General features: G+C 44.2%; 1 protein-coding gene and 1 long non-coding RNA gene across 3 annotated transcripts; both read right to left on the bottom strand.

The window, feature by feature from the left end:
• Positions 1-29,331: 29,331 nt before the first annotated feature.
• wnt9a (wingless-type MMTV integration site family, member 9A) lies at positions 29,332-94,698 on the bottom strand. Its single transcript, XM_077247160.1, has 4 exons — positions 94,555-94,698; positions 39,049-39,308; positions 37,705-37,967; positions 29,332-29,901 (listed from the first exon to the last, which is right to left on the bottom strand). The coding sequence occupies exons 1-4, from the start codon at positions 94,644-94,646 to the stop codon at positions 29,413-29,415; spliced, it is 1,104 nt and encodes a 367-aa protein (XP_077103275.1). The 5' UTR covers positions 94,647-94,698; the 3' UTR covers positions 29,332-29,412.
• A 19,186-nt stretch (positions 94,699-113,884) lies between these two features.
• On the bottom strand, positions 113,885-114,585 carry LOC143703020 (uncharacterized). 2 transcript variants are annotated; one of them, XR_013191468.1, is made up of 2 exons: positions 114,194-114,585; positions 113,885-114,131 (listed from the first exon to the last, which is right to left on the bottom strand). It is a non-coding gene; the product is annotated as an uncharacterized LOC143703020 (long non-coding RNA). The 2 variants fall into 2 exon arrangements; XR_013191023.1 differs by having other exon boundaries at positions 113,885-114,127.
• Between the last annotated feature and the right edge of the window lie 29,594 nt (positions 114,586-144,179).

Genomic DNA, 144,179 nt, shown 5'->3' with positions numbered 1-144,179 from the left:
TATTTCTGCCTTATTTGTTTACAATGTTCGCTTTTCTTTTCAGATTCTTCTATTTCCATTCTGATCACGGCCGGTTGTTCCTTCGTCATCAACAAATACGAAATCAATGCGTGATAGGTCTCCGGTGCCCCTAGGGCGTGTGAAAGGTTTGGCTCGGAATACCCCACGGATGTTTTCGTATAACATGCTGGAATTGTCATTCGAGGGTGAGTAAAGCGCATAGTTTTTGTCTGTCCCTTTGGATGCAGTTGGGCTGCTGCTCCCGACACGGGGCGGAATTTCAACAGCTTGTTTGCAGTTTCGATTACCTCTCAGAAAAATGTCAAAACTATTAGCTTTATGTTCAAACCGAAGCCAGATAGATAGACTCAAGAGGTGTCAACATGTAGCAACATTCCGAATGGTTAGCAACATTCCGAATGGTTAGTTGACAAATTATGTAGCTTATGCGTAGCTATTTTCTAGTCACTGATTAGCTATTCTGTCTCGATATTCTAGAAATCATGCTCCATGGGCAGGATTCATGTAAAATTAGGGTTTGTGATGCACTAACCTAGGAGGAATGTTGTGTAGTTCCTCTCAGTGCTGTTGTCGACCTTAAAAGGAATTTCTAAATGAAATTCTCCCATTGCTCGAACTTTGAGTGTTGTAACTTTGCATATGTTGGTTATGCTTAAACGGCAACATTACACACTAAGAAAGTTAGGAAAGCAAATCCATCCAACCAACCTTTTATTACCTCCCGTCCGCAACAGTCTCTTTTCCTATTGTTATATTCAGATTGTAACCGTGTTTGTTACAGCGTTCATGACTCATGCATCCAGGGGATTCACTCCGACCTTACCCATGGCCTTTTCCTGATTTGGTTTCTCGCCTAATTTCTTTACTCTTCTTAAGAACTCTAAGGATGACTCTCAAGGCTCAGGTATCACATTAACATTTTCTAAAATGGTGATAAAATCTGTCCCTTCTCATCTATGAAAAAATGCTATTCTATTTATCCTAACTACTGGAGCACCTCTCTCTAAAGCCTGGTCCAGGACTCATCTTGTCTCTGTCCTCAAAAGCGGCAGCTATCTCCCTCCCAGTATACTGGTCATTCCTTCAGGATCGGGGTAGCCACAACAGCAGCTGAACGTGGCATTTCTACTTCAGCCGTAAAGATCCTTGGCAGATCGTCTTCTGCATTGAGTCATATTAGACCCGATTCAAAAATCATTCTCGAAGCTCAGCAAGCTCTCCAGTAACAGTTCAGGTAAATACCTATGCAACTACTGGTGGTGGTGTTATGCTCTCCCTTTTCTCATATTCTGCTATAGGTCTAGCTTGCATTTTACAAATGGCCAAGGAGTCATCGTCTATGTGTGGCCTAGTAGCCTTGTCTCAGTGTGGCCTTGTCTCTATGTGGCATTAGTAGCCGTTGTAGTCTTGTCCCATGTGGCATCTATGGCCTAGAGAGAGAACAAAAAAAATTCTGATCATGCAAGAGCATGATATATATGTTCAGCGTGGTCTACTGTGACCGTGTAGCCTAATGTGGCCTTGTCCTGTGGTCTCGTGGCCTGTTATGGCATGGTTCTGTGTGGCCTAGTGGCTGTGTCTCGTTGGCCTTGTATCCGTGTGGCATTAGCAGCCTTGTGGCCCAGCGGGCCTTGTCTCTGTGCGGGTCTCAAGGCCTTGTGGCATTATGCTGCCTTGTCCTATGTGTGGCCTACATGGTCTGTGGCCCTTATGGCCTCGGTTCTGTGTGGCCTAGTGGCCAATGTCCCTGTGACCTCGTCTCTGTGTGGGCTTACGATTTCCCGGCCCTCGCGGCCTCATTCTATGTTCAGTGTGGTCTACTGTGACCGTGTAGCCTAATGTGGCCTTGTCCCGTGGTCTTGTGGCCAGTAATGTCATTGGTTCCATGTGGCCAAAGGCCTTGTCTATGAGTGGTTTTGTCTCTGTGTGGCTTTAGCAGCCTCGTGGCCCAGCGGGCCTTGTCTCTGTGTGGGTCTAAAGGCCTTGTGGCACAAGTTGCCTTGTCCTGTTTGTAAACAATGGCCAGTGGTCTGTGGCCCTTAGTGGCGCGGTTCAATGTGGCCTAGTGGCCGTCGTCTGTGTGGCTTGTTCCGTGTGGTCTATAGTGGCCTTGTGGCACAAGTTGCCTTGTCCTGTATGTAAAAAATGGCCAGTGGTCTCTGGCCCTTAGTGGCGCGGTTCAATGTGGCCAAGCGGCCGTTGTCTTTGTGGCCAAGCGGCCTCGAGGCATCGTTGCCTCGCTAAAAAATGGCCATGTGGTCTAGTGGTCCTTGTGGCCTGGTTTTGTGTGGCCTTGCGGCCTTGTCCTGTCTACTCCGTTCTATGTGCGCCACTAGAGGCCGTCGTGGCTGATTGCGGCCTTGTCTCTGTGGTCTAGCAAGGCCTTGTGGCCGGGCGGCCTTGTCTCTGTGGTCTATCATGGCCGTGTGGTCCAATGTGGCCAGTTTGCGGTCTAAGGAGGCCTGCTTCGTGTTCGGCCCTAGGTGGCCTGGCCCAATTAGGGTCTGTTCCGTGTGGTCCATCGCGGCCTTGTCTCTATGTGGCCAAGGTGGCCTGGCCCTACGTGGCTCTGTTCCGTGTGGTCCATCGCGGCCTTGTCTCTGTGTGGTCCAATGAGGCCTGGCCCAACGTGGCTCTGTTGCGTATGGTCCATAGCGGCCTTGTCTCTATGTGGCCCAAGGTGGCCTGGCCCTACGTGGCTCTGTTCAGCGGGGTCCATCGCGGCCTTGTCTCTATGTGGCCCAAGGTGGCCTGGCCCTACGTGGCTCTGTTCTGTGTTGTCCATCGCGGCCTTGTCTCTGTGTGGCCCTAGGTGGCCTGGCCCTACGTGGCTCTGTTCTGTGTGGTCCATCGCGGCCTTGTCTCTATGTGGCCCAAGGTGGCCTGGCCCTACGTGGCTCTGTTCTTTGTGGTCCATTGCGGCCTTGTCTCTGTGTGGTCCAATGAGGCATGGCCCAATGTGGCTCTGTTCCGTATGGTCCATCGCGGCCTTGTCTCTGTGTGGCCAAGGTGGCCTGGCTCTGCATGGTCCATCGAGGCCTTGTCTCTGTGCGGTCTGTTACGGCTCTGTCCCATGTGGCCGGTTCTGTGTGGCCCAAGGTGGCCCGGTCTCTGTGGTCCTATAACAGCTTGTGTTCCAATGACCTGTCCCTATGTACTAAGTTAGCCTCATTCACAGGGAAACTGGCTTCGATCAGACATAAGTATCTCGAAACGTAACAAGTCGCTTTGGATGGAAGCGTCAGCATGGATAAATGCTCATGTAAATACAGCAGCAGAACATAAATGTATAAGTGCATTATTCACGTCTTCTCATAGTACCTTTCAGGCTCACTATGACGAAGTCGCCCGTTAGTTATTGGCTATGAGGCTCTTCACATTCCATGTTCATGCTCTTTATTAACTCTCTTCTCTTTCTATTTTAGGCTCTACAGGATTCACGACTGGTGGGTATACTTTTCTTTACCGTTCTTTGGGGGCGGGCTCTGTCCTGGTGGAAGTATCTTCCACCTATTTTTGGGGGTCCGCTGCGCCCCTGCCTTCGTCTTCAGGCAGGAAATGCAGAGTCCGGACCCTCGGATTGCGAGCTATGGACGGGGCCTACGCCAAAGAACTTTATTGCTTGCTGGCCTATCAAAAAATGTGTTTATTGTTACAGTATTTATTCTCCCGTGTCTTTCTGGTAGAACCAGGAAGTATGACCATATTAGCCCGGTTCTGTCAACACTGCATTGACAGCCTAATAAACATCGTATACATTTTAAAATATTGCTGATTACTTACAAAGCACTAAATGGTTTAGCTCCGCAGTACTTGAGGGAGCTCTTAACGCATTATAGTCCTTCAGGTCTATTGCGATCTCAAAGTTCCGGTCAGTTGATAATACCTAGAATATCAGAATCGACTGCTGATGGTAGATCCTTTTCCTATTTAGCCCCAAAACTTTGGAACAAACTTCCTAACATTGTCCGGGAAGCAGACACAGTCTGTCAGTTCAAAGCTAGACTAAAAACACATCTCTTTGACCAAGCATACACATAACACATTATCTACTTCTATAATTCAATATAAGGCTGCATAGATTAGGTCAGCCGGAACTGGGAACACTTCCCTTAAATCCTGATGTACTTGTTACATCATAAGAAGAATGGCATTTACGCTAATTTTAGTGTCTTTGTTTATCCCGAGGTTTTCCCGCAGGATCTGCCGGATCCAGGCCGTTTCCAGATCTGACGAAGGACCTTCGCCTGCACCTGATGACAATGCAGTGCTGAAGTGCATCAGCTTTGTGTTGCTTGTTTGGGAGTGGAGCATGGCCAGTTAGTTCTCGAGGGACCTGATTGTGAGCATTGTGTCCGTGAGGACGCTCCGCTACCGCCTAGCGTTCTATGAGGAGGACCGTTTGGTGCACGCTCCCCGAGGTGTGGGTCCCGCTGCTGCCGAGGCATAGCGGCGACGCATATCTTGGGGTTTGCAAATGGATCTGACAGCGGGGTTTGAGACGGGCCCAGCCCTATCTCAGCCTTCACCTGCCAGATCCAGTGTCCTATCTCAGGGAGAAGCATGAGCTGCGATTTCTTCTCCCCGGGATGAGACATCAATGCTGCGATTATCCATTTCTGAGGAATTGGATGTGGTCAGCATTGATGCAGGGGATTATGAGAGTTTGCCGTCTCATACCCTTGTTGACGAGGAGCTTATGGAGGTTGTGACTCGTGCTGTTGGCAAATTAAATATTGACTGGCCAGCCGAGGAACAGTGTGATATTAAAAAGAGTTTACTGGATGAAAGATACTTTCCATCTAGATCACAGCCTCCTCGCCGGGGTTTGACCTCCTCACCTCCTCATTGAGGTGTCGAAATCATGGAATAAACCGGTTTCATTTTGAGTTTTTAATTCCCAGACATCTAATTATAACAACCTCATGGGTGTTAAAGATTTCGGTTATTCGGTTATTTTATGCCTCGGGCTGAAGCAACGCTTGCAAGCTATCTCTTTCCCGAGTCAGCATCATCATTAAAAGCCCCGGCGTTACCCACCAAGCCATTAAAAGCTTTTTCAGTGCTGATGGATAAAGCAGATTCCGCAGGTCAGGCTGCTGCGTGCTTGCATACTATGTCTGTTTGGCAAGCATACAAGGCTGACCTGCTGGGGGACATGGATGATTGTGAGGATGTCAGATCAACAGATCTGTCTCTCTGGGCCACCAAGGAGACGGCCAAATCAATAGGCCATTCCATGGCAGCCCTGGTGGCCACGGAGCGACACTCACAGTCTCGGCTATCTACAAGCTCCTCGCAGCACAGAGTGCAGCAGAAACAAAGCGTCGCCACTCTGGCTCCTCCACAATCAGGGGCGCCTGGGTGGCGGTCACAGTTGAAGCCGGTTAGAGGCTGGCAAGATCTGAGGACTGTAATAATCTCTAAAAAGGCTTGGACAAAGAAGAAGCTTCTGAGGGTGGTCCCCTTCGGGGAGGGACATTTTCGACTCTCTGAGGAGTGTCACAGCGCTGCCACTTCGGTTGTTTCCTGCCGTTTCGCCGTTTCAGGGCACCGAGGTGTCAGCGTCCCCAAACGATCATCCAAGGAGTGTATTCCCTGCCTGAATCTGTTTATTGTTTTGTTTAGAAGTAAAAGTGATTGTTTCTGGAAATCCTCGTCTCCTTGTGGTTCCTGCCATACACACCGTGACAGAACGACCGACCAAACAAACAAGATGAGCTGGGAGCTTGTTGGACAGATCACGGCTTTGGCGATGGAGAGCTGCGATCTGTTCCAATACACATGTTCCAATACTTCCTCTCTGAGCGACGAGGTGATAAAGGCTTGTTACCGGTTTGGGGCCCAGGAGGTAGATCCATGGGAACTCCCAGACATCGCTGGTCTGGATTGGAAAGAGGCTGTCTCTAGATGTCTGGACAGCTTCATCCCGTGGCATGCCATGTCACCATCAGAGCTTCACGTCAGCCACGTCCAGCCAGAGCTTCACGTAAGCCACGTCCAGCCAGAGCTTCACGTCAGCCACGTCCAGCCAAAGCTTCACGTCAGCCACGTCCAGCCAGAGCTTCACGTCAGCCATGTCCAGCCAGAGCTCCACGTCAGCCACGTCCAGCCAGAGCTTCACGTCAGCCACGTCCAGCCAGAGCTTCACGTCAGCCACGTCAAGCCAGAGCTTCACGTCAACCACGTCAAGCCAGAGCCGAGGCCCTCTTCGCCGCAGGTCCCGCACAGCACAGAGCCTTCACCGCTGGTCCCGTCCAGCACAGAGCCTACACCGCTGGTACCGTCCAGCACAGAGCCTTCACCGCTGGTCCCGTCTAGCACAGAACCTTCACCGTTGGTCCCGCCCAGCACAGAGCCTTCACCGCTGGTCCCGCCCAGCACAGAGCCTTCACCGCTGGTCCCGCACAGCACAGAGCCTTCACCGCTGGTCCCGCCCAGCACAGAGCCTTCACCGCTGGTTCCATCCAGCCCAGAGACCCCTTCACCGCTGTTTCCGTCCAGCCCAGAGACCCCTTCGCCGCTGGTTCCGTCCAGCCCAGAGACCCCTTCGCCGCTGGTTCCATCCAGTCAAGAGACCCCTTCACGGCTGGTTCCGGCCAGCCCAGAGACCCCTTCACCGCTGGTTACGTCCAGTCCAGAGACCCCTTCACCACTGGTTCCGTCCAGCCCAGAGACCCTTTCACCGCTGGTTCCGTCCAGTCCAAAGACTCCTTCTCCGCTGATTCCGTCCAGCCCAGAACATTGTGCTGACCCAGTCACTCTCCCCATTAATTTTTTTTTGGGGGGGGGGGGGGCATAGACCCTTGCCGTGGATGCCCAAGGGCCCACGGCCACCAGAAGGGTCTTCCCCGCCGTGACCGCTTGAAGGGTCTTCCCCACTATGGCCGCCCGAGGGGTCTTCACCGCCATGGCCGCCCGAGGGGTCCTCACCGCCGTGGCCGCCCGAAGGGTCCTCACCGCCGTGGCCACCCGAAGGGTCCTCACCACCACGGTCGCCCGAAGGTCCGACTGCTCCGCTGTGGTCATGCCCACAGCCTACTCCGCCCTGGACGCCCGAGGGTCCAACAGCTCCGCCCTGGACGCCCGAGGGTTCGTCTGCTCTGCCCTGGCCACGCCCATGTCCTGCTCCACCTTGGCCGCCTGCTCGTCCTGCTCTGCCCTGGCCGCCTGCACGTCCTGCTCCACCCAGGCCGCCTGCAAGTCCTGCTCCGCCAGGGCCACCTGGACCATCCTGGAGTCCGTCCTACTGCACCCGGTCCGCCTTCCAGTCACGGACTCCAGGATGCCCACCCTCCCACCCCTATTCTACGGCGTGAGGTCACGCCTACTGGGAGGGGGGGGTAATGTCACAGCCTTCGTCTGCACCTGTCTGTCTTAGTCTTCACTACACTACCCAGATTCCCTCTTGTTTCCACACCTGTACTCACTCCCTCAATTACCAGCCTGTTCATCGTTATCTTCATCCGTGTCACCTGTCTTCACCTTGTTATGTTTGATTTGTATCTGTATTTAGTATCCTTCTTTTCAGTTAGTCTTGGTCGGTCGTTGTCTATGTTACCTGAGTGTATTCCCTGCCTGAATCTGTGTATTGTTTTGTTTAGAAGTAAAATTGATTGTTTCTGGAAATCCTCGTCTCCTTGTGGTTCCTGCCATACACACACCGTGACAGCTTGACTATTCTTTTTAACTCTTGGCTGAAAATAATGTCCGAGTCAGTTAGAATAAAATCTAATGATAACAATTTATTATGTCAGGTAAATGTATCATGCCAATTTCATATTTAAAAAAATATATATGTTTTCTATTTTATTGTTTGTCTTCTTGGCCTTGTAAAGCACTTTGGTCAACACCAGTTGTTTTTAAACGTGCTATACAAATAAAGTTGTATTGTATTGTATAATCAGTTCAGAGATAATAGATACAAAACATCAAAGGCTCTGGAATAAAGAAAGAAGATTCAAACCTTGAAATTATAAATACATGATGCGAAGTCTTTTACTTACACTTCACATCACGGGCTAGTCTAGGTTACAGAATCGTGCCGAATTATGACACAAACATCTCACTATTCTTCTATAGCACAATATAAGCATGGTTATGGGGAGATGCCAAAGATGGAAGAGATGCTCGCGAGCAATCTCTCCCCTGAATCTGCGTCTTCCCTCAAGGACCCGGTATTACCTACCAAGCCAGTTAGAGTAACATCGGCTTTGGTGGGTAAGGCTTATTCAGCGCTTGGTCAGGCTGCAGTATGCCTCCACACAATGACGCTGCTGTAGGCTTACCATGCTGAAGTGTTAGGAGCTTTTGATGAAGGCGGGGGTATTGGCCCGAACGCAGTTTGCGAACTGCGCCGAATCAGACACAATTATTTGTTATATTTAACCCTCTGAGGTCGGCTTTCACGTCGGCGCGATAGTCTCGCTTTTTTTCTTATCAGTGCAAAAGAGACTCAAAATACTCTGTTGATTTTGATCTTACGTGTTAGTGTTATACATCATTCGATCCTGTTAAGTTTCTATTTTTTGAGTGTATACTCACAATATAAACAAAGTATTTTGCTTTTAGTCAAATAAAGAAAAATAAACATGATGCTAGTTTTGCTTTCTCTCTGTCAGTGGACTTCTCTCAAGTCCATTCTGAAACGCGTCCGAAAATTAACTGTAATTCCACAAATACTTGTCATACAGACACGAGTGTTTTTCCATAATGAAGCTTGAACTCTCTTCTTTTAAATTAATTAATTTAAATAAAAAAACTAATATTCTCAGTTTATGTAATCTGTATGAAAAGAGAGATGTCAATCTTTTTCTTTCCAGCTCATTATACCTGATTACGCGTTAATGTGCCACGCCCACGGAGAGCGCGTGGTATTCAAACACAAATGATCTAAGGCAAGCCATTCAAACATGCCAACGCCCACCAGCTGGATTATAAAACACATCATGTTTAGGAAGTATCTTACTACCGCTGTGTACACAGCGTATCCCTACACTGTGAGGAATAATACTATCTAATAACCCTGGAAAATGTACCAGAAATGCTGGCAGTTTCATGTCGAGGAGCAACGGATCCAGCTGATGTAGTAAGTTATTCTTAAGTGCTTTGTTCTAATCGCGATATTGAATATTGTCTGTAAACCGCAAAAAAAACTGTTTATATATGAATTGCGTGTCTGTGTGTAGGCTAAATGATGAATGAACGACACAGGCTCGTGTCTGTGCCGTTCATTCACTCTCGCACCTATATTAGTAAACATGTACATGGACATCTAGGCTAGAAGCATCATTCCCTATAAATAGCATACCACGGGAGCTAACCATATTATAGTGCCCCACGCAGCCAGGGTGAAAGCTTTCAGCCTGAACTGGGTGGCAGTACGCGTTTTTAATACCCATGGAGCTGTTCTATCGATCAGTGAGCGATGCACAAGCAAAACTCAGCATTCTGAGCCGGCGCAGCGGGGCAGATAGTACTGAATTCTAAACCGACAGAAGCTTGGCCTGTAAGGCGGGAACCTCTGATTATAAAAACGTATAAATGTAGACGGCAAGGCCCAGCCTGCCGCCGTACAGATATCTTGCTAGGTAGTCCCGCTAGACCACGCCCACGACGAGGCCACGCCTCTCGTGGAGTACGCTCTGACATCCAAAGGACACTGCAGGCCCTTAGAAGTGTAAGCCAGCACTATGGCAATGACTATCCACCTGGACTTTTGAGTGTTTTAGGCCCAAACTCCATACACGACGCGTTTACTGAAAGCGCTTGTAAGTCCCCTATGCGCTTCACTGAAGCGAGAGCCATAAGAAACACAGTTTTGAAAGACAGATGTTTCATGTCTGACAAATGGATTGGCTCGAATGGGGCCTCTGCCCTCATCCAGCAGCTCTTGAAGGAAGGAGAGTACTTCCGTAACCCCGCAGTCTACGGGTGAAAAGCCCTGAGGTTGACACCAGGCAGAGAACAAAGACCATTTCGAGGAATAGAGCCGTCTAGTAAACGGGGCCCTAGCCTGCGTGATCGTGATTAACACTCCTTCCGGGAGGTAAGCGGGTACCCGTTGATGGCCCATGCATGTAGGGACCATCGATCCAGGCGAGGATGCCAAATCGAGCCCTTTGCCTGAGAGAGGAGGTCTTTCCTTAACGGTATAGGCCACGGGGCAGTGCTGGTCAGCTGCATCAGGACTGGGAACCAAGTCTGGTTTGCCCAGAGCGGAGCCCCGAGCAGCACTGGGTATCTGTTTTCTCTGATTCGTTCCAACACCTGAGGCAGGAGCGAGACGGGGGTGGAAAGCATAGAGGGGGCAGCGGACCCAGACGTGGGCCGGCGCATCTCTGCACTTGGAGAAAAAGTTCGGACAGTGAGCGTTTTCTTGGGACGCGAACAGGTCCACCTGCGCTCTGCCGAATGTCTCCCACAGCAGTCTGATCGTCAGCGGGTGCAGCGACCATTCTCCTGCTTGAACATTGTTTCTGGACAGTCTGTCTGGTCCCCGATTCAGGTGACCAGGCACATGCGCTCCTTTCAGTGAAAGCAGGTTGTGCTGAGCCCAGACCAGGAGGCTATGAGGCCCAGCATTTTCTGAAACCTTTTGAGCGGGACTATAGAGCTGTGAGTGTGATCGAGCTAGAATCAGCCAATCGTCCAAGTAGTTCAAAACTTGCCTGCCTGAAGTCTCAGGGGTGCGAGAGCCTGCCTGAAGTCTCAGGGGTGCGAGAGCCGCGTCCATGCACTTCGTAAATGTACGGGGTGCCAGGGACAGGCCGAACGGTAGGACTGTGTATTGATATGCCTGGCCCTCGAAGGCGAATCTCAAGAAATGCCTGTGACGTGACACTATTTGTATTTGGAAATAGGCGTCTTTCAGATCTATTGACATAAACCAGTCCTCCTGGCGAACTTGCGCGAGGATTTTCTTGGTTGTAAGCATTCTGAACTGGCGCTTCACAAGCACTCTGTTCAGCTGTCGCAGATCTAGAATGGGTCTGAGACCCCCGTCTTTTTCCGGCTTGAAGTAGATGAGTTACTTCGTTTTTTACCGTAGTTTCGACTCGCGCCGTGTAACAGCGGGGACGTCGAGCGAAAAGCAGTGAAAAGCCTCTTTTTATAGTGTTCAGGTTAGGTGGGTTAGGGTTAGGGTTAGGGATCTGATACCCCGGGAAGCTTTGCCCACGCATCTGCATGAATAGCTAGAGGTAGAATGAAATCTGGGCATAGCGGCGGCCGGAGAGCTCCGGTGTGCTGAGAATAAACACTGTGTTTGCAGTCCACGAGGCGGGGGGCGCGCTGATCACAGCGGGTAGCCTGAACGCTCTCGACTTCTCTATGACAGTTTGTGGAGAGAAGGCGAGCGGGACGAACCCCGTGGGGTCTAGCATGTCTGTGAGGGAATGTAGGCGCGGGACAGCGGGCACACTCACTGCACTGAGAACAACGTCGGCCTAAGCTGACTGAATGTGTGCTGGTTTCATTTTTACAGAAACTCTGGGACATGCATCGTGTAGTGTTTGTGGGCACTGTGTCGTGGGCACATTCACTACATTTAATGCACAATCGACATGAGTCGATTTTATTCGTGCTAGCCCTGTACTGTGGCGGGCTGTGTCCGTGTGTGGGAATGGGCACTGAGACGTGGGTATTCTTACAACACTCATAACACCATCGGCCGGGGCCGGAATACCAGAAAATACACTCTTTTTGGGATTTATCTGGGTCACCGTAAAAATGGCGTTTGTGTGCAGGCAAGCGGGCTGTGGTACCGGCTTGTTTACTGCGAAATACACTGGAACAGTCACATTGTTTGGAACTGAACGAACGAGAAGTTTCGGTGGAGTCTGGCCGTGGCGAGACTTAAACACCGTCGTTTTCCTAGGAGGCTAGGAAGACTCTGAGCTGACTGTATGTGTGTTGGTTTCGTTTTACAGAAACCGTGGTACATGCAGTGTGTAGTGTTTGTGGGCACTGGGTTGTGGGCACATTCACTACATTTAATGCACAATTGACATGAGTCAATCTCATTTGTGCGAGCCCTGCACTGTGGCGAGCTGTGTTTATGTGTAGAAATGAACACTTGGCTGTGGGCATTTTTATTACACTCATAACACCATCGGCTGAGAATACACTGCATATATGATTTTTCTGGGTCGCCGTGGAAACGGCATTTGTGTGCAGGCAAGCGGGCTATGGTACCGGCTTGTTTACTGCAAAATACACTGGAACAGTCGCATTTCCTGGAACTGAACAAGCGAATAGTTTCGGTGGAAGTTTTTGTTTTTTCTGCTGTGGGATCGAACACGGGTCTCTCGTGCGAAGGCTTTGGGTTTCGCCACTGAGCCACAGGGGGAAACGACATAAGCTTAAATTAGCTCGAGCAGATAAGAGAGCTTCATCACAGTTTGTTTGCAGACGTGCGTGTTATACAACAGGCTCATTGCTGCAATATTGACATTTTCAGCGGCTCAAACTAAGAGGAGCTGAGAAATGTTTGAGAAATGGAAATTGGTCCGGCCTTGGCGGGACTAAAACACACTCTTTTCTCATTTCGCCGGTGACGCACGCCCACGGAGGGTGGGGGTGGGGTAGCTTTCTTATAACGTAAAGAAAGCTAGCCGCGGTTTTGATGCTGACCCGTCTCCCTGACGACTTAGTAGGGAAGGGGGGAGGTCCACAGAGCTCGCCCAATCCTCACTGTCCGATGCCAGGATAGAGCAGCTGGCCTTCTCTACAGATGCAGCTATCTCGTCGTCATAATGGTGGAGGCGGAGGCGCACAGCGGCCGTTGTCCGTCAGTGAGCGACTCGATTGAAGCTGGTGAAGCTGGTGAAGCTGGCGGGCGAACCGGCAAGCTTTCATGGGCTGAAGAAGGCTCGGGGACCCGCTGAGTACGGCGCTTTGCGGCGCGGCACTACAGCGGGCGAGAGTGCAGACTCGGAGAAAAAATGCCAGGCGAGTCCTCAGAGTCACCATGGCAATATCTCGCAATGATGGCAGCCGCCATCAGCAAGCGCGAGAGCTGCATGATCCTTACCCAGGCGGGAAACGCAGATGACATGGCGGTCCCCGTCGCTGAGTGCGGCTCGGCACGAGCCACAGGAACGAAGCATCTTTAAAACGACGCTGCTGTTTTAGATAAAGAGAGAGACTACGTGAGTTGCGACAGCGAACACACACTCCCAGCAGAGTAAAAGGATATAAATGCCGGAAAGCGTAGCAGGTAAGGCGGCTGAAGGCGGCAAGGTGAAGGCCAGCAGCTTCAGGCTCGAAGGCTCGTCCCACAGAAGGCTTTTTCTCAGACGGCGCGGCTTCTCACTCCGGATCCAGCGATGCAGTAGTGCTTCGCTGAAAAGATGAAAATCAGTTTGTATCACCCTATCGAGCTATATTTATAGGCCAAGGCCACGCCTATCCTGGCGGGGTGTCCACTATACCCCATTAAATGCTAATGCGAGGAGGTATTCCTTAAAGGGTTAGTTCACCCAAAAATGAAAATGATGTCATTAATGACTCACCCTCATGTCGTCCCAAGCCCGTAAGACCTCCGTTCATCTTCGGAACACAGTTTAAGATATTTTAGATTTAGTCCGAGAGCTTTCTATCCCACGAGTCCGCAGTGACGCTGCTGACGTAAGACGCTGCTGACGTTTATCTGGTGCGTCTGTGTATTCGGGTTCAAATAAATATGGCTGGGCAAAAAAATGCAAGTCTTCCTCTGTATGGAAATCCTTAGACATCTTTGCGAAGATTGTTTTGTTTCCAACGTGCGTCTCCCTCAGACTGTAAACGAAGCTCGGGCGCACCAGACACACGTCAGCAGCGTCTTACGTCAGCAGCGTCACTGAACACGGATCCACAACAGAACCGGAAGACAATGCAATGCTGAATAAAGTTGTAGTTTTTGTTATTTTTGGACCAAAATGTATTTCCGATGCTTCAAAACATTCTAACTAACCCACTGATGACACATGGACTACTTTGAGGATGTCTTTATTTCCTTTCTGGACAAGGACAGTATACCGTACATACATTTTCATTGGAGGGACAGAAAGCTCTCGGACCAAATCTAAAATATCTTAAACTGTGTTCCAAAGATGAACGGAGGTCTTGGAGCGACATGAGGGTGAGTCATTAATGACATCATTTTCATTTTTGGGTGAACTAACCCTTTAAGCCTACGTTTAAAAACACTAAATGTGGGTGCCGATCTGAGAGAAAGGGGTAGATCAATCCAGAGTTTTCGATGTCCACTTCTCCGTTTTGTTCTAGGAGTCGTTAAAACCAGCTGGTCAGCTGACCTCAAAGACCGTTTTGATTCATATTTCTCAATCAAATTTACCAAATACAATGCAGCCATACCATGATTTATAAACAAAAAACAAAATTTCAACTTTTTTCTATAATCGATCGGAAGCCATTGTAGAAAACTCAAAACTGGAGTAATATGGTCTCTCTTACGAGTACCTGACAAAAGCCTCGCAGCTGCATTTTGGACCAGTTGTAAACGGTTAATCAATGATTTATTTATGCCGACATATAGTGAATTGCAATAATCTAGCCTTGTAAATATAAAAGCATGAATGAGTTTTTCGAGATCACGCGTGGACAAAAATGGTTTTCTCTTAATTTAGTTTAAAAAAAAATTAAAGATAACCATGATTTGATGTCCTGTATACAGTCACACAAAAACTCTATTTGCTTCTTGCTGTTCTTTTTTAGAGGAAGATAGACTTGCATATCGTCTGCATAAAAGTGAAAGGGGATTCCATGCTTGCGAAAGATTGACCCAAGGAGTAACATATATAAAGGAAATAGAATTGGGCCGAGAATGGACCCCTGTGGAAACCCACTGACCAAAGAGGCAGGTTGTGAATAATCTTGCCCAAAATTTACAGAAAAAGTTCTGTTTAAAAGAAAAAGTTTAAAAGTTCTGTTTTTGCTTGAAAAAGCATTCAGTTGCGACAAGTCTGTTGCAAAACTCAAGTGTTTCCCACATACCATTCAGATCAAAAAGAAGGCTGAAAGCACTTGTCAGAGGCACAAAACTTCTTTTAGCTTTAGGTAAGTGCCTATTACCAATAGAATCCAATCAGAATGTAATTAATTGAATTAATAAATCAATTGACTGGACCTAACTGTTATAAATATAGGTGATATATATAGATTATATGTGTTTGCGCACATGATATCAGGAAGCAACGTGATACACACACAACAACAGGGAGGTGACGGCGGTGCGTAAACAGAGTCACCCCTCCCACTCTGCTAGTTTTACTGAGATTTCTTATCCCATGTGAATTTTGCCATTAATATTACAGATATCCTGTAGTAAAATTACATTATTCCATCTACCCTTGTAAAACGAATCCCGTCCGGATAGAGCTTTAGTTGCCTAGAAGCACTACCTGTGTAAACAATGTTAACTTGCAGTGCAAACTCTTCCATTTCTGTGGCTTCTTCACCTCATAGCCCTTGGTTTCACATCCAACCTCAGACAGAATGAAACATGTTTCAGCACAAAACCTCTATGGAATGGGCAGCTACACACTTCTGCTCAATGGGAGGCTACTGAGAGGACTGCTGTGTACTTGTGTGCTGTTTTCACACACAAGAGTTTAGACTGACAAATTACCTCACTTTCCCACCCTTCTTGACCACTTCAACCCTGTTGTGGGGCTTAGCAGACAAAATGGTGAGAACAGAGGAAACAGATTTCTTTTGTGTGTGTGTGTGTGTGTCTGCTTGGTATTTTTTACAGTCTTTGCTCTAGTTGCACCCACTTCCTCAATGGTAACAGCTGTCAAAACGTTGCAGGATTACAGTACACCGCACTGGCATTAGAGCCTGGCAGAGGTCAGGAAGCTAGGAGGGGTGATGCATGCTAGGAATAAGGGCCATACGGTTCGTCAGAGTGAGGTGAGAGCAGCCCAAGGGAGGAAAAGCTAATGTAATGAGAGCAGCCATCCTAATGCTTGTAATTCTACAACATATGTCAGATATATGACAGGGTTTCTACTGTGATGATCTAGCTACAAACGATTAACAATGTGGAAACTGAACATTCTCTGACATACAGTACACCATTTAGATTTAAACCACCACAACAAGCTGTTATTGAAGAAATATAGTGAGGCCCAGTTTCTCTAGTATTGCATCTGACAATAATATTCAGTCAGGACCATTTTTATCAAATAATAATGATACAGACTTCACTGACAATTGACCCTTTAAAGGGAGTTTAACTGACAGGCAATCTGACCAATCATAATCCGCCATCCATAATTTTTGTCCGACAAAGCAGTCAGGAGAGTTAGTAGATTAACGTTGGAGGATTTGAACTTCAAATAACAGAGTGTATTTGTATTATAAAACAAGATTCCGTCATTCATGTTTATTTGATGCTATAAATTAACTAGAAGGAAAAGATGATCGGTTCACAAACAGCTTTAAATGTGCTCTGAGCGATGTTGGGTGACGTCACTTTTTGTTGACGTTCGAAGTATTGTCAAACAAAACGGAGGCTAGCTAGACCCTCCCTCCTCCTCATCCGCGTACTAAGCCCCCAAACCCCACCCTCAAATCCTTCATGTTGGTTATTGGCTGGAACAGTTTGTTATGTTTTGTGGTGCGGGTTAGCCCAGTTTGTTTTTGTTGCCGTTTTTGGAGCCTGGGGTGTCTGCAGAGGCCGCGTTTTTTTACAGTGTGTTCAGGGGACAGGAGTCTAGCGGATAGTGAGGAGATGTTTAATGTATGTGACAAAAAATGTTTTGGCCTAAAAACTTGTGACATCGCTTAGAGCACCTTTAACTGAGGCTCTACAGCGATCTGTCAGACACATTAAAGAGCCACAAAACGTTATTTATGGTTTAAATTTCTTTAAAAAATGACCAAATTTAAAAGTTGAGACTTTGTTTCATATCAAAAGTACCCTGGTCTGTCCTGTCTATCTGCGCATTGTCAGTGATGTATTTTTCACTGCGCGAGAACATGGTGGGGCTTGAGAGCAGCGTGGCTTGTGGACATAGCAACAGTAACTAAAGGGTACCCGTCTTTGCGAATGGTCAATTGAAGCAAACTGTATGTGTTGGACTAAGCCCCGCAGTGGTAAAAGAAAAGATCCAGCAGAATTACATTACCACATGATGCAGACAGTTACACTTGCCTATGTTACATTGAATGGACACTTGATATAACTTCAAAGTAATAAAGGTACAATAACACATCTAAGATAAAAACACAATAGATTACCAACCTGAGATTCCTAACAGCTTAGATTAACAAGATATATATAAAGAGTACTAGAGGCAACAGGCTGTTACAGGACAGCTTGCATCCATTGAACTGAGAGGCAGTCGAGAGAATAAGTGAATGGAGGAACTGCTCTAACATCATGATCATCTGAATGTCAGCTGATTTCGAGCTTGATTAATACGATCAGCCTGAACTAACACTATGCATGTTTCTGGATTGGGGTATGGTTCATATCCTGTAAGAACTTACAGTGAAGTTCATAGTGAACATGCTGTCAAGCAAAGCCAAGGTAATAGGTTAGATTCCCATCAATGAACCTATGGAATTATACATAATTAACATTGAACAAAAGTGTCAATTTCAATCTGTTTATCACAAAGTTATCGAATGGCTTAAGAAGACTTGAAATATAGCACAGAAATTTCAATAGATAACTTTTAAGGTGTTTATTATCTTTTCTGGAGCTTGAAATTTAGTGGTCTATGCTTTCATTGTATGGAAAATAGTGTTAACATTTTGCTAAATACATTTTGTTTTCCACTAAAGAAGAAAAAAGTCAGTATGAGGGTGAGTAAATTATAGCAGAATGTTTATTTTTGGGTGAACTATTACTTTATAACTGAAGTAGATTTGTCAAAACTAATCACTTTTATGAGCGATTTCCTTATATTCTTAGCTCATGAATGTTGTTGGGAAAATCAGAGCTCTCTCACTATAAGGCTTTACACAGCTGGAGAATAAATTGAAGCTCTTGACCAAACAAAAGATCCTCAGTGGGGAACTAGTATCATAATCTGGCAAAGTTGTTTCACTTCTGATTCAACATAATCAGAGGTTCTTAAATTATGTCAGCATGATGTTGAACAGGTTTGCAAAAACATGTTATCAGAGAGGTTCATATAAATGTTTTTTGCTGTTTATGTTTTACAAAACATTCTAGGGTTTGGTACCAAGACATGTAAAAAATGTTACAAAAGATGAAATTGTATGCTTTTTTCCCTGTCCTGTCCATCTTCCCAGATGTGCATCGTCCTCTCAGCTCACCAATTCTCATTAATTACATCTCTGGTGGCAACAAATTCAATCCCATCCCGAATTAGAGCCGGACATTGGAAGATGCTATTCCAGAGAGAGTTTGAAATGGCTTCAACTGAACCAAGTGGACCATCCAATTTAAAGTTCTTACAGAAATCTGCCATTGCAGAAAAGCACCATGAGACAGCTGTTTCCTGTCTGTAATTAATCTCTGTGCTCCCAAAACAGGATAAAGGCAAGAACAGGAAACTGTGACACCATGTTGATCAGTTCAGTTCCTTGATGGCAGGTCTTTGTTTGCACTTGATTGTATAGTGCATGAGTTGTGTTATATTAAATGTTAACCTGGCAGCATAGGTTACTTTTTTCAAAAAGAAAATAAAATTTAATTTAATGAAACCCAATGAAACCCAAAGATTTTTAACCCTTCAGACCACTTTTACAACTTTTAACAGTAAAGAGGACTACCTTTAGTAAAACTGGTCAAGTTAGATATGATGATATAAATTAAGAACTTTCCTTTTTCATTTTAGGGCCTATGATGCTTGGACTCTATTGGAGCTGGTCCATTTATTAGGGTCCAAGCACTGAAACTGCACAGGGCCCTATTTTTTTCCTAAGGATTATTTATTTATTTTAATCGTTCGGGTGCTTTAGGGGCCCTTAACATGCTTAAAAACTCTTTGTACACTTGTCGGAATCGTCGGCCATTAGGGTACGGGCATGGGGAGGGGGGGTCTCTACAGTGCCCCATTTGATCGACTCAAAAAACTTGGTCCATATATCATACATTCTTGCAAGTATATGTAAGCAACTTGGTACACATGTAGTTCCCATCGAGCTGAACAACTTCTGCACTGCAAGACATATGCTCCATTCGACAGGAAGTCAGCTATTAAGGATTTTGTGAAAAACACATACACTGAACTTTTTATACTCCTCCCAGAGGATTCAAGCGATTGCCAAGACATGATGACAAGACATTGAGGATGTTAAATTGCAAACAGTTTTTTGATATCTCGAACGGTTTGGTCGTGGCAAGGCTATGAATTAATGGCAAAAAAAGCGAAACAGAAAGACTATGTTCATTGAGGCTGATGACATGGATGTGACAATTGTGAATCCATGTCATAGTGCCACCAACTGGTAGCAGGAAGTGTGTCACTTTCAAAATTTTCTGTAGTGGCCCCTTTTTTTAAATCCTAGAGATTTAATCAGATCAACATCAATTCTAGTCAGTCTAATACAAATATTAGACTGACTAGAACATTTATTAGACTGTCTAATACTGCAATGCTAAATTGCGAAGCTTTTGAGTTCCCTTTCAAGGGAACTCGAGCTGCGTCAAACGCTGTGGGAACGCACCTGCGTTGTGCGTCATGAAGCACGTATGGAATCAGCCCAATGGAGAGATGGAACGTCATAGGCGGGTGACGTCATCGACCAGGAAACTATAAAGCACCCCATAAACACAAGCGCAACAGCTTTCTGTGCCTTCAGTCGCGCTATATGTGAATCTGTCCCTGTGTGAATATTGTCTGTCTTTACATACTCTGCACCACACAAACAATTTATATATATATATATATATATATATATATATATATATATATTAAGAAAGATATGGCGAACGAACAGCAGTTTAGGAAGTGTGTCCCTCCCTGCTCGCGTTATTTTACGAGTGGGGATACACACGTTCTTTGTGTTGTTTGTTTGGGAGTGCAGCATGCCCAGTCAGCTCTCGAGGGAGCTGATTGTGAGCATTGCGAGCGTCTGCCATTAAGGACGAGGAGAGCGGTTCGGGTCCCACTCTTGCCGATGCAGAGCGACGACGCGTATCGTGGGGATCGCAGATGGATCTCTCAGCGGGGTTAGAGACGGGCTCTGCCTTATCTCTCCCTTCACCTGTGAGATCCAGTGCCTCAGTCCCGTGTTCGGAAGCACGCGCTGCGGTTTCTTCCGCTCGGGCTGAGGCACCAGTTAGAAATGAGGGAGATGTGGAGGATTCGCCACCTTACACTCCCGAAAGTGATGAGCTAGTGGAGGTATTAACAAGAGCTGTAGAAAAACTCAGCATTGTATGGCCAGTGACTAGACAGGAGTCTGTTTCTAAATCAAATTAGATGATAGATTTTTGCCGTCACGAGTGCAACCTCCACTCCGGTGCTTGCCGTTTTTTCCCGATCTCCACACTGAGGTGTCGAAATCTTGGAAAAAAACGGTGTCATATAGAGTGTTTAGTCCCCAGACTTCAACATATTCTAATATTGTGGGGGCAAAATCATATGGTTATTCGGCTATGCCTCGCGTGGAAGAGACGCTTGCGATTTTTCTCTCCCTCGAGGCTGCGTCATCTGTTAAGGCACCGGCATTACCCACCAAGCCTCTTAGAAATATTTCGGTTTTGTGGGAAAGCGTATTCGGCGGTGGGTCAGGCTGCCTCATGTCTGCATACTATGTCTATTATGCAGGCATACCAGGCTGACCTGCTGAGGGACGTGAGTGAGAGTGAGGAGGTCAGTGCTGACGTGGTTCGCGAACTGCGTCAGGCTGCTGATTTATCCCTGCGCGCAACCAGAGAGTCGGCCAAGCTAGTGGGTCGATCTATGGCAGCTCTGGTGGCCGCAGAAAGACATCTGTGGTTAAATCAGACAAATATAAAAGAAAAAGAAAAAGCTTTCCTTTTAGACACTCCTCTCTCCCCCCTGGGTTTATTTGGCGATGCTGTAAATTCTGTCATCGATAAATTCCAGGAGAAGGAAAAGCAAACAACAGCTTTTAAGAAATTTCTCCCTTTAAAAATTCATGTCCCTGGGGCTGCTGAGCGGGAGCAGCCCCGGCCATCTGCGAGCTCATCATATAGGGCGCTGAAGCAGAGTGTCGTGTCTCGTGCTGCCTCTACTGGATAGTGGGCTCAGCCGCGGCACTCTCAGCCGAAATCTCCCAGTAATAGAACTGATCTGAGGACAGTTATATTAGCTAAGAAGGCTTCGGCTAAGAAGAAGTCCTGGCGCCATGGCGCGCAGGACACTGAGGGTGGTCCCCACCGAGGTGGAAAGGTGTTCACCTCTTTCTATGGTGCCCATTCTTCCTCGGTGCCCTCAGGGGCCCGTTCTGCCAACCCCGCCTTCATGCCGGGGCGCAGACGGTCCCAGCGAGCGATTTCCCGAGGGACACTCGCTCCCTCTGAGGAGGGTTTCAGAGCGGTTAGACCAGTTGTTCCCTGCCGGTGTGCCGTTACAGGGCGCTGCGTTTGCTGCTCAAGTTACACCAGAGGCCAGTCTCGACAGACTGGTACCCTTAGTAGAATTTCTGGCAGAGTGGAAAAGCCTTCCAAAGATATCTCATTGGGTCCTGCAGACAATAGAAAGGGATTATGCTATCCAATTCAGGTGTCGTCCACCAAGATTCAGGGGGGGTTCTGCCTACAGTGGTGGGCCCCGAGCAGGCTCTGGTTATGGAACAAGAGGTGAAAGCACTCCTTCAAAAGGAGGCTATAGAACGGGTTCCTCCTCCCAGTGTGGAGTCAGGCTATTACAGCCGAGATCTCATCGTTCCAAAAAAGGATGTCACAAATCAGATCCGAGGACTGGTCTGTCACGATAGATCTAAGGGACGCGTACTTCCACATTTCCATCCTTCCACAACACAGGAAGTTCCTGAGATTCGCCTTCGGGGGCGAGGTGTACCAGCACAGGGTTCTTCCGTTTGGCCTAGCTTTATCTCCCCGCCCTTTCACGAAATGCATGGACCCAGCACTAGTGCCCCTGAGGCTTCAGGGTGTTCGTGTCCTCAATTACATCAACGATTGGTTGATTTTAGCTCAGACAGAGCAGATGGCGGTTCGACATTGAGATGTCGTTCTCGTTCATATCAGGAAGTTGGGGTTGAGGCTGAACGCAAAGAAAAGTGTATTATCTCCTCAGAAGACCACTTTTCTGGGTGTCGTTTGGGTTTCGGTTTCGATGCAGGCGCGACTCGCTCCGACCCGCATCGTTTCGATTCTCTCAGCTGTGAAACAAGTAAAGCTAGGCCAGCTACTTACTGTAAAACAGTTTTAGAGACTGTCGGGTCTGATGGCAGCAGCGTTCGACGTTATACCTTGCGGCCTGTTGTACATGAGATCGCTACAGTGGTGGCTCAGGACCAAGGGATTCTCCCTGAGGGGAAATCAGCTCCGCGCGGTCAAAGTCACGCGGCGCTGCCTTCGTGCTCTGGTCATGTGGAAAGAAACTTGGTTCCTATTCAAAGAGCCTGTGTTGGGGGCTCTTTGTCGTCGCGTAACGCTAACGACGGATGCTTCCCTCACAGGGTGGGGGGCGGTCACGAGTGGTCGTCCAGCCCAAGGGCTGTCGCAGGACCATCATCTATCACGGCTTATAAATTGTCTAGAGATGTTGGCGGTGTTCCAGGCTCTGAAACACTTCCTAGCAGACCTGAGAGGTCATCATGTGTTAGTTCAGTCAGACAACACGTCGGTGGTCTCTTATATAAATCATCAGGGGGGCCTGCGGTTTCGCCGGCTTTACAAGTTGGCCCGTCAGATCCTCCTGTGGTCCCAAGGGAGGTAACTATTTCTGAGAGCAATGTATCTTCCTGGGTATTTGAATGTGGTAGCAGACTCCCTGTCGAGACAAGGGCCGAGGCCGGGGGATTGGAGACTCCATCCCGAGGTGGTGGAGCTCCTTTGGTTGAGTTTCGGTCGCGCCGAGGTGGACCTATTCGCTTCCAAGGAGACCACGCATTGTCATCTGTGGTTTTCCATCAGCCCCTCTGGGGTTGGACGCTATGGTGCAGCCGTGGCCGAGGTCACGTCTGTTCGCCTTTCCCCCGATTGCTCTGCTACCTGGAGTTCTGGAGAGGGTTCGCCGGGACGGGGTCAGCCTACTATTAGTAGCCCCGTTCTGGCCGGCCCGAGTATGGTTTGCGGACCTGATTTCTCTCCTGGACGGCTCTCCCTTGGAGCTCCCGGTCAGGAGGGATCTACTCTCTCAGGCGGGCAGCATGATATTTCACCCCCGCCCAGTATTGTGGGCTTGGCCTCTGAGGGGGCCCAGCTCATGAACTCTGGTCTCTCAACCGAGGTTGTTGAGACCATTCTTCACTCCAGAGTTCCATCCACGAGGAAGCTTTATGCCTTGAAGTGGAAACTCTTCACTTCTTGGTGTGGAGAGCACCTGCAGGACCCAGTTAACTGCCCAGTGGGTGCAGTGCTGGAATTCCTGCAGGAGCGCTTCTCCACAGGGCTATCCCCCTCCACACTAAAGGTGTTTGTGGCGGCACTGGCTGCTTACCACGTCCCTTTCAGTGGAGTTTCTCTTGGGAGACACCCGCTTATAACTCGTTTCCTTCGTGGCACACTGAGGCTGAGGCCAGCAGTTCGTACGAGGGGGCCGGCCTGGGATCTGGCCATCGTATTAGAAGGTCTTTCCCTAGCTCCTCTTGAACCTATCCAAGAAGTTCCTGAGAAGTTTCTCACGTTTAAGACTATCTTTCTTCTTGCTATCTCCTCACTAAAGAGAATCGGAGATTTGCAGGCTCTGTTGGTTTCACCTTGTGCCTGGAATTTTCGCCTGGCATGGTTAAGGCTTTTCTGCATCCTAGACCAGGTTACGTTCCCAAGGTCCCTACTAATGTTGTTAGACCTACAGTTCTGCAGGCCTTTTATCCTCCTCCATTTCAGTCGTCTGACCAGGAGAAACTTAATTTACTCTGCCCCGTTAGGGCGTTAGACGCCTATGTCCACAGAACTGCCCTGTGGAGGAAGTCAGAACAACTATTTGTGTGCTTTGGGCCACCCAAGAAGGGGTGTCCCGCGTCTAAACAGAGAATGAGCAAGTGGGTGGTCGAGGCTATCTCACTTGCCTATGAGTCGGCTGGTCAGCCTTCACCTTTGGCTGTACGAGCCCACTCTACCAGGAGTATGGCGGCTTCTAAAGCCTTACTGTCAGGAGTTTCCCTCAGTGACTTTTGTGATGCGGCTGGATGGTCTTCACCGAATACTTTCATTAAGTTCTACGACCTAGACTTAAGTTCTACCCCTGGGGCACAGGTGCTCTAGTCCTCTGTGCGCTAGTTCTCACATGGCGGTCACTTGGTCCTATGGCGACGTGGGTATTAGCGTTCCCACAGTGTTTGACGCAGCTCGAGTTCCCTTGAAAGGGAACGTCTCGGTTACGTATGTAACCCTAGTTCCCTGATAGGGAACGAGACGCTGCGTCATTCCACCATACTCCCGGCATTCCCGCTAGCGCTTCCTTCAGGGCTATCAGAAGCTGTTGCGCTTGTGTTTATGGGGTGCTTTATAGTTTCCTGGTCGATGACGTCACCCGCCTATGACGTTCCATCTCTCCATTGGGCTGATTCCATACGTGCTTCATGACGCACAACGCAGGGGCGTTCCCACAGCGTTTGATGCAGCGTCTCGTTCCCTATCAGGGAACTAGGGTTACATACGTAACCGAGACGTTTTCATTGAAGTGAGTGTTCGTGGTGGCCTGACAAATTGTGATGTTTTGGTGTGAAACAAGGTAATTTTTTTTAACTCAAACAATGTCCAATCTGCCCCAAAATAGTGTGTTCAGAGTTCTGGCCTGTAGACATCTACATGCCAATATTAAGTTATATTCATTTGCAACAGGAACTGGCATGTTTTACACTGTGATACACTCCCCTAACATGCACCAAGGTGTGAGGGCCCGATCAATGATGCTTGCAGCTTTAATTCTTTTTTTCTTTTGTTTACATTTTGACTCATTTCTTTATTTTAAAGATAATTTCACCAAGATGAATGAGTCATTTCTGATCAACAATATTCAGATAAATGAAATCCCCACATCTAAAGTTCTGTAAAATCAGAAACACCGAATCTCAACATTCTTTAAAAAATCTTTTATTATTTTCAGATTTTCTTGCCTTTGTTATACAAAGATGTTAAATAACTTAAATACATTCTTACCAGTCATTCATGATCAGTTTATACCTACAAGCTATACACATGAGGTAGAGGAAAATAATTTAGAGGAAAATAGTTTCCCATAAGACAAGAAAAAGCGGACAAAGACAAACTACTGAAAAATCTCTGCCCTTAAAAGAAAAAAGAATACATTTTAATAGTTGCAGCATTGCACAAACCCTGAAAAAAAATCAGAATAGTGACCAGGCCATTAGAATTTAAGAGAGAGAGAGAGAGAAAAAAAATCACATTGGTCAAATTCTAAGTGTCTGTGATCCAGTCTTAATGAATTTAAGTCTAAACAGTGAACTCACTTGCTGGTTCTTGAGGTTATGTTTATTTGACTCAATAATCAATATAGTACTATAAAATTGTTCAGTTACATCATTTTGCTACAAAGAATGAGATTGCTACAGCTAATTGGGATATATATATATATATATATATATATATATATATATATATATATATATATATATATATATATATATATATACTTTGGGTGTTGAAGTTTAGTATTGGTTACATGCTAATATTCTTACTCTTTGGTATGTATTCCTTATAATGAAATAAGGAAAAGTTGCATTTCAGACATAAGAGCAGAATTTAAATTTAGAGTGTTGGCATTTTTCTTTATCTTGGGGGAATTATTTCTTTCTAACCATCAGGAACAATTACACTGAGAGGGGAAAAAACATATTCCTCAACCCCAAAAAGCTAATACCCAATTATAGGCCAAATGCAAGACAGAGAAAAAATATATAGAAAATCATCTTGAACTTTACAAAATGTACAAATAACACATGCTCATAAAACATTTAAAAAATAAGTTATATATTGTCTCTGTGTCCTTTTCCCCCAACCAAATACATTTTATACAGGTTGCATTGGAAAGTAAGATTAAGGAACCAAGACAACAACAACAAAAAAAGAAAGAAAATAAAAAAAGCCTTCTTTCAATGAAAAAATATTACTGATTACTGGGAACATGCAGCATGCCAAAAATGCAACAATATATGATATCTACATTGTTTGTCAAAATACTTGAGCTGTGATGTCAACAGGCATCTGAGGAGAATTGTATCTCATATGTATGCCATTGCTGTTTTCTGTTCACCTCTGCTGCTCACAGACGCCATGACTGATTAAAGACTAGGTATAGCCATTATGGTTTGGTGTGCTAAGGTGTTTGTGTTTCCAAGCATTCTTTATTTTGCATGTCACCCCATCAACTACTTGGAATTCAGCTCATTAGTTTAAATTAAATAAAAAGTGGGTAACAGGACTTTTTAAAGCCTTTATGTATAATGCATTTAAAGGTATTCATAATGTACGTTAATATGCATTATATCTTTTCATAAGTAACTGTAACCAAAGTAAAAATGCATTATAATATTTGCAGATTCCTTGTTACATCTGAAATTGGTTGTTTATCATGTATTATAACTGTGGTTACAATTATTCATGAGACCATACAATGCATACAAGGTGCATACAAATTCATTTCAGATTTAAAAATGCTTTTATAATGCATTATACATAAAGGCTTTAAGTAAAGTGTTACCAAAAAAAGAATCCCTTCTCAGACAGAATTATTTCCTATGTACTCGTACACCCCTTGTTTTTCAATTTAAATTTTGTATCAAATTATTCTCTGAATTATTTCTATTATTATCAGTATGGAATATCAGCATTTTTGGCAGGCATATATATAAACATTTTTACTTTAGATCGTATGCAAATTTGCACAAATAAATGTATCTTATTTTATGGATGTTTCGATATTTTTACTGGGAAACAAGACAAAATAATAATACAACGATTTTTTTGTAGTGCTGTCATGTTTGACTTTTTCATATTTATGTGGATGTCATTTTTAGTTGAGCATTTGCTTATCTTCAATGTATCACCAAAACATTACTAGTTGAATCATCCACCATATGTTTTCGGAACATTTGATCACAAAAAGTATATTTGTTACTTTTAAAGATCTGACACAAATAAGATTTAAAATAAAATACAGTGCTTTCCAGATGACACATACTTTCACAGAGATCATAGCGACATAGGTGTGCTTTCTGAGGATAATTTCGTAACAGCATAACATTTATTTACAAAGCACTGAACTTGGCACTTCATACAAAGTTAGGGGAAAAACAGTTTGAGTTTGAATTTAATTGAACTTAAAACATCAAGTTAGACAGATCTAAACATCAGTATTCTGGAAACTTTTGTCCAAATGCATGTAAGCGGTATACATGTGCCTCACTTTTGTCCAAATGCCACAGGATCATAACCATAGCTATTTACAACTTTAAAAAAATAATAAATAAAAGATTTTCCAAGCTTCAGTGCGTGAATGGTGCCAATTATTATTATTTTTTTTACTTTTTGTCGGTCTTTCACTCAGTAGTTCATTCACACTAAACTAAAAAAATAAAGAGCATATATAATTCATTTATATATTTTGTCATATCTTTGTTTCTATATAATTTATTTACACTAAGTGGATCTCATCAGAGTTTGGTGACCTGAATACAAAGTCATACATTGTCAAAATCCGGTGTTTTAAATTATTAAAAGTCTGATCAGAAACTTAGATCTTGTCATTTGGTCACACAGCGTTATTCTCCATGCCTGCTGTTATGTTAAATAATAAAAATTAAAAAAAGGAATTTCAATGTTCTATTTTACAATATATGGACTTCTACATCCATATATTAAAAAAAATGTTGTGTTCAGCCTCTCAACAATTGTGAATAGATTTAATGAAACAGTCATTTTAGAAGAACAAGCATGGGCATTTGAATATAAAAACTGTCCACCATAATTTTGGAAAATGTATTAACTCTGAGGTTAATTATTTCCCCAAAGAAATACATTGCAGAAAATGGGAAATTTCTTTCTTTCCAATGCAGATTAGTGGCCCACATCTGCTGTCATGTTTATTCTCAACTTTTATTTGCTCCCTCCAGTTGTCTGTGAAACTGACAGAGCATTAAGTGACCATGAACCGTAGCATATTTCATATTTAACTAGCATTGTCCTGAAAAGCACTGCTGCAACAATTACAGCACTGAATCAGCAGCTTTAAATGAGGATGGACAGATCTGTCATCAAGCGGAAGCCTAAATCATGGAGACTAATGCTCATTGTGATATCTCCAGGATTTCTTTACCATCGAATGGTGTATAGTGGTTTCACTTGGTCCCTGAACAGTCATTTGTAGAGTTCATTTAAGGCAGAGTTAAATCTTAAATAGACTGGCAAAGACTTCCACTGTCAAGCAAAAAAAAAAAAAAAGTAAAAGCAATTCATTTTCATTCCTTGGAAGAACTATTCCTTGCGGTGTTCCACAAATTATATCCACAGAAAAACACAAATCAAAAGTATTGCTTTCCTAAGGGCCTTGTCAAAGAGAGAGACACAACACAAATGCAAGCACACAAACAATAAAACATTTGTGTGGTTAGTGGTTATTTAACATACTCAGATAAGTGGTGTATATAATAGAATTATATTGTAATTTTATCTATGTACATATGCAAACACACTCTTGTGTGGGTGTAGAATACATGTGCATGTAGAATAAATCCGACACCATTTTGTCATTGCAAATTCCATCTCCAAATGAAATAATTTTGAATTAAGTCACATACAAACACATACTCTTACACATACGGCTTGAGACATTTCAAGCTATTATTCAAATCATTGGATCAATAATTGTCTGTCCAAAAGTGGACTTTACCACTGATTGATATTTTGGCAGACAAATTACTCTGTGAAATGTTTAATTTAGTTCCAAAGTGTCGCTTAAAACTGTAGACCATTCCCTTAGGCTTGGTATATTACACAGCTTTCACACTGCTCAACATGGAAAACTTAAAATTATATAATAATAATAATAATAATAATAATAATAATAATAATAATAATAATAATAATAATAAAACGCCCTGCAAAACCTCACAAAAAGTGCTTTCATCTTTTTTTAAACTAATTTGACGCCTTTGAGACCTTTCCCCAAACTAGGACAAGAGAATCCCCCCCAAACTTTTCACTTCTTCTTTCTTTTTGGCTTCCACTCATTCATTTTTCTCCACTGTTCCTAGACTGGTGAAAGATATTCTGCATGATTGTGATGGTTTTTACCCCTTACAGGTGTAAACCTCTTCTCTTTGTGTGCACTGTTTGCATTCAACATAGCAGCACCAGCGCACCTGGCACTGACACGGTCTCGTCACCACTCGGCTCTGAGTGTTGTGCCCCCTGCCACAGCAGATGGCCTCGCAGTTCTTATCCTTGTAGCATTTGCGGGCCCAGGTGCCTGCTGAATATTTGCTAGGCCTGCAAAAATTCGGCGAGTCCTCAATGTGAAGAAGATCGGGGGTGCGGGGAATGAGGTCCGGTCGAGGGCCTGGAGGGGGCTGTTGCCCCTGGGATCGGGTCTGGGAGATCTCACCCTCCCCAGTTGCCTCATTGGTGGAGCTGGCCACTTTGACTGAAGTCTCGTAACGTTGTTTGAGCTGCTTACCAATTTCATGAAAGGGTGCCAGCTGCCTCCAGCATGTTTGCACGGTACACGAACCTGAAACTCCGTGACACTTACAGGTGGTCTCCACCCCAGCCTTGATGACCTGTGCGAGACAAATGTTAAAAGACAACACACATCAAAGGAATTATAGTTTTACCAAACATCAACATTTATGTCTCCAATTATCTCAGCAGACACATCACAGAGCTCAGCTGTGATACATGAAAGACACAGTAAGTGCAGTGTTTACCAAACCCTTATGTTACCCTTTATATTGAAAAATGTTTAAAGGTCAGTTAAACTGATTGGCAATGTTATTTACAAAACAAGTATTTAAAAAGCACAGTAAAGCAATAACTTTGGTGTTCCCACATAATGTGATTGCTGTAACCCTTTCCAAGACTGAAAAACAATATAATACAGCACACACAGGAGTAGGTATTATCCTCATTCTTACTTAATTGCCATAATTATGGCTTTAACAAAAGCAGCATCACCTGTCATGAAAAATCTGTGCTTTAAACAGTCAGTTATACAAGGGTACAATTTTTAAAAAGAAGTGTGACCAAATAAATTATTATAATGATAGCCGTGGTAACTTTAAATTCAATCACAATATGCTAAGTGGAGTTTTTTATGTTTTTAAGGAATTAAATCACCACTGATTTGCAACAAAGTGGAGTTGTTGGGTTTTCACTAGGGAAATTCCATAGACATAATGATTTTTATAATGTATAAACTGTATATTCTATCCCATAACATTATCACAGAAACCTTTCTTCATTTTTAGATTTTCAAATAATAATCACTTAGTATTATAAGCTGTTTTCCTCATGGGGAATAAAACATATCCCCACAAGGACAAGGATTTTTGATATTGCCATCTTTGTGGGGACATTTTGTCTGCTATATGCCGGCTAAATACACCTCAATAAATTAGAAATATACATTCCAGTACATTTTTTTGGTTTCACTTTATTTTGATGGTCCCTTTAACACATTCTGTTGTCTATAAGTAACATTGCACCTAAGTTGACATGTAGTTGCAAAGTTACTTATAGTCAGTAGAGTGTCTGTTGGAGGACCATCACAATAAAGAGTTTGCAGATATGAAGCAGATAATCCACTAATACTCTAATGAGAGTTAGTTGACATGTAGTTGCAAAGTTACTTATAGTTAACAGAATGTTCAAAAGGGACCATCAAAATAAAGTGTTACCTTTTTTTTAAAACTGTATTTTATGTTGTCACTTGAGGACATAGGCCTACATTTTTTACTGTGAATAAGACAAATTAAACCATTATAACATCATATCTGAAAGGTAAGAGAGTTCAAAATAAAACTCTGTTTAAGGCAAAGCCCTTCAAAATTAGTTTTGATCAATCGGTTTCTATCTATCATTACTGCTTTAGCAGCCTTGGAAGCTGAAGTTCACGATTATGGTAAGGGCCGTTACATTTCCAACACACGCTTGAGATTTTTAATCTTTAATCAGGATTTATTAAAACACGACATGAAATATAATCCATGTACTTTCTTCTCTTATGTGAATATATCTGTTTGCAACAAGAAATTATTATGTTCACATCAGTCAACTGTCAATCTGACTGTCATCTGACAACTAGAGTTCCAATCAGGAGATGAACTTACAAATAGAAAGTACACAGATACTTTTTTAAATCTCGATTTCTCACAACTATTTTGCTTTTTCTGGGTGAGTCGGAGTAAACTGTGGCACTATTAGAGTCTTGCGAACAAATTTCTGTTTGTTATTTTACCAAACCCTATCATATTCCCCCAGAACACTTGCAATAGCTGACACGTGTAGCAATTTATTCTGTAATACTTCTGCATTTAAAAAAATATATATTGATGCTGAACGTGAGCGGGACATTTCTTTTTTATTATTATTATTTCTCCCTTGGTGGTCCGAAAAAGAAAGAAAAGCATACTGCAGGGTGAGTAAATGATGACCTATTTTTCATTTTAGAGTGAACTGTCCCTTAAATTTCATGTTATGCAGAGAGGATTACAAACCACTATGTTTGATCCATTCAACATTTCTGTAAGAAAGTGAACCTTACGATAAGCATAAAAAGGCGCTGTCTGGACAGTTTCTCCCTGAACCAGTGGTAGACTTGTTCAACAAAAACTGCAAATCCACCACAAAGAAAGGAGAGGAAAATGTGTAACGTCAGCTTTAAAATGCAGGTGATGCCGAGGCTAGCACATTCCAAGTTTGTTCTCCATATGGGATTTGACCCCAAACCCCTTACACCTCCTTACATGTGCAGATGGACCAAAAATGCAGTGTTGTAAATCTCTTATCGCAGACAAAATGGCCCGAGGATGACTACTTCAGATGGACAAGCAAAGAGTCCTGAGCCTCTTCTGAGCGGTGCTGTAATTTATATTCATTCTAAAACTAAAACTAACAATATGAGACAATATGTTGGTGCCAGACCTGTAGTTTACTTTGGCTCTCTGTTATGGGTCTTTTTCTGTACCTTCTTTTTTTGTTTTTACTCTTACAATGTTACCTCGGCTCTTTCTCTTACCAAAAACAATGGAAGACGTGGACAAACTCAATGCTCTTTAGACTGAAAGGGAAAACCAACCTTGATTATAGGGTATTTATTATAAATTACTGAATTAAAAAGTCAATTTAAGTGACTTAAAATGGGTCATTTACAGACTATTTAAGTGACCTTAAAGTATGTGTGAAGCTTTTAATTTAACCACAACAAAGAAAGAAAGAACGCTAAGTGATACAATCAACTATTTTACAGTATATTGTGTGCAGATAACTCCAAGTTCCCTTTCGTCCTGGGAACGGAGACATGTCGTCGGGGGAGTTCCCTGACGAATTGGGATCACGCTAGGGAGCCAATTGCCTTCGAGAGAATTAAAAACGAGCCAATAGACATTGGCATGCAAGATTTGAGCAAGATTTGAGCAAGAGCTTCACGGGCATTTCGCGTCCTTTTCAGTATGTCGTTTCACCCGTGCGTTTCTGGATGCGGTCGACTTCTCCCTCAGGAAATTGGTCATAAACACTGTCTCTCGTGTTTGGCTTAAAGCACGCTGAGGCGGTGTTTGTGAATGAGTCATGTTCTCATTGCGGGAACATGACTCTGGCGATGCTGCGTTCGAGACTAAGATCCCTGAAACATGGGGGAGTCCCTTCAGAGAATCCCCGATCTAGTTCATCTGCCGGTTCAGTTCGGCAGACGGCTACTTCGGTGATTCAAGTTGGTGAGCGAATGAGGATTACAGTGCAGAACGGTCCTTCTGGTGAAAGATCCTCACGGGCTTCTCACTCCTCTAGTAGCTCGTTGCCATTGGTTGTTTCCTTCGGGGCGCCGCCTGAGGATTAGATGTCGATCGCGGCATTGGAGGGAGAGCGGTCATCTTCTGGTGACGACTCAGTGGGACTACCCCCTTCGGGTGTGGTGGCTCCTGCTGAGCACGACCCGGAAATGGCCGCTATGCTCGAACGGGCGGCCGCGAATGTCGGGCTCATGTGGAACCCTCCACCGGGTCCCGAACCTGAGGAGTTGAGGAAGTCTTGGCTAGCCCCTCTGGCGACCAGACGTAGGCAACCTCACTCCTCCTCCCGGGCGACGTTCCCGCACGTTCCCTGGCGGCGCAAGGGTACGAGGGAATCCCCCCAGTGGAGCGGTCCATTGAGATGCAATTGTGCCCTAAGACCGCTTCCTCCTGGAGGGGTGCCCCTTCACTCCCATCCCGCGCCTGAAGGTTTTCCTCTGGTCTGACCAGGTATGCCTACAAGGCGTGTGGAGACGCCGCTTCCGCCCTGCATGCTATGGCGTTGCTGCAGGTCCACAAGGCCAAGGTACTCCATGACATGCAGGCGGGTGTTCTCGACCCAGGATTGCTGCAGGAGCTGCGTGCGGAGACGGACCTCGCCCTCCGGGCGATGAAAGTTGCCGCACGTTCCCTGGGTCGAGCTATGTCCACCTTGGTGGTCCAGGAGCGCCACCTTTGGCTTACCCTTGCGGATATGCGAGAAGCGGAGAAGAACAAACTTCTCAACTTCCCCATATCCCAAGGGGGCCTCTTCAGCGACGCGGTGGAGAGCTTCGCCCAAGAGTTCTCCGCCGCCCAAAAGCAGTCGGAGGCAATACGGCACGTCCTGCACAGGAGACGGACTGCTGAAAAAGCTGGTCCGTGTTCTGTGGCCGTAGAGGCTCCGGCTGCTCGTCGCCGAGGGCGCCCTCCTACGGCCACCCTCCATCTGGGCAACAGTCCAACCCTGGGCGGTGCAAGGCTGGTCATAAGAACGCCGCCCAGCCCGCTACGGCATCTCCAGCCCCTTCACGGAAGAAGAGAGGCGGGAAGCGTCCCTGAGACAGGCGACCAGGAGAGGAAACTGGATGCTGCTCGTAGGGAGGGTTCCTCTGCACACCTCCTTCCACCGGGGGACGGCCAGGTGGAGAATTCTTTTTACAGTTTTGTTTCTGTTCTGTTCTATTCACCCACATTTTCAAAAAAAGAGCAGTTTCTTCTTCCTCCTCCAGGTCATGCACGGCCGAGACTGGTGGGCACACAGTCTCCCCTGTCCAAGAGGGCCAGAATGGCAGTGTGTGCTGCCCCCGAGCGGCAACACCCCCGTTCCCCTCTTCCCAGTTTGGGGATAGCACAGACGCAGCTGAGGCTGCGTCACTCCGGTCTGCGGCTGGGCCCGGAGGCGCAGAAACCAGGACACGAGGACTCAGGGCCTCGTTCCTCGTCTCTCCCCCTACACTCGCCACTGGGCAGCCCACAGCAGAATGCCCACGGCCTTCTCTGCCGTCTCCACTTTACCCGTGTGCGGTCGGTGGACGCCCTTGTCTTGCGGAAAGAGATCTATGTGCTGCTGGCGAAAGGCGCGATCGAGCCGGTCCCTCCTGCCGAGATGAGGTCCGGGTTTTACAGCCCCTACTTCATTATACCCAAGAAAGGCGGTGGGCTTCGGCCAATCCTGGACCTACGAGTGTTGAATCGGGCCCTGCACAAACTCCCGTTCAAAATGCTCACGCAGAAGGATTGGTTTGCAGCGATCGACCTGAATGACGCGTACTTTCACGTCTCGATTCTTCCTCGACACAGACCGTTTCGACGGTTTGCTTTCGAGGGTCGGGCATATCAGTACAAAGTCCTACCCTTCGGGCTGGCCCTGTCACCCCGCGTCTTCATGAAAGTCGCGGAGGCGGCCATTGTTCTGATGAGAGAACAAGGCGTTCGCATCCTCAACTACCTCGACGACAGGTGCATTCTAGCCCACTCGCGAGATGTGTTGTGCGATCACAGGGACATGGTGCTTCGGCACCTCAGCCGGTTGGGGCTTCAGGTCAAATGGGACAAGAGCAGACTTTGCCCCGTGCAGAGGATCTCTTATCTCGGTATGGAACTGGACTCGGTCGCCGGACTACGCGCCTCACGGAGGAACGCATCCAGTCAGTGCTCACCTGCCTCAGGTCTTTTCGAGGCAGGGCAGCGGTTCCACTGAAACAATTTCAGAGGCTCCTACAATTTCCTTCTCCCCGTGGTCGGATCCTGCGTTTCTACGGGCCGGAGTGCCCTTAGTCCAGGTTTCCAGGCATGCTGTGGTTTTCACAGATGCCTCTGCCACCGGGTGGGGGGCCACGTACAACGGGCATGCAGTTTCAGGTCTGTGGACGGGGCCTCAACTGCATTGGCACATCAACTGCCTAGAGTTGCAAGCAGTACGCTTAGTCTTGCGTCGCCTTAAGGGGTTTCTCAGACACAAGCACGTACTGGTCCGTACGGACAGCACTGCGACCGTTGCGTACATCAACCATCAAGGTGGTCTACGCTCCCGTCGTATGTCGCGACTCGCCTCCCACCTCCTCCTATGCAGTCAGAAGCATCTGAGGTCGCTTCGTGCCGTTCACGTTCCAGGGGAGCTCAACCGTGTGGCAGACGAGCTCTTACGGCTGCCTCCCCTGCCAGGAGAATGGCGACTCCATCCCCAGGCGTTCAAGCTGATTTGGAGTGCCTTCGGAGTCGCACATGTAGACCTGTTTGCCTCTCCAGACACGACCCATTACCAGTGGGTTTACTCCATAACTGAGGGGACCCTCGGCACGGATGCCCTGGCTCACAGCTGGCCCCCGGACCTGCGCAAGTGTGCGTTTCCCCCAGTGTGCCTTCTTGCACAGACGCTGTGCAAGGTCAGGGAGGACAAGGAGCAGGTCCATCTAGTGGCGCCGTATTGGCCTACCTGGACTTGGTTCACGGAACTCATGCTCCTTGCGACAGCCCCTCCTTGGCCGATTCCTCTGAGGAGCGACCTCCTTTCTCAGAGACGGGGCACTCTTTGGCACCCGCGTCCAGACCCCTGGAAACTCCATGTCTGGTCCCTGGATGAGACGCAGAGGTTCTAGGTGGTCTACCACAGGCAGTGGTAGATACCATCACTTCCGCTAGAGCCCCCTCTATGAGGCGCCTCTATGCGTTGAAGTGGAACCTGTTCGTCGATTGGTTGTGAGGTACCCCCGAACTTGCCCGATCAGAGTCGTGCTTTCCTTCCTGCAAGATGGGTTGGAGCGAAGGCTGTTTCCCTTCACCCTCAAAGTTTATGTCTGCTGCTATAGCCGCACATCACGATGCAGTAAAAGGTAAGTCATTGGGGAAGCACGATCTGGTCATCAGATTCCTTAAGGGTGCCAGGAGGTTAAATCCACCTCGTGTTTTGCACACTGTAAGCTCTTGGGACCTAGCTCTGGTACTTAGAGCTCTTCAAAGTCCTCCCTTTGAGCCTTTGTGGACAGTAGAGCTTAATATCCTGTCCATTAAGACAGCGCTCCTGTTAGCATTGGCCTCTTTCAAGAGGGTCGGGGATCTGCAAGCATTTTCGGTCGACGAATCGTGCCTGGAGTTCGGACCGGCACTTTCTCATGTTGTATTGAGACCCCGGCTCGGATATGTGCCCAAGGTTCCTACCACTCCCTTCATGGACCAGGTGGTGAACCTGCAAGCGCTGCCCCAGGAGGAGGCAGACCCAGCCCTAGCTTTTCTCTGTCCCGTTTGCGCTCTGCGGGTTTATATTGACAGAACGCAAAGCTTCAGAACCTCAGATCAGCTCTTTGTTCTACGGAGGCCAGCAGAAGGGGAAGGCCGTCTCCAAGTAGAGGTTAGCCCACTGGTTAGTGGATGCTATCACCCAAGCGTATGAGTCTCTGGGTGAGCCTTGTCCTCCCAGGTTGTGCGCTCACTCTACTAGAGGTGTTGCCGCTTCCTGGGCTTTGGCTCAAGGCGCTTCGCTGACAGACATCTGTAGAGCTGTGGACTGGGCGACACCAAACACGTTCGCTAGGTTCTATAGCCTTCTTGTGGAACCTGTTTCCTCCCGAGTTCTGGCTACGGCCAGTGGGTCGAGGGAATAGGTTGTGTCGGCTTGCTGCGCCACTCCGCCTCGCAGCGGATACGTGCGTTCTTGCTCCGTATGGCACCCTACGTTGGTGAGCCTCGTGAATTCCTCCGTCACCCCTCGGTGCTGGGCGCGGCGTTTTATACCCGCGTTGGTAGGCGGGTCGGCGGAATGCAAATCTTGCATGCCAATGTCTATTGACTTGTTTTCAATTCTCTCAAAGGCAACTGGCTCCTTAGCGTGATCCCAATTCGTCAGGGAACTCCCCCGACGATACGTCTCCGTTCCGTGTGCTCAGGGAACGAGGGTTACGTACGTAACCGAGACGTTTCTCATGTATGTTTCTTTCACACAAAATTCCGCACATTATTTATGATTCCCATTATAAAGACAGTTTTGCTTGTGACGTTCAGGATCAGAACACCTGATCCAAAAAAAAAATATCACCCCAATAAACTTAAACATACTAACCGGACAAATACGTTTTAATATATATCTTAGCAGCCTACCTTCATTCCTACATTGCTGTTGTGCATGTCTATCCGGGCGCGGAGGTCCTTGTTGGACCTCTTACCCAAGAAGTCTTTGACAAATTTGTTGCTGTACTTGAGGTTGTCTCCACAGCCACCCCACTGCCAAGCCTTGCGGTTCTCCAGGTCAGGAGCCTCATCACAGGTGCAGCGCTCCATGCGGCCAGCGCTGCAGGCTTTGGCCATGGCGTGGGTCAGGCCTGCTGAAGAGATGGCATAGAGGAATGCCGTCTCTTTGAAGCCTGTAAGGAACATGGGGATTATGAGGCAGCCTATAGTTCATTACTGACCTTCAATCCTGTGGTTTTTCCTGTGATTTTATGTTGAATTTCACCCATAGGGAATGCTAGTAACAGCACCAACCTCACCTTGCCCTTACTTTTGTTCAGCAAGGACGCATTAAATTAATCTAAAATTACAGTAAAGACAATTATGATATTACGAATGATTTTTATTTCAAATAAAATGCCACACTTTTTTGTGTCTTGAGTACAGTAAATCAGCTTATTAGAACGATCTCTTAAGGATCATGTAACACTGAGACTGAAGTGATGGATGCTGATGGAGCTTTGCCCTCAGAGTAAAACAAAAAAGGTAAATATATAATAAAATAACTGTATTAGGGGGTGCCAAAAGAGATTTGCACAATAAAAAAATTTCAATATAAATTATATTTCTTTCTTTCTTTTTTTTTTTGCATGGGCTTTTTTGAGTTTTAATTCCTTGCCAAAAGTTGACATAAATTCTTTAAATTTTGTCAATTTAAATACACTGGAAAAGTCAACTGGATAAACACGGTTAAATTAAAATGCCCCTATTATGCTTTTTTCGGATATTACCTTTCAAGTAAAAGATTTGCAAAGTTTCAAAGATCGAAATGCACAATAAATGGAGTTATTGTTTTCCAAAAGAAAGAACAGATTCTGTACTGCCCGAAACAAGTTGTCAGAAATTCCAGTTTTACTTCCTGCACAAACCTACGTAGGTTTGTAACAAATTGCATAATGCCAGCCTATGGTCTCCATTAGCTTCCCACAAACAGAATCTACTTTGGACCGCCTGGGGTCAATTTTGAGGCCTGGAAGAGTTTGGTTTGTATTGTCAACATGAAGAGAAGATGCTGTTTTCATGCACTACAAAAGCAAATCCACTTTGTATGCATTTGTACTAAGGAAGCCTCCGGAGCTGAAATTCAGATATGGTAATGGATGTTTCACAGACCAGTCACAACAGACTGGGCCATCAGAGCCGAGTAGGCTCTCGGAAAGGAGGGGTTTATAGAGCCCACCAAAAAAGTAATTGTATAGATCACACACTACTTACCTCTCTTTAAAATGTGAGCCCTGTAGCGGCCCTCCAAGGTGCAGTTCCATCTCTCAAAGCGGAATTGGTACTGGCACTCTAAAGCACTCATGCTAATGGACTCCATGAGAGTTTCAGCCACTCCAGGGTCCCGTCTGCACATTCTGCGCTGTTTTTTCTCCAGTTTGAGTCGATCACACAGCTTGTAGTGTGCCTTTCCCGCCCTTTCGTCTGGCTGTGAGGTCAGTGGCAGAATGGACAGGGGTTCATTACCTGTCAGCCTATAAGAGAGATCAATGAGACAAATAACATCACTGTTACTGGGAATTGTTAAAAGGAAATAATTTGTTGGTATGATGGCATATATATGAATGGCAGAAGGTATGTGTCAGCCAGTAGCCTTTACCATTTAGAAAAGGTTGTGTCCCAAACAAAGACAAAGTTATTTAATATAAAGACAGTTGTGAGGTACAGTTTACAGTTACTGTTATATATGAAACGTTATTGTGATATAAATACACTCTACACATTGAGCCAAAGTTCAAATCTTATTCAGATTATTTCCTGATCCTAATCTGCTCTGTTTTATAAAATTTCATTCTTTTTTTACTTTCTTTTCTCTGAAATTACCGCTGTTCTTAAAGAGGCCATATGTAGAATTCATAAACACTATTTATTAGTGACACCAGTGGCCCTTAAGTGAACTGCAGCCAGCAACTTATTGCTTGTGATCGCATTCATGCACACACTCCATAGTGACTCGAGCTAACCTTGGATGACCAAATCAGTCACATAATGTACAAGACTAAACGTGATTCAAGGCCCCGATATACTCGCTGCACAGTTCTTGTTCTCGTTCTTCGCTTAGAATTAAAAAGAAGTTGGATATACCTTTGCAGCAATGTACTGTTAACGAACATCCTGACATCGTCCACGCTGCTGAGATGACTATGTAAATATGTGCCACAAGCTTTCCTCTTGGTAATAAAATAAACACACACAAAAAAAATGACAGTGGTGAGAAAATAGCAGTCAAGAAAGCATCTGATCATAGCTATTTACTTCCTGCACAAACCTACGTAGGTTTGTAACAAATTTGCATAATGCCAGCCTATGGTCTCTATTGGCTGCCCAAAAAAGAGAATCTATTTTGACCCATTCTCAAAACACGGTAGTTGTAGCTGAGGCCTGGAAGAGTTTGGTTTGTATTATTGACATGACAAGAAGAGTTTTCATGTGCTGCAAAAGCAAATCCATAGTGACTATATAAACAATATACATTCATATGTGTGTATTTTTATATACAAATTAATTATACACAGTACACACACATATATTATGTAAACGCAAACTTTTATTTTTGAATGTGATTATTCACGATTAATCGTTACACAGCCCTATTTGAGAGTATAGTTTGAATTAATACATTTTCTTTGCATGCAACATTGACATTACAGTGCAGCTCTTTCGGCATGATCCTGAACATTGTAAAAACAATAAGCATTCATTTCATGTGTCATTGACCAGAATAGAGAGCGTAACCATCACATTCTTTTGATTTCCCCGGTAAAAACATCCCGTGCCATTATAGGAATATTCTTACATAAAGCCCCTCTAATCAAGTACTGGCAGTTCAAACTTTGATGAGCTGATAAAGCTGCACAGGTTGACCAGTAGGTTTATTAGTTTATAGTGGCCCCCTTTCGAGATAAAACTGATTTGAGTCGAATAATGTACAGTACTTGGTTCCAATACTGACAATAGTTAGACCACTATGTTTGTATGTGTATGAATGGAAGTAAAAGGAGCTTAAAGTGTGACTGTGACTTAAATGTGATACTATCAGTCAAGACAAATAAGGACTACTTTAGAGTTCCTGCTACATAACTGAATGAAAGAAAGGACAAGCCAGGCTTCACCTCCAGGAAGGAAAAATGAAGGAGGGGTGCTTTGGGCACTTTTTTATGTGCGCCCTGTCAGCTCAATAGCATGAATGAATTCTGATGTGGTTAATGTTCTCAAATGTCTAATGCCCTATGGAAAACACAATTCTAGTTCAAAAGTTAATGTTTATATGAACCTACACTGGGCTTCATTTAACTACTGTCCAGCTCTGTGCATTTAGCAGGGGTTCTCAACTCTAGACCTGGGGACACACAGCACTACACATTTTGTATGTTTCCTTTGGGCCCTATCATGCACCCGGTGCAATGCAGAGCCAGGCGCAAGTGTTTTTTGATAGTATCAGCCCGACGCATTTATCATTTTCACATCCTGCGCCATGTTGTTTAAATAGCAAATGCATTTGCGCCCATAGGCTTGCTGGTCTGAAAACCAAGTGTGTTCAGGCATATTGTTGGCGCTTTGCTATTTTGAGGCAACTGAAACAAATTGACCAACAAAAACCTGGTCTAAAGTCAATGGCGCAATATTTTTTTGTTATTTAAAGAGCGCGTTAGTAATGTGTGCCTATAGGTGGGTCCACAACATACGTACACTCTGCTTATCACACACACATGGATGCGCAGCAGCACACAAACATGCCAAACATTGAAAATAAAAGGATTACAATTTAAAAGATTACATAAAGATATGGTGGAATCCGGCTTGTACCGTAGATGGTCTGCTTGTGTGCTTTAAAGTCGCGCACGGGCAGATCCGTTTGCTCTCTGGAGAAGCGTTCAGTCTCTGTAAATAGTGAATCCCTCATGGCGCGAGCCAATCTGGCTTTTAAAGGGAAGGGGAAATTACACTCTGATTGTTTTTTTTGTTTTTTTGCATGTTACGCCCAAAACACACCCATTACTCATTAAAGGAGTAGTTCACTTTAAAATAAAAAATTAGCCCATGATTTATTCACCCTCAAGCCATCCTAGGTGTATGTGACATTCTTCTTTCAGAATAATACAATCGGAGTTATATTAAAAATGTCCTGGCTCTTCCAAGCCTGATAATGGCAGTGGATTGCAACAGATTGAAGCTCAAAAAAGTGCATCCATCTATCATAAACAAACTCCAAACGGCTCCTGTGGGTTTATAAGGCCTTCTGAAGCAAAGCGATGAGTTTGTGTAAGAAAAATATTCATATTTAACACGTTACAAAGAAAAATTCGAGCTTCCGGCCAAACACAGTCTATTTACACCTAAAGTGCTACTTGTGATGTCAGAAGTAGCGTAGTGCGTCATGGCGTAGCATAAATATCAGCAGTACGTCGCATTACTCGCATAAGTTGTGCATTACACTTAAAGGGATAGTTCATCCAAAAAAGAAAATTAGCCCATGATTTACTGACCCTGAAGCCATCCTAGGTGTATATGACATTTTTCTTTCAGACTAATACAATCGGAGTTGTATTAAAAAAGTCCTGGCTCTTCCAAGCTTTATAATGGGAGTCAATGGGTATATTTTTTAATAGTCTATCAAAGCACAATTTTTTTGATAGTCCATCAAAGCACATCCATTCCTGATAAAAGTGCTCGAAACGGCTCTGGCGGGTTACTAAAGGTCTTCTGAAGAGAAGCAATGCATTCGTGTAAGAAAAATATCCAGATTAAAAATTTTATCGACTAAAATAACTAGCTTCAGCCAGACGACCGTACGCAAGTCGATTTACGCCAAAAGAGTAACACTTGAACTTGACACACAAAGTAATGACGAACGCAGTTGCCCAGTCCTGTTTGTTTGAACCGCGAGAGGCGTCAAAGCTCACGCTACTCCTACATCCTACAGCATACATCGTCAAGTGTTACTCTTTTGGCGTAAGTCGACTTGTGTACGACCGTCTGCCGGAAGCTAGTTATTTTAGTCGTTAAAGTTTTGAATATGGATATTTTTCTTACACAAACATTGCTTGACTTCAAAGCGCATTTATTAACCCGCCAGAGCCATTTCGAGCACTTTTATGATGGATAGATGCACTTTTATCATGGATGGATGCGCTTTGATGGACTACCAACAAAAATATACCCATTGACTCCCATTATAAATCTTGGAGGAGCAAGGAGTTTTTTTAATACAACTCAGATTGTATTCATCCTAAAGAAGAATGTCATATACACCAATCAATCAAAACTAACTTTACCTGGGCAGTACTCTATTTTAGAGCAGCAGTAAAGCCAAAACAATTTCTGTTACTTTAATTTCCTACTATCACTGTAAAGCTGCTTTGAAACAATCTATATTGTTAAAAGTGCTATATAAATGAAGGTGACTTGGCTAATCAAACAGCTCATCAGAGATTTCAAGATCTGAAATTTGCATACTGCTGATGGTTTGCTAGTTGCTAGAGGCCCAAATGAAACGATGCAAATCTCTGTGGTTTTGTTTAGATTTTTTTTAATCATTCACCATGGTTCAGAGTTTGTGCAAATCCCTAACCCTATGAATGAAATGATGCTAAGACCACTAATAATCACAGAAATATCAGCAACCAAACTAATAGCAATGAACCCCACATACAGTATACTTTTACAGTTATGGTTGCTCTGTACATTTCAGCAAATGTTGCATGTTTTAGACATTGTGTAGGCAGAATGTGATGGGGCAGTCCCTCTTTTGTCAGTTTATTTTAGAGCATGCAAGCATTAAACACACTTGCTGGGTCTGCCGCATAGCTGGCTTAAATCTAACCAGCATTCTGCGGTTTGTGACGAGGAGAGCTGAGAGTTACTTTCATAACACATTTAAGGGACAAGACTGTCAGCTAATGACCATATTGGTCACACCAATTGACAGCATTGGCAGAGAAGTAGCTCATTATGTGTAATTTCTGGGTTCCTTTTACACATTCAATGAGAGGCAAAGGAATAAATGGATTTACAAAACTCACGGACACAGGTTTTAAAACACATATGTTATTACAGTGAAGATTATAGCTTTAAATCTGCCACTTTTGTCTTCTAATATAGGTGCTGTCTATTATTAACTACAACCTAGGGGTTGCCCAAAAAAAAAAATACATCAACATAGCTGCAGATGTTGACATTAATGACAGCACTGGAGGTTTCTAGAAACATTCTGCTCTGATCATTTTGATACAATGTTGCTGAGGAAAGCCATGTCAAGACACCAAGTTCTTGGCACTAGTTACTGACTCTTGTCATGCAGCTACATTTCCAAATGTTCATGCAATATATCCTGAGCTTGAAAATGAGCTGCCTCATAAGGAAATCATGACACATAAAAAAACCAGATGTTTATTCAGTTGCTCAAAGGTGACTTCATGCAAAAATATAAGGGGGTCCACTTGTGTTTTTATACAGTTCAAACCTTCAGGCTTGTTGTGAGATCTGGTTGACAAAATGGGGGACTTCTGGGGGAAACAAAAAATTACTTCAGCTACTTTTCCCATGAATTCTTTAAGCGAATGTGCTGTGCTCAGTAATGACCACAAAGTTCTTGATATCTTCATGAATGAGCTTTAACACTACAGTCCCTGACAAAAGTCTTGTCGCTTGTGTACAAATTGTCCTGAAGGGCCGTTGAAATATATTTCTAATCGAGATTTTTTACAAGAAATGTCTCATTTTAATCCCAACAGCTTTTGTAATAATGTTTCCGTGCAAAACGAAACTGTTAAAAAGTATTCTAATATTCACAGCTTGGTAAAGCCCATTGAGTCAATTTTTGCAAAGACATAAGTGTTGTTGCCTTGTCATTAGAGCTTCACTTGTGACTAATAATGGATCAATTAGGTCTCAGGTGTGTATAAAAACAACCCCAGTGCACTAGACCTTCACATCAACTGCAACTAGACCTCTGCAAACATGCCTAAGATTCACCCTGAGACTAAAGTTTTGATTATCAAGAGGCTGAAGACCAGATCCACTGCTGATGTGGCAGACACCTTCAATGTGTCTCAGCGTCAAGTACAGAGGATAAAAAAAAAACATCTGAAGACACTGGAGACATTTTTGACAAGCCCAGGTCAGGCAGACTCCGCAAGACAACTGCTCGAGAGGACCGTTTGTTGGCTCGAAAATCCAAGGCCAGCCCATTTTCCACTGCAGCAGAGCTCCACCAGACCTGGTCACCTGAAGTCCCTGTGTCAACCAGAACAGTTTGTCAGATTCTGTCTCGAAATGGCCTCCATGCTCGAATCAGTGCCCAGAAGCCAGCACTAAACAAAAGACAATTGAAAAACCGTGTGGCATTTGCCAAGGCACAGCCTGCTAAAAGGATGGATGCTGGAAAAGTGGAAGAAGGTGGATTTTTCAGATGAATCTTCTGTTGAATTACACCACAGTCGCCACAAATATTGCAGGAGACCTACTGGAGTCCCGCATGGATCCGAGATTCACCCAGAAAACAGTGAAGTTTGGTGGCGGAAAAATCATGGTCTGGGGTTACATCCAGTATGGGGTGTGCGAGAGATCTGCAGGTTGGAAGGCAACATCAATAGTCTAAAATACCAAGAAATCTTAGCTACCTCTTATATTTCCAACCATAAAAGAGGCCAAATTCTGCAGCAGGATGGTGCTCCATCGCATACTTCCATCTCCACATCAAAGTTCCTCAAGGCGAAGAAGATCAAGATGCTCCAGGATTGGCCAGCCCAGTCACCAGACATGAACATCATTGAGCATATGTGGGGTAGGATGAAAGAGGAAGCATGGAAGACAAAACCAAAGAATATTGATGAACTCTGGGAGGCATGCAAGACTGCTTTCTTTGCTATTCCTGATGACTTCATCAATAAATTGTATGAATCCTTGCCAAACCGCATGGATGCAGTCCTCCAAGCTCATGGAAGTCATACAAGATATTAAATTTGGATCTCACAGCCCCACTACTTAATTTGCTGACTTATTTTTGTATTTGCAGTAAATTTGTTCAATTTCTGTATAGGCGACAAAACTTTTGTCTTGCCAAAATTTGACCTTTCTGTCTTGTTTAAATGATAAATCTTTTTTCAGTGAAACTAATTTATTTCAGTGCATTAAACATTTCAGCTTTTCATATGAGCTATTTCTAACACAAATTGATTAATTAAAAGTCAGGTTAATAGCAGGTGTTTCTACAAAATAGATAAGCGACAAGACTTTTGTCAGGGACTGTATGTAGTCACATACCATCTAGTGATGTTACCTGAACATTTTAAGGAGTAAACTTAAATGCTGATTTTGAAGTTTACGCTGTCTTTATTTGTCATCTCTTGAAAAAAGCATAGGTTCAGGTTGTTTGAATAATTTGCGGTCAAGAAACCGAAACTGCATAATCCAATTAGGACATTAGACACACTTGTGGCTTGACTGTGATCCTGCAATATTCTGGCTAACTCCCTAAACATTCCAACATACTAAAGTTCTCTGGGAATGGCAAAAAGAAATGTTCAATTCCCAAGCAAATTGTATACATTTCCGTTATACCTACATCCTGGTTCCGCTGCTGTAAAATACTTGCAATTTCTTCTACAAGTTTTAGATACAACTCAGTAGTGATGGCAGACTGCAAGTTAATAAGCTAACAAGTGCAAAGAAGCTTATGAAGAAAAGTTGACAAAAAAAATATGATAAATTGTTATTAGAGCCAAACATATATAGTCTGCATGTTTCATTCCAAGTACTAAAGGGAAATTCTGAACACATAACACAGATTTAAACAGGTGGCTGCAAATGTTTGTGAGACATTTCTCTCGGGAGCCCTGACAAGCCATGAGTTCAGCATGTTTAAATGAACACAAACACAATCTTTGTGAGCTGAAGCTAAGTGTAAGGAATCTGTTTACTGCAGCAATTTGACATCTATTGACAAGTTATGGAACAGAAACTAGGCAAGCAAAGACATGCAAACGCATATTAACAACACCCACATCCATTGCTTATTTTATAATGACATGTTTATCCCTCTCCAACACAGCCAAATTTAACGATACAAGTAAACTTCGTTAATTAGTAGGCTAAATTTGACGACCTAAAAAATATCAAATGTATGCATTGGACAAACTTCACACACTCACAAGTGACCATTGCTTTATTATTATCAAATATCAAAGACGCAACAACTGGCTGTTTCTAATGAAAGAACCAAAATGTATTTATTTATTTTTCAAAATTACAAAACCTTTAAAGTGTTATATTCTGGCCTAAAGCGATTTAAATTTACTTATTTTCTTTTTTTTAAAGGCTCAATCATTTTCTAGGGTTTTCAGAGTCTCAACTCAAAATTGACAATTTACGCTTCAGTCGTTTCAAAGAGGATTAAGAATTCATTATCAGCCAATAACATACAGAACAGAGACATGTTAGGCTGTAAGAATTCGACAGAGAACAAACTGACAGATATCACAGAAACAAAACAGTAATTTCATGTTGGGCCTCTGAGAAGTCTTTGAAACAAGCCTCTATCTGAAACACAAAAGCTACTATGGAACTGGAGAGCTGCCAGAGACACTGAGCTCCTCTAATCCCTGGGCTACTGGTGATGGCTTACAGCCCAGTATTTTTAGCCTTTTACCCAGAGTGCTGGAGGGCAAGCCTGGATGTGTGAGAATGGAGAGCAGTCTAGTATTCAGCTTTTGAAAGATGAAGTCACCTCAGCTATGTGTGAGCTTTAATTTGGGCTCTTTTTCCAAAACTGTATAGATTTGACAGACAGCCTTACTGCTCAGATTGTCAACAGAGACAAGCAATAAATCTTACGCTGAAGTTTTATCCCTGGAAATACCTTATCATTTGACTTCTTCAAGGAATAGATCACCTAAAAATTAAACTTGTCATGTCATTATTTACCCAACCTCATGTAGTTCCAAAACCAAGTCCTGTTGTTTCCATAGAACACAAAATATAGAATTTTTGAAGAATATTCTTACATCTTCTCATAGCTCTTTTCCATTCAGTTCATTGTCACAATAAGATGTAATTCCTGGTTCCCTCTGCTCCAGCTCTGATATCTCACTCTCCATTCTGCCTATTTTAAATGCTGCATGTTATGCAACTGAAATGGTAACTGTTTATTATAATAATGGTAACTGTTTATTATAATTATATTGTTTCAATAACAAATTTCAAATAAGAAATAAAATCTGTCAAAAATGGTAATAAATAAAATAATAAATAATATTTTTACAGACTCCAATACAGCTTATCCGTATTAGACATGTGTCGATAAACTGTAATACAATATATCACGATAATGAACATGCACGGTATTGTTATCATGGAATCTCTGACGCTCGCGTTTTGAACCAGTATTGCTATTTGCTAACGTTTCAATATTTCAGTGAATGTAAGTGAGCTATGCTCATATTCTAATTTTAAATTTTAATTATGGCAACTCCAGAAATTGGTCATCCCATTGATAATACCAGAGCACTGAGCAGTTGAAATAAATAGAAAACTCGGCTCATAACAAGGAAGCAGTTATTGCAAGGACGAAGGAAGAACAATGTAAGTGTCTAAAATTCATGCACACAGTTCAGTTGAATGGTTAAGCTTGCCCTCTTTAACAATACAGTTAAACTAAATGTACAAAGCAAACTGTGTACAAAGCTGAAATAACCTCAACATTAGCAACAACAGTGAAATAAGATTGCATTATTTATCTGTCAATCAGATGCACGTAAAAGTGTTAGTTTGTTACTATAGCAACAGTGGGCTTCCAGCACATTTTCGGTAGAACGAAAAAAAAGAGCATTTAAATTAAATTTTAATTTAACATGTTAATTTTTTTTACTTGCACTTTTTTATTCTTATTGTTTTAAATCTCTTTTTTATATCCGACCTCTCATTTACCCTTCTTTGCTTTCAAATTAAAACATTCAAATTATCTTATCAGGACATACTTTTCAAAATTAGTAATAAAACAATCGCTCTTGACAACAGGGAAAGCTAATATGTTTGCTTAGCATACCGTCAAACACGACAATTTATGAGTGTTATATCATATTTTGCTCCAAAATCACAAAGCATATCGTGTTTGAAATAACTTCTCTGGTTCCATGTTGCCAAATTAACACAGAGTGAGAATGTATTATTTTATTAAATTCTATGATACAGGCTATGTTGATTAGCATTGCATTAAAGGCATAGGCCTACATCATTCTTGTAGAATGAGTTGGCTTGATGAACACAGATATATTATCGCTATCATGTGTTTGTCTTTATGTTTCATCAGTCAAAACGTCTCTATTTCCATATAAGGGATTTTCTGAAACATCATAAGTTTAATACATCTATGAATCTCACTAGACGACTTCCTACCCAAGGGATGAATCAGTATGTACTGGGCTTCCAGTATGAATGAAACAGATATGACATGAGAGTGTTTAGTGCTCCATATCGCTATCATCACTCCATTTTGGGTAAAAATAGAAAAATAATACTGAAGTACTTTGTAACGTAGTTACTTGAGTAGTTTTTAAGCAAACTACTTATTTACTTTTACTTGAGTCATATTATTTTTCTGTACTTCTACTTAAAGTATTGCAACTTAAGTAATAATTTACTTGAGTACAATTTTTTAGTACTCTTTCCACCATAACGTAATCACATTGCTTATTTGATGTAACTGCAAATTACATTCTAATGTCAAGTCACCTTCATATATATAGCGCTTTTAACAATATAGATTGTTTCAAAGCAGCTTTACAGTGATAATAGGATATTACAGTAACAGAGATTGTTTTGGCTTTACAGCAGCTCTAGAATAAATTTATTGTCCAGCTAAAGTTAGTTTTGATTGATTGATTAACTTCCATTGCAAAGATCATTAGTTATTAACTTAGGGGCCACTAACACGACACCGTTCTAACTTTTCCTCTAACACTCAACGCGCTCTGGCCCGCTCATCTGCACAAAACAGTACCTGGTGTCTCGAGAACGCAAACCCTGAAAAAGATTCCAAGGTGCAAGCCTTGAAAAAATTTAGAAAAAAAGGTTCTTTCTATGCAAACCCCAAAAGCGCAAACCTGCGAAAACGCAGACAGCATGAGCATGCGCATCACGTGTTCAGTCCACAGGTATGCGCGTTTGAATATATATGTGCGCAGGCATTTAGTCCTTCTTTCCAAACCAACCCACAACAAACTACTTGTCTGGCCTTAAAAAATTATAAAAAATAATTATTTATCGCTTCCACATAGCCACGTAAACCGGAATTATCCCGACAACGTTTTATCTGTACAGAGGTAAAGGGAAGGAGGCCTACACAGGTGAGAGACCAGTTGACACTTCAGGACTGCCTTGTCGATGGGTTCAGGCGCAGGTCCTTCATCAGATCTGGATACGGCCTGGATCCGATGGACTGCAGTAAGCCTCAGGATAAACAGAGACTAATATTAGACTCCATCTTTCTTATGATGTAACAAGTACATCAGGATTTATGGGATGTGTTCCCTTTTCCGGCTGACCTAATCTATGCAGCCTAACATTGAATTATAGAAGTCTATAATATGTTTATGCTTGGTCAAAGAGATGTGTTTTTAGTCTAGATTTGAACTAACAGAGTGTGTTTTGCTTCCCCGACAATGTTATGAATACTGTTTCAAAGTTTTGGTGGTAAATAGGAAAAGGATTCCACCTCCAGCAGTCGATTTAGATATTCTAGGTATTATCAACTGGCCGGAATTTTGAGATTGCAATAGACGTGAAGGACTATAATGCGTTAAGAGCTCGCTCAAGTACTGGGGAGCTAAAGCATTTAGTGCTTTGTAAGTAATCAGCAATATTTAAATTATTCAATGTTTAATAGGGAGCCAGAACCAGTTGACAGAACCAGGCTAATATGGTCGTACTTCCTGGTTCCGGTAAGAACTCTAGCTGCTGCATTTTAAACCAGCTGTAGTTTGTTTATTAAGCATGCAGGACAACAACCCATAATAGCATTACAATAATCTAGCCTTGATGTCATTAACTAATTGTTCTGCATTTGTCATTGAGAACATATCACGTAATTTAGATGTATTTTTAAGATGGAAAAATACGGTTTTACAGATGCTAGACACATGACTTTCAAATGAAAGATTGGTATCAACACATGTATTGCCATCGTCACATGTATTGTTACGGATCAGGGACCTGGAGACAGAACAGCAGGTAAAAGAGTTTATTTAGCAGCAGTAGGCAGACACAAGGTAAACACAAGGTAGAGGAGAGCATAGGACACAGACACAGGAGAGGAATGCTTAGGATGAACACTGGAGGAATCGCTGGAGAGGACACAGGAGATCACACAGGTAAAAGCACAGGAGGTATGGGTCCAAATATTCCACACACTCAGGATAAACGAAACTGGACGATGAGGGAACACAAGGTGAGTGGTTTTATGGTGAAGTTAAAAAAGGGAGATTGCTGACAGGTGCAGGTGATTGTGAAGGAGGTGCAGGTGTGGGCCAAGGAGGATGCTGGGAAATGTAGTTAAGGAGGTGGTGACTAGGCTGGTGACCGTGACAGTACTACCCCCTCTGCGGCCATCTTGGCCGGAGACGAGGGCTAAGGCATGGCAGCGGCCATCTGGAGCTGCTTCCTCGATGGTGTAGGAGGATCCACTCAACCACAGCATGTAATCTATGTACTAGGGATGCACCGAAATGAAAATTCTTGGTCGAAACCGAAAAAGAGGAAACCAAGGCCGAAAACCAAAAAACCGAAAAACCGAAAGAAATTATGCCAATTATTAGTACCATTGCATTTATGGCTATGACTGTGTACTAACTTTACTAAAATCAAGGCATTGCAATTGGATAAATTAATATTAAAGTTTCAAAGAATAAATCAATAACAAATTATGCATTTATTTAGCACATTGCAACAATGCACAGTATAAAATAAAATTCAAACTAAAATGTTTATCTAGACCCCACTCATGTGTACATTAAATAATAATGTGCTGGCCTACTGGCCTGCAAAAAGGTTTTAAAATTAAATGTTCTCTCATAAAAAAACAAAGTACATTTAGGTCAAGTGCATTTTATTTTTTTCTCTATAGGACTACTACAAGAAAGTGCATTCAGAACAAGTGCAACTGCTTAAAGATACAACAATATTTTCTCAACATAATAGTGTATCAAAACAAAGACTGCCATAGCCCATATGTTATCTGTAGAACTTTAACAACAACAAATGCACCAAGAATTCCAGATGTGCCAAGTGGATAATAAATATTTAAACACTAAACAAGCCCATTCTACTTCTTAAGTAAAGTGGCAGGTTTTTCTTGATGAAGAGTAGCTTCTATGCTTTATCACAGTGAAGTCTGTTCCTCTTCTCATCGAGAACATGAGCTGCTGCACTGTACAGTCTCTCGCTGTCAGTGCTTGTGCACGGAGCAGACAAGTACTTGCATGCCATCTTTGCCAGGTCAGGAAAGTGGGCGTGATTACTTCTCCAGTAGGCAAGAGGGTTATCACTTCTGGGGATGGGGACTTCAGCCAGATAACCATCTAGCTGTTGAGCGGTTGAGCTTGTCATCTGCCTGACATTTGAGAAAGATTTGAGAGAGTGTATTTAAATAGGGCCAGTGCATAAATAAACATTTTTATCAAATTAAAAAATATATCTAGCAGAAATATGGCTACAATCTGATAGTCACATATATAGTAGCCTACGAACAGAATAGCCTACCTATTATTATTATTTGAGGCACTTTCTTGCAGGATTTCACTGAATATATCAGACAACGAAGGTGCATGCCCCTCATCTGGTGCAGAGAGACGAGTGTTTTTTTCTGTGCTCTGATCTCCTTCTCTTGTGCTGGCCGTCGCTCCGTCTCCTCGCGGGTTCTCCCCATCCATCATTGCCTGGATCATTCCGAATCCACAATTGCCTGGATCATTCCGCATCCAAGTAATGGTCTTTATAACGCGGATCAAGTACAGTCGCGATGAAGTGCAGAGGATCCGAATAGATCTCAGTGAAACGTGTGCTGACAGACTCTAAGAGTGTACTTTTCATCGTTTTCACTCCGTGGTCCGTCTCAACCTCTTTGATTAGGAGACGCTTTAGTGCTGCGATTAGAGGAATAACGTCCGCTACAGATGCATCAGAGAAGCTGATCTCTTTAGTTAGCTGCTCAAAGGGAGCAAGTAGAGAGAGAATGTTCTCTATTTAGACCCACTGGTGTGAAGTGAATGTCGCGGGGAGCTCGTGGTCCGCACTATATGCAGCCAAGACTCGCTTTTGCGCGAAGAGGCTTTGCAACATGTAAAAAGTGCTATTCCACCGCGTACTCACGTCTTGCTGGAACCGTTTTATTGGTGCTCCAAACTGATCTTGCATAGACTGCAAACGGGAATAGGCCAGCTGAGAATGTTTAAAATGGCCCACAATTCTTCTGCTTATAGCCAGTACGTCTTTTACGCTGCGTTGAGACTCCCTCATTCACAGCCAGATGTATTGTGTGGGCCATGCACCGTATTCCCTTCAACTGGCTGTCCTCTATCGCTTTTTTCATATTTCTTGCATTGTCACTGACAATGACATGCACTTTAGATTGCTCAATATGCCAGGTGTCGAACATATTGGCGAATGCATCAGAAATGGCTGCTGCTGCATGTGACCCTCGAAACTCTTGTGAATGGAGCAGAATCTTTTGCAGCTGGAAATCAGCGTCGATCGATTGTGCAGTTAGACTGAGCATACTGGTAATGCTGACGAGTTCCATATGTCTGTCATGAAACTGATTACTGAATTATCTGCAGCTATATGCTCACGGACGTTAGTTGCAACCACATTAAACAGCTCAGGTAAACACACCTCTGAGAAATGTCGTCTGCTCGGCAAGACATAACAGGGCTCAATGTGCTCGATCACACCTACGAAATCCCACATCTACGACAGAGAATGGCTGATCATCTAAGGCAATGAATTCCATAAGCTTTTGTGAAATGCCCTTTGCCTTGACACCATCACTGGAAAACTTCCTAGCCTTTTCAAAAACGTCCGCCACAGACAGAGTGGGTGTGCTTGGAGGCGTTTTTCTTTTTTGTGCCATGTTCCTCTCATATTCAGTGTAGCGATCGAAATGTTTCGATTTCAGGTGATAAATTAAACCCTACGTGGAGAACGTCTTTGCAGATGCACCCCCTCTGGAAATTTCGGCTTTACACGTTTTACAAATCGCTGTCCGTTGGTCTTTCTCAGATACAGTGAAATACTTCCACACAGCAGACATATTGCTTCAGACAAGCACGTGCAGGTCGCGGTTTCTGCTTGCGTCATCACAACATTTCGGCCGTTTTGTTTCGGTGATAAAAGTATTTCAGAAAATTTTCGGTGGCTGAATATTCGGTGCATCCCTACTATGTACCGTTTTAAGGAACACGTGGTGGCAGCAGCTGGTAATTGCTGGAAGAGTGGATCATCCAAAATGTTACAAAAGATGGTCTTAAGGGTCCCATGGCACCCGAGACGCAAGGTCGAGGAACTCCTCAATATAGTACTCAATCGGTCAGTGATCCTGGGTGATGGTGAGGAGTAGGTCGGTGGGATCTTGTGGGTCCAGGAGGATGCCCATTGTGCTGCAATCTGTCTTGGTCCAGTCTTCTGTTACGGACAGAAGAGCAGGTGGAAGAGTTTATTTAGCAGCAGTGCGCAGGCAAACACGGGATAAACGAGACGGAACGATGAAAGAACACAAAGTGAGTGGTTTTATGGTGAAGTTAATGAGGGAGATCGCTGACATGTGCAGGTGATTGTGAAGGAGGTGCAGGTGTGAGCCAAGGAGGATGCTGGGAAATGTAGTGAAGGGGGTGGTGACTAGGCTGGTGACGGTGACATGTATTCCCATCATCATATTGTTTTATTGCATCATTTAGCTTTTGAAATGTTATTTCACTATGCAATCCTATATTTGGAGCATACACATTAACAAAAAGCAATTTAACACTTTTAATTTCTGCTACATCCAATAAAACGGTTCATTTATCGATACAGCAGCTCTGGGAAAACCAGTGAAGCCATCGTCCAGCTCAGTTCAGTTATCATACAATTTTGTCAAAGATGCCAAAATATTAAGAATAATAAGTTTCCCCAACTAACCAAGGCAGAGGAGATAGTGGCAAGGAACCCAGACTCCATCAGGTGACAGAATGGAGAAACACAACCTTGGGAGAAACCAGGCCAGTTCTCCTCTGGACAACAAATGAACAGTGTATGATCAGACAAGGAAGAAGAAATAGACTATGACTGTGTAGCTATCAGATTGATCAGAGATACACCAGTAGGAGGAAGACAGATGCTTTTGTACTAGAACAGCCTAGTGCCAATATGGTAAAAGTATGAGAACAAAAGGGAAGAGTAAATGATAAGGTCACTTGTTCTTCTAAACCGGAAATGCTCAGTACTGGTTCTGAAGATCCACATTCCCACAGAATTTTCAACCCATCTATCATTTTCATGTGAACTCAAAGACCTTGACTAACTAATTAAAGTCTGTTTGATAAGAGCTGGAACTAAACATAATAAAGTTTAAGTTGCTGGGTCTCTCCAAATATACACGGTGTATGAATGTGAACTCTCATCTGCAATATAAGATTAACTTCACTCACATCACATGTGAAATTCACATCAGACATTGCGACAACCAGTTAAATTCATTTGGGACAACCAATCATATTTTCGTTAATACTTTTTGAGAACTCCTTACTCCAAGCAAAACCAAATATATTGTTTATATCTTAACAAGTTGACATGAAATCCATTTTGTAAATGCTTGTTATAGATCTTATTGTAAACTATTCATCCATGTCTATGTTCTGTTTGGGGGGAATCAAAACATCATAACTCGGTCTTCCATTGAAAACTACAGACTTACTGTACATTTGAACACCCAAATGTAGTTTGCAAGTTTTGTAAGCTTGTTTTTTAACAATGACTGCAAAAAAATCCGATTTTATCTTAATGTGTAAGGTCACTCACTGTCCAGGGCCGCGATTGTTATTTGCAAAAGTTAATTTTAACGGACAGTAGCAGATTGGCCGACCCGTACGCGCTCACTCAATGGATGGACGATCTGACAGGATTAACGTTAACGTTACCTCCGGTTGAGTGACCTGACATTTACATCAACCTGATAGAGAAATCGAGCATAAAGAGAAACTGAGGGCATATAAATCTTTAGATGCCTATAACTATTTGCTGAATGGTTATGTACACGACTTGTGTGGTACGATCCGAAGTTCTGCCTCGCCAGCGCCAAGGCCAGAAGACAACCATGTAAAGAATGACATTACAGTGCAATTTTAAAGATGTGATTATTTTCTAGAAATAAAAATTCCAGATAACAGCAAATTCATTTTTCAATTTTATGTATTTGATTATTCTTTCTTACCAGGTTCTTCAAAAAGTCTAGTCACAATCAATCACAACAATGTATACAATCATAGATGATTCCCAAATAATCACAATAGTTTAGAAAACATTATGCGATAAAATTTCAAATTGGAGCCTGTACTCTGTCGATTATTGCACCCAACAACACAACAAGATGACATTTTAAGCTCCTTATGTAGCCGAATCTGTGCTGGTTTGTATTGGCTGCCTCCAGTTTTACCTTTGTTTTGCCTCCAGCTAACACCGTGACGTAATTGTGACGTCGGCGCAAAAAGGGTCTGTACTATCATATTGCCCAGTCCTAAAAACACGCTATATAGCAGCGCAATTCAATTAATTTGGAATTGGGGCCAGTTCATGAAACTGAAGCAAAATAAGGGGCCGGAGAACTCCTGGAACTCCTAGGAGATCATGACTTAGGGCTCAAATTGATGCTCGGAGCTCCAGTGGTTTCCTCTGTGGGTGAACGAATCTTTTGGAAGATGTTGTAGCAGAACAATGAACAATTCCAGGATATGCTTTTTTTTTCATTGGTTGTTGAGTTAAATCTTACCCAGATACAATAGTGCTATTTTATGATTGGCTATTGTGTAGCCAATTTATTTTTTTTGATTGGCTGATAAGTTGCAGGCATATTAAATATATTATAAATAGTTTTTCCGTGTGAGAAATACAATGTGTGGCGGGAGTGCGTGACAAAAGACCGAAATGAGTGACTGTCACACTCAATGCGTGACACTTGAGAGCCCTGGAATATAGAGAGTCTCTACAACGGATACAAGCGCATCCGAGTGAAGACTGTGCACGAGCCACAAGAGAACACAGTATCCGCGCCACTGATCGCAGAACACTTTGATCCAAAACAACACATTTCAGCGCTAGATCGCCTCTTATTTAACAAACGAACAAAATGAATGCTCTGCTAGTTAACTGGAGATTTTTTATTTATTTGTATTGGTACATTCAATTTAAAAAGCGAGATGTTTAAAAAGTGGTGGGGACAATATCGACCTTAGCAAAAAATGTCCCACATGCAAATTACGCCTAAAGGGCCGGTACAAAATCCCTCAAGGGCTGGACCCGGCCGCCAATTGAATAAGACATTATAACATTAAGACATTACAGACTTAACATTGTGACTTCTATTTTTATCGTGAAAAGCAATATAAAAATACATTCGAATTGACGTATATATCAGTCCCAGACCATTTACAGTTTTTTTTACAGGTGTTCATATACAGATTCTATCTTTAGGGTTGTATGATTTTTTCACCACTTGGCTTTTTCCATCATGCTTTCTCACAAGAGTCTTCGCTGCAGTCCTGTCACTCAGCACTCTGGGGCTTGTTTGCCGCCTTTTTTATTACTGTCAGTGTCAGCACTTCATATTACCCATGACATAACCGTCATATGCATTTTCCGTGGAGAGGTTTTAACTAAAATTATCTATTGCACACTCTGGAGTTTCTTTCCAGGTTCCTTAATGTTGTTGTTTATTCTAAACTCGGTTGTCTGTCTGTTCAGCATTTTTGTGGACCGTAGTTCTGACTTTGCGATAAAGTGATTATGAATGAATAAATGTCAATAAGATGATTAATGGATGAGCATCAATAGGGATGAATGTGAGATACATTGGAAAGCCACAACTCTGTTTACATTTCATTTGATTATAATTAAAAAGCTAATTATGCCCTTGACTTTGAATCTGAGGATTAACTCGGTCAAATACAAAAGTTACTGAACATAGACGGCTCATGACTGTAGTGGTTCTCACCTGTAGCACCAAATTCATGAGTTTGCCTGCACATCCAGACTTAATAGTAAATGGAAAATTAACTGGGCTTGCTGCTCGAAGAAAGCTTCAACCCAAGGATCGGCTCGAGCTTAACCCCCCTATAACTGTACTATGTAGAGGGTGAATTAGAGAAATGGGGCAGAAGATGGAGAGGTGGGGGGATGCTAAAAGATTTGTCACTGGGACGGTGCAATGACTGCTGCTTATATATACTCATAATGATTATTGACAGGACTGAATGATTAGACTCCTCCCAAATCTACTTTTGAAAAGTCATTTAGGCTGCATCCAAAATCAAATACTCTTGATTTTTTGTGTACTTATTTTGAATGAGTAATTACTTTAAGGCCGCTAAAAAAGCACATTCTATATGCAATGAGTGTGTGTAGTATGAATGTAATCTGGATGTAGTACATTCGCCATTTTGTCATTATCATGTGACCTGCCAGCATCAGTTACGTCGCTTCACTGGCATTCATAAATCCTCTCGTGTGGCCTCATGGGATAGTAAAGTGTTCATTGTATGCACACTTCAGAATCTCGCCAGAACTAGTAGGTCATCCAGGTACTTTTTGCTTACTCTTTTATGAGTACTGTGAATTTGGACATACTTTTTTGTCACATACTATTTTTCGCCTACTATATAGTAGGGAAGCATTTAATTTTGGATGCAGCCCTAATGTTGTGGTCACACGTCACTTAAAATGAGTGTGAGAGTGTCAGATGAACTTGTAGAGCCTCCTATTAGTTTATCATCAAGGAAGACACCAGTATAATAAAGGAATTTTTTAACAAAAAGATTGAAAAATTAACTAACACAGCTACTAAATGAATACCGATGGATAAAGAAATAAAGTGATTGGTGACTGAATTGGATGTTACTTTGGAAAAATTGCGTTATCTTAAGATAAAATGTTGTTTATCCAAGATTAACCAGGTAAACCGTCTAAATTTAACAAATAAACTCAATGATTATTTGATATTAACAAACATCAGCTATACAACATCTTGTGCAAAAAAATAAATAAAAAATAATACACTGACAACACAAACTAATGCCAAGGTCTCAGGGAAGAGGTTTGGGAAAGTGATATTTACATTCCACGTGGTGATGAGTCTGATGCGGGCAATGTCTAGAGTCTTGAACACAAAGTACTGGGGAATGCTGAACTCCTGGAGCACAGAGAAGGTCTGGAACACACAGACGAAGGTACCTTGGAAGTGAATGTTTTAAAGTTGGTGCAGAAGGTCCTGGCAATCTGGAATATGCATATGGAGGAGCTTTGAAGAGAAAGTTTGGTAACGCTTTAGATTACAGCCCGGAAAGTACTGCGTAATTAAAGCGATTTTACAGTGTAACCTTCGGTAATTATAGTTTACCTATAACGTACTTACAATGTAAGTATAAGGGAACAATATTTTAAGTTTGGGGAATAAAGGGGTAACAACCAGGAGAATTTAAAAAATATTTATACTGTGAGTATTATAGAACTAAGGGGTACTTATTCTACTATTATGATATAACAATCTTACATTTGGGAGTAATTTACTGCGCACCTTTTTGTAATAATGGTGAACCAGTGCATACTGTAAAGCCTTTTTAAAAATTACAGGTTACATATCTATGCATTTATAAAGTAATCTTTTTAACAAAAATGCACTGAAAACAAAACTATTGCAAATTTTGCTTAAATATTGAAGAAAGATACTGTTTTTTCATAGTGGTGCTTGTAACCCCCTTGTTCCATGTAGTTACAGGGTAAGACCGACATTGCGGGCTGTAAATTAAAGTGTTGCTTGTTACCCTCTTGTTCCACGTAGTTATAGGGTAAGTTGCATACACAATCTTATATCACTGATTCAGAAACCTTTATTTATTATACAAGCACCACTTACCCTGTAACCACCTCAAACAAGATATATTTCCCAGTATTTAAAAAAATTACAATAGTCTTAGCTTTTCTTGCCTTGAAACATGTTAGCCCAAATATATATATATATATATATATATATATATATATATATATATATATATATATATATATATATATGCACAGATATGTACCCTGTCATTTTTAAAAAGACTAAACCGTATGTATTGGTACACAATTATTACAAAAAGGGAGCAATTACACAGTATGTATTGGTACACAATTATTGAAAATTACACATTGCTCCCAAATGTAAGATTGTTGTTTCATAATAGTAGAATAAGTACCCCTTAGTTCTATAATACTTACAGCATAAATATTTTTTTTAATTCTCCTGGTTGTTACCGCTTTATTCCCCAAACTTAAAATATTGTTCCCTCATACTTACATGAAAGTACTTTATAGGTACACTATAATTATAGAAAGTTACACTGTAAATTCCTCTTAACTACACAGTACTTTCCGGGCTGTAATCTAAAGCGTTACCGAAAGTTTGCTTGTGGTTATTGCTGTTGTTGTTCTTCTAAAGCTCAGATTCTTTTAATCCTTCATGAACAGGAGGTATTTTCAAATTGGTGCCTTTCCGATCCAACAACGTGATTGGCTGGGATCAGAGCTAAGTAAAAACAGTTTGGCCCCACTCTTAAATTTCACAGTTTGAACAGTGTCTTTAAGATTTTACCAATTTTTATTTAATTTCAAAACCACATCTAGATTAATCTAGACATTGTGCTAAATTCATATAGAGTCCAAATATGATTCTCAATTATTGAAATTTCACTTATGCGTTTATGTATACCGTAATGAGTTATAAGTAATGAGTTTATATACACTGTTGTCACAAACAGCACTCATTAAGTGTATACAGTTCCATGAATGTATATTAAGAGGATGTGTTTCTTTTTTGTCCAGTTTGTATATTGCAAGAATGTATATGAAAATCTATCTTTTTTGTGTCTGTCCTGTATCTCAGCCACATGGCAAGGCAAGAGTTAACACCTGATCACATTGAATTGAAACCTTTCCACATCATTGTGTAGAATTGGAGTTCAAACTTTACCATCCTCTCTGCCTGCTGTCCACTACATGACAAATGAGTGACATTCCATTCACAAGCTCAAGATCATGACCTTTCTGTTAAATAGCTCTTTGGATGCACCGGATAAAATTCAAAGCCTGATGTTGTTCATATTATGGAAGAGATATTATTGAAAACAGATGTGAAGAGACACAGTATAACTAATCACACAAAATCCTGACAGTTGGATGTATGGAGTTCTAAACAAAAGTTCGGGAGGAGCTTGTTTTTCGGCTGCTTACCTCACTCCCATGACCTTCCGGCATCCCTTCAACTCTTAAAAGTCTAAAAAATAAAACCTACTTGCTGATAATATAATAGTAATAAAATAAAAGATTACTTAAGAGAGTACACATTCATGACTGTTTTTTTTTATTTAATTAAACTGTTAAAAAGTGCTCTTTATAATAGGGTAATTTACAAATAAAGCTTCAAAAAAGGTGTTTTTAAAATGTTTTCTAAACTGATGTAATGCATAGTTTTGAGACATGAACAATATGTTTAAACTAGTTTCAGTTGTTAAATAACATTTCAAAGTGTTTAAATATATTTGTTGAATGTTATTATGGCAGGCGGTAGGTCTACAACCAAACAGTTGTATGTATATACTGTAGTTGTACCACCTGACATGGAAAGTGTACCTGTCACCATTATGTTCAGTTTGCTTACATGGACTTCTAGTGTGCTTTCATTCATCACATGCGTTTCTTTGTCTTTGTTTCCCGCCTCTCATTTGGTTCCCATGGTCACTGTGATTAGTTGCTTTGGTTTCTGCCTCGTTATCTTTAGTATAGAAGTTCATGTGTGTTCCTTTTTAGTTTGTCCGGTCACGTTAATGTTAGTGTTGTGTTTGCTTGTCTGGCTTTTGTATCATTTGCTTGTGTGAATTATTAAAGCTGTTTTGAGCCTGATCTTTATCCTCCTGTTCTTCCAGCAACCCAGTGTGACAGTACCAACCTACCCATACTTGAAATTAGAAATTTTTACCAGTATTTGACAGAGATCTACAAACCATTTCACTCTGCCACAAGGATCTTTTTAGGTCCACTGGATGATACAGTACTAATCGTAGTACACCTGATTGCTCTCATCATGCTGATCATATTTAACATCTTACAAGACTCCACCCATTACAGTATTGGCCATTTTGAAAAGTACAGTATTCAGTTTTATCGCTACACCTCCTTCACATATTTTCCAATTAGAAAGAATTACGAAAATTGGCTCAAATGATCTTTGGACTGAGCTGCACAGAAATGACTGAAAAGATTTTTTGAATTCATCATTGTTCAGAAATTATGATGTTGTGAACTTAACGAGGTCGACCCAAAATTGCTTCAGAGGCTGTATCTCGGCCACACTTTGATCAATCAAAATGAAAATTGATAGGCTTCATCAGAACCATGATCTGAGAGTCCATGCCAAATTTGGGAACAGCGCCACCAGCGTCACCATGAGATCTGAAAAAAACAGTTTGTCAGAAAATCATGATCTTGGTGTCTATGGATTCCTTGTCACAAGCTCTATGAATTCTGTCATAAACTGCAATAACATATAAACAATTTGACACATCTTCACAAAATTTGGTAGGTATCATTGACAGCATGTCCTGAAAATACCTGAGAAGCTTGAAATACCTGAGAAGCTTGAACACAGCACCACCAAGAGAAATATTTTTTTGGCAAAAACACATAACTTATGAAAACATTGTTCAAAAATGTATTTCTCTATGTCATCATGTTCATTGGTTTATGGCAATTCCAACGATATCTCACTTGTAATGTTCCATCAATTTGCCTGTCCGACATATTGAAGCAATTGAAAAACATTTTTTTCGCTACTCCTACACATTTTGCCCAATTTTGTCCAAAATCGACCCAGATGATCTTTTTGGACTGAGCCGCATAGAAATGACTGAATAGATGTTTGATGTTAATACTATTACTTTGACAAAAGAAAGTATTAAGTTCAGTATAAGTATTTTTTATTTTGTCTGTACTTTATCTGCATGTTTTATATGTAGCATAGGATTATAAACATATAATTTCTGAATGTGTGAAGACTGAATGTGTATTATCATTAATATGCATCATTCTTTAAAAATAAACATAAGCCTGGACACATTTTAGCTAGCAAAATTATAAAGATACTTTGAGAAAGTAACTTTTGATCATAATAACAGACATCCTATGTATTGCCGCCAAAAGTTTCTCATCGAAAGCAATGGGTTATTGGTCGCACCAGTAAAAAGACGCTAAAGGGTGCTTTTCTCTATAGTGATGAGCAGCGTTCGAACAAAGAATGTATCGGACGACAATCCCTTCTTAGCATATGCAACAAATTCTGCACTTGAAGTGTAATTTAAATACTGTTACTCGGTGAGAACTTAAGTGAGTTTTAAACCTGTAGTGTTTATTGTAATCACCCGCAAACAAACAACAGCCACACAATCACTTCTTTTGTCCCACCTAAAAAAGTCCTCACACACATGCTGAAGTTGCGAAGGGAACTAAGGGTACATTTACATGAAAATTATATGCTTAAAACGGAGAAGTTTTTCCTTTGAGTTTTCCGCGTACAGATGACAACCATTGTCAAAACGATCCCCATTCACACAGATCCACGAAAAAGACAAAAATTGCTGTATTCTGCTTCCAGGCCATTAGATGGCAATGAACCACTATAGACTGAACACGTTAAATGCATGTGCATGATGTCTTGTCTTCAGAGATTCGAGTTTTTGTTGTTTTCAAAAGTTCACGTTTTCAGGCACCCAAAACGCTGTTGTTGTGTAAACGAACGGCCAAAAAGTTTTAATTTTTAGTCAAAAACGGTGTAAACAGCCCCTGAACCTTGACTAAAGCTGCGGTCACACTAGACTTTGAGCACACACAATTTCTGCAATGGTAACAAAATGACATCACATTCTGTATCATCTTCTTTTTTAAAAACCTATTTCAGTATATATAATACTCCGCTCTACTGCAACTCTGCAATCCTGTAGATTTAAAGTTTGTATTATTTTATGTCAGCTAAACATTCACGGTGTGTTGTATAAATTTTCTGTTGGTCAGAAGGTTTCACGAGATACGAATTCCCAGTTCAGAGTTCACCAAATTTGAATTTTGGAATGCAGCAAAATGTAAAACTTCTTCGCTTCAGCTTGCATTTTCTGTCTCCCACATTTGCACGTGTATGAATGGAAGTCAATGGAACGAAAACTGTAGTGTGACCACCCCTTAAGGCGAACTTGCTTTCAACACGTTAAGGCTTGCTGGTTGTGTGGTCTCCCGGCTGGCAAGTCAGGGTCCCCAATTACTTCAAATGCATGCCAATCATTCCCCCCAGCTGTTGACCCCAAACAAAGCCTTTTCTCAGACACGCACCCCACCACCCCCCCCCCCCCCCCCCCCCACCCCCCAGCTGTCTACCACAGTAACCCAAAACAAAGACAGATGTGAGGAAAAGTATGAGTTACTCGCACAAGCTAAACAAAAACCTTCGAGGAGTCCATTCGTGTTTCTATCTTGGCTTGAAATGCACTTCTTCAATTCTCTGGACAAAAAAAATGGCAATCTTAGCCAAATCTCAACAAATCTTGCAGATGGGTCTGCAAGATGGATTTAACTTTAGTCCACAATGATTGTTCAGAGTGTTTCAAGATGCTTCAATGACATTTCACACATCACAGTCATTGTTACAAATATTGAAGAGATACCAAGCAAATATTTCCATACTATAAAAATGCTCAATGTCTGCTCAATGTCAGCAAAATGAACCTCTGGCCTCCAACCATGGCCCTGTCTGATTGTATTTTGTTGTCAGAACACCTACTCCAGGGGTAGAGGGGGCCAATGAAGCACTTCCTCCACTAGAGAAAGAACACCTCCTCCTATACTTCAGGGGTAGAAGAATCCAGAGAGCTGTATGAATTTCAGGCTGCAGTGCCGGAATCCCATCTAGAGTCTGGCTGAACTGACCTAGCAGGAAAGCAATAGTGGTAGATCCAGCCAAGCAGCAGTGGCAGCCAGTTGTGCATCTTGCCGCCCCCACATGTGTGGCAGCCAAAAAATCCTAATGACTCCCTTCATAATGACCATGCTAAAGCTAATGTTTACATGTGGGGTGTGGTTAGCGTGGCAGGTTAGAGATTACTGCTGATTAGTATTTGACAGGTGGATACATCGAAAAGACTTGCTGGATGTGTTTATTTGTTTATGACTTTTTAAATTGGTGATAGCTCTGAAGAAGAAGTATACAGGTGTTGTATACCAGGTTAGGAAAACCATAACTGATTAATGTTTGTATATTGTCAAAAAAAGTGTAAACAGAACTTTTTACTATATGACAACATTTGCTTAATAGTAAATTGGTGTAATGGTAATCGTTAATTAGTGTACACATTAGTGTAATGGTTTAATCAATTACATGTTTGAGAAAACACCTGACTGAGACCTGGTGCCAAATCACTCATGACTTCTCCATACTTTTTCTCTAAAATTATTACAAAAAAGCATTGTACACATTCCAAGTCCGAAGAATATCTTCTAATTTTTTTCTTCAAGCAATGCCAGTGAACATACAGAAGCTGTTCTATATGATGACACATCTTCATGAACACAATTTTGCACCCCTAAATATGAATTCACCAGCAAACTGTCTGCCTCACAAGAACAAAGTGCAACCAAATAACATGAAGATGATGGGTCATGATGGAAACAGTTGAGTAACACACACAGAATGACCTTTAGAGTCACTGTGGACTGTAGCTACCTAATGAGACTTGTTCTCTTGTTCCCAACACCAGTTAACTGGCAAAACTGCTGAAAGGTTGAGAAATATAAGGTTGTAAATTTGTCTGTTCTAGTCATGTAAGAACACACCAAAATCTACAGGGAAACTGCAGATAAGTACAAACACAGGATGGCTAAAATCAATTGGACACAGATAGACATTCGAGATTGTTTGAACATTTTGCAAAGAAAAGCACATGTTTTCCATGTGCTAGTGGGGCCAGATGGATGAGGATGAGATGATTATTTACTCGGCGCTAATATTTTGTTTGGCAAGGTCACATGAGAATGTACTTAAAATCATTAACAGAGTTGCCAGTCTACTACAGCTGTAACCAGGTGTAATATCCAAAGGAAAAGTTAATGGACAATACCAAGCACATACCAAAGGAAAATTATTTCTCAGAGGATTTTTCAGTCATGTTTTAATCAAGTACAGTATCAACTTTGTCATTGATGTTTCTCTAAAACTTTGTTTGAAATACACAAATCAATTGAGGTGCACAAGAATAGTTGGATTTTTACATTTTCTGAAGAAAATGCACATGGTGTTTGTTTTAGTTCAAAGCTCTGTGGTTGCCAGGGGCTTTGGCTTGTTTCTGGTAGTTGTTCACTGTCTGCAGTCAAAAGAGCCCACCCCCATGTTTCAATGAAATTCTAGAGTATTAGAAAAGGTCCATATGTGGCCTGCCGCCTGAGACGTTGGGATAGGCTCCAGCATCCCTGCAACCAGGACAAAGTGGATTGGAGAATAGATGGACCCAAATTTGGGAAAATTAATAGTGATTAATAATATACAATTAATAATATAATTGTGGACAACATTGCTGAGATGATTTGTTCTTGGACGAATTTGATGAGAAATTACTCAAATTGAATTCAATGATGTTCATATTCCAGAAAATACGGTAACTACAAATTTAGGCGTAGTTTTTCACATTGTTGTGAACTGCAAGAGGTTGAAAAATGCAAGAGGTGACACAGCTGTAAGGTTGTTTTATATGGAGACTAACTTGAGAAGCAGTTCAGACTCCAAAAGTAATCTCACTGGTGTCTATGAGAAACAATATTTCCAAGCCACAATTTCTTAGAAAATAATGGTTAGCATTAGTAAGAGGTTTAATCGCGGGGCTCGACACAGGTCAGCTGCTAAGCGATGGAGACTGTGTGACTGGCACAGCATGGGTGCGCCACAGAGCTCCACATGACTACCTATCGACCTCACACCATGGCACTGAGAACACCAGCACCCAGTGACAGGTACGAGAGCTGCTCCACTCTCTCATTTGGGCTTCCACTAAAAGCCTTTTCTAAAAGCATGTAAACATAGACCTTAATGATGTGTTTGTCCTGACCATAAACGCATAAAAATGGACTTGAGAAGATGGGAATCCTAACATGCTTTGACTGTGGGGGTCAGTAACATAGCATTTATGGTTTTTATTGTAAGCTGCATGACAATATAATGACACAGCATCCATGACACTGATTCTATGGGTACACTGATACATTGATCATCTTCATTTCAAATAGAACACCAAAATGCCTTTTACAAAACCAATTAATCTTAAAATACCACCTAAATTAGTTACAGTTATTTATATTTGCTGCTGGCATAAATTACATAGCTTTTCCTACATATTAGAGACTCTTGTAAAGTACTACATCTACAAGTACTGCAGCTTGTTCCTAGAGGAACCAAAGACCAAAAGGCATTTTACAGAACCAATTAATCTTAAAATGTCAGCTATAAATCTTAAGCTTTAGTCAGTTATTTATATTTTTTATTTATCTTTCCTTTTTCACAACTGATGCCTATAAAGGAACCTTTATTATTGTATTACTTAAATATTTTGTTACCAAAACTATAATTATAATAATCTGGGTCCAAGCACAAATGGCTTGTGTAGATGATACAGTTATACAATGTCCACGTCTCTTTTCAAATAAAATACAAGTCTTTAAGTATCTCTTTATGTAAGCATTATGCTATGTACTATATTAAAATAGACAAATAATACTAAGCACGTTTACATGCACAGCAGTACACTGATGACTCACAAAAATCAGCTTATTGAAATAACCTGTTGTCTGGGTTTACATGAAAACCAATAACCCGACAATGCAAGTAAACCACGTTTACAAGACTTTATTAATAAATCTGGTTGTTTCCCAGTAGTGATTTTTTTAAAAAATTGCGTATCAGACTCCCGAGTATTTCATTGTGTCGGTTGCGATAGTAAATAAAGCATTAAAAAGCGAAGAAGACTGCAACATGCCAGTGGGAAATTTACGGCTCATTTATTATCCTCCAATGCAGTTACTGATGCAGCATTTTGACCGTACCACTTCTTCTGTCGCTGCACGGGATGAGAACACTTATCATTTTTTGGATCAAGAAAGAGTCTGTGTTTGCGATACATTTCCTCCTCCCTTACTGCAAAACCCTCACTGTCTGGATGTGCTTAAATCCACACTAAGGATGCATTTTTTGTCACATATCAGACATGTGCACTTCAATAAGCCAACAGATATCAGCCTAAGGAAAAAAAATCTAGCTGTGACGATCAGTTTCTGCTTAAACCATTGATTACCTTACTCCGATAAAGGAAAACGGGTTAACGGTTTACATGATCACGTGCATTGTCAGCTTATCAAGCATAATCGGGTTAAGAACGTGCATGTAAACGCACTCACTAGGATTAGGCAATCAAGTAGCGACTTCAACGAGGGGGGTAATTATTTGGAAGGCAGTCGAAATTCGGCTGCGTCGCGTTCTTCGTGCCGTCTGGATGAAGATATGGAGCAGAGACTACGCAGCGAGTTGTGTTGACAGAGTTTAGCGATTTGAAGAACAGAATCTTCAGAATAATATCCCGGAGTTCATTCATGAAGTTGTGTGAACAACACACGGCATCCGTGTAGAACGACGACAACGCAGTCCTGAAGTGTCAGCAAATTTCTCCCCTGTGAAGGCAACATCCCTTCCCTTCACCTCTGTACAGACAACATGTTGTCAAAATGATTCCGGTCCCCATGGATACGCGGAAGCAACAAAAAATTCTGTATTATGATTTTCTGTTAGAACTGTGTCGTTTAAGCGGTCTATAAGTTAATAACTAATGAGCTTAGCAACAGAAGTGAATCAATCAAAACTAACTTTAGCTGGACAATAACATTTTATTTTAATATACATGTAGTTAATGAAAGCAAGAGCGAGAGAAAGAAGGACTCGGGACTCGTACATGACACGTGAACTGAGAGCTGGTACAGCGGGAAGAGTGTTAGTCTAAAGCGAACCGAGAGCTGGTACAGCGTGAAGAGTGTCCGTCTAAAGTGAACTGAGAGCTGGTACAGCGGGAAGAGAGTTCGTCTAAGTGAACTGAAAGCTGATTCAACGGGAAGAGTGTTCTGTGAACGTTGCTGTAACCAAGGTTTAGGGTGGCCATACGTCTGGATTTTGGCCGGACAGTCCGGATTTTAAGCCCCCTGTCCGGCGCAGCCTCAAGCCGGACACTCATTTGTCCTCCTTTTTGGAGTTGCGCTGAATTGTTTAAAACAAATTAACCTATAAAAATCCCGCATATTTATAGCGGCTACCTGATGCCCGTAAATTAGTTAAAATCTCCTGGAATCTAGAGCCGCGCATGCGAGACAGAACATAGGCTACTGTATGTGCTCCAAACCGTGCAGCGCGCGGCAGAGATCGAGAGAGCGAGAGACCTTGCGTACCCTCAGCACGCAAGCATGTACCCTCACCATGTCCTCCTTTTTGGTGTTATGGAAATGGCCACCCTACCGAGGTTACGGTGAATGCGCATGTGGCGTGCTGTTTGTTTTCTTTTCTATTTTTGAGTTAATAAACGTACGAGTCTCAGTCACGCCGACCCTGTCTTCTTCCTTCCACCCACACACACTGAACCTTACCACAATCATTAATTAATCTTTGTCATTAGGATACGTACCAAAAACTTTTAAGCTGGCTATCTTGGAAAATAGGCAAGATAGCTACTGCGTAATATCTTACGCTTTTGGGAAAACCTCTTTTCCACGAGATATTGAAGCCATAAATGATCCTTAATTTTGAATTAATGTAAAACGCTGTGCGGCAGCATGCAGACATTGGCAAAACGGCTCGCGCACCTATTGGCTGCCCTGCGGCAACAGCAGCAGCCTATCGAGAGAGGCCCTGCGTGACGTGATACCCAATGGGGGCGCTTCGCGCCCATTTCGTTGCGTCCCGCCAGAATAGGCGTGGCCTTGGCCTATAAATATGCTCGACAGGCTGATACAAACTGGTTTTCATCACTGAAGCGAACCAGCGCTGTTGTATGCACGGCAAGATACGCAGTACTTGTTCCCTCTCTAGAGAGAACCGAGGTTACGTTAGTAACCGAGTACGTTCTCTTACGAGAGTATCTCTCGTACTGCGTAATATCTTACGCTAAGGGGAACACAATGCAACACGCCGTGTGATCCGACACCAAAGTCCCAAGGGCAGTAGCCCGGGGCCCCTATAGTGCATAATCACCGTAGACTCACAGAGAGTCGGAGAAGAGAAGCTACAAGCATCATTCCCCATGAAATAGCATCCCACAGGAGCTAGTTATGTTAACAGTGTTTCACGCAGACAGGGTGAACGTGTTCAGCCTGAAGTTGGTATAAGTACGGGTTATTCAACACCCATGGAGCTGTTATATCGATCAGTGAGCGATGCACAAGCAAAACTCAGCATTCTGTGCCGGCGCAGCGGGGCAGATAGTACTGAATTCTAGACCGACAGCAGCTGGGCCTGTAAGGCGGGAACCTCTAGGTTATAAAACCTTATATATGTAGATGGCGAGGCCCAGCCTGCCGCCATACAGATATCCTGCAAGGATAGACCACGCCCACGACGAGGCCACGCCTCTCGTGGAGTGCACTCTGACACCCAAAGGACACTGCAGGCCCTTAGAAGTGTAAGCCAGGGCTATGGCATCGACTATCCATCTGGATAGGCTCTGTTTTGATGCGGCCAGTCCCTTGGAGTGTACGCCGAACAAAACAAAGAGCTGCTCGGTCTGTCTGAAGACAGACGAGCGGGATACATAAGCTCCTCCTTCTCATCATGAACCGGGAGGGCGCACAGGGAAATAACCTGGGCCCTGAACGGTGTGTTTGAGGGATTTGGGCACGTACCCGTGCCTTGGTTTGAGTATGACTTTTGAGTCATTAGGCCCAAACTCCATACATGACGCGCTTGCTGAGAGCGCTTGTAAGTCCCCTATGCGCTTCACTGAAGCAAGATCCATAAGAAACACCGTTTTGAAAGACAGATGTTTCATGTCTCACAAATGGATTGGCTCGAATGGGGCACCTTTCATGGCTTCCAAAACCGTAGAAAGGTCCCACACAGGGACTGAGGGGGGTCTGGGAGGATTCAGCCTCTGAGCTCCCCTGAGGAATCGCACGACCAGGTCGTTTTTCCCCATTGACTGGCTAGACATCGGTTTTGCAAACGCCGCTATGGCCGCCACGTATACTTTGAGCGTGGATGGGGTCCTGCCCTTATCCAACAGCTCCTGAAGGAAGGAGAGCACTTCCGTGACCCCGCAGTCTACGGGTGAAAAGCCCTGAGCTTGACACCAGGCAGAGATCACTGACCATTTCGAGGAATAGAGCCGTCTAGTAGACGGGGCTCTAGCCTGCGTGATCGTGTTTAACACTTCCTCCGAGAGGTTAGCGGGTACCCGTTGATGGCCCATGCATGTAGGGACCATAATTCCGGGCGAGGATGCCAAATCGAGCCCTTTGGCTGAAAGAGGAGGTCTCTCCTCACCTGTATAGGCCACGGGGGAGTACTGGTCAGCCGCATTAGGACTGGGAACCAAATTTGGTTCGTCCAGAGCGGAACCACGAGCAGCACTGGGCATCCGTTGTCCCTGATTCGTTCCAGCACTTGAGGCAGGAGCGAGACGGGGGGAAAGCATAGAGGGGGCAGTGGGGACATACGTGGGCCAGTGCATCTCTGCTCTTGATGAAAAGTTCAGACAGTGAGCGTTCTCTTGGGACGCGAACAGGTCCACTTGCGCTCTGCCGAATGACTCCCACAGCAGTTGGATCGTCTGCGGATGCAGCGACCATTCCCCTGCTGGGACATTGTTTCTGGACAGACTGTCTGGTCCCAGATTCAGGCGACCAGGCACATGCGCTGCTTTCAGTGAAAGCAGGTTGTGCTGAGCCCAGACCAGGAGGCATTCCGTCAGCCTGTAAAGGTTTCGGGACCTGACGCCGCCCTGGCGATTTATGTATGCCACCACTGACATGTTGTTCGACCGGACCAAGACGTGGTGGCTTTTTAACTGGGGACAAAAGCGCCGTAGCGCGTTGTCGACTGCCAACAGTTCTAGACAGTTTATGTGTAGAAGCTTCTATCGTTCTGACCACTGGCCAAACAACGGTCTGCCCTCGAGCAGCGCTTCCCATCCCGAGATGGAGGCGTCCGTGAACACCACCTTCACACTTGAGGGAGTCCCCAAACTCACGCCTGACTGATACCAGTCGGCTATTTTCCAAGGTTCCAGAGCCGAAACGCATTCCATGTCGAACTTGAGGCGAAACAGACCAGAGGTCCATGCCTGGGGTGGAACTCGCGCTTTCAGCCATAACTGCAGTGGCCGCATGCGAAGCAGGCCCAGCTGAAGTACCGAAGATGCTGAGGCCATGAGGCCCAGCATTTTCTGAAACCTTTTGAGCGGGACTATAGAGCCGCGGCGGAAAGATTTCGCGGCGCACTGAATGTCCAGTCCGCGCTCCGGCGAAGGACGTGCTGTCATAGACAGCGAGTCCAGCACTGTTCCCAGAAAAGAAATTTTCTGGCTTGGAAACAGCGAACTCGTCACCCAATTGACTGTGAGACACAGATTCTCGAGATGCTCGAGTAATGTGGTTCTGTGTTCTATGAGCTCTGAATGTGATCGAGCTAGAATCAGCCAATCGTCCAAGTAGTTCAAGACTCGCATGCCCTGAAGTCTCAGGGGTGCGAGAGCGCGTCCATGCACTTTGTAAATGTATGAGGTGCTAGGGACAGGCCGAACGGCAGGACTGTGTATTGATATGCCTGGCCCTCGTAGGCGAATCTCAAGAATTGCCTGTGACGTGACGCTATTTGTATTTGGAAATAGGCGTCTTTCAGATCTATTGACATAAACCAGTCTCCGTGGCGAACTTGCGCGAGGATTTTCCTGGTTGTCAGCATTCGGAACTGACGCTTCACAAGTGCTCTGTTCAGCTGCTGTAAATCTAGAATGGGTCTGAGACCCCCGTCTTTTTTCGGTACCAGAAAATATCTGCTGTATAGCCCCCCTTCGCTCTGAGATAAAGATTCTATGGCCACTTTGCTCAGTAGTTTCGCTATTTCGGCTCGAAGTAGATGAGATACTTTGTTGTTTACCGTTGTTTCGACTTACGCCGTGTAACGGCGGGGACGTCGAGCGAACTGCAGCGAATAGCCTCTATTTATAGTGTTCAACACCCATTCTGATACCCCGGGAAGCTTTGCCCACGCATCTGCGTGAATAGCTAGAGGTAGAATGAAATCCGGGCTCTGGCCGCGGCATAGAGCTTCGGTGTGCTGAGACATAAACACTGTGTTTACAGTATGTGAGGCGGGGGGCGCGCCAATCACGGCGGGCAGCCTGGTCGCGCTCAATTTCTCTATGACAGATTGTGGAGAGAGAGCGAGCGGGACAAACCCCGTGGGGTTGAGTGTGTCTGTGAGGGAATGTGGGTGCGGGAAAGCAGGCACACTCACTGCACTGAGAACACCGTCGGCTTGTGCTGACTGAATGTGTGTTGGTTTCGTTTTGACAGAAACCGTGGGACACGCATTGTGTAGTGTTTGTGGGCACTGTGTCATGGGCACCTTCACTAAATTTTTTTTTTTTGCACAATCGACATGAGTCGACATTATTTGTGCTAGCCCTGAACTGTGGCGGGCTGTGTCTGTGTGTGGGAATGGGCACTGAGACGTGGGCATTCTTACAACACTCATAACACCACTGGCCACGGCCGGAATTCCAGAAAATACACTCTTTTTGGGATTTATCTGGGTCGCTGTAAAAATGGCGTTTGTGTGCAGGCAAGCGGGCTGTGGTACCGGCTTGTTTACTGTAAAATACACTGGAACAGTCACATTGTTTGGAACTGAACGAGCGAGAAGTTTCGGTGGAGTCTGGCCGCGGTGAGACTTAAACACCGTGGGCCTTAGCTGACTGTATGTGTGTTGGTTTCTTTACAGAAAACGTGGCACATGCAGTGTGTAGTGTTTGTGGGCACTGGGTTGTGGGCACATTCACTACATTTAATGCACAACTGACATGAGTCGATCTCATTTGTGCGAGCCCTGCACTGTGGCGGGCTGTGTTTGTGTGTAGAAATGAACACTTACACTCATAAGACCATCGGCTGTGGCCGGAATACCAGAAAATACACTGCTTATATGATTTTTCTGGGTCGCCGTGGAAACGGCATTCGTGTGCAGGCAAGCGGGCCATTGTATCAGGTTGTTTACTGCAAAATACACAGGAACAGTCGCATTTTCTTGGAACTGAACGAGCGGATAAGAGAGCATCATCACAGTTTTGTGTGTGTCGGCGTTTGTTTGCAGGCGTGTGTGCTATACAACAGGCTCATTGCTGCAATATTGACATTTTCAGCCGCTCAAACTAAGAGGAGCTGAGAAATGTTTGAGAAATGGAGATTGGTCCGCCCTCGGCGGGACTAAAAAACACTCTTTCCTCATTTCGCCGGTGCTGACACCCACGGGGGGCGTCGAGCAGATAAGAGAGAGTCATCACAGTTCTGTGTGTGTCGGCGTTTGTTTGCAGGCGTGCGTGGTATACAACAGGCTCACTGCTGCAATATTGACATTTTCAGCCGCTCAAACTGAGAGGAGCTGAGAACTGTTTGAGAAATGGAGATTGGTCCGACCTCGACGGGACTAAAACACACTCTTTCCTCATGTCGCCGGTGACGCACGCCCACGGGGGGCGGGGGCGGGGTAGCTTTCTTATAACGTAAAGAAAGCTAGCTGCGGTTTTGATGCTGGCCCGTTTCCCTGACGACTCGCAGGCAGAAGGGGGGAGGTCCACAGAGCTCGCCCAATCCTCACTGTCCGACGCCAGGATAGAGCAGCTGGCCTTCTCTACAGATGCAGCTATCTCGTCGTCATAATGGCGGAGGCGGCGGCGCGCGGCGGCCATTGTCCGTCAGTGAGCGACTCGATTGAAGCTGCTGAAGCTGGTGGGCGAACCGGCGAGCTTTCACGGGCTGGAGAAGGCTGGAGAAACTGAAAATCAGTTTGTATCAGCCTGTCGAGCATATTTATAGGCCAAGGCCACGCCTATTCTGGCGGAACGTGACGAAATGGGCGCGAAGCGCCCACATTGGGTATCACGTCATGCAGGGCCTCTCTCGATAGGCTCCTGCTGTTGCCGCAGGGCAGCCAATAGGTGCACGAGCCGTCTTGCCTATGTCTGTATGCTGCCGCACAGCGTTTTACATTAATTCAAAATTAAGGATAATTTTTGGCTTCAATATCTCGTGGAAAGAGGTTTTGCCCATTGCGTAAGATATTACGCAGTACGAGAGATACTCTCGTAAGAGAACTATTTTGGCATTAGTGGAATTGCATTAGCATGGTTTAAATCATACTTATTTGACCGTTATCAGATTGTAGCAGTAAATCAAGAGATGTCTTAGTGATCAAAAGTTCAGTATGGTGAACCACAAGGCTCAGTACTAGGACCGTTGCTGTTCACTCTGTACATGCTACCCTTAGGAGATATCATTAGGAAGCATGGCATTAGTTTTCACTGTTATGCTGATGATATATTTCATCATCATTTTTGTTATGCAGCTCTATATTTCTTCACGCCCTGAAGAAACTTACCAATTCAAAGAATTAGCGGAATGCATAGCTTATGTAAAAAACTGAATGACTAGCAATTTCCAACTACTTAATTCTTAAAAAAACAAAAAACTTCCTCACGTAATAACCTAGAATACTGTCTAACACTTGATGGCTGCTCTGTCAAGTCTTCGCAGACGGTAAGGAACCTGGGTGTGCTCTTTGATACCAATCTCTCATTTGAAGGTCACGTGTCTAGTATCTGTAAAACCGCATTTTTCCATCTTAAAATATACCTAAATTACATCATATGCTGTCAATGACAAATGCAGAGCAATTAGTTAATGCGTTCATGACATCAGGGCTAGATTTTTGTAATGCTATTATGGGTGGTTGCCCTGCATGCTTAATAAACAAACTACAGCTGGTCCAAAATGCAGCAGCTGGAGTTCTTACCAGAACCAGGAAATATGACGATATTAGTCCGGTTCTGTCAACACTGCATTGGCTCCCTATTAGACATCGTATTAACTTTAAAATATTGCTGATTACTTACAAAGCACTAAATGGTTTAGCTCCCCAGTAGTGCTTCGCTGAAGAGATGAAAATCAGTTTGTATCAGCCTGTCGAGCATATTTATATGCCAAGACCACGCCTATTCTGGCGGAACGTGACGACTAGACTCTTCCCTGTGAAGGCCTCATCGACACGACAGCCATCGGCACTGATCCTCAACAAACTCGTCCCCATACGTGTGTGATGACTCCGGTCTTCAACCAGATGAACTGCATAATATAATCTTCCGATCCAATCTGAATTCTGACCTGTAATACTGCCTGAATTATAATCATACACTGTTCGTTCGTTGGCTGTTGCCAACGTGCGCACTGTTGACATTGACAGCAGCGCGGATTGATAGAAACGGAAGGAAAATAGTGCCGCATTAAAACTGAGGTATGAATTTTGCCCGGCGTGTTTTTTTTGTGTTAAATTAATCAAGCTTTGAAACGCAAATCTTTTTTTCACGTAAAAACGCACAGTTTTGTGGCCCCGGAAAGTAGCCGGGATTACTTCATTCAAAAACTTCCAGCGGTCAGAACTCGGACCAGGGGGGTGACCACAGAGTGGGTCAGTGTGTATACACTATAGTGCTGGTAAGGATTGCATACAACTTCATGTCTTAAATGGGCGAACTAACCCTTTAATAACTATTTTTTCATTATGACAATAATTAATTCTACATTTACAATAAACTGCCAGGTTCAGCTTTCAAATGAGATCATACTTGTGCTTTTAGTGCAAAGTGTTTATGAACTGTAGGCTATCTGTTTCAGTTTGGGTATGCCATTTCTGAGGATTTTTCAAAAGTGGGGTTGCAGCCTAACAGGTTAAAGAATGCAAAGTCTGCAACAAATTTGAACAACAACTCACTAAAAGAGTAAATAAAAGTTATGTGACAGGTAAAGAAAAGCTGTAAAAGAAAAGCAATATGAAATTAAAAGAATGTGTGGAATGAAAATAAAATGTAAATGAGACAAGCAATGTTAAATGAACAGAAAATATGCAAATAAGCCTTTAAAATAAATGCTCTTCATATATACCCTTTTGTGTTTTCATTTAAGCTTTAACACTTGTCTGAAAATGTAAGGGATAACGTTACTGGAGCTTGGTTTGGGGTGGTGGGACTGCTCGCGGTGGGCGCCGGAAAATTTCCCTTATTTTCAAATCCAAAACTTGACAGGTATGATTCAAATTGGTATGCTGCACTGAATTGAAAGAGTTGAATTGAAACTCTGCAGGTAGGTACATCTCCAGGAACAGGATTTGGCACCTCTGCACTAAGGCTGGGCATACACTGTGCAATTTTCGTCCGATTTTGAGCCAAATTATGACTCATGAGTCTCTTTTTTTTTTGAGCCGGGCCAATTTTTGTTTTGTTGTGCGATGTTTGTCGTGCAGTGTACAGGGGGAAACGAAAGGCAATAAACCTCTCCCGCCCGCTAATCAGATGGTTACATGGATCCTTGTATTACAATCGCATTTATTGAACTACCATGGAGTAAACTGTTGAATTGTTGAATGTGGAATGACACTAGACAGTATATTTTGGATTTTGCTGTAAAAACACTTTATGTATAGCTAACAACGGAGTTTCAGTAAGCACACGTATGTCTCCAAAGTGGATTTACATATACATTTAGTGAGTGTCTTTAAGATGTATATGGTTTATTTAACATCTGAAAGGAAAATCTTCGATAAGTATTGAAGATGAGCACATCACAACATGAAATAGACATCTGATTGATGTATTTTTTCAACAATGATTAAATTAGATGTAAGAAATGTAAATAAACAAATCTACATAAAGTAGCTAAACATACATTGTCTATTTTATTTGTCCATTAGTACTGTTGATAAATTGAGAAGCATTTGTGTGTGCTGAATAAAAAGTTAACACATCAGCAACAACCTCAACATATAAATGTAGTATTGAGCTCATAAATCACAAAGGTAATGTGAATCTTGTTTGAATGAGTGAGTATACTACAGAAATGAATAAAAATCTATTTAAATCTTAAGTTGTACTTTATTTTAGTTATTGTAAGTTATTACAGCACTTTTCTGATTCTTGATTTCTGTGAATTTGCTGCAGAGCTTTTGTAGTGGAGCAGGGTGATGGTGGCATTTTGTGAAAAAAAAGAAGAGAATACCTGAAACAAACATATAAAGTAAGATCATTTTGTTACTTCTAGTACAGAAGTCAATTGATATTGTGCTTTTAAAATGACTGCTTTTGTTTAATGTTTGTGCATTTTTGTAGGATCTGAAATGTCCACAGACTGGTGTGAGCACTGAGGATGGGGAGCCCACAGCAGCATCCTAGAAATGGTATAGTGTCATTGACGAGACCCTCAATCACTCCACCTATTGCATCATCTGGCCCAGATGTTGCTGTGGTCTCTTCGTCCTCAGTGAGCTAGCGAGAGCTTCTAGAAAAAGACCAAAAGACATTGAGGATGTGATTTTGGTCAAGTTTGTTCTACTGGTTTCTGTTCATACAATGGAGTATGACAATGGAGTAAGACTTTCAGAAGCTTCAAAAGCATCATCAAAACTGTCATGAAGCTTCTGGAAGTTAGGCTCCATTGTAAAAGTTTTTTGGACTTTTTCTAGAAGCTCTCGCTAGCTCACTGAGGATAATATTGTATGAATATCTAATATTGTATGAACAAAAACCAGCAGGACACACTTGGCCAAATTCAACTTTTGTGTTCAGAAAAAGAAAAAAGATTGAACAACGCAACAAGGCGAGTAAATAATGACTGAATTTATATGTTTGATTGAACTAAACCTTTAAATCCGCAAAATAGAAATTGTATGAAATGTATGAATGCATTTATATCATAGTAGTACCTTGAAGAATTTAACTTTAAGAAATAATCAGCTTTATAGAGGGTTTGTGCCCGAGACGATTTCAAAAAAGGATTTACAAAAATCACATTTACATTAGTGCATTTGGCAGATGCTTTTATCCAAAGCAACGTACAGCGCACTTATTACAGGGAATATCCCACTGGAGCAACCAGGAGTAAAGTGCCTTGCTCAAGGACACACTGGTGGTGGCGGATGTGGAGACAAAACCAGCAACCTTCTGCTAATCAGTTCAGAGATTTAGCGCACTACACCAGAAAAGTGATAAAGCTGCAACAAAAATTAGCATGTAATTGTAAAAAATATGAAATAAATTATGGCAAGAAACGGAATGCTGACATGAATTTTAAACCCTTCAAATGTTTTACAGGTAGAGCAGGCACACGAATGTTTGGAGCAGACACAGCGGCAGCAAGATTGTCCAGCACATGTTCTCCGACTCTTGCTTCAAGGTTGTGGGGTTCAGGGGGGCCATCATCATGGTCTTCATCATCCTCTGGCTCAACGATGTCCCCATTGAGGAGAGTGGGATTATGAAGCACAGCGCAGCATGAAACAACCTCAGGCACCAGAGTGTTTTTTCAGCATGCTCTACTATGCTTCGTGCACAGGGTTCTATGGGCTGCCATAGACTCAACTGCAATAATGACTATTTTTTTAGATTCATTTGAAGATTTATTTGGCAAAATGGCTGAAAAAAAATCACAAATACAATCACTATTATGATACTAATTGCTTATCACTTTTGACCAATAGGTGGCGCTATTTCCAAATTAATGTTGTGCGGTCAGTGTAAAGTGAGCGTGTGAATGAAAAAGGCAAAACCACATAGAATAAGCAGCGGTTTTGAAAATACCTGTGTTCGTGTGGACAGGGTCTCATTATGGCATCATGCCAACAATTTTGTTGTTGCATTATTCAAGAATGGTCCATCAAAAAGTTTCAAATAACTTTAAGGCATGGTCTGAAGATGATATGAGACAACATTGGTGAAAATCAGAAGAACTGAAAAGTAGGTTTTCAAAATGGCAGACAGCCATTTCAGCCAAATGTGACTTAATTGGTATCATTGTTCTCAGTCTCAGAATCAATGGATCAATCAACACTAGTTTCATTAAAATAGACGAAAGTCCTTGAAAGCTATTACCATTTTTGAAATTTCATTATAATTTGACCACAAAGTGTCGCTGTCTCAAGTTTTTCACTACCTTCAGGGCGTGGTGCTAATGACACACACCATGTTTTGTAATGATACACTAATGCTTTCATAAAATACAACATTTTACGACAAAATTAAAAATGGCCGATACCCACAATGAGTGACAATTTGGTATCACTTGACTTGGTATACTGCACCAAATCTAATTTTGAAGATGTGAGAAAAAAGGCATTTTCATATCTCCTGACAAGTAGTAAGTAGTTCTAATCCTCAGGTAACCTCATGTTCATTTTGGCATGCTCTTCATCAAATTTTTTCACGCGTTATTCAAGAATGGTTTGACTAATCAACCTGAATTCCATAACTTTTTGTTGGCATGGACTTAAGATTATCTGGTTCAATTTAGTGAAAGGCAGAGCCATGGTCTAGGAGTTTGAAAATGTAGGTTTTTCAGAAAAATTTTAAATGGCTGAAAAAAAATTCATAACGTCATAGGGTGCCATCATCTTGAGCCAAGGAATCAGCAAAAAAATATATAATTTAGTTTGAAGCCCTTATGGGTCATTATTAACCTAACATTAGGTTTTAACATAAACATTAGTGCAAATTTGGACAGTTTGTGGCGCTAGAGGGATTAAGGTAGAGTCCAAATTTGCTGTGTTTATTGTTCAGACTGTTCTCTATCTGTGTGCCACATTTCACAACTTTTTACCATATGGTTCTATGGGCTGCCACATACAGTGGCCCAGTAGATCACAACACAACGAAATTTAAAAAGCAAACATAAGTTCACAACATAAAAGAATAAAGCCACAACACAATTAACTTTTTTGTGTTCCACAGCCTAGGGCCAGCAACAGCAAAGGCCCCATCTCCTCAATGCTTTAATCGTGATCTAGGGACAGAGAGAAGTCTCTTATCACTGGACCTCAGATTGTGTGTGGGATTGTATAGATAAAATAGCTCAGACAAAAAGCTTGATGCCATATTATTTAAAGATTTAAAAACAAAGAAGAATTTAAAAGTCAATTCTAAAATGCACAGGTAACCAATATAGCGATCTCAAAATTGGAGTAACGTGATCAAATTTACGTTGTCCTTTGAGGAATTTTGCAGCGGCATATTGCATAACGTCATTTTAATTAATACAAATTATACGTCTTAACCACTTGGTGGAATTAGGAGACATTCCCTTAGGCATCATTCGCCCATGGTAACACCTTGGTGTTAATATCTTTGTAAGACTGCCGACTCTATAGAACAGTGGCAAGGAAAACTAACTTTAGCACGCTCCAAGAGCCCTCTAGTGTTCGGGAGCATTTCAGTTGTGTTGTGGCTTGATTCCGTTGTGTTGTGGCTAGTTTTCCCTTGTGTTGTGAACTTATGTTTGCTTTTAAATTTCGTTGTGTTGTGCACTACTGGGCCACCATAGCCATAGACTTCAAGAGAGGAATAATAAGAAGAAGAACACTGAAAGATACAATAGGTGACTACGAACCGTCGGTGCTTGGCCCCTAATGAAATTAAGAAGAAAATCAGTACAAACACAATAAGGTTCCGTCCCCTTTGATGCTTGGACCCCTAATTAGCCAAAAACATCTTGTCAGGAATATACCAGACTTGGAGACAGCGACATTAGTGAACCCAACGGTGAACCCATGTATTTACTGACACAAATGGAGTAAGGATAAAGGTTAGTAAATGCAAGTCAGTTCAATGAGGATATACTCAACCAGTTTTCATTAGATGTGTCTCTACAGCACGCATTGTGTTTATCGTGCAATTTATACCCAAAAATTACTTTTTACGTTCATATGATACGCACTATAAACTAGAGGCCGACTGATAGTGGATTTTACAAATACCGATATTTAGGTTTGGCCGTATGTGTCGTTAACCGATTATTCAACCGATATATATTTTTAAATGGATACTGTGATTGAAAACAAACATAACACTCCAAGTAAAACAGTGCTGAACTGAAAGGTACTAAATGAAAGAAATATATAAATATGAATATGTTAAAATGAGAAGTTCTACAGAACAAACTTTACAGAAAATAATTTAAACATTAAAATATTACAGGTCAAATGTGTGTTTCTTTAGCTATAACCTAGAAATATAGCCTATGTAAATTTCATAGGTAACACTTTGCAGGTCCCATTTGTTAACAAGGATGTATTAGGGAGCTTTCATGAACTATGCATTATGCAATAAACGTTTTTACTGCATGCAATAATATTTGAGCAATACAATTGTACAAATGATACAATAGCCAAAAACAACATGCTCTCCAGAATGTTTATCTAAATAGCCCTATGTTGTTAGAAATTACTGTTTGCCAGGTTTTAGGTCATTTCCTTGATTTAATTTTTTTCTTCTTTTTTTAAATTAAAACTAACATCATAAAGTATGATTTTTTTTTACTTTGAGCAATTCTGGAGCTATAATTGACTCTTCTTAGGAGCATATAAAACAAAACAGCTCCTTGGAAAAAATGAAATGTAATATTGTAGTAGTTATAAGCAAAGGTTTATTTTAGTTCAGATTAGTTTGAGGGCAGCAATTGTATTCATAATGTCAAAATAAAACCGACGTAATGTTACTTGAAGGCATTATAGCCTACTATTCCTGCCAAACTTCCATGGTTGCAGTTAGTGTTACTACAGTAAATCCATTGTGAATGTTGCTGATCTGTGGACACTGGATAGTTAATTCATGGCACAATGTTTCTTCCTGTTTCCACGTCAGTGCTGTTTGATCCGTTAATAACGGACAAATGTGAATGTTTCTCACTAGTTCTCGCAGGAGTCGCAGCGATGTTATTACTTCTGTGGCAAATTCAAATGCTTCCTTTACTGGATCTCTTATTAGCGCTGTGTAGTAACAGTGTCGCTTGATCAAGATCGGCTCGCGGTGCTTTGGTCCAAACCATAGACTGTAAAAAAATAGGTCCAAACTGATAAACTCCGTCAACCACACAATAACGAGCAGTTTCGTTCTACTTGCTACGTTTGCCATTTGATGTTGGGCAATGTTGTGGTGGCTCAGGCGGATTATGAGCGCGCTTACCACGCGCAAGACCTACATTTGAAATAACGAAATTTTGGTCGGCAGGAAAAATGGCCTGTGAAAGTAAACTCATTCAGTGATAGTTTGTTATTTGCCCTCTAGAGGCCGCTCTCGCTCTGTATAATGACAGTATACTTCTTCTCAGTGCTCTGATACTATGTAATGACAGCGCACCCTTCTCAGCCGCTCCAGCAATGGACGCAACCCGGAACAACTATCGGTGTGGACTTTTGCCGATAACGATAGTTCAACCAATCAACTATCGGTACCGGTATATCGGCAAAACCGATGAATTGGTCGACCTCTACTGTAAACCCCTTGGGTAGGATTAGGGTACATTCATATTATACTTTTGGGTATGGATTAGTGATGTGGGGTGCGTGAGTATTACACGCAATAAAGTGCGTATCATATGCACGTAAAAACTAATTTTAGCGTATAAATTGCACACAATGCATGCTATAGCAACACATTTCATGAGATCAGGCTGGTATACTGGTTGGGTAACATGATTTTATCTTTTACCAGGGTGACGCACACACACATGGGAGCAGGTAAGATGAAGGAACACATCCAGTGTTGCCAATATAGCATCTTTGTCACTGTATTAGCAACTTGTTTTTTTTATTTTGTTTGTTTTTTAAAACGACTAGCAAGCAATCTAGAAACTTTTTGGACTGTTAGCTAACGTTTAGTCAGTCACTACATCATACTCGTACAAATCAAATATTTGTTTTCCAAACATATCGCAGTATATTATTCCCTAGTTCAGTCTAAAAGGCCGAAGACTGAGTTTAGTCATGCACTTAACCTATCCTTAACAAAACCAACTATTGAGACAATCAATTAATCTGCCATCAGTAAAACCATAATTTACAAAGATAAGTTTTTTTTTTAGAAATACATCCCACCTGACTTCTTGCTGCATGACTGATAATAGATAGATAATAGATATTTAAAAAAAACGTGTAGGATCTGTTGTTGTGTTTATTCATGCAGCTCTAATTGACTACATGAAAAAGCAATGCAACTTAAATTGAAAAAAAAACTCCTAGTTCCCTTTCAAGGGAACTTCGAGCTGCGTCAAACGCTGCGGGAACGCCCCTGCGTTGTGCGTCATGAAGCACGTATGGAATCAGCCCAATGGAGAGATGAAACGTCATAGGCGGGTGACGTCATCGACCAGGAAACTATAAAGCACCCCAAAAACACAAGCGCATTAGCTTCTGTGCTTTCAGTCGCGCTACATGTGAATCTGTCCCTGTGTGATATTGTCTGTCTTACATACCCTGCACCACACAAACAATTTATCCCTATATATATATATATATTGAGAGATTATGGCGGACGAACAGCAGTTTAGAAAGTGTGTTCCTCCCTGCTCGCGTTATTTAACGAGCGGGGATACACATGATCTTTGTGTTGTTTGTTTGGGAGTTCAGCATGCCCAGTTTGCTCTCGAGGGAGCAGACTGTGAGCATTGCGAGCGTTTGCCGTTAAGGACGCTCCGCTCCCGCCGGTCGCTCTTTGAGGAGAGCGGTTCGGTGCGCGCTCCCCGCGGTTCGGGTCCCGCTTCTGCCGAGGCAGAGCGGCGGCGCTTATCGTGGGGATCGCAGATGGATCTCACAGCGGGGTTTGAGACGGGCTCTGCCTTATCTCTCCCTTCACCTGTGAGATCCAGTGCCTCAGTCCCGGGTTCGGAAGCACGCGCTGCGGTTTCTTCCGCTCGGGCTGAGGCACCAATGCTATCCAGTTCTGAGGAACTTGATGTTGTTAGTGTTGAGGGAGATGTGGAGGATTCGCCACCCCACACTCCTGAGAGTGATGAGCTTATGGAGGTGTTAACAAGAGCTGTTGAAAAACTTAATATTGAATGGCCAGTGACTAGACAGGAGTCTGTTTCTAAATCAAAGTTGGATGAGAGATTTTTGCCGTCACGTGTGCAGCCTCCACGCCGGTGCCTGCCGTTTTTCCATGATCTCCACACCGAGGTGTCGAAATCATGGAGAAAACCGGTGTCATATAGAGTGTTTAGTCCCCAGACTTCAACATACGCTAATATTATGGGAGCCAAGGCTCATGGTTATGGTGCGTTGCCTCGTGTGGAAGAGACGCTTGCGAGCCATCTCTCCCCCGAAGCAGCATCATCTTTTAAGGCACCGGCATTACCCACCAAGCCTTTAAGAAACACTTCGGCTTTGGTGGGTAAAGCATATTCGGCAGCAGGTCAGGCTGCGTCATGTCTGCATACTATGTCAATCTTGCAGGCATACCAGGCTGATCTGCTAAGGGACATGAGTGAGAGTGAGGAGGTCAGTACTGACGTAGTTCGCGAACTGCGTCAGGCTGCTGATTTATCCCTGCGTGCCACCAGAGAATCGGCCAAATTAATGGGTCGTTCTATGGCAGCTCTGGTGGCCGCAGAAAGACATTTGTGGTTAAATCAGACTAATATTAAAGAGAGAGAAAAAGCTTTTCTTTTAGATGCTCCTCTTTCTCCCATGGGGTTGTTTGGTGATGCTGTGAATTCAGTTATCGATAAATTCCAAGAAGAAAAGAAACAAACTGCAGCTTTTAAAAAGTTTCTTCCCCTTAAAGTTCATGTCCCTGGGGCTGCTGGGCGGGAGCAGCCCCGGCCGTCTTCGAGCTCATCACATAGAGCGCAGCAGAGGCAGAGTGTCGCGTCTCGTGCTCCCCCTGCTGGACAGTGGGCTCAGCCGCGACACTCTCAGCCGAAGCCTTCTCCCAGTAGAACTGATCTGAGGACAGTTATATTGGCTAAGAAGGCTTCGGCTAAGAAGAAGTCCTGACGCCAAGCCGTTCAGGATGCTGAGGGTGGTCCCCACCGAGGCGGAAAGGTGTTCACCTCTTTTTACGGTGCCCATTCCTCCTCGGTGCCCTCAGGGGCTCGTTCTGCCAACCCCGCCTTTATGCCGGGGCACAGACGATCCCAGCGAGCGCTTTCCCGAGGGACGCTCGCTCCCTCTGAGGAGGGTCTCAGAGCGGTCAGACCAGTTGTTCCCTGCCGGTGCGCCGTTACAGGGCGCTGCGTCTGCTGCTCAAGTTACACCAGAGGCCAGTCTCGAGAGGCTGGTACCCTTAGTAGAATTTCTGGCAGAGTGGAAAAGCCTTCCAAAAATATCTCATTGGGTCCTGCAGACAGTAGAAAAGGGTTATGCTATCCAGTTCAGGTGTCGTCCACCAAAATTCAGAGGGGTTCTGCACACAGTGGTGGGCCCCGAGCAGGCTCTGGTATTGGAACAAGAGGTGAAAACGCTCCTTCAAAAAGAGGCTATAGAACGGGTTCCTCCTCCCAGTTTGGAGTCAGGTTATTACAGCCGATATTTCATCGTTCCAAAGAAGGATGGGGGGTTGCGTCCAATTTTAGACCTGCGCATATTGAATCGCTCGGTAGGGAAGCTAAAATTCAAGATGCTCACTATCAAGCAGATCGTGTCTCAAATCAGGTCCGAGGACTGGTTTGTCACGATAGATCTGAAGGACGCATACTTCCATGTGTCCATCCTTCCACAACACAGGAAGTTCCTGAGGTTCGCCTTCGGGGGCGAGGCGTACCAGTACAGGGTTCTTCCGTTTGGCCTAGCTTTATCTCCCCGCACTTTCACGAAATGCATGGATGCAGCACTAGTGCCTCTGAGGCTTCAGGGCATTCGTATTCTCAATTACATCGACGATTGGTTGATTTTAGCTCAGACCGAGCAGATGGCGGTTCGGCATCGAGATGTCGTCCTCGCTCATATCAGAAAGTTGGGGTTGAGGCTGAACGCAAAGAAAAGTGTATTATCTCCTTCCCAGAAGACCACTTTTCTGGGTGTCGTTTGGGATTCGGTATCGATGCGGGCGCGACTCTCTCCGACCCGCATCGCTTCGATTCTCTCAGCTGTGAAACAAGTGAAGCTAGGCCAGCTACTCACTGTCAAGCAGTTTCAGAGACTGTTGGGTCTGATGGCAGCAGCGTCCAACGTTATACCTTGCGGCCTGTTGTACATGAGACCGCTACAGTGGTGGCTCAGGACCAAGGGATTCTCCCCGAGGGGAAATCCGCTCCGCACGTTCAAAGTCACGCGGCGCTGCCTTCGTGCTCTGGTCATGTGGAGAGAAACTTGGTTCCTATCCAAAGGTCCTGTGCTGGGGGCTCTTTGTCGTCGCATAACGCTAACGACGGATGCTTCCCTCACAGGGTGGGGGGCGGTCATGAGTGGTCGCCCAGCCCAAGGTCTGTGGCAGGATCATCATCTTTCGTGGCACATAAATTGTCTAGAGATGTTGGCTGTGTTTCAGGCTCTGAAACACTTCCTAACAGACCTGAGAGGCCATCATGTGTTAGTTCAATCAGACAACACGTCGGTGGTCTCTTATATAAATCATCAGGGGGGCCTGCGGTCTCGCCGGCTTTACAAGTTGGCCCGTCAGATCCTCCTGTGGTCCCAAGGGAAGCTACTATCTCTGAGAGCAATGTATCTCCCTGGGTATTTGAATGTGGTAGCAGACTCCCTGTCGAGGCAGGGGCCGAGGCCAGGGGAATGGAGACTCCACCCCGAGGTGGTGGAGCTCCTTTGGTTGAGTTTCGGTCGCGCCGAGGTGGACCTATTCGCTTCCAAGGAGACCACTCATTGTCATCGGTGGTTCTCCATCACTCTTCCAGCCCCCCTGGGGTTGGATGCTATGGTGCAGCCGTGGCCGAGGTCACGTCTGTACGCCTTTCCCCCGATTGCTCTGTTACCAGGAGTTCTGGAGAGGGTCCGCCGGGACGGGGTCAGTCTACTACTAGTAGCCCCGTTCTGGCCGGCCCGAGTATGGTTTGCGGACCTGATTTCTCTCCTGGACGGTTCTCCTTTGGAGCTCCCGGTCAGGAGGGATCTACTCTCCCAGGCGGGGGGCACGATACTTCACCCCCGCCCAGAATTGTGGAAACTGTGGGCTTGGCCTCTGAGGGGGCCCAGCTCATAGACTCCGGTCTCTCAACCGAGGTTGTTGAGACCATTCTTAACTCCAGAGCTCCATCCACGAGGAAGCTTTATGCCTTGAAGTGGAAACTTTTCACTTCTTGGTGTGGAGAACACCTGCAGGACCCAGTTAACTGCCCAGTGGGTGCAGTGCTGGAATTCCTGCAGGAGCGCTTCTCCACAGGGTTATCCCCCTCCACACTAAAGGTGTATGTGGCGGCACTAGCTGCTTACCACGTCCCTTTCAGTGGAGTTTCTCTTGGGAGACACCCGCTTATAACTCGTTTCCTCCGTGGCACTTTGAGGCTGAGGCCAGCAGTTCGTACGAGGGTGCCGACTTGGGATCTGGCCATTGTATTAGAAGGTCTTTCCCTAGCTCCTTTTGAACCTATCGAAGAAGTTCCCGAGAAGTTTCTCACTTTTAAGACTATCTTTTTGCTTGCTATCTCTTCACTAAAAAGAATCGGAGATTTGCAGGCTCTGTCGGTTTCACCCTCGTGCCTGGAATTTGCACCTGGCATGGTTAAAGCTTTTCTGCATCCTAGACCAGGTTACGTTCCTAAGGTTCCTACTAATATTGTTAGACCTACGGTTCTGCAGGCTTTCTGTCCTCCTCCATTTATGTCATCGGACCAGGAGAAACTTAATTCACTCTGCCCTGTTAGGGCATTAGACGCTTATGTCCACAGAGCTGCCCTGTGGAGGAAATCAGAACAACTTTTTGTATGTTTCGGGCCACCCAGGAAAGGGTGTCCGGCGTCTAAACAGAGAATGAGCAAGTGGGTGGTTGAGGCTATCTCACTTGCTTATGAGTCGGCTGGCCAGCCTTCACCTTTGGTTGTCCGAGCTCACTCTACCAGGAGTATGGCTGCTTCTAAAGCTCTTTTGTCGGGGGTTTCCCTGAGTGATGTTTGTGATGCGGCTGGATGGTCTTCACCGCATACTTTTATTAAGTTCTATGACCTAGACTTAAGCTCTACCCCTGGGGCACAGGTGCTCTCGTCCTCTGTGCGCTAGTCTCACATGACGGTCATTTGGTCCTATGGCGACGTGGGTATTCGCGTTCCCGCAGCGTTTGACGCAGCTCGAAGTTCCCTTGAAAGGGAACGTCTCGGTTACGTATGTAACCCTAGTTCCCTGATAGGGAACGAGACGCTGCGTCGCTCCGCCATACTCCCGGCACTCCCGTTAGCGCTTCCTTCAAGCCTATCAGAAGCTAATGCGCTTGTGTTTTTGGGGTGCTTTATAGTTTCCTGGTCGATGACGTCACCCGCCTATGACGTTTCATCTCTCCATTGGGCTGATTCCATACGTGCTTCATGACGCACAACGCAGGGGCGTTCCCGCAGCGTTTGACGCAGCGTCTCGTTCCCTATCAGGGAACTAGGGTTACATACGTAACCGAGACGTTTGATGCAAGCATAATTAAACAGCAAAAGCATGAACTCCATCAAGGTACATTCTGGGTTTGACTTGCCTACTGTTTTGAGAGCAACACCCAGTCCATGCAATAAATGTGCATGTATGGTTCATAGCTCAGGGTTTTTATTGGCATCTTATGTTTTTTTTAGTCATCTAATCTTGGCTGTAGTCACTGATCATATTGGCCCACAGTCCACCCAAAGCCCTCTGTGGAGGAAAACAGTCTGTGGTGGGAGACGGAAAACCCATGACATGGTAGTGCCACTAATTAACGTCATTTCATCAATCCGTGACCACCAAAAGCTATTCAGATTCCATATTGGCTTTCCGGTTTTGCCTGGCTGTGCTGCTGTCTGCGATGCCCATCACTGAATTTCCAACAACAGCCTACATTATCTAAAAAGCACACAGCTGATGGTAGGAACGGACCCACCCTCTCTTAAAAAATTGAGGCAGACCTCCAAGCTGTGGTTGGATCCATGCTACCAGAATATTGAGCCGTTTGGATGCAAGTGAGCCAAACACATTTAAAGACATTCCCCAGAGCAATAATACCATATAATCAAGGCAGGGTTGGGATGACTCCTGCGGGAGAAGCCATTCTCAAAGCTTGTCAAGAAAGCCATTGAGGAAAAACAAACTGGTAGAAATTTAGAGACATGGATTTTCTGTTTTTCAAGTGGTTACTTGATATGTCATGAAAGCCAAAGAAATGTTGGTAATCTTAAGTGTGTTTATAGTACAAAAGTTACACTATGTTAAGCTGTCCAGCAACGATACACACTTTTGTGGGGTTGTGCCTTTACATTATGTGTCTGTTAAGTGAAATGTTAACAATGGCATTTTAATTTTGATTCAGTAAATTGTCTGTGTGTGTATACAGCCTCTGAAGGAAGTGGTCACGTGAAGATCTTCAGTTGCAGACACTGCTATTCTCTGGCACTGAAAGGCGATCCACCGCAGCACAGGCAGCAGCTCTCATCAACATTCCCAAGCACAAGTCTAGTCAAGAGATTAAATCTGAAGCCTTATGCAGCAAACTGCTTCTGTATAGGGGCTTTCCTGTGAGCTGTGGCCAAAAAATGCCATTGCAAACAGATCAAACTGACCACAACTACCTTTGAATAAAACTGCTGCTCTGTTTACCTTCTCCCTGTATCCTCGTCACACAGCTCTCTGTGCTCATATCTGTTTTACCACTCATTCCCCACTGTGCTAAGGTTTTATAAAGGATCAGATGATGACTTAAGAGCCGAGCATTTTTACAGTAGTGACTGCACCCCCTGGTGGGAACATCAGGCACTGCAAGTACTGCTACACCTATTAATGGGGCAGGTTCTGACAAATCATGACTCATTAATTAGTTAAACCAAATCAGAATAAATGAATTACATGACAAGTGATGCATATCTAGAAATGTAAGAGGCCAGAGGCTAAGTGCTAGAAGCACAGTATTTCCAATAGAAATACTGTAGAAGCCTTGGGCCTGTCCTGACCTTGTTCTGGCTGGATTTTGGGGGACGGAACAACACCAAATTGTTGAGCCCTCATTACAGGGTTATAATGTACATACACATGCATGTTGTTGCAGCATGTAGTTGCAGCCTTTAACGCAGGGCTTTGGAACATGTACAGTAAGTTAAAAAAAACTCTAATCTTATCAACTTATAAAGATATTCAATTGAATTGTTCCTTGCTAATAGGTCTAAGTAAATTTCACTTGTCTTTTTTTAGGCCTTGTTTACGTCTGGTATTAAGATACGTTTTGGTCAATCGGATCACAAGTAGACGAGGCAGACATATGACCGTTTACACCTGGTGTTTAATCCATCTCTTTTGTCCACTTTCAACCACTTTTGTCCTGATTTCTTCGAGGGGAGGGTCTATGTGTCTATCTAACAGACAAAACAAGCGTTTTTGACTACCTCCAGGAAGCTCAAAATGTTTTAAACCCCATTAACACCTGTCTTTAGCGTCGCCCACTTGTGATCCGATGGACCAACACGCATCTTAATACCAGGAGTAAACAGCACCTTAAATGACAAAAAAACAAACAAACACAGAAGACAATTTATTCATCATAATTAATCCAATACAAATGCCACTGTTTTGGGCTCTATATTTAAAAAAAATTTAGACCCTTTGTACATTGTGATGACACCTCGGTTTAGGCTATACTTGGAATCAGAATTTAGGTGGGAATAACCAGCATCCCACACAAAAGTTGTAAATATCTTCCCTCAATTCGATGCAGGTTTACATTTGGGACAGCAGTTCCCCACATGTGACCCCAGTCTGGCTTCCACAGGAGATCTGCATAAACTTGTCAAAGCCAGGCACAAAAGAATCTCATTCCATGGATATTCAGGGCTTATTTTCCTTATGTTTTCCCAGCATGTAACCTTTTCCCCTTTCTTTCTTCAGGCTGTTTGAGGTGAGCTCTAAACCGAGACAAAAAGTGTGCAGCCCTCGTATTGCCTTGTTTCCTAGGAACATTCAATTTTCTATCACTACTTTGTCCCCAACCATCCAAACCTGGTCTCCCTGGGATTTTTGTTAAACGGGATACAGCAGAAACAAACATTGGGCACCTGCCGCAACAGGCTAGATGGGACGGGTTGTAAAAAACTAAGTCTTTGCATTCTTGTGGCCAGGATGACAATTTCAGCAGCGGCTCAACTAGGCAAGGAATCCCACCCAACCCTCAGAGACGCAGACCGAGGTCAAACAGAGACTGTGTTTAGATTTCACATATGCTCCACCGCATTGGGGAAATTGGGTATGCAACATTGAACCTCTACTTAAGTAAATCAGTGCCAAGAAGATGCGGCATGTGCTTCATGGAAGGTATTAATTTGCACTTTAGTAGAAGCAAGTGTGACAACAAGTCAAAATAAAATGTTTTCATGCTGGCTCTGGCACGAATGGCAAGGATGAAAAGACTTCAGTTTTTTTATTGACTGTATATCATTGACTGTGGAGTTCTTGGCTATCTGGAAAATGACACCCATATCACCATTAAAAAATGAACACTCATGGTGTGAGATAAGAAAGAACACCCATAATGCCATAGTGAAATATATTCCTAATGAGTTTCCTATAGTTTTTTTTTTCATGACCTGATAACATGGAAGTACAAGCAATTCCCATGGAAGTACAAGCAATTTCCATCAAAGTAGACAAAGTGCTGAAACTGGCAAAGTGTGAATACTTTTAAACAATGGCTGTTTAGCCTCACATAAGCATGACAAATTGAATGTTAAAAATATAAAGGAATTTATTAGACAAAGCCTCTTGACACTGCATATCTGCTTATTATCAGACATTGTAGTCTATGTTTTCCATTTAATGTGCCAAAAAACAAGGGGAAATATTCTTAAGAGGCTAATTGCAATGGTAACAATCTTTCAGATCAAATAATGGAGACTATAAATCTTTATACAAAGTACTATCCCACCCATGCTAACACAGGCCAATATTTATTAAATTTATTGACTTCCTAAGAGGGGTAAAATAGGCTTGGACCCAATCTACAACCACTGCAGCCCAACAAACCGGTTTACTGCTTCATAATGTTCAATGGGGCCTGAGGGAGCCACTCCCGCGCTGGCCCTTGATTTGCCCTAACAATATCCTCTCCTTAGCACACCTTTTTACATAGAATCTTCCATCACTCTTCACCATGGAGCCAAGAGAAATAATGATACAATGTCTTGAACTGTTGAGAAGTTGTTGAATGTGAAAACCTAGTACATCACTACAGATCCAGCCAGACTGGGTTAAAACATCAGGACAATATTAAACGCCCACCTGTCCTTGGAGTATGTCCATATGGATTTTATTTACACCAGCATTATAATACATGTTGTCCGTATTAGAGTTTAACAGCAGTCAACCTCGCTAATTTTACCCTCCAAACCTGGTTTAAAACATGTTAAAGCAAGTTACAATGGCCCACAGACGATCATTAAAAGTTAAACACATGTTTCTCGAAATATGAAGTTCTGGTGTGACCGCTAAAGGCGCGTAATGGAAGAATATCAATAAGTAGAAATGAACGCGTCATAGAGGAATGCATTCCAAAGGCGTTCCCACTGTATCACAATTACCTCAATTAAAATTATGCTAAGGGAATGTTTATAGGGGGAACTGGGGAAACTGTAAATTCAACACACATTCTTGAACTTGCGCTAATTAAACTCTTGAGCGAGTAAAATGGGTGCCAAAACGAGTGTTTATGCTGGATGAAAGAATATTATCTGCGATCTTAACAGACGTTTTGGCCACCAGTTTAGAGATCTTCGTAGCTTTATTGTTAACAGCTGTGTAGAACTGCTCGTGTCTAGTTTCATTCCTCTACAAGCATGTTTGGAAAAAAGACGAACCTGACCGGCTTGTACCTGCCCGTCACTGAATTAGCCTAAGAAATTTATAAAATGTCCTGATATGCAGTATTTATTTGCAAATAGGGGCATCTTTAATGAATTTATAAATACGTTATTAACTGGAGACTTCATGCAAACATTACGTTGTTATAATGAGAACAATACTCACACTAAATCGCAACTCCACAGGTTGTTACGGAGAGAAGTTTACATAACTTTTCCTCTAGATTTTGGTGTCTTTTTTGTTTATGATCTTTGTTTCATCATTTCACATCTATGTTTCGTCTATTCATTTAAAAACCTGAAGCTTGAAAAACATTTAAAGCTTCTGCCTACCCGAAGTAAGCTGTGCTCGGTCCAGGCAAGCTGATCAGATGCACTATAATGGTAAATGATAACCATCCCAGGAGAAGGTGTCCATCCAGCATTTTGTAGCAGCTCTGGGGCAGCTCATTTCGTTCGTCCTAAGTTGCTGTGTAAAATCCTTTCTTGTGAGAACGGCACTTCTTATACACTCCGAGGATTTATGCGCCCCTCCCATTCACTTAGAACAGGAGAGAGAGAGAGAGAGAGAGAGAGAGAGAGAGAGAGAGAGAGAGAGAGAGAGAGAGAGAGAGAGAGAAGAAGAAGAAGAAGAAGAAGAAGAAGAAGAGAGAGAGAGAGAGAGAGAGAGAGAGAGAGAGAGAGAGAGAGAGAGAGAGAGAGAGAGAGAGAGAGAGAGAGAGAGAAGAGAGAGATTTAAAGTAAGTCTGGCTTAATTATTTACGTTTGCTTTTTGAAGGCATGGGCAGTAATAATCGTGATACTTCTAAAATGGAATAAATGTCCCGGTTTCCTGATATTGACTATAATCTCTATAGGCCTACTGGCTTTTTAATATCAGACGAAAGCTCTTGAGCTGATGAAAGATATTGAGCAGCATGCTCAACCAGCATATGAATATTTTCCCTATTATTCATGTTTCATTTGGTTATCGCTTGCCCAGTAGAGTCAAAAATCTTCTCATGTCCACAGAAACCGAACATGACATTTCTTTAATTATTTAATTAATTAATGTATGAGAGGACATACTGGCTGGCACAAGTTCATTGCAGTGAGCAATTATATGTACATTGTTTTTGTATCAGATAGATTTTGCAATTACCAGATGAAACATTTAATAAGAAAGCATAATAAGTTATTGGGAGTTATAAATCTTGATCAGAGATTTGGTTTGGCAAGAGCAGAGAAGAGAAGGGTCTTGTTTGAAAGTTTTTTAATGATGAGCAATAAAGGCAACATGCACCACACTCCTAAAAAGCTCAGCTTCTGCATTGAAGTAGATACCAATATTGTCAGATGGTTTTTGCATCTGAAGTCTTCAATTATTCATACACAAAGAATGACGCGTCATTAAACATTAATAAACCCAGTTAACTCTGAAGTCACAGATGAAACACAAATCTTGGCATCATAATCCACCACTTACACATCTTTGTTTTGGCAGCGAAATGTTAGTAAGATAGGGATCTGTTGGGCTGGTTCCAGCTCACTCTTGGGTACACCTGGAAGGAGCTCTTGACATGCGTGACATGACAGCTCTTGAATGCTGCAACAAAATGGACCTTTTCAATCACAAGTATCACAGTAGCAACAACAGGTGGGCTACTGGAACCTTTTGCCAAGTTTCTGTTTGCTAAACTGCCTGTTCTGCTGGATCATGACACAGGAAAAAAAACAAGGGTGACATGGTATTATTGATGATCTACCTAGCAACCACGAGGCAATGACATCTGCTTAATTGACACCAGATGATGGGGCATGCAATCTTTTTTTTTACTTTCTTTGTATATTATTTGGTGTACGTTTTTTCAAATAAAATAATAAATAATAAATAAATAAAATGTCCTTCTTGCTCCGCTACCATAATAAATCCCTCTTATCAACCTCTTCCCTCCAACTACTTGTAATGTGGATTTTCCAAATCCCATCAATTCCACACAAAAGAGCCACCTACCTTAACCTACTGTATTAACAGTTACCATAATCTCAGGCACAGGCCTGGACAGTGGACTGTGTTGTGCTGCTTAAACAGACCACCATCATCTCCCACAATCTTCCGAATGAAAGCAATTTAAAGGGAAAGACTGAAAGAGATCCAGATTGCTAACACCTGGATTATGTAATCCTGAACTAAAATAAACAAGATTAATTTAAAACCAACTGTGCTCATCTGAATTAGCATAAAATGGAACGAACCAAGAAAAACTAAAAATTGTATAGAACTGAGAAGCAAATCCAAGGAAAACAATGACAGCAGAAAAAAGAAGAAAAAATACTGAACAAGAGAAAACTCTTTTAAAGCAAATAGCAAATAAAAACGACTCGGTTACTAACGTAACCTCGGTTCTTTGAGAGGAGGGAACGAGTATTGGGTAAGTAGCTTACGCTATGGGAAAACTCCTTTTCTCGAGAATACTGAAGTCTTTATGTAAAACGCATTGCAGCTGCACAGCTGACAGCAATGAACGAAGGAAGCTCGGTCATTGGCTGTGCTGCGGCAACTTGCTCGAACCAATGACGGGGCGACTCTGAATGCGCGACCAATGACCGCGCTTCGCGCCCGCGCGCGTCAGAGCCCGTCAAGATGGGCGTGGCCAAGAGCTACTTATTGGGCGCCCCGTCATGAGAGTTCTTTAGGTTAAAACGACTGAAGCGAACTAACCAAGCACCAGCACGGCAGCTTACGCAATACTCGTTCCCTCCTCTCAGGGAACCGAGGTTACGTTAGTAACCGAGTCGTTCCCTTTCGAGAGGTCTCTCCTATTGCGTAAGTAGCTTACGCTATGGGAACACCATGCAAAACGCCGTGCATGCTGAACTTCGCCTTATGATAGCCAGAGGCAGGTGCCTGAGCTGAAAAGCAAAGTTATCATCCAACTAGACGGCAGAGGCGAGCTTTATATGTGGGAAAAAATACAGAGCGGCTAGAAGGCGCTCAGTGTGACACAAGCACATACATAATCTAGATACGAACTCGTAGTTCAACTAGCATCATGCTGATAGTACATTGGAATGCAATGTCGGGACCTGTAGGTTGTAGAACCTGATAAATGTGGATGGTGAGGCCCAGCCTGCCACCGCACAAATATCCTCGATCGGTATCCCGCTCGACCATGCCCAGGAAGAAGCCACACTCCTGGTGGAGTGTGCTTTGACTCCCCAGGGGCATTGAAGTCCCTTAGCTTCATAAGCCAGTGCTATAGCCTCAACTATCCAGTGAGAGATTCTCTGCTTTGAAACGGCGGAACCTTTCGTACGGCCGCCAAAGCATACAAACAGTTGTTCTGTCTGTCTGAATAGGGCAGAACGCTCCAAATACACTCTGAGAGCCCTAACGGGGCAGAGTAGATTAGCGTCGTGTTCGTTTGCTGGAGACGACAGCGCAGTTAGGGAGATAACCTGTGCTCTGAAGGGAGTGGTGAGCACTTTAGGAATATACCCGTGTTTCGGTCTAAGGACGACCCTGCAGTCGTTAGGTCCGAATTCTAGGCAGGCAGCGCTTGTCGAAAGCGCGTGCAGGTCGCCCACTCTCTTGACCGAGGCGAGTGCCAGCAAGAGCGCAGTCTTAAGCGAGAGCTGTTTAAGGTGCACGGTTCGGAGTGGTTCGAACGGGGGCCCCTTAAGAGCGTCTAGGACAGTACCTAGGTCCCAGATCGGCACTGAGGGGGGGCGTGAAGGGTTCATCCTCCTAGCGCCCCTTAGGAAACGAATAATTAGGTCGTTTCTTCCCAATGGACGTTCCATTACAGGGTCGTGTGACGCTGTGATGGCCGCCACATATACTTTGAGCGTGGAGGGGGTGCGGCCCGCCTCCAGAAGCCCTTGTAGAAAAGCGAGTACGTTCGTAATCTCGCATGTTTCAGGGTTCAGGCCCTTGGCATTACACCAGTCACTGAACACTTTCCATTTCTGAGCATATAAGCGTCTCGTGGAGGGCGCCCGCGCCTCAGCGATGGTTTTTGTGCTCCGCTCGTGAGGTTCCTGGGAACCCTTTGAGGGGCCATGCATGAAGGGCCCACAGATCGGGGCGGGATGAAATATCATCCCGCTGGCCTGACTGAGGAGGTCTGGCCTCAGTGGAATCGGCCGTGGTGCAGATTGCATTTGCATCAGATCTGGAAACCATGTTTGGTTCTTCCAGAGTGGGGCTATCAGAAGCACTGCGTTTTGCTCCTCTCTGACCCGACTGATGACCTGTGGCAGCATCGCGATCGGGGGAAAGGCATATAAGGGGCGGCTCTGCCAGCTCTGGGCGAGTGCGTCTGTGCTTTTCGTGAAGAAAAGAGAGCAGTGCGCGTTCTCCTTGGAGGCGAAGAGGTCGATCTCCGCTTTGCCAAAGGTTTTCCATAACCACTGAATCGTCAGCGGGGGTTGAGAGCCCATTCTCCTGGGAGAATCTTGTCTCTGGATAGCATGTCTGCCCCCTGGTTCAGGGCGCCTGGCACGTGCGCTGCTCTCAGCGAGCGCAAGTTGTGCTGGGACCATAAAATGAGTCTCCTGGCCATTGAATGCATGGAGCTCGACCTGAGTCCACCCTGGCGACTTATGTACGACACTACCGTCATGTTGTCCGTTCGGACCAGGACGTGTTCGTTTTTTAGATGTGGAAGCAGGGCTCTGAGAGCCAAAGCGACCGCTTTCATCTCCAGACAGTTTATGTGTAGGCGCTTTTCCGGGTTTGACCAAAAGCCGGAGACAGGCCTGCCCTCGTAAAGGGCCCCCCAACCTATTTTGGAGGCATCTGTCGTTATCATCTTTCTCCTTGTGTTCACACCCAGACTCACGCCTGACTGGTACCAGTCGGCAGCTTTCCAGTGCGTCAGAGCTTTTATACAGCCGTGGTTCGCTCTGATTAAAAGGTGGCCCGAACGCCAAGCGTGAGTAGGGACGCGGCTCTTGAGCCAGCGTTGGAGAGGGCGCATATGCAACAATCCTAGCTGGAGTACGGCCGATGCTGAGGCCATGAAACCGAGCATCCTCTGAAACCGCTTGACGGGGGCGCGCGCGCCCGCCCTGAATGATGTTGCAAGGCGCCGGATGGTGAGCGCGCGCTCTGATGAGAGACGCGCTGTCATTTGCATCGAGTCTAGAACTATTCCCAGGAAAGAAATCCTCTGGCTGGGAGATAGTATGCTTTTTGCAAAATTGATTCTTAGACCCAGGCATTCTAAATGGCTGATAATCCAAGATCTGTGTGTTATTAACTGACTCTCTGATTGTGCTAGGACCAGCCAATCGTCGAGATAATTCAGTATTCGCACTCCCCTTCGTCTCAAGGGGGAAAGTGCTGCATCCATACATTTCGTGAATGTACGGGGAGCCAGGGACAGGCCAAACGGAAGTACTGGTAAGACTGTCCCTCGAAAGCGAATCTCAGAAACGGCCTGTGATGAGGCGATATTGGAATGTGAAAGTAAGCATCTTTCAGATCCACTGAGAGAAACCAATCTCCTGGGCGTACTTGCGCGAGGATATGCTTGGTTGTTAACATTCTGAACGAGCGAATCATTAGTGCTTTGTTCAGGTGTTTGAGATCTAGGATGGGGCGGAGACCGCCATCCTTTTTCGGGATGAGAAAACCTCGGCTGTAAAAACCTTCCTCGCTCATAGAGGGGGGAACAGTTTCCACGGCGCCCTTTTCTATTAGTTTGTGCACCTCGGTGCGTAGAACATGTGAACACTCCTTTCTCACTTTCGTCTCGACCACAGTCGTAAAACGTGGTGGTCTGCGAGCGAACTGGAGCGAGTATCCGTGCTTTACTATATCCAATACCCATTTCGGCATATCTGGAATGTTTTCCCATGCCGCTGCGTGTACAGATATGGGCTGAATACAGGCTAGGGGCGGGCCGCTGTGACGTAGGGACCCGGCCAGCGAATCGCCTGAGCTCGTAGCTCTCAGAGGCGCGGGCGCGCGCTGAGCAGCTGAGTGAATGGGCGCGTATGTGATTACAACAGCGCGCGCCGTGTCTGTAAAACTCGCAGCCTGAGCTGGGGTTGTGTTTGACACTGTAAGGACAGTGTTTATAACTGGGGGTGCATAAACAGTGGTAGGCACACTCGTCACTTTTATAATGTTTCCCGCTTTTACTGGGGGTGAATTTATAGCTGTGTGAACAGTGCTTGTGTGTAGTGGTGCGTACATGACCGTAGGCACGTGATCTACATTCATGGGGCGCGCAGCCTGAGCTGGGAATGAATTTGGCACTGTTTTGACAGTATCTGGGAATGCACACTTTGTGGACATGTGAACCCTTAGTGACACAGGCAGAAAAAGACTCTTTTTGTGTTTTCTGTGCGTCGCCGTAAAAACGGCGTTTGCTTGCAGGTGAGCGAGCTCTTTGACTGGCCCATTGACTGCTGTATGGACATATCCAGCCGCCTGTAAGGGGACTGGGTAATGTTTGAGCTTTTGCAGAGAGAGTGGTCCGGCTTTTGCGAGACAAGCACTCTGTCTTCTCATTCCTGTGGCTAGGACGGCTTTCGAGGCTCAGGGTTCAGCACAATCTTGGGCCGAGGACCCCGTCGCTCAGACGGCGGCTTGCGGTTGTGAGAGCGCGAGCGGCGTCGAGTGTCAGCCTGAGGCGCGGGCTGAGAGGCGGTGGGAGCTGTTCTAGCCCGCTGCGGCTGTAGCGGTCTCTGTCTGCTCTGCGATGAGCTGGAGCGCTTGGGCAGGAAATGGCGCATAGCTTGTGAAGCGTTCTGGGCCTCAGTGAAGCGTTCTGCGAAACCCTTAACCGCCGGTCCAAACAGCCCGCTGGTGGAGATAGGCGCGTCGAGAAATGGCGCCTTATCCGCGTCCTTCATCTCCGTCAGAGTTAACCACAGATGGCTCTCGAGAACAGTCAAATTAGCCATGTCACGGCCAATATACTGCGCGATGGCCTTCGTGGCTCGCAGAGCTATATCAGTTGCGCTGCGTAGGTCCCTGAAGGCTTCGGGGCCAGACTCGTCCATAGAGCGGAGAAGTTTGGCTTGGAACACTTGAAGTACCGCCATTGAGTGAAGCGCTGATGCAGCTTGGCCGGCGGCGGCGTAGGCGCGACCGAGAGCAGAAGTAGTGCAGCAGGGCTTCGAGGGGTGGGAAGCTTTGGCTTTCCATCTGGTGGTGGAGGGCGGGCAGAGATGATTGGTCACGGCCTCCTCGAGGGGCGGTGTTCCCTCGTAGCCTCTTTCCTTCGCGCCGTCCACAGAGGAGAGCGAAGAAGAAAAAGAAGGCTTTAAGCGCGCAGAGTGGGGGGCTTTCCACGACTTGGTGAGTTCGTTGTGAACTTCCGGGAAGAAGGGAGAAGGCCTTTGCCGAGGGGCCTGCTGGCGCCTCTGCAGAAACCACTCATCCAATCGGCTCCGGGTTGGTTCTTCGGGAGAAGACCAATCGAGCCCGAGGTCTTCCACGGCCTTAGAGAGGACACGGATAATCTCGGTATCCATGGTGGAGCCCCCGCTCGTGCTAGCTAGCGTCGGCGGGGCGGGGTCGAGAGTGGAGCCCGGCCAGTCGTCCGATGCAGCGTCGATGGACAAGCTGTCATCTATTCCCCCATCGTCCTCGGACGCGCCGAAAGTCACAAGGCCCACCGCTCTAATAGAGGGGTGTAGGTCCGGCTGGGTGAACTGAACCGGCGGTGGGGAAGGCAAGAGCGGCGGTGAAGCACGCGGAGACTGGCTCGGCGTGACGTCACTGAGCTCAGGTTCAGGAAGCCTCAGTGAGCGGCGCTTTTTCTTGCGCGGCTCAAACAGAGGGGTGGCGGCGATGGGCTCGCTCACGGCGAAAGCGGCGAGGCGAGCCCGCAGTGCGGAGAGACCCAGGTCATCACATTCCGGGCATCCGCCCTTGGTCAAAGCAGCTTCTGCGTGGTCCCGGCCCAGGCAGCGAGCGCAGATGATGTGACGATCCCCGTCCGGGAGAAGGTCTCTGCAAGACGCGCAGGAAGGCATTTGAAACAACGCCTCAGAAATTTGCTCTTTTACAAGTGTTGCGGGGCGAACAGATGTAAAGATACTTGCGTGTGTGGCACGCCGGATGGCTCAGTAGGATGGCGTTCGAAGGCGGCTGAAGGTGCCGACGTCCTCGTAGCAATCCCGCTGGTATGCTTTTCGACGGCGGCGAAGCCTTCAATAATCCGGAGGATCCAGCGAAGAAGGTGTTCGCTGAAGGAGATTAAATCTAAAGAACTCTCATGACGGGGCGCCCAATAAATAGCTCTTGGCCACGCCCATCTTGACGGGCTCTGACGCGCGCGGGCGCGAAGCGCGCTCATTGGTCGCGCATTCAGAGTCGCCCCGTCATTGGTTCGAGCAAGTTGCCGCAGCACAACCAATGACCGAGCTTCCTTCGTTCATTGCTGTCAGCTGTGCAGCTGCAATGCGTTTTACATAAAGACTTCAGTATTCTCGAGAAAAGGAGTTTTCCCATAGCGTAAGCTACTTACGCAATAGGAGAGACCTCTCGAAAGGGAACTGTATACACCACTTGTGGAATCTACATGGGGAAGAAAAAAATTATGAGAGCATTTTTTCGCAAATGCTTTGCTTTCCCCCAAACTTTGAAACTTTCAAAGTAGGATTCGACCCAGGGTCTCCACCATGGAAGGGAGGCACACTAACAAGGATTATAGTCCAAGCATCAGTCACTTCTGCAATTCTTGAGGCCAGGGAAGTGACGTATAAAAACACAGCTCTTAGCTTGCCTCTGTTACATACATATAGCCTACACACACACAACACACACACACACACACACACACACACACACACACACACACACACACACACACACACACACACACACACACACACAGTTTATTCAGTTTATTAAACTCTGGACTAGATAAATTCTAGGACTATTTTAAACCATAACAGAAAAAGCAGATTTCTGTTAATCTGGTTTAAAAGACTATTTAGTCCAGGACTAGGCTTAATCTCTGTCTGAGAAACCACCCAAAATGAAAGAAAACATCAGTACAAATGGAGAGCAGAACAATATAATACAGAGCAATATAAGTTTTACATAGCCCACTGGTATAAAATGAGAATTTAATAAAATGTTAAATTTTTTAGCTAAGGGTATGCAGTAGAAAACTTCTTTTCACCCAGTTTGCAATATGGACAATTCACTTTCAATGAATAAGGTATGACTGGTATTCAATGAAAATAATTAGCTAATAGAGACTTATGCATGAAAAAAAAAGACAGCTGAAGAAGATGATTGACAGGCCATTTGCACTGATGTGCATGTTGCCTTCCAGGGTTTTATGGTTAGGTGTGTAGGACAAATTCACTCCTACAAACAGTGCATCCATGCATGTTCATGGATTTGTACTAGTGTTTTTCTAGACCAGACATGCTCAAACAAGCATCTGTAAATGATCAGAATTGCTGCAGTTATGAGCATGTACACAGGAGTGATTTACCAGTCATTTTCATTTTGAGCCACCACTTAAAATTATTATGTTTCTGTGCTTCTATGTCACATACAGGCAAACACAAGTAACATTTCTTATAGCAACCCTTTAATTAACTGTTTTGTGGTTTAAAAAATAATAAAATTTTCATGTCCATTTAAAGCTATCATGATGGTATACGCTTACAGAGATGTTTCACATTTCATTAATTTGGCAGATGCTGATATCCAAAACAACTTACATTGCTTACATTCAATTTATTTCACATTTTTAAGCTTTGATTGGTCACACTTTATATTAGGTGTCTATACTGTGATAAGTACAATATACGTATTGTGTTCATATTATATTGCAAAAAGCTTTTGCTGCTATTGCGGCGGGATAAGGGTACGGTTAGGCACAGGTTTGGTGGTATGGTTAGGTTTAAGGTGTAAGGATTGGGTCAATAGCGTAATTATAGATCTAATCACAGAAATGTATTACATATGTAATTACATGCAGGCATTTTTTTTTTAAATATAAGTACAATGTAAAAACGTACTATGTACACAATACAGTAAGTACATTGTGTCAAATGATTCATTCAAATGTTAGTACATAGTTAAATACAATTAATGTAAAGTGGCACCCTTTGATTTAACTGAATTTGTGAGGAAAAACACCAATTAACCCATGTGATGTATTGCAAAGAAACCAACACCTCAGCATGACTAATCCTTCATTTTACAATGATGTAGTATAAGAATCTGTTTACTTACAACATATACACTCACTTAGTGTGAAGTTCAATCCAACGCCCCCCTCCCTCCCCCCTCTCCCTCCCTCCATAAGTACAGACCCTACAACAGAATGAATCAGCACTATCTTCCTGCCATCTTGCTTTAACCTATCCAACCCTTGTGAATACCAGCAGTAAGTAAAAAAATGACAGTTAGTCTGGGACTGGGTTGTGGGGTTCTTCTCATAAAATGTATTCCTTTACTCTCTGTGTGTATTTAAATTCCATCTTTTACATACTGCTCAGAGAAACAGGGGTGGGGATCCAAATGCATCTTTATTTGAGGCTAATCCAAAATACAGGTAAGGGTCAGAATCACGGGGGCAAACAATCAGAAGGATGAAAACAGGGTAAATGGGAAAATCCAAGAAACCAGGCACTGAATTCAAAACCATAAACACAGAAAACTAAAGACAGCATGCTCAGAATTGCAGTGTAGCACTAAGACTTTACAATGAGAGACTGAACAAACCAGGCTTATACTGTATATGATGAGTAAACAAGGTAATGAATATTAGCTGAATGCAATCACACATGATGAATCCAGGCAAAGGATTATGGGAAATGCAGTTCTTGATAGATTGACAATGGTCCAGTAAGGAGTGCCCTCTAGTGGATATCAATTGCACTCCGGCTGGTGATCATGACACCAACCATTTAACATTAACGCATCAAGTCAGACTCCCCTGCCAACTTTTTCGGGGCCCTGTGGTATTTTCAGGAGTTTTTGGCATCATTGGTGGTTTGGGATGTGGAGGCTGACACTGCATCTGTGGAGCAGGGCTGTCTCAGATCTCGCACCTCAGACAACTACAGAGACACCCTCTAGTGTTTATTTTCTTTGAATCATCTGAGGGCACCATCCCACCCTAACATAAACAAGAGGCTTTAAACCACACATTTAAAGTCAATGTGAAATCGAATCCTTATTTACTCTCTCATCTTCAGAAAGTGGGTCTTATTGCTCTTATTGTGAGAGATTTATTGGTGCACGAGTAATCTTTAATCAAAATATAACAACTTGATCTGGCACTAAAATTACTTTGTTTTTTGGCTGATGTCACCAAGCTCTCTTGTTTTTCAACTCCTCCACCTCCAACCCCCTGTCACACAGAGACCACTTTTTATGATCAATTCCAGATGGATAAATTCAAGTTTCGCCCTACATGTTTTTTCCTCATTGAATATCCGGTTTCACTTAGAAACACGTCACATTACAGAAGTGAAATGGTTGATTCTTTCAGTGGTCCAACATGTCAACTTCTGGTTGGTCAGGAAACAGCAATTCTATTTGATGTCCCTAGTGGCTAAGAAAATTCACATTTAAAGTCAACAGAATTCACAACCTATTTTACTTTCATTGTATGCATTTATTAGAAATACACACATGTACCACTATGGTTATAGGTCAATATTACACTTTAATTAGTATATGTTCATACTCATACGCATTATAACAGTGATGCTTAAATCGACTTTTGATTGATTTTAGTGTTTTATTTAAAATAGTTTGAATTTTATCATTGTCTTATTTGTAATAGCCAGAATGTGTGTAAAAAAAACATTTAAAAAAAAACTTGCAAATTGTATCTAAAAATGATTGTATCATAGAGAGTGAGTGTACCATAATAGAGTGATTGGAGCGGAACATTTGAAAAATTAGAGATTGGTGACAAAAGCCAAAAGGAAAATTCATTAAAGGTGGAGCAAGTTATTACATTTTGCTCAAAGAGTATAAATATATTGTCAGGAAATACCCACTAGGCAGATGGCAGTGAATCCACACTGTAAAAAATGATTGGGACGTTAGCGGTAAAAGACTGTAAAAATGCTTTGGATGATGATGGGGAGAGCAGAGCACACACCTCAGCGGAAGGCTGGCAAAACAGCTCAGTACTGAAGGTAGATATCCACAGAACAAACAGGGAGACACAAGGAGAAGACACAAGGAATAGTTTCAGAGAAAGCATCACAGCGGTCGCTGGGATCAGCAGAGAGCAGATATGAGAGTATTTCCTTGTTCAAGGCCAGACAAATGCTGAGGCTAAGGTGCTTTTATGAGGAGCTGATGAGGTGAGTAATTGGTGGCAGGAGCGGTTGATGGGAAATGTAGTGCTGGAGACTGGGCTGGTCACTGGAGATTGTGACATATATTGGTTACACTTTATTTGAAGGTGTACTTGTTACAATGTCATTATACATCTAAGTACTGAGGCATATTAATAAACTGCATGTACCTACTATAGGATTAGGGCAGGATTTGGTTTAGGGTTATTTGCATGTATGCATAATTTATAGTTATTACTTACTACATGTAACATGCAACAAGGACACTGTGAAATAAAGTGTTACCAATATTTTCTTTAGAATAAGGTGAACCTATTACATATATTAGCAAAGCAAATGGGCTCGATATGATTTAATACAGACTTTAAGGGCAGTTTGTGAGAGAATTTGCCATGTTTTAAATAAAAATCTGTCCTGTAGTATTATTTGATGATTCCTATGACAATACCAATGCTACCCCCAAATATATTTTCCTATATGATTTATAGATCATAGCTAGCATAATGTATGTCCAGGGAAACGGTTGGTGAAAGACAACAGGCTTGTAAAGAGAATGTAAAGAATTTTTTTAAGCATCATTTGCTCAACTGATAGAGCAGGTCCAGAGGAATGTGTAAGCAGAATATGGCTTGCATAGAAACACTACACTGTTTGTACAGTGTGCATTAGTGGACTTTATTGGATAAAAGCATTAGTACATTACTGTGTTGATCTAAATGTATCTATCATGGTGGGAGGACCCAGTCTGTTAGTGTTCTAAATATTAGTTAGCTACTGTTAATGTGCATTTCTTCTCTACTTATTGTGAAATTCTTCTGATAATATGTAATGACATGTCAGAGCATGTCCATCTCCTAAAGGCTTTCTCTGTAGACTACATGTCCTCACAATACTCACAGTTTTTTAAGTTAAACATCATAAAGGAAAAAGATTCCTGGGCCTGAGATTCAATTGCTGGTGACCCTGAGGGAAACACAATATCATAACAATCAAGCCCAAAATCACAAAAAAAAAAGCTTATTGCTTGTGTAAAAGCCTTAAAAGCAACAAACTGAAGAGAAGTTTATTAGGTGTCAGTGTAAATCTATCTGAAAATATGTGCAATAGTGTGCAATGAGTGAAGAATTGAGCAGTTTTGAGTGAACATACACAACCAAGGTTTTTTGGGTTTGCCTACTTTGTCCTGCAGTTAACCTTATAGAACATGAGTCATAGAGCTTTGTCTTGGTCTGTCAAGCCTGATAGCTGATGAAAGCTTTCTAAGGTCATCAAATAAGGCACTACCTTTAGCACAAAATCCCTTTCCTTCCCCTCACTGTCTCTTCAGACTCTGGGACTGACAAAGTGACAATAGTGGACAAGCATTTCCAGGGAAGAGCCCAGTTTTCAAAGGCCGGGGTCAGATAAGTAGGTCAACCAGGGGAGGAATGAGGTGTCCACCCCACTGATTTCAGCTCTGTAATGATTGGATGGAATATCGTTGACGCAGATGGACATGGCTGTAATGATGCTGATGTAAAGAGTAACTATAAACATTCAGATGCCGAGTTTCATCTTCTATTTCAAAATGTGGAGGCAATGAATAAACAGCGATAAATACTTGCTGCAAGATATAGACTTAAAAATGGAGCGTATCTTGTGGTAATGTACCCAAAGCCTCGGATAATGACTTCAAAATTTATAACAAATCCAAATGAATTATAGAAAAGGTATTTGTTAGATGCAGTCACAACTTGTTCTTGCTGGATAACAGGTGAGCAGCGAGCAAGCTGACAGCACTAGATTTTAGACAAACAATTACTAAAGCGCAATTGACCATACGACAGATAAATCAGTGACAGCCCAAATATTCAATCAAATTGCTGTGCTGAGTATTACTTGTTGCAATCAGCCATTTTGTCATTCTGACACATACAAACTTCCTTTTTGGGCAATTCAATTTAACTATGGTAAGATGTGTTGTTATGGCACATGTAATTTGAATACTAGGTCCAGAGGCTATTTGACTCTTATGCACTTTTCTAGGACTTTTTGAGCCCAAATGAAGTTGGCTGAAATTAATTTTAAAAAATAGGTTCCTTCATCTAAATGGCATGGGATTTGATGTTCTGGTTAACACTTGCTATCTCTACAAACAAACCAATTTATTAGAAAAAAAGTGTAAAAAAGTCCCTCTCTGTCATGGTTCTGCCTTGTCAGTCTTGTCTCTGTTCAATGTTTCTTTGTTTGTCTTGTGCCTGAGCACATGGCTTTGTCTTTGTTTGTGTTGGTCATTTGCTTGTACCACCTCCTTGTTTCCCTTTACCCTGGCCCCTTGTCTAGCCCTTGTCTGGTCCTTGTTTCACTAATTGTGCTCACCTGATCCTCATGTGCTCTGGTCCCTTTATATTGTGCTCCTTTCCCTCATGTCTCTGCTGGTTTGTTGCATGTGTATGTAGTGGATGAGATTCTTTTCTTGCTTTTAGACCGTGTTTCCTGCCAGTTCTAGTTTTTGCATTTTATTCTTTTGAATTTGCTTTAGTCTAGTTCCAGTCTTTTGCTCTAGGTTTCTCAAGCCTTATTTTTTGGTTTCTATTTTTGATTTGGCCTTTCTTTGTTTGTTGCTTCAGTTATTTATTTCTAGTAGGTTATGATTTTTATTATTTTCTATTTTTAGTTACATTCATTTATTTAATTTCTGTAGTCGCTGTGTTGAGTAAGTTTTATTTCTGTTTTGCTTTTTCTTGTGTCTGTTCCTGTCCTTCATCCAGGTTGCTGCTTTCAAGACCTGTGACTGATACAGCTTCGGTTGCAGCTCATAGTTTCCAGCCTCTGGTTCCTCAAGCTACTGCCTGATCTCCGGTCATTTATCTGCTTCTCCATCTCCTCGATTCTCCAGCATAGTCGGATCTCTTCTGTATTCCCTTTCTGTTGACTGTCCTGTCCTACTGTTTGGATCATCCTCACTCTTAACCATCCCTATTGTGTCTTGTCAATAAACTTCCATCCCTTGGTCATTCTGCATCTGGGTCGTCTTTCTCCATAAGACTGCTGTGACAACTTGACACCTCTCAAGATGTTCGAGGTCTCTTGAGCCCCCACATTGAAATGAAATATGGGGAGATGTATATACAAATATTTGTCAAATAAAAAAAATTAAATGAGCCACAACACAAATACACAGAAGTGAAGTGGTAACCCTAGTTCAACATCCTGGGTGTATTCTCAACACGAATAGCAGGATGGATGTTATCTCAATTTTAAGTGTTGGATCAGACTTCCTTATGACATTGACCCTTGACAGTTTTGCACTTCCATGATTCTGTAATGTTTTCTCCAAAATAAAGACTACAAATAAAGCCAGTCTGTGTGGACAGTTTTCATTAAGACTATATGCAATTTAGGCGATTACGTGGAGTTTTTAGTAGTATGCTTAATCTTCAGAAAAACTTTGCCTTTGTTTATGTTGGCCATGTGCTCCCCTTGTTCTGCCTCTATGTTTCCCTTTACCACACCCCCTTGTTTAGTCTTTCTCTCATACTCATTTTGCTAATTGTTCCCACCTGTTCATTGTGTTACATGATCCCCCGCACCCCCCCCCCCCCCTCCCCCCTTCGGAAGCTTCGGAAGCTTCGGAAGTCTGTGACATACAAGAGTGGAATCAATCTGGTATCAATTAATTTCTATCTAATCTGATCTAATCTCATCTAAATTAATTTGTGCCAATGAGACCACAACTCGTGTCATGTGTAGCCTGGTCAACGGATTCACTATGGGCCTGTTTACACCTGGTCACTTCATGCGTTTTTACTGGTTAGATCGCTATCTGATTTATCAACACTAGGCTAGATTGGCTAGGGCTAGATGTTTTTTCGAAGTGGGGCCTGACCTTAGTTTGTAACTTCACTATTTTCTCATCTTCTACTGTTTATTAGGTGTTTCAGCATAACCAGCCTTGTACAAAATAAGCTTTTGCTTTCTGAATCTTGCGCAATGATTAAATATAAAAAAAAAAAAAACATTTTAGTCTATAAGACAGTACACAATGGTCAAATTTTTTTTGATGAACATAGATTGAGTACCCGTCCTTGAAAAGTGGTGGGCATGCTTAACCACTGTCGTAAGATAAAAGGTGTGTTCGACATCGGCTGTGGCTGGATGTAACCGATCAGCGAGAGTTGCTGCCCGCAGGCATGAAGGTGCTGAAACCGGAGACATGAAGTCGGACACTTTCTGCTTCCTGTAGTGACGCTAGCGCTGTGTTTGCATACTTTACCACAGCTGAAGTGAAATAAATGCAATATTTGTAAAATACACAGACGTTTCAGATACGTTTCCATTCAATACCCATATAGCCTACTGCTTAATACACCGCCTGTTTGTACAAGAATAAAGTTCAACATAACATAAGCCTACCATTTAAATAGTAAATGTAGTGGGTAATAGTAAATGTACATTTAAATGCAATAGTAAGTGTACATTTAAATTTAAATGTAGTGGGGTCTATGTTTTATTTTGATAAACGTGAAACAATATAACATTGCGACTACATGAAAAGAGATTTTACTGTTATAAAAAAACAGATTTGTGACCATAAGTGGAACTGAAGGTGTGGGAATAAACACGAAACGCACATGATTGTTGTCACGCGGTGAATCTGGCCAATCGTGAAACAGCTGTGTCGTCATCGGAGCTCTTGCAAAACTGGGCTGGCTGAGTCCTGCGGCTGCTCTCGAATTGCTCTCGTGGTACTTTCTAACCGGCATGCACTGCTTCAAGTCAGCCTGCACAGCACTGCATGAAGTCGAACAGGCCTAAATTGTTACGTCCCTTTTCATCAGTTTCTGTGTTTTCTTCTGTTGTGGGAGGTGTTTGTATGTATTCTGTCCAGGAAGAAGACCGGGTTGGTTCCAGCAGTGTGATTGGTGCCACTCCCTGCTTGGTCAGCTGACTCTGACATTTGTACAAGCCTCTTTCGTCACTTCTTTCATTAGCCTTGTGCTCACTCGCCTTGTCTGACTTTGCTAGTTAGTTTCAGAGTGCATTAGTAAGACTGTTGAGAGTGTTTCTTTATTTTTGGTTTCCTGTGAACGTCATATTTGTGATCTTGACTACCACCTGTTTATCAACCTTGATTCCAGATTACCCCTGTAAAGATTTGTTAGCTCTTATACTTGTATATAATTGTATATAGTAAGTTGGGAGGTAGGCAGAAAGATGCCACTTTTTGTTTTAACTTTATTGCTATGTTTTTGATATGGTTCTGTTCTGTCTCTGTCATGATTTGATATGGTTTCCTAGGGTATATTTACACAACATAATTTTCTAGTGAAAATGGAAAACTTTTTATGCATTTTAGCTGTTATTTACATCACAACGTTTTTTTGGGCCTGAGAAAAGCAAGTTTTTTAAAACGGGTTTCAAAGTGCAAGGTTTTGAAAACTAGGGGTGCGCCGATCCGATACTCAGTATCGGTATTGCTCCGATACTAGCAATATTTGCCGGATCGGGTATTGCCAGACGAGACCATCCAAATCCGATCCGATATTGTAGCCTACGAATGTTATTGTTATACAACACAAAAGGCACAAACACATTATAAAGCACTATAATGTTTCCGTGTACTATATTCCAAGTTTTCTGAAGCCATTACATATAGTTTAATGTGAGGTAGAGATTTATATCGTTAAATTAATCTTCACCTAAGTGCTTCCCTCCGCTGCGGCTGTCAGTCATTCTCAGCACTCAAACAGCGCGTCGCGCTCGGGTACAACAGTCAACACGATGAAACTCTCTCCAAGATGAGTCAATGTTCCTATTATTATACTGTAGATCTGTAGATAAAGGTCTATGGTTTGCATAAAAGGACTTTAACCTGCTGGAGTTTCACATGTTACTTTCTACCGGGTGTCTGTTAGATCACAATACAACTGATCAGTGATCACAACACTGGAGTAGAGAGCGATATAATTGCTCTTCACGCGCACATTAACTGAAATTTAAAACTGTTAAAAGGCTCAAACTAATGAATAAATAAATATATGTATAATATATGTATATCTTACTTTTGTGCTTTGAACTTTTCAATGCGAAGCGCTGCGCGCCGTGACTCCTTGTTGCTTCGAGCGCATCATTCTGCGCACGGGATGCGCATATTGATAGCCTTAGTTGTTCTGTCCAATCTATCATATGTTGCTGCTTCATTAAAAAGTTGCGCTTAAAATTTAAAAATAAATGTCTTTTAATTATATAGTACATATTTTGTCTGTATTGTTTTACAAAGGAAAATAAAGTTTAAGTCAAGCTTTGATGCCTTTAACAAAAGAATAATCACAGTCTCTTCCCCACTGTGAGGCATACAGATACAGTGTATTAGGTAATTTGGCACTGTTTTTTTAATTATTATTTTAGTATTGAATCGGATCGGTGTCGGCCAATACTGAGTCCCAGGTATCGGAATCGGTATCGGAGGCAAAAAAGGTGGATCGTGCCACCCCTATTGAAAACGATCCCTGTACCATCTCTATGTATACAACAAAAACGTGAATTTGTGAAAATGGTGATGTCATGCGCATGCGTATTACATGTTTGCGGGTTGTTGCTTGACAAAGTGACATCACCAACTACTGACCTGGCATGCTGTATTATGCTTATTAAGAGATTTCACATAATTGTGTTCCGTTTTGACAATGTTGTAATCTGTTTTTAGTACATCACTGTCGTATAAACATACCCTTAGGGTACGTTTACACGACAATGATGAAAAAAAACAGAAAAGTTTTTTCTTGTACAGATGACAATGTCATCAAAACGATCCCCATTCACACAGATCCGCGAAAACTACTAATAACGCTGTGTTGTGCATGCTAGACAAGTAGTTGGCGATGTCACTTTATAAAGAAAGACTATGCGCCTGCGCACACACGTATTATTAAGTTGGCTTGGAAAAGCCAACTTACTGATATTGTATTTAAACTTCTTCTTCTTCTTCTTCTTCTTCTTCTTACCCAAAATTTTCTGACTCTAACTCGTCCTAGAGCTTTAACTCTACAAACTCCAAACTCGGGTCAGACCTTCAGACTGTTCTGACTCGAGTTGCTATATCTTTTCAAACTGATTTGACTTTCAGATTTCTTAAAAATTAATATTAAAAATCATGAAAATCCCATTGACTTTCATTGCAACAGTTCAAATTGAGCCAAGACTACAGTGGCCCAGTAGTGCAGAAAAAATAAACTCAAATCTAAACTCCCTGAAACCCTAGACTCAATTAAACTACCATTCTATATGTACTATCTATCTTTCTAACTAATCTTTGTTTCTTTCTGACTAATCTTTTTTCTTTCTTTCCGAATAATCTTTCTTTCTTTCTAACTAATCTTTTTTTCTTTCTAACTAATCTTTCTTTCTAACTAATCTTTCTTTCTTTCTAACTAGTCTTTCTTTCTACCTAATCTTTCTACCTCGTCTTTCTTTCATTCTACCTAATCTATCTTTCTTTCTAACTAATCTTTCTTTCTAACTAATCTATCTTTCTTTCTAACTAATCTTTCTTTCTAACTGATCTATCTTTCTTTCTAACTAATCTATCATTCTTTCAAGCTAATCTATCTTTCTTTGTTTATTCTTTCTTTCTTTCTTTCTAACTAATCTTTCTTTCTTTCTAACTAATCTTTCTTTCTTTATTTTTTCTTTCTTTCTTTCTAACTAATATTTCTTTCTTTCTAACTAATATTTCTTTCTACCTAATTTTCTTTATTTTTTCTAACTGATCTTTCTTTCTTTCTAACTAATATATCTTCCTTTCTAACTAATCTTTCTTTCTAATATATCTTTCTTTCTAACTAATCTATCTTTCTTTCTAAGTAATCTATCGTTCTTTCAAGCTAATCTATCTTTCTTTGTTTATTCTTTCTTTCTTTCTTTCTTTCTAACTAATCTTTCTCTCTTTCTTTCTTTCTAACTAATCTTTCTTTCTTTATTTTTTCTTTCTTTCTTTCTAACTAATATTTCTTCTAACTAATCTTTCTTTCTACCTAATTTTCTTTCTTTTTTCTAACTGATCTTTCTTTATTTCTTTCTACCTAATCTTTCTTTCTTTCTGACCTATCTATCTTTCTTTCTTTCTAACTAATCTTTCTTTCTTTCTAACTAATCTTTAATTCTTTCTAACTAATCTTTCTTTCTTTCTAACTAATCTTTCTTTCTAATAAATCTTTTTTTCTTTTTAACTAATCTTTATTTCTTTCTAACTAATCTTTCTAACTAATCTATATTTCTTTCTAACTAATCTATCTTTCTTTCTAACTAGTATATCTTTGTTTTTTTCTAACTATTTGTTCTTTCTTTCTAACTAATCTATCTTTATTTCTTTCTAACTAATCTATCTTTATTTCTTTCTAACTAATCTATCTTTATTTCTTTCTAACTAATCTATCTTTCTTTCTAACTAATCTATCTTTCTTTTTTTCTAACTAATATATCTTTCTGTCTTTCTAACTAATCTTTCTTTCTTTCTTTCTAACTAATCTATCTTTCTTTCTAACTAATCTATCTTTCTTTCTTTTTTAACTAATCTATCTTTCTTTCTTTCTATCTAAACGTTTTCTTTTTTTCTAACTAAACTTTCTTTCTATTTTCTAACTAAACTTTCTTTCTTTTTCTAACTAATCTTTCTCTTTATTTTTTTCTAACTAATCTTTCTTTATTTTTTCTTTCTTTATTTCTTTATTTTTTTCTTTCTTTCTTTCTTTCTATCTTTCTTTCTAACTAATCTTTCTTTCTAACTGATCTCTTTCTTCTAACTGATCTCTTTCTTTCTAACTAATCTTTCTTTCTTTCTAACTAATGTTCCCTTTCAGTCGATAATGTTGGACGTAGTCGACGTCGACTGAAATGGGATCACGCCAGGGAGCCTATTGTCTTCGAGTATTATTGAACGAGCCAATACACATTGGCGTGCGAGATCTGCATCTCACACTCCGCCCCGCAGCACGGGTATAAATACGGAAGTGGATGCACGCACCATTTGCCTCTCGCTTCGGAGCCGAGCTTCATGTCTGGATCTGAAGAGTGTTGTTGTACAACGAGCGAGTGTGTCGGCGCTTCTTTGGGAAGTCTCTCCTGGTGTCGGTGTTTGCAGCGGGAGTGCAGCGGTGATCGCGAGCTTCAAGCTCTCAACTGCTGTTCTCACAGCAACCAAGTTTCTGTTTGTGTTTGTTTGTCTGACGGTCGGTTGAGGGCGAGAAAGTGAGTGCTTCACTAACACAGGGTGCACCATTCCTGTGTTAGTGTTGCCGCGGTCATTCCCCTGTGTGCTCCGGCACTGGTGAGAGTTTTTCACTTCCTAAAAGAGCAACACGGGTGCGTTTGCGTCTTTTTCAAGATGTCATTCCGCCCGTGCGTTTCTGGGTGCGGTCGTTCCCTGTCTCTCTCTGATGGTCACAATTGTTGTATCACATGTTTGGGCTTACAGCATGCTGAGGCAGCTTTTGTGGACAACTCATGTTTTCACTGTGGGAACATGACTGTCGCAGTGTTGAGGGCAAGACTCGCCTTCGTTCGCGGAGTGCGAGTCCCCATTACCACGCCCCACCCTGCACGGGTGCTGTGTGGGATGGGTGACCGGAGGGTAGTGTTGGATGTCCCGCCCGGTAACCATTCCCTGTGGGCTCCTCACCCCTCCCTTCCACTGCTGCCATTGGAGCCTCCGGTGTTGTCCGCTGGTCCATCTGTAATGGGTCGGCCAGCGGTTTCACTCGAGGCTCCCCTGGAGGACAGGACGTCGATTGCAGCATCGGAGGGTGAGCTGACTTCTGGAGATGACGACTCGGCTGCGTTGTCTCCCTCTGGGAGTACAATGTTGCCGGAGCTGGATCCAGCATTGTCAGCTATGCTGAAACGGGCCGCCGAGGCTGTCGGGCTCGAGTGGAACCCTCCACCGTGTCCTGCTCAGTCTCGGTTTGATGATTGGTATCTCGGGGCGGGCCGTGCTGGTTCTCAGCCCGCCGCCCCAGTGCCCTTCTTTCCCGAAGTGCATGAAGAGCTTACTTGGTCGTGGACGGCACCTTTTACTGCTGAAAACGACTTAAGTAGTTCTTCCTCCCTCACTACCCTTGTCGGAGGAGCGGTGAAGGGTTATGAGGCTATCCCTCCAGTGGAGCGGTCTGTTGCGACTCACCTATGTCGAACGGCCGCTGCATCCTGGATGGGGGATCCTTGTTTCCCCTCGCGGGCCTGTGAGTTCGCGTTAGGATTGGCGGTCAGAGCTTACAGAGCTTGCGGGCAAGCCGCTTCCTCTTTGCATGCCTTGGCGTTGTTGCAGGTCTACCAGGCCAAGACACTTAGGGACATGCACGAGGGTAGTTTAGACCGGGCGCTCATGAGTGAGCTCTGCACTGCCGTTGACCTCGCCCTCCGGGCAACGAGTGTCGCGGCATGTGCGGTCGGTCTAGCGATGTCCACCTTGGTGGTCCAAGAACGCCATCGTTGGCTCAGCCTGGTTGAGATGGCGGATGCGGACAAGGTTCGCTTCCTGGACTCCCCAATTTCCCAGGTTGGGTTGTTCGGCGACGTGGCGGAGAGCTGCGCCCAACAGTTCTCTGCCACCCAGGTTCGGACGGAGGCTCCCCGACACACCCTATCCCGGCGGCCCGCTGTTGCCTCCACCCTGCCGCCGGTGATAGTCCCTCCGCCCTTTCGCCGCCGAGGGCGTCCCCCTGCCGCTGCCTCCGGTTCCGCGGGGTCTCCGCAAAGGCCTTCACCCAGGCCCCAGCGTAGAACCAGCAGCAGGCAGGCCGCCCGGTCTGTCTCAGTCACTGCCCAGCCAGGGGGCGAGTGTCAGAAGCATTCCTGAGACAGGCCACCCAGGGATGGGGGGACTAGCTCTTAAGATGGTCACCGTACAACCATTGGCTCTCCAGAGTCCAGTGGTACCCAAATTGTCGAAAGAGCGAATTTCTCCATCCCTGTATCCCAAGAGGGCGAGGCTGGCGGTTTGCGATCCTGTGGAACAGCCTTGCTCCCCCCAGCCCCCTCTTGTTCGCCAGCCGGCAACACGATGCGTTCGAGGACCCGGTCATCCGCCTTCTCACCCATCCTCTGTTGCCCCGTGGAGTCAGGTGAGTGCAGCACGGCTCACTCAGACCCCGCTTCGGGCCGCACACGGGCCTTCCGAGCCGGGTCCCTGGCCTCCACCTCGCTGCCCCACCCCGGGTGTGCCTGTGGTGCCTCTGGTCCCCCTGGTCCGGTTCGTCGAGGCTTGGAAGGTGCTCTCCAACCCGTCCAGCTGGCTCCTCCGTACCATCAGGCTCGGCTACACGATTCAGTTCCGCCGGAGTCCGCCCAGGTACAGTGGCATTTGCCATACTTCGGTGTCGAGCAAATCTGCTCCTGTCATGCGCGCGGAGATCGCTGTCCTGCTGGCGAAGGACGCGATAGAGCCGGTGTCTGTAGCCGAGATGAAGACCGGCTTTTACAGCCCGTACTTCATTGTACCCAAGAAAGGTGGTGGGTTACGACCAATCTTGGACCTGCGAGTCCTGAACCGGGCCCTCCACAAGCTCCCGTTCAGAATGCTAAAGCAGAAACGCATCTTCCAATGTGTCCGTCCCCAAGATTGGTTTGCAGCGATAGACCTGAAGGACGCGTACTTTCATGTCTCCATCCTGCCGCGACACAGGCCATTCCTGCGTTTCGCGTTCGAGGATCAGGCGTATCAGTACAAAGTCCTACCCTTCGGGCTGGCCCTGTCACCCCGTGTCTTTACGAAGCTTTCAGAGGCAGCCCTCGCTCCCATGAGAGAGCGTGGCATTCGCATTCTCAACTATCTCGACGACTGGCTCATACTAGCGCAGTCTCGGGAGCAGTTATGCGAACACAGGGATTTGCTGCTCCAGCACATGAGTCAGTTGGGTCTTCAGGTCAACTGGGAGAAGAGCAAACTCGCCCCCGTGCAGAGGATCTCTTTTCTAATACAGATAGTACTGTATTATTACTTTGTCTTCTGGGTAAATTTCATCTTCACAAAGCCAAAAACATTTACTGTAATCCCAATTTTAGAATGTTCTCCTATGATGCAAAGTCATGTTTTACTTCCTTTAAGAAAATGTAAAAACCTTTTAACACAAAGGCTTCGAAAACATGCATCATCATTGAATCTGTTGTAAGGAACCTTTCATTTTTCATGATGACAAAATTTTATATTGTGTTGATTTGTGTAATTTTTATATGTCCGTATGCCCCCCTTATTTCCTACTGTTAATATCTGTATACTATACCCGCTTTTTGTAGTTTACACGAAGATGATAAGGGTGTCTGTTTCAAAAGTTTGCATTTTCAAGCCACCAAAACGCGGTTGTCATGTAAATGAATGGCCAAAACGCATCAAAAGTCTTCCATTTTTAGTTAAATGGTGTTGTGTAAATTGCCCCTTAGTTTGTTCCCTGAACTACTGATTCCGTTCACCTGTTCAGTTAATTATCTCATTAGTTCTCCTTGTTATTTAAGCCCTGTTCCCTAAGATCATTGTTTGATGTTGTCAGTGTTTAAAGGTTGTAATATCTGTTTCTCTGAGTCTTCCCTTGGATTTTTGGATTAAAGACTATTTGTATTTTGAAATAAAAAGGAATAGTTTTATAATTGCTATGTTACGGAAATTACAAAGGGAAGGGATGCTGACAATACATTATCACTTTTTAGTGATTAAGGACTGAATATTACCTTAATCTGTGTTTGATTGAATCTGGATCTAATTTGATCAAACCTGTCAAAATGGTCAAACAACTGACTGACAAAAGAAAATACAAGAACAGAAAGGTAATTTGGAGTTGCTTCATGTTAGCCTTGATGCCAGCCAAACTTAGCTCCGCCCACAACATTTGAGGTCGGGAAGTTCGGTCTGGACTTGATCCGTTGAGAAGCAAGTATGCCCGAAGCTGCCAGAGCTGTTCGGACCAATCAAATTGTCAGGGTGGGCTTTATACGATGATGGACAGATGATCAACAGTAACGTAATCATCCGTGTCACCAAAGACCGCTTGGGTTGAATTCTTTTACAACAAAGAATGGCTGCCGCTGGAGAATTAAATGTGTAGATTCAGCCATCGCGTCTGTTATAGAAGATGTAGACAGTGCATTTATTTTAAAAGAGGAACAGAGAACCGTGATCAAGGCATTTGTAGATCCAATTGAGTGCAGAGGTATTTTCTTTCCTGGTTCGGTTGAAACACGCTCCATAATCACAGCTCAATGGAGCAGTATCAGACTCACATTCTGACTAGAATCTAATTATGACAACGTCAGGCTAGCTTCATGTGGTTGGCTTATAGTAGGGAGGTTAAGTGACTTTTGACTTCAATTCATGATGCAAAGGTCCCATTTGGTATGGAAGTACCTTAGGGCCATAGAAATAAATTTATCCTAAGACACAAATGAGATCGCATTTTGTATCTTATATACGCAAAAAAAAAATTAAATGGCCGCCGACCATACTTGAGAGGCCCATATATTTGCTTCTGTTATAGCTATAATGACAAATTTGGTATCAACGTGTACATTTTTGTGGTCAAGGAGTCCAATAAAATAGGTTCCAAGACTAAAAAACGTCTACGGTTACGTATGTAACCCTCGTTCCCTGAGTAGGGAACGGAGACGTTACGTCGGATGACGACGAATGGGGTTTCGCTTAGAAAGCCTATCAACTTCGAGTACTACAAAACGAGCCAATGGCAAAGAAATGCCATGGGTCTGCGGAATTTGCATGGCGTAACTCCGCCCCACCTCGTGGGTATAAAAGGAGGAAGCCGGCAGCAAGCAGATATGTTTCTTCGCTGAGGAGCCAAGACTGAGCTCAGGCGATCCCCGCGGTACAGCGGAAAGTGGCAGGCAGACGTAACGTCTCCGTTCCCTACTCAGGGAACGAGGGTTACATACGTAACCGTAGACGTTCCCTTTCGTTGTCACTCCGAGTTACGTCGGATGACGACGAATGGGGTTACCAGTCTAATCACGCCACCTTCTCAGCTGTCTTCCAGTGCCCTGCGTAAATCGAGATCCCTGTCAGCCTGGACAAAGGACTCCATATAACACAGGAATACCAAGGTACACTGGGAAGCATATCCCAAGCTAGGGGAAGTATGCAATTAATGCCAGCCCGGAGTGGGGGGACTTAGAGAATACACATATGACCCGAAGGAAGCATATGGGAAACACTGGGGTGTCCAGCCGCAGGTGGAATATTTCAACCCCAGGGGTGGCAAGGTGGCTTGCCAAGGGAAAGACACACGCTCAGAGAGGCTTACAGTGGAAATACACATGTGGGGGTCGCTCAGAGGAGGGACCATGCACACGGGAGGCACCTAGCCGACGCACAGGCAATAGACACTGGCGCCGACGTCAGGAGTGCTGGAGGAGCTCAGGGCTTTCGGAGAAGCTCACCTGAGAAAAATATCGCACGTATCCAGTCCGTGGAGTGGAATGGCGAGCAAGCGAAGACACCTGAGCGGGTCCGGTACTAGCTGGTTGAAGCGAGTACACGAGAGGACACAGGCTCCACTCGGAGATTATAGAATCTGGCGAATGTGTTAGGTGTCGCCCAGCCTGCAGCTCTGCAGATGTCTGTTAGCGAGGCGCCATGCGCTAGAGCCCAAGAGGACGCCACACTCCGGGTGGAGTGGGCAGTCACACCAAGGGGGCACGGTCGACCTTGCTGCTGGTAAGCCAAGGCAATGGTGTCCACTATCCAGTGAGACAACCTTTGCTTGGAGAGAGCCTTTCCCTTCAGCTTCCCACCATAACAGACAAAGAGCTGGTCTGAGGTCCTGAAACACTGCGTTCTGTCTACATAGGCGCGGAGAGCGCGTACTGGACAGAGCAGTGCCAAGGCTGGGTCTGCCTCCTCTGAGGGCAGCGCTTGCAGGTTCACCACCTGGTCCCGGAAGGGAGTGGTAGGAACCTTGGGCACATATCCAGGCCGGGGTCTCAGGATCACGTGAGAGTAAGCCGGCCCAAATTCCAGGCACGCTTCGTCAACGGAGAATGCGTGCAGGTCCCCAACCCTCTTGATGGAGGCCAGTGCAACCAGAAGCGCTGTCTTCATCGACAGGAACTTAAGCTCAACTGATTGCAGGGGCTCAAAGGGAGCACTCTTCAGGGCAGTTAGAACCACTGAGAGGTCCCAAGAGGGAACGAGAGGAGGACGAGGAGGATTTAGTCTCCTCGCTCCTCTCAGGAACCTGATGATCAGGTCGTGCTTCCCTACCGACTTACCTTCGATGAGGTCATGATGTGCGGCAATGGCGGCAACAAAGACCTTCAGGGTGGAGGGAGACAGCCTTCGCTCCAGCCCCTGTTGAAGGAAGGAAAGCAAAACACTGATCGAGCATCTCCGGGGGTCTTCTCGGTGAGAAGAGCACCAGTTGACGAAGAGGTTCCACTTCAACGCATAGACGTGTCTCGTGGACGACGCTCTAGCGGAAGTGATGGTAGCCACCACCGCTGGTGGTAGGGTACTCAAACCTGCCTCGTCCCATCCAGGAGCCACACGTGGAGGTTCCAAAGATCGGGACGAGGGTGCCATAGGGTGCCCCGTCCCTGAGAAAGAAGGTTCTTCCTCAGAGGGATCGGCCAGGGAGGTGCTGTCGCGAGGAGTACTAGTTCGGGGAACCAGGTCCGGTTGGGCCAGTAAGGGGCAACCAGAATGACCTGCTCCTCGTCCTCCCTGACCTTGCGCAAAGTGTGCGCAAGAAGGCTCACTGGGGGAAACGCATACTTGCGGCCCTGCGGCCAGCTGTGCGCCAGAGCATCCGTGCCGAGCGTGCCCTCGGTCAGGGAATAGAACTGGGCGCAGTGGGTCGAGTCGTGAGAGGCAAACAGATCTATCTGCGCGTCCCCGAACTGGTCCCAAATCAGCTGAACCGACTGGGGATGGAGTCGCCATTCTCCAGGGAGGGGCTGAAGCCGTGAGAGCTCGTCGGCTGCACAGTTCAGCGCTCCGGGAATGAAGATGGCTCGAAGCGACCTCAGATGCTTCTGACTCCATAGGAGGAGGTGGCGAGCGAGTTGTGACATACGGCGGGAGCGTAGACCACCTTGATGGTTGATGTACGCTACAGTGGCGGTATTGTCTGAGCGGACTAGTACGTGTTGACCCCTGAGCAACGCCCGGAAGCGGTGCAGGGCAAGGCGTACTGCCAACAACTCGAGGCAATTGACATGCCACAGCCGCTGGGGTCCTGTCCAGGAGCCCGCAGCAGCATGTCCATTGCACATGGCGCCCCAGCCCGTGGTGGAGGCATCTGTTGAGACAACAACATGCCGGGAAGCTTGAGCCAGGGGGACACCGGCCCTGAGAAAATCGAGGTTCGACCACGGGGTGAAGAACTGACGGCAGGTCGGAGTAACTGGTACTCGGAACGTGCCGTGTTGCCATGCCCACCTCGGGACTCGGTCGCGAAGCCAAAGCTGAAGCGGTCTCATATGAAGCAATCCGAGCGGCGTGACCGCGGCTGCAGATGCCATATGCCCCAGGAGCCTCTGAAAAAGTTTCAGTGGAACCGCACTCTTGCCCTCGAATTGTCTTAGGCAAGTCAGCAGTGACTGCGCGCGCTCGCTCGTAAGCTGCGCGGACATGGCGACCGAGTCGATGTCCATACCGAGTAAAGAGATCCTCTGCACGGGGCAAAGTTTGCTCTTCTCCCAGTTGACCCGAAGGCCCAGACGGGCTAGGTGCCGGAGCACTAGGTCCCTGTGTTCGCAAACCTGATCTCGAGAGTGAGCTAGGATCAGCCAGTCGTCGATATAACTCAGGATGCGAACCCCTTGCTCTCGAAGGGGAACAAGGGCCGCCTCGACGACCTTCGTGAAGATGCGAGGAGACAGGGCTAGCCCGAAAGGGAGAACCGCGTACTGGTATGCCTGCCCCTCGAAAGCAAACCGGAGGAACGGTCTGTGTCGAGGAAGAATGGAGACATGAAAGTAGGCGTCCTTCAGGTCGATCGCTGCAAACCAATCCTGGGGCCGTATGCATTCGAAAACGCGTTTGGCGGTGAGCATCTTGAACGGCATCCGATGAAGGGAGCGGTTCAGCACGCGCAAGTCCAGGATTGGCCGTAACCCACCGGTTTTCTTGGGGACAATGAAGTAGGGGCTGTAGAAGCCGGACCTCATCTCGGCTGGAGGGACAGTCTCGATTGCACCCTTCGCCAGCAGGGTGGCAATCTCTGCTCTCATGATAGGGGCATTGCCACCGACCAAAGTGGAGCGGACTCCCCTGAAGCGGGGAGGAGACCGTGCGAACTGAATCGCATAGCCGAGCCTGACGGTACGCGCGATCCAGTGGGACAGACGGGGAAGCTCTAGCCAGGCTCCCAGGAACTGAACCAACGGGATCATGCGGGCCACAGGCGTCCCCCCGGAGGGGCAGCGAGGCGGAGTAACTGGCCCAGATGTGGACGGCATAGCGGCCCGGAGAGGGGGCACAGTTAGCAACCGCACCCTGGCAGAGGGGGCCAGGGGAGGACCAGGCTGGTCGTCCCGCGGGGGCCTGCTCTGCCAGGGGTCTGGCGACAGAGGGGGACAGGGGCGAAGCGGTCCGTGGACGGCACGCCGTGTCAACCGCCTCTGGGACAGAGGGGGGCGAGGAGAGCACGGCTTGTGGGCGGCGCTCTGTGTCGCCCGAGAACTCTGTGAGCTCAGGGAAGAGGGGATTGTTTCTGTCTTTAACCACATTAGGGTGCTGCCCACCCGTGGGTGAGCAGCGGGGAGTGGAGAACAAAAGATTCTCCCCCGGCCCTCCACCGGGGGAAGGAGTGGTCCTGCTACCACCTCCTGAGAAACAATCATCATCCCTGAGCAGCCCGTCTCAGGAGCGCCGCTTGGCCCGGCGTTTAGCGGGGGGCGGGGCAGGAGAGGGCTGTGGCACCTTCTTACGGCTTCCTCCGCGACCGGCCCTGGGTGGAGGCTGCTGCGTGGTCCGGGCGGGAGGGGCGGGAGCCGTAGGAGGGCGCCCTCGGCGGGAAACAGGTCGAGGCGTCTGCCCGGCCGGCAAGGTGGAGGCAGCAGCGGGCCGGCGGGGCAGAATGTGTTTGATGGCCTCGGTCTGTTTCTGGGCAGTTGAAAACTGTTGGGCAAAGTCTTCAACTGCACCGCCGAAGAGGCCGGCCTGGGACAAGGGGGCGTTAAGCAGACGGGTCCGCTCAGCGTCCCGCATGTCAGCCAGGTTCAGCCACAGATGTCGCTCCTGGACCACAGCTGTGGACATCACCAAACCCAGGGAGCGCGCGGTAACCTTCGTCGCCCGGAGAGCAAGGTCGGTCGCGGCGCGCAGCTCATCAAAGAGCCCTGGGTTTGTCCTACCCTCGTGCATGTCTCTGAGCATCTGGGCCTGGTAGACCTGCAGAGTGGCCATAGCATGCAGTGAAGCAGCCGCCTGTCCCGCCGCTCTGTAAGACTTCGCCACCAGGGTCGACGAAAATCTACAGGCTTTGGATGGGTGCTTAGGCTCGCCCCGAGAAGAAGCACTCTGCGGACATAGTTGCATGGCAACAGAGCGTTCAACCGGGGGAAGCCCAGTGTACCCACGGGCAGCTGCCTCATCGAGGGGAGGAAAGGCGGATGAGACCAGCGAGCGGTCCCGAGAAGACAGGGGGGTCTTCCAGGACTTCGAGATCTCATCATGCACATCCGGGAAGAAAGGTATTGGGGTTTGCCGAGGACGAGGGTCGGCGGCCTTACCCAAAAACCAATCGTCCAGCCGCGAGCGCTCAGGACAGGGTGGAGGCCTCCACTCAAGTCCGATGCTCGCGGCTGCCCGGGAAAGCATGGCCGTCATCTGCGGATCAGACTCGAGCACAGCCGTATGCACACCGGAAGGTGGCAGCTGTGACGAGCCCTCACTTCCAGAAGAGTCAAACCCGCCTAGTGATGCTGCAACAGACATGGCATCTTCCTCTGTAGCTTCAACTGAAGCCCGCGGGCCACCAGAGGGTAGACCCGCGGGAATCAGCAGTTCACTAGCGGGCACCGTCATTGAAGAGGGGGGCTGGGGTCGCGGACACATAGTCGGCGCCTTGTTCCAGACCGTAACCCTCAGATCACCCTGGCCACCAGCCGCAGGACGGGGGGTGGATGAGGGGACTCTCACTCTTGCGAGTTCACGGAGTCTCGACCGTAATGACGCGATGGTCATGTTCCCACAGAGAGAACATGAGTCATCCACGAGCGCTGCTCTAGCATGATCAATGCCCAAACATACTATGCAACGCTCGTGCCCATCAGAGTCCGATACCAATCTGCCGCAACCAGAAGTACACGGGCGAGACATCTTTAAAAAGACGTGCCACGTGTAAGCTCTTTTAGTGAGAGAAAACTCAAGTGTTGAAGCACCCGGGGAGAAACGCACCGACTGGCAGACCACTGCAACAGATCAGCAGGAAGCACGCTCTCGCCGTAGATCGCCGTCACACCAACACTCGAGGTACTCGTTTGTAAAGCTGACAATTCAGAGATGGCTTGTGGAGAGAAGAATACACTTGGCTCCGAAGCGAAAACATATCTGCTTGCTGCCGGCTTCCTCCTTTTATACCCACGAGGTGGGGCGGAGTTACGCCATGCAAATTCCGCAGACCCATGGCATTTCTTTGCCATTGGCTCGTTTTGTAGTACTCGAAGTTGATAGGCTTTCTAAGCGAAACCCCATTCGTCGTCATCCGACGTAACTCGGAGTGACAACGAAAGGGAACAATAATGTTGTCCTTACCATGACAATTGGAGGTGAAGTATGCAATTGTTTATTAAAAAACGCATGCCAAACACACAGTCCATTCACAACTTAATAATTTCTTCATTTAGGTCTGCTTCGCATGCGCCCCTACAGCCTGGCTGAAGACGCGGGACCCACGTCGAGCTTGGGCATCCGGTCGTTTACGTCTCAAGGTAACTCAGAAGCTTTGGAGACTGGTATGAGACAGGTGTAAACCTGGGGGTAATCTCGAAACTGAAAGTGGTTTCGACAGACGCCTCCAATTCGGGCTGGGGCGCCCTCTACGAGGGCAGACCGACTTTTGGCCTGTGGTCAAGCCAAGAAAAGAGCTTGCCCATAAACTGTCTAGAGATGAAGGCGGTCGAGAATGCCTTGCGGTTCTTCCTTCCCCTTCTAAAGGGCCACCATGTCCTTGTCCGCATGGACAACATGTCGGTGGTTTCCTACATAAATCTCAGGGCGGTCTGAGATCACGGAACCTTCATGCACTGGCAGAACGCCTCCTTGTATGGGTTCAGCACAACCTACTCTCGCTGAGAGCGGCGCATGTGCCAGGCCATCTGAATGTGGGTCCAGACAGGCTGTCCAGGGACAACGTTCCCCCAGGGGAATGGTCCCTCCACCCTGAGACAGTTCAGCTGTTGTGGGACACCTTTGGCACAGCGGAAGTCGACCTCTTTGCGTCTCAAGACAACGCTCAGTGTCCAATATGCTTCACAAAGAACAAGGACGCGCTGGCCCATCACTGGCCCAGCCGCCCTCTCTATGCTCTCCCTCCGATCACGCTGTTACCACAGGTAATCAAGCGTATCAGGGAGAACGTTTTCAACCCTATTAGAAGAAAATAAACATAATCCTAGGTATTTATTTGAAAAAGTGGCTAAACTAACAAAAAAGAAAGCTTCAAGCCCAGAAGTTTCCAAAAAACACAGCAGTAATGACTTTATGAACTTCTTCACTTATAAGATCGATAATCTCAGGGACAAAATTATAACTATGCAACGTCTACTACATTATCGCATGAGGGAGTGCATTGTAGTCTCCCTGAGGAGAAATTTGATTCATTTGTTGCTATAGGAGAAGAAGAATTTTGCAAAATCGTTGACTCATCTAAATCGACAACTTGTATGTTAGACCCTATACCGACTAAACTATTGAAAGAGATGCTTCAAGAGGTCATAGATCCTCTTCTCAATATCATGAATTTGTCTTTGTCTCTAGGATACGTACCGAAACCCTTTAAGTTGGCTATGATTAAACCGCTTGTTAAAAAAATGCAACTTGATCTTACAGAATTAGTCAATTACAGGCAGATCTCGAATTTGCCTTTTCTGTCAAATATATTAGAAAAGGCAGTATCCTCACAGCTGTGTTCCTTTTTTGAAGGAAATGCTATCTGCAAGGATTTTCAGTACTGAGACTGCTCTCATTAAAGTCACAAATGATTTGCTCTTATCATCCGATCGTGGTTGTATCTCTCTATTAGTGTTACTTGATCTTAGTGCTGCATTTGACACCATTGACCACAACATTCTATTAAATAGACTAGAAAACTATGTTGGCATTAGTGGAATTGCACTAGCATGGTTTAAAACATACTTATCTGACCGTTATCAGTTTGTAGCAGTAAATTAAGAGATGTCTTATCAGTCAAAAGTTCAGTATGGCGTACCACAAGGCTCAGTACTAGGACCGCTGCTGTTCACTCTGTACATGCTACCGTTAGGAGATATCATTAGGAAACATGGAATTAGTTTTCACTGTTATGATGATGATACTCAGCTCTATATTTCCTCAAAACCTAACGAAACTTACCAATTCACAAAATTAACGGAATGCATAGCTGATATAAAAAAATGGATAACAAGTAATTTCCTACTACTAAATTCTGAAAAAACAGAGATTCAAATTATTGGACAAAAAACTTCCAGTAATAACCTAGAATACTGTTTAACACTTGATGGCTGCTCTGTCAAGTGTAGCATATATAAGTGCTGCAAATATAAATAAATTAGTGGACCAGTATCAGAAGATCTTAGTTTGGCTCAGGGAGGAAATGGTAGAGTTCAATGATACACAAGAGTCAGGACTGCAGTGCAATAGTGAATTGTATTACATATAAGACAACAAGTATTTACAATATTTACACGTGCACATAGGAGGTATTCAGTTCAAAGTTATTAATGATGAGCATACAACAATTTCAGAATTCACTCAATCATAAAAAGGTGCTTGAAGCCGCTGAGGTTCACAACACACAACCGCAAGACGGACAGAGTCCAAAGAGTCCAGGATGGACACAGTTCATAAGATCAGTAACAATATATAGATGTCTAAAGTGTCCAAAGGTGTGTGAAAATGTCTCTGAGGGTGTGTGAGCAGGTGTAGCAAAGTCAGCAGCTGCAGCACCTCCTACCACACCGGGAGATGCATGCACTCCGATGCATCAGGGTTGGGCCTAGTGGCTCGCCATCAATGCACAGAACCTGGCCTGTACAAACAGGACCAATTAATACATCATTCTGGTTCCAAGCATCACAACTAATCACCATAAGCATAATATAATAAAGTCATCATATTATCATAATCATTATCTCAGTTCATTCGTTTCATCATGTACATGATTCAATATAAATACTGCATATAGCAATAAATAATTTAACAATCAGCAAGAATACTCTTATAAATAGACAATATCAGTAAATAACCTCAAAATACATTTCAAAATCAAAGAATAGTTGATACTTCATAATTCAACAATATTAAGATTAATTATTAACGTTTTGCTCATTTAAATAAGCACAAAGTGTATATATATAGTCAGACTCAGTATGATTAAGCAAAGCCAGCGCCAGCACTGGCTAACAGAACCATATACACATACAACACACTTTCAGCACTGTATAACAAACAATGACAACTCACCAGTTCCCACATCATTAAGTCACTCAACAGCAGTCATTTGCAACGGTAGAGGCAATCTAAAAGATTGGCATACATGATAGATAAACCAGCAGTTTAATTAATAAAATGTTTTACAGGGCTAAACGCCTACCTGCAGCAGCTCAACACACAGCTCGCGCACACACATACCAAAACAACAGCGCGCGGCCGTATTTAAAGGAAATGACGCAACACTCCATCTCAAGTCTCGCGATACTTCACGAAGTCTCGCGACAACGTGAACACAAAAAGGGAGCCGCGAATAAGGAGAATATAAGGAGAATAAGGCAAAACCCATCTGGGTTACACCCTCCCCCCTTAAATCATGCACGTCCCGTTGCATAAAACTATAGAAGCAACTATTACAGTTTAGGGACAGAGTCTGCTGCAGCAGCGTGACTAAGGGCCTCTGTATAAACATTAGACAAGCTATGAAAAAGAGTTTGAACGACTGAAATTAATGGGTTGCCCAATACTGCATATTGAAGGCGTTGAAGGGGTTGACGCTGCCGCCCTGAACGTCTGGGTACTACATCAGATCCCAATGTATCACTGGGGACAGTAACAGAACTATGAACAATAGGACCCACAGATGACTCAGATTGGACCGGCTCACAAGCTTCAACCTCAGGCTCCAGAAGCACTTCAGCTTCAGGCACATTGATAGTTATTTCTTCCACAGGAAATTCCAATTCTCCTCCCACAGGTAGCTCCATCTCTCCCGTAACATGTTCGGTTATCGGTTCTGGTAGAGGGTTTCTAGGTTCTTTGATTCTTTGAGTTTCTATCTCGCATCTGGGCATGGATGAATCTTCACCAGTGGTTGGCCAGGACTCTTCAACTTGAGGTAAGTGGTCTTCAAATGAAGTTGCAATTGAAGGTCTTAGTGCAGGGCTTTGTGGAAAAGATGGAACAGAATCAGCGTCACTTGGGGCTGTCGGCAATGTCGACCCCTCAATGTCACCGATCGTTGGTTCATGTTCACATCCACTCGCTCTTTCCACACTGAACTTCATTGGGAACTGAGGAAAACTCCCAAGGACAGCATCCTCTGTATCCTCATCCTCAAAAACATCAACTTGGTCAGTGCAGTTGTGACTCTGGCTGCGAGTATGGGGTTTTTGAGCAGGAAAATCTTCTGGAAAATCCTCTGTAGCAGAAGCCGATAAGAAGCCACAGGGTAAGAGCAGATCACGGTGGAGTGTGCGATTAGGGCCCCCCCTGGTCTCTGGTCTCACAACGTAAACTGGAAGATCCCCGGCACGTTTCACAACCACGTACACCTCTTGTTCCCACTTGTCTTCGAGCTTGTGTTTCCCTCGGATTCTGACATTCCGAACCAGTACTCGGTCACCAACATCCAAGCTTGCAGGTTTTACACGTTGATCAAACCGTCTTTTGTTCCTTTTAGCTGACTTCTGAGCGTTCTGGCACGTAAGTTTATAGCTCTCCTCGAGACGTGATCTTAAGTCCTTCACATACTGAGAGTGCGAAGGAGAGGAAGAGCCACGGACTGGCAACCCAAAAGCTAAGTCAACCGGAAGCCGTGGTGATCGACCAAACAGGAGTTCATAAGGTGTGAACCCCGTTACTTCATTCCGTGTGCAATTATACGCATGGACAAGAGGTTTAACGTACTCCCTCCACTTAGCCTTCTGCTTGCTCTCAAGAGTTCCCAGCATGTTTAACAACGTCCGGTTAAAGCGCTCGACAGGGTTACCCCTGGGATGGTATGGCGTAGTCCGAGTTTTCTTGATGCCGGCTACATCGCAGAGCTCTTTAATCAGCTTAGACTCAAAGTCTGGCCCTTGGTCAGAATGTAGGCGTTCTGGAATGCCATAGCAAACCATGAAGTCGTTCCACAGACACTTCGCCACAGTTTTGGCTTTCTGGTTCGCAGTTGGAATAGCGACTGCAAATTTGGTGAAGTGATCAGTAAGTACCAAGATGTTCTTGGTGTTGCTGCTGTCCGGCTCAAGGGTTAAAAAATCCATACATACTAGTTCCAAAGGACGACTGGTTTGAATATTTACTAAAGGAGCTGCCCTTTCGGGAAGAGTCTTACGTCTTATACACCGACCACAGGTTTTGATGAAGTTCTCAACATTAGCGGCCATTTTTGGCCAGAAGAACCGCTGCCGCACCAAGTCCAGGGTTCGCTCTATGCCCATGTGCCCCATGTCACTATGGAGACTCTTCAGGACGGTAGAACGCAACACTGGGGGCAGAACAAGCTGAAGGACAAATTTATCTTCGTCCTGTCTTCTCCGGTATAAAACTCCATCTTCCAGCTCCAACCGATTCCACTCCCGTAACAACAAGGGAAGCTCAGGAAGTTCCTCTCGAACAGCGGAACAAACCTTTTCTCCTGTCTCAAGCTGGTAGAGGACTTCTCGAATTGCTGGGTCGGCCCGCTGCTCCTCTTTCAGGTCAGCGTGGGTCAGCGGGGAAATGACAGGAAGGCCATGCGACTCTTCCTCGGCAAAACAGTCAGGAATAATATTAGTATGGACAGAAAGAGACTCAACTAAGGTCACATCAAGTTGAGTGTAGTCAGCAGGACAGCATGATCTGACAAGACTGCTCTGACAAATAGCAACCACAATGTCGGGGGAGATTTCTGCAGCTTCACCGGGGTCACACAGTTGCTCAACTAGTCGGTTCACAAATTCCCATTCTTCACAGCTTGCAGCCTTATCTGGCATTTCATGATAACGTCTGGACAGAGCGTCTGCATCAAAGTTGTGTTTACCAGCACGGTACTGCATCTTAAAGGAATACGTTGACAGCGCAGCTAGCCACCGGTGGCTTGTGGCGTCCAATTTTGCTGAGGTCAAAACGTATGTAAGAGGATTGTTGTCTGTAACAACTGTGAAGTTAGCACCATAAAGATAATCATGGAATTTCTCTGTGACACTCCATTTTAAGGCCAGAAACTCAAGTTTGTGTGCCGGATATCGAGATTCACTCTGAGATAGGCCTCGGCTGGCATAGGCGATAACCCGGAGTTGATCATCCTGTTCTTGGTATAGAACAGCTCCCAACCCGATTATGCTGGCATCTGTGTGAAGGATGTAGGGTAACTTTGGATTTGCGAACCCAAGGACAGGAGCAGATGTTAGTTTAGAAATCACTGTGTCAAAAGCAGTTTGACAATCTACTGTCCATCTCTCCCCAAAAGACTGCTTCGGGTCCAGGAACTTTCCAGCAGGACTTTTAACTTTGATAGACCGACAGATGGGTGCATAGCCTCTAGTAAGGCCATTGAGAGGTTTTACTATGGTGGCATAATCCTTGATAAACCTCCGATAGTATCCTGCAAACCCTAGGAATGACCGTAGCTCTTTAAGATTTCGGGGGACTGGCCAGGATTTGAGAGCTGATATTTTTTCAGGGTCTGTTTCAACACCCTTGTCAGACACAATATGTCCAAGATAACGTACACTGGACTGGAAAAATTTGCATTTTTCAGGCGACAACTTCAAGCCGAATTCCTTCAAGCGAGTAAGTACTCTGAGTAAGCGTTTCTCATGTTCCTCTAAAGTGTCAGAGAAGATAATGATGTCGTCTAGAAATACAAGAGCTTCCTTGAGATTTAAATCCCCCATACATTTCTCCATAAGTCTCTGGAATGTACTTGGAGCATTCGTAACGCCTTGCGGCATCCGATTCCATTCCCAGAAACCCAGCGGTGTGACAAATGCGGTTTTAGCCTTATCGGCTTCACTCATTTGAATCTGATAATATCCAGACTTTAGATCCAGAACCGTGAACCATCTGGAACCCGTTAATGCTGAAAACGACTCTTCAAGGTTCGGCAGGGCATAGGCGTCTTTCACTGTTTGTAAATTTAATTTACGATAATCAATGCACAACCTAACATCGCCATTCCGTTTTCGGACCACCACAATTGGAGAAGCAAATGGTGACTCTGACTCCCGGATAATGTCAGCTTCAAGCAGATCCCGCAAATGGCTTCGAACAGCTTCAATATCGCGGGGATGGATAGGCCTGGCTCGAAGCTTGAAAGAGGTTTCATCGTGGAGCTTGATATGGTGTTTTACTTGGTTCGTACAGCCGAAATCAAGGTCGTGGTAAGAAAACACTTCGGGCATTTGGTTGAGCTTCGATGTTACTCGCTCCTTCCACTCAGGTGGGATAGGTGATTCTCCAAAATTTAACTCCAAAGTACTTCTTTGGGAACCTCCTTGGACTGGAGAAGCATTTACGGTGTGCTGGGCCAGGATGGTAGGTGATGTACCAATATCAGCAATTACTGTCATTGGTGGAATGAGAACATCTTGTACAGACTCGTTCATAACGAAAACAGGAACCTTGTAGGGAGCATGAGTTGGAAGTGTGATGAGACAACTCTGGACGCATAGCCCACCAGGAAGAGGTGATATGGGGTGTTCAATCACAGCCCATTGAACTTTAGTTGGACTGTCTACTCTGGCAGAGCCTTCTAGAACAATGGTCTGACCAGAAGGAATCATGACTGGTGTCTGACTCAACAAATTCACGGTGCCTGCTCGCCCCACCTGGCTTTGTTGGTGCTTCAGTTGTAGGAGCTTTAGGACTGCACAGTACCCTTGGGCCGTGGGTTGAAAATTAGAGATGTCACTACTGGTGTATCGCTCATATAAAGGCTCCAGAGTATTCATACCAATAAGCACAATTGAAGAACCCTCAGGATGACCATCGGGTACAACCAAGGCAAGAGTCGGTATCTCAAGTTCTTCTCCTACGAACTCTTTGTGAAACCCTATGGTCACCTCTACATACCCCAAGTATGGCACTGACTGACCGGCGGCACCCTCTACCTGGAGTAAGTCATAAAGTGGCTTCACAGAGTGATCGCTGAGACTCTGGTTGTAAAAAGAGACTGGAATCGTAGTGACCTGCGAGCCAGTATCCAAAAGACAATGGTAGTTCTGTCCAGCAATCTGGACGACTGCAGAACATTTTGAGCCTACCAGGCCCTTTGGAAGCTGTATGTTTGCATTCTTTATCTGGGGCTGTGACACTTCTACACACTTGACGATCTTCTTTCTTTCCCTGGGACGGATTTGGTCCCCTCTGGCCCCTGTCTGTCCCACAACAGGAACCGGACTCAGTTTAAATGGACGGAGTTGGAAGTGTTTTGTTGGTTGCTAGTGAACTGTTTCCTTTTACGAGCAACCAGGGTAGAATTGGGTTCATTCTCACACTGGGGACGGATGTGACCATCCTCACCACACCGAAAACAATAACCAGGTTTGGCCTGAGTAGGTGTGGATCGACGAAGCTGCTGATTGGTGGCCCTGGCATGTGGCTTACTATAGGTGGAAGTCTTGGGAATAGCACTGGTCTTTGACTGGCTGGTCGTTAGCATGGCTAACTGTCGCTGGACGTCAGCTAGTTGTTGAGTCAGTTGCTGGGTGATGTTAACCAAAGCGGTAACTGTAGCCCCATCTACAGGGTTAACACGAGCAAACTGGGCATGAGATGCAGCTTTCTGCCGTGTTGACCCCAAATATTGCTTCATTCGATGTGCTTTTGCTGCCTCTCGGTCCTCTTCAGTGCGCAAGAGGAGCAGCAGCTCAGCAAAAGTGGGTGGACAAGTCTTCTTTTGTTTTAGCTGAAGCTCAGCGATCAAAGAATTGTCCCAGCATCCACGACAGAACTGGTTCAACAAATGTCGATTTAGTTCAGACCCTATGACTCCTCCCCTCTTCATGGCGGAGTTCAGGACAACCTGGAGCCGTTGGAGATAGGCAGATGGTTTCTCACCGGTATCCTGAAATGTGTCCATGAATCTAGCAAACAGTTCATCCCCATCTTGAACAGTAGCATATGCAGAGTCAAGAGTGTCTAGATACACTATAGGCAGTGTGCTGGAACTCAATTGCTTGACCATATCTGCTGCTGGAGGAAGGAGGCTCTCCACTATCCTCCTTGAGCGATGGAGGTCGGACACAGATGAATCCTTCAACAGCAGTTCTACCCCTGACCGCCAGGTGTCGTAGTCAGCCTCATGAGTAGGTCTGGGAAGCCGACCTGAGAAAACCCTGATCCTCTGGTGATGTGCTGCACTCTCCTCATTTTTTACAATGTGCTCTACTACGTAGCGCTGGACCTCAGGTGGATGGACGTCAATGCTGGCAGTTGAATGTCTCATCCCCGGCTGCGTAGGAGCAGAAGGATCAGTGCGGGGCTCAGTGACTGACCTGGGAGCAGCAGTATCCACAAGGGGAACAGGAATGACTGATGGAGCCCGAGTTAATGGCTTCACTGATGGCTCTGGCAGCGTGGGCAACTCAATACTTGGTGGGTCTTCCACATGAGGCTCAGAGCGGAGCTTGGAGACCGAAAGTCCAATCTGAGACATCATTGTTTTGAGCACTTCTGTGTAATCCACCCCAGTTAATTTGGCTAAATTCTGTAAATCAGACAAATACAACATAGTTTTAGCTTTAGCAAAGTGATCTGTACAAACAGAAGATAGCTCCAAAATGCAACATCTATGTGTCTTTTTAGCCGAGACCCATGTGTACGGCAAAATGGGACGTAGCGCTTCCAAAGCTGCACCACTAGTAAATTCAACAACAAGCACACCATCATACTCAGATTCAGTCTCGGAGATTTTCTCAATCTCATTGACTGAACCATATTGACTCAAAAACTCAATGACTTCATCACTTTCTGGTTCTGTTATGCCCTCCAACAGCACAGCATTTGGTAATTTGATACCACGTTTCAAAAACACATCCATTATTGTTACTGAACTGCAATAAACCCAAATCAATACCTCAAATGTACATTAAACTCACCAATTCCTCCTGGCTGGCTCGCCAAAGTTATGTAGCATATATAAGTGCTGCAAATATAAATAAATTAGTGGACCAGTATCAGAAGATCTTAGTTTGGCTCAGGGAGGAAATGGTAGAGTTCAATGATACACAAGAGTCAGGACTGCAGTGCAATAGTGAATTGTATTACATATAAGACAACAAGTATTTACAATATTTACACGTGCACATAGGAGGTATTCAGTTCAAAGTTATTAATGATGAGCATACAACAATTTCAGAATTCACTCAATCATAAAAAGGTGCTTGAAGCCGCTGAGGTTCACAACACACAACCGCAAGACGGACAGAGTCCAAAGAGTCCAGGATGGACACAGTTCATAAGATCAGTAACAATATATAGATGTCTAAAGTGTCCAAAGGTGTGTGAAAATGTCTCTGAGGGTGTGTGAGCAGGTGTAGCAAAGTCAGCAGCTGCAGCACCTCCTACCACACCGGGAGATGCATGCACTCCGATGCATCAGGGTTGGGCCTAGTGGCTCGCCATCAATGCACAGAACCTGGCCTGTACAAACAGGACCAATTAATACATCATTCTGGTTCCAAGCATCACAACTAATCACCATAAGCATAATATAATAAAGTCATCATATTATCATAATCATTATCTCAGTTCATTCGTTTCATCATGTACATGATTCAATATAAATACTGCATATAGCAATAAATAATTTAACAATCAGCAAGAATACTCTTATAAATAGACAATATCAGTAAATAACCTCAAAATACATTTCAAAATCAAAGAATAGTTGATACTTCATAATTCAACAATATTAAGATTAATTATTAACGTTTTGCTCATTTAAATAAGCACAAAGTGTATATATATAGTCAGACTCAGTATGATTAAGCAAAGCCAGCGCCAGCACTGGCTAACAGAACCATATACACATACAACACACTTTCAGCACTGTATAACAAACAATGACAACTCACCAGTTCCCACATCATTAAGTCACTCAACAGCAGTCATTTGCAACGGTAGAGGCAATCTAAAAGATTGGCATACATGATAGATAAACCAGCAGTTTAATTAATAAAATGTTTTACAGGGCTAAACGCCTACCTGCAGCAGCTCAACACACAGCTCGCGCACACACATACCAAAACAACAGCGCGCGGCCGTATTTAAAGGAAATGACGCAACACTCCATCTCAAGTCTCGCGATACTTCACGAAGTCTCGCGACAACGTGAACACAAAAAGGGAGCCGCGAATAAGGAGAATATAAGGAGAATAAGGCAAAACCCATCTGGGTTACACAAGTCTTCGTTGTCAGTTAGGAACCTGGGTGTGGTCTTTGATACCAATCTCTCATTTGAAAGTCACGTGTCTAGTATCTGTAAAAGCGCATTTTTCCATCTTAAAAATATATCTAAATTCGTCATATGCTCTCATTGACAAATGCAGAACAATTAGTTCATGCGTTCATGACCTCAAGGCTAGATTATTGTAATGCTCTACTGGGTGGTTGCCCTGCATGCTTAATAAACAAACTACAGCTGGTCCAAAACGCAGCCGCTAGAGTTCTTACCAGAAACAGGAAGTATGACCATATTAGCCCGGTTCTGTCAACACTGCATTGGCTCACTATTAAACATCATATACATTTTAAAATATTGCTGATTACTTACAAAGCACTAAATGGTTTAGCTCCACAGTACTTGAGCGAGCTCTTAACCCATTATAGTCCTTCACGTCTATTGCAATCTCAAAATTCTGGCCAGTTGATAATACCTAGAATATCAAAATCAACTGCTGGCGGTAGATCCTTTTCCTACTTGGCACCAAAACTTTGGAACAATCTTCCTAACATTGTCAGGGAAGCAGACACAGTCTGTCAGTTCAAATCTAGACTAAAAATGTCACAGCTCTGTCTTCCTTGTCTGGGTTTCCTCGTAGTTTTGTGACAGAGCTGTGACACTCCCGGGTTGCCATGTGTTTGTGTCTTGTCTAATCTGTTGTGAGCACATGGCTGTTATGTTGTTCCTTGTGCCATGTGCTCTTCTGTCTATTGTCAGCCCCTCCCATCTCGTTATCTGTTTAGTGATTATTGTTCTTCACCTGGGTTGTCTCGTTAGTCTCCTGGGTTTGGTTCCTATATAGTCTCCTTTGTGTTTGCAGTCCAGTGCTGGTTCGTTGTACATGTTACGTGTCTTCGTGTTCCTCCCGTGATGTCTAAGTCCTGAAGTTTGTACCTACCCTGTTTGTTTTGTTATTAAATCACTCTGCATCTGAATCCACGTCTCTTGTCTACCATTCCGTGACAGAATGAACCAGCCAAAACATGTGGATTCAGCGGAGTGAACTTTGTCCTGCGGAGAGGGAGAACGGGATCTCCCTATTCAAATACTTTGCCATGTGCGCGCAGAGGAATGAGGAGATCAGGCAGCCGGTGATCAGTTGGGAAGAGGTGAGACCAGGACTGTGACTGGCAGTCATGTTAAGACCCCTGCTGACTCTCAGCAATTTGAGGGAACTCGGTTGGCCAGGTTCTTGGGAACCCGCGGAGGTAGTAGGAGAGGAGGTGATAGACGGACTTCATCAGTGGTCCCTGTTCTGGTGGTCCCGAGTCTGGTGGTCCCGAGTCTGGTGGTCCGGAGAAGGAGGAGACACGTCCCATCTGCCCAGTCAGAGACTGTTCAGGTCACGTCTGCCCAGCCAGAGAGTGTTCACATCCCGTCTGCCCAGTCAGATACTGTTCAGGTCACGTCTGCCCAGTTAGAGAGTGTTCACGTCACGTCTGCCCAGTTAGAGACTGTTCAGGTCACGTCTGCCCAGCAAGAGAGTGTTCAAGTCCCGTCTGGCCAGTCAGAGATGGTTCATGTCATGTCTGCTCAGCCTGAGACTGTTCACTCCACGTCTGCCTGGTCAGAGACGGATCAGGAGATGCCCATTCACGTGGTCGCGAGGGAACTGATGGACTATTTGGAGTGTCTGGCTCGGATCCTGGACATGCCTGTGGTTGTTTTTCCAGAGCCGGAGCCGGTGTCTGCTGTTCCAGAGCTTGAGCCAGTGTCTGCTGTTCCAGGGCCGGAGCCAGTGTCTGCTGTTCCTGAGCCGGAGCCGGTGTCTGTTCCTGAGCCGGAGCCAGTGTCTGTTCCTGAGCCGGAGCCAGTGTCTGTTCCTGAGCCGGAGCCAGTGTCTGTTCCTGAGTCGGAGCCAGTGTCTGTTCCTGAGCCGGAACCAGAGCCAGTGTCAGTGTCTGTTCCTGAGCCAGAGCCAGTTTTCAGTGTCTGTTCCAGAGCCGGAGCCAGTGCCTGCTGTTCCAGAGCCGGAGGCAGAGCCAAGGCCTGTTCCAGAGCCGGAGGCAGAGCCAAGGCCTGTTCCAGAGCTGAAGCCAATGTCTGTTCCAGAGCCAGCGCCTGTTCCAGCGCCAGAGCCAGTGTTTGTTTCTGTGTTTGTGTCTGTTCTTGTGACTGTTACAGTTCTTGTGTCTGTTCCTGAGCCGGTGTCTGTTGTTCCTGAGCCGGTGTCTGTTGTTGCTGAGCCAGTGTCTGCTGTTCCTGAACCGGTGTCTGCTGTTCCTGAGCCTGAGTCACGGGCACCTGAGTGCCGGGTGCCTGAGTCACCGCCCTGGCCGCCCGAGGGGTCTTCACCGCCCTGGCCGCCCAAAGGGTCGTCGTCTGCTTCGCCCTGGCCGCCTGATAGACTGTCTGCTTTGCCCCGGCCACCTACTAATTTGCCGACCCCTGTTCCTGTTTCCCTTCATGGACCCGGCCCCCCATCCCTCCCCCTGATCCTCCTTGCCACTTCACTCCTGGATTTTTGTCTTGTTTGTTTCTTGTGGGGCATGGGACGTCTGGTAGCCGCTCCATAGAGAGGGGGTAGTATCACAGCTCTGTCTTCCTTGTCTGGGTTTCCTTGTAGTTTTGTGACAGAGCTGTGGCACTCCCGGGTTGCCGTGTGTTTGTGTCTTGTCTAGTCTGTTGTGAGCACATGGCTGTTATATTGTTCCTTGTGCCATGTGCTCTTCTGTCTATTGTCAGCCCCTCCCATCTCGTTATCTGTTTATTGATTAACGTTCTTCACCTGGGTTGTCTCGTTAGTCTCCTGTGTTTGGTTCCTATATAGTCTCCTTTGTGTTTGCAGTCCAGTGCTGGTTCGTTGTACATATTACGTGTCTTCGTGTTCCTCCCGTGATGTCTAAGTCCTGAAGTTTGTACCTACCCTGTTTGTTTTGTTATTAAATCACTCTGCATCTGAATCCACGTCTCTTGTCTACCATTCCGTGACAAAAAACACATCTCTTTGGCTTAGCATACACATAACACATTATAGATTGCTATAATTCAATGTTAGGCTGCATAGTTTAGATCAGCCGGAACCAGGAACACTTCCCATAAATCCTGATGTACTTTGTACATCATAAGAGGGATGGCGTCTACACTAATATTAGTCTCTCTGTTTATCCCGAGGTTTACCGCAAACCGCCGGATCCAATCAATCAAATTTTATTTGTAGAGCGCCTTACAACAACCAAAAGGTGCACAAGGCGCTTTCCAGTAAAACATCAATAGTCAAAAATATATAAAAACATAAATGTACATAAAAAGCAATTGAAACGGGACGGAAGCTACGTGTTAAAAGCTTGTCTAAATAGATGAGTTTTCAACTGTGATTTAAAAGTACTCAATATAGTAATACTTCGTAGGTGAGGTGGAAGTGCGTTCCACAGCCTTGGGCCTTGGACGGCAAAAGACCGACCTCCAAACTTTTTATATTTGCACTTAGGAATCACCAAAGAGGTGTAGTCAGAGGAGCGCGGGGTTCTGACTGGTTTATAGTTAATAGTTCTGCGAGGTAGGCCGGGGCCATACCATTGATGGCCTTGAACACGAACAGCAGGACCTTATACTCCACCCTAAACCGCACCGGAATCCAGTGGAGCAAACGGAGGACTGGGGTGATATGTGAGCGTTTGGAGGCATTACAAAGGAGACGTGCTTTTGTGTTTTGTACATGTTGAAGCTTATTGAGCAGTGATTGATTAAGTCCAATATAAAGGGCATTGCAATAGTCTATCCTCGAGCTGATGAAGGAATGAATGGCCTTTTCAAGGTCAGCTCTGGACAAAAATGGTTTGACCTTACTCAAGAGCCTTAACTGGTAAAAGCTCGCCTTCATGACTGCACTGATCTGTACATCGTACTGCATACTCTTGTCTAAAATAACACCCAAGTTACGCACAATGGGTGCAAACTGAGGTGTTAGAGGACCGAAACTGAGAGACCCATTGGGTTAGTCCGGGTTGAACAGAATGTACTCAGTAACCGCACCGGAATCCAGTGGAGCAAACGGAGGAATGGGGTGATATGTGAGCGTTTGGAGGCATTACAAAGGAGACGTGCTGTTGTGTTTTGTACCAGTTGAAGCCTATTGAGCAGTGATTGATTAAGTCCAATATAAAGGGCATTGCAATAGTCTATCCTCGAGCTGATGAAGGCATGAATGGCCTTTTCAAGGTCAGCTCACATGAAGGAAATTCTGGGAAAGCGACTGTTTGATGTCCTGAAGACAGTTATGGAGAGGATCCAGCGCAGAACGATTGCTCAGAATCACAGGAAGGTAAATCTGGAGGTCGTCAGCATAGAAATGGAAATTAACATTGTGATTGGAGTGGGTTGACCAAGTGGCAACATATACAAAGAAAACAGAATCGGACCGAGAATGGATCCTTGAGGCACACCGGACGACAGAGAAGCAGGTGAGGAGGAAAAGTCATTAAGCATTACTGAAAAAGTTCTGTTGGTGAGATATGAAGTAAACCAATTAAGAACTGCGCCCTGCAGACCGACAACATGTTGAAGACGGGAGATGAGAATAGCATGATCAATGGTGTCAAATGCAGCGGTCAGGTCCAGTAAAAAAAAAACCACAGAGCTTTTACAGTCCAGGGCTCCGAGAATGTCATTATAGACCCTCAGTAGTGCCGATTCGGTGCTATGTCTAGATCTGACATATGTCACCAATGTCGTGCCGTTGGAGATGAGACTGAAGCTGGGAGAAAACCAGCTTCTCCATCAACTTTGACAGAAATGACAGGTGAGATATTGGACAGAAGTTGGATAGTATGGTTGGATCAAGGTTGGGTTTCTTGAGCAGCGGTCTAACAATGGCGTGTTTGAGAGGAGTGGGCACGGTGCCCAAACTAAGACAGGTGTTTATGAAGGGGACAAGGAAGGGACCTATGATGTCACTAGCCTCCTTCAAAATCTTAGCAGGAACAGTATCTAGAATGCAGGTGGTAGACTTCAACTCATGGACAGCTTTTTTAAGGTCCACGAGAGAAACCGCCTCAAAGTTTTCAAGCACACATTGCGCCGCTTGGGTGGACAGCAGGGGCTTGTGTGATGGTTTGCCTAACAGACAAAACCTTGTCCAAAAAGTATTCTCTGAATGCATTACATGTATTTTCAGATACATCATTCAAAGCAGCAGACTCCGGATTTATAACAGAATTAATGGTGCTGAACAGGATTCCAGGACGGTGGCTGTTGATATTGATGAGATTAGAAAGGTACTGTCCTTTACCTTCCTTCACTGCATTCTGATAGGTGGCAAGACTGTCTCTAAACATCTCCAGTGAGACCTGCAGCCTATCCTTCTTCCATTTTCGTTCAGCCTGTCTACACTGACGCCTGGCCACCCAAGTTGAATCATTGAGCCAGGGGTCCATAGGACCTTTGGTCGACTTTACCTTGTAGGGCGCTAATCTTGTTGTAGGAGTCCATAATCTGGGAGCAGATGGTGTGGAAAGAGGAGAGGAAAAGGTCAGGACATAGAGGCGATGCCAGTCCAGTACCAGAGGTGAAATAGGAAACATAGAAAGCAGCAACAAAGTCATCAACTGTAGATGAGATAAAGATGCGACGACGATCGGGGGGCATGTACGTGGGAGCAGGAGGAACAGCACAGATGTCAAAACGTATAAGAGAGTGGTCAGAGATGGGAAAATCCAGGACCTCACAAGTTGACACAGTCACCCCACAAGTAATGATAAGGTCAAGAGTATGACCTAACCTATGAGTGGGACTAGATATGGACTGAGTCAGACCCAATGAGTCTAAAAGTGCATTAAAATCGTTAGCAGGTTTATCAGAGGGGCAACAAACATGAATGTTAAAGTCACCACAGATTAAAATATTGTCAAACTTTGCCAAAAACTCCATCAGAAACTCTGAGAACTCATTTAAGAAATCCCTATTTAATTTAGGCGGCCGATAGATTACTGCACATAAAATAGGACTGTGTAGTTTGAGTACAAATACTTGTAACTCAAAGCTGGAATACCCTCTAGTGAGCAACTGGCGCTACTTCAAGGACTCTCTGTGTGCAGTAGCTATACCCCCGCCCCTACCCGTTTGCCACGGAGTGTTTAAGCAAAGATAGCCAGCGGGGAGGAGTTCTGAAAAGGCACTGACGTCACCTGGGGGAAGCCAGGTTTCGGTGAGGAAAAACAAATCCAGATTGTAAGAGGAGATGACATCATTGAGAACAAATGTTTCGTTATTGAGCGATCTGGTGTTACAAAGAGCCATGCTGAGCGTGGTCAAGTTGACAGGCGTTGGTGTCACACGAGGAATTGAACGGAGGTTTCCTTTGACGCAGCCCCGAGTGGATGTATTAACGCGGCGGGGGCACGAAAATGGAACGCCAGTGGCCGAAGCCAACCGGCCGAAGCCACCGATAGCATTCCCGCAATCTTCTAACACTGCCAAACCTTGATCGAACTCCACTCCTCCACGCTGGAGAATCCAGGTAAGTCCTCAGCCTTACACATAATCCGCCTCTCCGACCGCGTCTTCTGCGGGCGCTTATCGCTTGGTAGCAAGCAGAAAGGGCGTCTCAGAAAAGGAGGAATTGATGTCAATAGTGGCGGTGGTTGTTTGAAGGACTGGGCATTTAGGAGGCGATTAGTTGTAATACGCAATTCCAACAGCGTAATGCGATCATAAACAATAAACGGCGAGACGGTAGCAAAAACAAACATAACAAAACAGAGGAGCAAGTGGCAGGCCAAACACAGCGGCGCCATCTTTCTAAGAAGGATCCAGGCCGTATCCAGATCTGATGAAGGACCATCACATGGACACAACGACAACGCATCCCTGAAGTGCCAGCCTCATCAACACTAT

Source organism: Siphateles boraxobius, unplaced genomic scaffold (assembly GCF_051911475.1).
Source record: "Siphateles boraxobius isolate OS27281-9 unplaced genomic scaffold, OSU_SipBor_1 1, whole genome shotgun sequence".
In the NCBI taxonomy this organism is placed as follows: Eukaryota; Metazoa; Chordata; class Actinopteri; order Cypriniformes; family Leuciscidae; genus Siphateles; species Siphateles boraxobius.
Note: the sequence above shows the minus strand (reverse complement) of the source record. Positions and strands in the feature narration are given on the sequence as shown.

Coding starts and splice junctions, on each gene's coding strand:
- wnt9a (XM_077247160.1), bottom strand. CDS start 94,646: ATGCTGGATGGACACCTTCTCCTGGGATGGTTATCATTTACCATTATA. Junction 39,309..94,554: donor CCGAGCACAGCTTACTTCGG/GTAGGCAGAAGC, acceptor TCTCTCTTATAG/GCTGACAGGTAATGAACCCC. Junction 37,968..39,048: donor GGCTCACATTTTAAAGAGAG/GTAAGTAGTGTG, acceptor TGTTCCTTACAG/GCTTCAAAGAGACGGCATTC.